This window comes from Syngnathus typhle, linkage group LG1 (genome assembly GCF_033458585.1).
Source record: "Syngnathus typhle isolate RoL2023-S1 ecotype Sweden linkage group LG1, RoL_Styp_1.0, whole genome shotgun sequence".
Taxonomy (NCBI): domain Eukaryota; kingdom Metazoa; phylum Chordata; class Actinopteri; order Syngnathiformes; family Syngnathidae; genus Syngnathus; species Syngnathus typhle.
Window position 1 is genome coordinate 19,761,175 of NC_083738.1, and position 127,335 is coordinate 19,888,509.

General features: G+C 41.4%; 16 protein-coding genes and 3 non-coding genes across 27 annotated transcripts; 8 read left to right on the plus strand and 11 right to left on the minus strand.

The window, feature by feature from the left end:
- The first annotated feature begins 2,830 nt into the window (after positions 1 to 2,830).
- guf1 (GTP binding elongation factor GUF1) lies at positions 2,831 to 8,165 on the plus strand. Its single transcript, XM_061290492.1, has 17 exons — positions 2,831 to 3,205; positions 3,281 to 3,392; positions 3,821 to 3,969; positions 4,179 to 4,259; positions 4,341 to 4,418; positions 4,642 to 4,725; positions 4,809 to 4,873; positions 4,958 to 5,161; positions 5,881 to 6,020; positions 6,181 to 6,304; positions 6,462 to 6,594; positions 6,708 to 6,851; positions 6,968 to 7,101; positions 7,303 to 7,404; positions 7,553 to 7,672; positions 7,775 to 7,811; positions 7,897 to 8,165. Exons 1-17 carry the CDS (start codon positions 3,017 to 3,019, stop codon positions 8,029 to 8,031), a joined length of 2,031 nt encoding a protein of 676 aa, XP_061146476.1. The 5' UTR covers positions 2,831 to 3,016; the 3' UTR covers positions 8,032 to 8,165.
- Positions 8,166 to 8,639: 474 nt separating this feature from the next.
- pigg (phosphatidylinositol glycan anchor biosynthesis class G (EMM blood group)) lies at positions 8,640 to 31,338 on the plus strand. 2 transcript variants are annotated; one of them, XM_061292354.1, is made up of 13 exons: positions 8,640 to 9,044; positions 9,129 to 9,334; positions 13,138 to 13,344; positions 13,787 to 13,975; positions 14,945 to 15,083; positions 15,381 to 15,593; positions 17,168 to 17,385; positions 17,738 to 18,022; positions 18,323 to 18,708; positions 19,465 to 19,656; positions 25,577 to 25,886; positions 27,004 to 27,167; positions 29,899 to 31,338. In XM_061292354.1, the coding sequence occupies exons 1-13, from the start codon at positions 8,894 to 8,896 to the stop codon at positions 30,119 to 30,121; spliced, it is 2,883 nt and encodes a 960-aa protein (XP_061148338.1). In that variant the 5' UTR covers positions 8,640 to 8,893; the 3' UTR covers positions 30,122 to 31,338. The 2 variants fall into 2 exon arrangements, with proteins under 2 accessions (XP_061148338.1, XP_061148345.1); XM_061292361.1 differs by lacking the exon at positions 8,640 to 9,044 and adding an exon at positions 9,522 to 9,754 and having other exon boundaries at positions 9,204 to 9,334.
- A 5,332-nt stretch (positions 31,339 to 36,670) lies between these two features.
- On the minus strand, positions 36,671 to 37,980 carry LOC133162903 (transmembrane protein 271-like). Its single transcript, XM_061292426.1, has one exon. The coding sequence runs from the start codon at positions 37,682 to 37,684 to the stop codon at positions 36,890 to 36,892; it is 795 nt and encodes a 264-aa protein (XP_061148410.1). The 5' UTR covers positions 37,685 to 37,980; the 3' UTR covers positions 36,671 to 36,889.
- A 2,989-nt stretch (positions 37,981 to 40,969) lies between these two features.
- Positions 40,970 to 44,452, minus strand: fnta (farnesyltransferase, CAAX box, alpha). The gene is made up of 9 exons (XM_061292414.1): positions 44,265 to 44,452; positions 43,887 to 43,972; positions 43,496 to 43,610; positions 43,213 to 43,317; positions 42,937 to 43,063; positions 42,497 to 42,645; positions 42,237 to 42,299; positions 41,865 to 42,054; positions 40,970 to 41,796 (listed from the first exon to the last, which is right to left on the minus strand). Exons 1-9 carry the CDS (start codon positions 44,384 to 44,386, stop codon positions 41,647 to 41,649), a joined length of 1,107 nt encoding a protein of 368 aa, XP_061148398.1. The 5' UTR covers positions 44,387 to 44,452; the 3' UTR covers positions 40,970 to 41,646.
- Positions 44,453 to 44,991: 539 nt separating this feature from the next.
- On the minus strand, positions 44,992 to 49,065 carry aup1 (AUP1 lipid droplet regulating VLDL assembly factor). Its single transcript, XM_061292401.1, has 12 exons — positions 48,721 to 49,065; positions 48,242 to 48,379; positions 47,950 to 48,100; positions 47,605 to 47,792; positions 47,329 to 47,401; positions 47,140 to 47,213; positions 46,778 to 46,844; positions 46,538 to 46,640; positions 46,326 to 46,457; positions 45,906 to 46,045; positions 45,662 to 45,750; positions 44,992 to 45,332 (listed from the first exon to the last, which is right to left on the minus strand). Exons 1-12 carry the CDS (start codon positions 48,759 to 48,761, stop codon positions 45,287 to 45,289), a joined length of 1,242 nt encoding a protein of 413 aa, XP_061148385.1. The 5' UTR covers positions 48,762 to 49,065; the 3' UTR covers positions 44,992 to 45,286.
- Positions 49,066 to 49,442: 377 nt separating this feature from the next.
- On the plus strand, positions 49,443 to 54,243 carry ctsf (cathepsin F). The gene is made up of 14 exons (XM_061292374.1): positions 49,443 to 49,847; positions 50,490 to 50,600; positions 50,828 to 50,909; positions 51,484 to 51,539; positions 51,675 to 51,747; positions 52,107 to 52,220; positions 52,328 to 52,476; positions 52,603 to 52,699; positions 52,776 to 52,856; positions 52,939 to 53,058; positions 53,240 to 53,304; positions 53,383 to 53,473; positions 53,704 to 53,762; positions 53,871 to 54,243. The coding sequence occupies exons 1-14, from the start codon at positions 49,608 to 49,610 to the stop codon at positions 53,943 to 53,945; spliced, it is 1,413 nt and encodes a 470-aa protein (XP_061148358.1). The 5' UTR covers positions 49,443 to 49,607; the 3' UTR covers positions 53,946 to 54,243.
- A 329-nt stretch (positions 54,244 to 54,572) lies between these two features.
- Positions 54,573 to 56,309, plus strand: eif1ad (eukaryotic translation initiation factor 1A domain containing). The gene is made up of 5 exons (XM_061292438.1): positions 54,573 to 54,737; positions 55,179 to 55,290; positions 55,451 to 55,559; positions 55,645 to 55,753; positions 55,846 to 56,309. The coding sequence occupies exons 2-5, from the start codon at positions 55,204 to 55,206 to the stop codon at positions 56,057 to 56,059; spliced, it is 519 nt and encodes a 172-aa protein (XP_061148422.1). The 5' UTR covers positions 54,573 to 54,737; positions 55,179 to 55,203; the 3' UTR covers positions 56,060 to 56,309.
- A 431-nt stretch (positions 56,310 to 56,740) lies between these two features.
- si:dkey-160o24.3 (N-acetyllactosaminide beta-1,3-N-acetylglucosaminyltransferase 2) lies at positions 56,741 to 58,422 on the minus strand. Its single transcript, XM_061292385.1, has 2 exons — positions 58,288 to 58,422; positions 56,741 to 58,158 (listed from the first exon to the last, which is right to left on the minus strand). Exon 2 carries the CDS (start codon positions 58,152 to 58,154, stop codon positions 56,802 to 56,804), a length of 1,353 nt encoding a protein of 450 aa, XP_061148369.1. The 5' UTR covers positions 58,155 to 58,158; positions 58,288 to 58,422; the 3' UTR covers positions 56,741 to 56,801.
- Positions 58,423 to 59,171: 749 nt separating this feature from the next.
- fgl1 (fibrinogen-like 1) lies at positions 59,172 to 61,841 on the minus strand. Its single transcript, XM_061286214.1, has 7 exons — positions 61,662 to 61,841; positions 61,348 to 61,507; positions 61,112 to 61,280; positions 60,924 to 61,021; positions 60,094 to 60,182; positions 59,784 to 59,971; positions 59,172 to 59,653 (listed from the first exon to the last, which is right to left on the minus strand). The coding sequence occupies exons 1-7, from the start codon at positions 61,839 to 61,841 to the stop codon at positions 59,461 to 59,463; spliced, it is 1,077 nt and encodes a 358-aa protein (XP_061142198.1). The 3' UTR covers positions 59,172 to 59,460.
- A 99-nt stretch (positions 61,842 to 61,940) lies between these two features.
- Positions 61,941 to 67,479, minus strand: LOC133159260 (cyclic nucleotide-gated olfactory channel-like). 5 transcript variants are annotated; one of them, XM_061286195.1, is made up of 15 exons: positions 66,981 to 67,479; positions 66,600 to 66,689; positions 66,133 to 66,243; positions 65,869 to 66,060; positions 65,682 to 65,789; positions 65,460 to 65,566; positions 64,841 to 65,328; positions 64,482 to 64,760; positions 64,306 to 64,404; positions 63,829 to 64,206; positions 63,076 to 63,657; positions 62,586 to 62,645; positions 62,339 to 62,455; positions 62,133 to 62,239; positions 61,941 to 62,059 (listed from the first exon to the last, which is right to left on the minus strand). In XM_061286195.1, exons 2-11 carry the CDS (start codon positions 66,686 to 66,688, stop codon positions 63,472 to 63,474), a joined length of 2,037 nt encoding a protein of 678 aa, XP_061142179.1. In that variant the 5' UTR covers position 66,689; positions 66,981 to 67,479; the 3' UTR covers positions 61,941 to 62,059; positions 62,133 to 62,239; positions 62,339 to 62,455; positions 62,586 to 62,645; positions 63,076 to 63,471. The 5 variants fall into 5 exon arrangements, with proteins under 5 accessions (XP_061142179.1, XP_061142177.1, XP_061142175.1 ...); XM_061286193.1 differs by having other exon boundaries at positions 62,387 to 62,458; XM_061286191.1 differs by having other exon boundaries at positions 62,339 to 62,458.
- Positions 67,480 to 67,598: 119 nt separating this feature from the next.
- Positions 67,599 to 70,065, minus strand: LOC133159316 (wee1-like protein kinase). Its single transcript, XM_061286201.1, has 9 exons — positions 69,670 to 70,065; positions 69,316 to 69,515; positions 69,197 to 69,245; positions 68,952 to 69,124; positions 68,580 to 68,848; positions 68,435 to 68,503; positions 68,170 to 68,255; positions 67,908 to 68,078; positions 67,599 to 67,721 (listed from the first exon to the last, which is right to left on the minus strand). The coding sequence occupies exons 1-9, from the start codon at positions 69,994 to 69,996 to the stop codon at positions 67,635 to 67,637; spliced, it is 1,431 nt and encodes a 476-aa protein (XP_061142185.1). The 5' UTR covers positions 69,997 to 70,065; the 3' UTR covers positions 67,599 to 67,634.
- Positions 70,066 to 70,732: 667 nt separating this feature from the next.
- On the minus strand, positions 70,733 to 77,800 carry LOC133158328 (plastin-3-like). 2 transcript variants are annotated; one of them, XM_061285517.1, is made up of 16 exons: positions 77,590 to 77,800; positions 75,964 to 76,032; positions 75,452 to 75,603; positions 75,078 to 75,207; positions 74,867 to 74,999; positions 74,373 to 74,454; positions 73,796 to 73,961; positions 73,509 to 73,648; positions 73,215 to 73,310; positions 72,867 to 73,053; positions 72,415 to 72,493; positions 72,175 to 72,289; positions 71,952 to 72,085; positions 71,703 to 71,826; positions 71,367 to 71,491; positions 70,733 to 71,251 (listed from the first exon to the last, which is right to left on the minus strand). In XM_061285517.1, exons 1-16 carry the CDS (start codon positions 77,783 to 77,785, stop codon positions 71,119 to 71,121), a joined length of 2,061 nt encoding a protein of 686 aa, XP_061141501.1. In that variant the 5' UTR covers positions 77,786 to 77,800; the 3' UTR covers positions 70,733 to 71,118. The 2 variants fall into 2 exon arrangements, with proteins under 2 accessions (XP_061141501.1, XP_061141584.1); XM_061285600.1 differs by having other exon boundaries at positions 77,597 to 77,734.
- A 1,613-nt stretch (positions 77,801 to 79,413) lies between these two features.
- ptcd3 (pentatricopeptide repeat domain 3) lies at positions 79,414 to 86,947 on the minus strand. The gene is made up of 23 exons (XM_061285701.1): positions 86,816 to 86,947; positions 86,478 to 86,530; positions 86,315 to 86,357; positions 85,888 to 85,933; positions 85,543 to 85,611; positions 85,263 to 85,367; positions 85,009 to 85,132; positions 84,421 to 84,524; positions 84,081 to 84,245; positions 83,841 to 83,901; positions 83,543 to 83,625; positions 83,318 to 83,462; positions 83,183 to 83,233; positions 82,780 to 82,869; positions 82,639 to 82,667; positions 82,360 to 82,466; positions 82,134 to 82,212; positions 81,959 to 82,049; positions 81,732 to 81,814; positions 81,491 to 81,636; positions 81,362 to 81,403; positions 80,967 to 81,125; positions 79,414 to 80,879 (listed from the first exon to the last, which is right to left on the minus strand). Exons 1-23 carry the CDS (start codon positions 86,902 to 86,904, stop codon positions 80,834 to 80,836), a joined length of 2,010 nt encoding a protein of 669 aa, XP_061141685.1. The 5' UTR covers positions 86,905 to 86,947; the 3' UTR covers positions 79,414 to 80,833.
- Positions 86,948 to 87,114: 167 nt separating this feature from the next.
- Positions 87,115 to 100,182, plus strand: polr1a (RNA polymerase I subunit A). The gene is made up of 37 exons (XM_061285094.1): positions 87,115 to 87,330; positions 87,614 to 87,722; positions 88,123 to 88,218; positions 89,243 to 89,392; positions 89,647 to 89,748; positions 89,913 to 89,998; positions 90,271 to 90,359; positions 90,529 to 90,612; positions 90,684 to 90,801; positions 90,877 to 91,018; positions 91,094 to 91,261; positions 91,536 to 91,658; positions 91,763 to 91,990; positions 92,093 to 92,200; positions 92,294 to 92,440; positions 92,752 to 92,943; positions 93,089 to 93,238; positions 93,338 to 93,521; positions 93,607 to 93,689; positions 94,130 to 94,288; positions 94,607 to 94,705; positions 94,801 to 94,953; positions 95,023 to 95,105; positions 95,192 to 95,357; positions 95,769 to 95,892; positions 95,986 to 96,080; positions 96,504 to 96,706; positions 96,852 to 97,019; positions 97,118 to 97,253; positions 97,388 to 97,548; positions 97,625 to 97,754; positions 97,848 to 97,955; positions 98,324 to 98,617; positions 98,805 to 99,005; positions 99,173 to 99,290; positions 99,369 to 99,533; positions 99,806 to 100,182. The coding sequence occupies exons 1-37, from the start codon at positions 87,254 to 87,256 to the stop codon at positions 99,904 to 99,906; spliced, it is 5,100 nt and encodes a 1,699-aa protein (XP_061141078.1). The 5' UTR covers positions 87,115 to 87,253; the 3' UTR covers positions 99,907 to 100,182.
- LOC133165596 (small nucleolar RNA SNORA5) lies at positions 93,797 to 93,934 on the plus strand. The gene has a single exon (XR_009717630.1). It is a non-coding gene; the product is annotated as a small nucleolar RNA SNORA5 (small nucleolar RNA).
- On the plus strand, positions 94,391 to 94,529 carry LOC133165581 (small nucleolar RNA SNORA5). The gene has a single exon (XR_009717624.1). It is a non-coding gene; the product is annotated as a small nucleolar RNA SNORA5 (small nucleolar RNA).
- Positions 95,451 to 95,586, plus strand: LOC133165584 (small nucleolar RNA SNORA5). Its single transcript, XR_009717627.1, has one exon. It is a non-coding gene; the product is annotated as a small nucleolar RNA SNORA5 (small nucleolar RNA).
- Positions 100,054 to 105,675, minus strand: bbs7 (Bardet-Biedl syndrome 7). Of its 3 annotated transcripts, XM_061285387.1 has the most exons (19): positions 104,788 to 105,268; positions 104,645 to 104,710; positions 104,485 to 104,547; positions 104,242 to 104,417; positions 103,651 to 103,837; positions 103,496 to 103,568; positions 103,307 to 103,414; positions 103,107 to 103,237; positions 102,943 to 103,027; positions 102,673 to 102,775; positions 102,409 to 102,601; positions 101,996 to 102,070; positions 101,836 to 101,904; positions 101,578 to 101,717; positions 101,329 to 101,493; positions 101,006 to 101,115; positions 100,810 to 100,913; positions 100,500 to 100,623; positions 100,054 to 100,420 (listed from the first exon to the last, which is right to left on the minus strand). In XM_061285387.1, exons 1-19 carry the CDS (start codon positions 104,821 to 104,823, stop codon positions 100,287 to 100,289), a joined length of 2,142 nt encoding a protein of 713 aa, XP_061141371.1. In that variant the 5' UTR covers positions 104,824 to 105,268; the 3' UTR covers positions 100,054 to 100,286. The 3 variants fall into 3 exon arrangements, with proteins under 3 accessions (XP_061141371.1, XP_061141286.1, XP_061141206.1); XM_061285302.1 differs by lacking the exon at positions 104,788 to 105,268 and adding an exon at positions 105,573 to 105,675 and having other exon boundaries at positions 103,307 to 103,568; XM_061285222.1 differs by having other exon boundaries at positions 103,307 to 103,568; positions 104,788 to 105,271.
- Positions 105,676 to 105,927: 252 nt separating this feature from the next.
- On the minus strand, positions 105,928 to 109,805 carry tmem33 (transmembrane protein 33). Its single transcript, XM_061288911.1, has 8 exons — positions 109,701 to 109,805; positions 108,765 to 108,830; positions 108,568 to 108,662; positions 108,310 to 108,497; positions 107,844 to 107,911; positions 107,495 to 107,628; positions 106,841 to 106,924; positions 105,928 to 106,764 (listed from the first exon to the last, which is right to left on the minus strand). The coding sequence occupies exons 2-8, from the start codon at positions 108,807 to 108,809 to the stop codon at positions 106,635 to 106,637; spliced, it is 744 nt and encodes a 247-aa protein (XP_061144895.1). The 5' UTR covers positions 108,810 to 108,830; positions 109,701 to 109,805; the 3' UTR covers positions 105,928 to 106,634.
- Between the last annotated feature and the right edge of the window lie 17,530 nt (positions 109,806 to 127,335).

A 127,335-nucleotide genomic window follows, 5' to 3' on the forward strand; every position in this document is an offset into this window, starting at 1 on the left:
GCTTCCAGGTTACCTCCTAACCCGGTCCGATCGTCCCGAACACCGAACTGGTGGCGGTGTCATCCTTTACTGGAAAGCGGAACTTCGTGTCCACTCGATAGTAACCAACTGCGATGCTGACAACGGAATTGAAACCCTATGGTGCCGCGTCAACAATGGGCGCAAATCAGTTACAGTTGGCGTCATCTATAGAAGCCCGTCTGCTCAAGGAACTGAGCTTGAGTTACTAGATCAACTTCGATGTCACGGGAGAGGCAGAGACTGTCTGATTGTCGGTGACTTTAATGCGCCCGCTATTGAATGGGACAGCCTCCACTGTAACCTAGATCAAGGAACTTTCGATGCCCAACTGCTTGATACAATCCTCGACTGCAATTTGACCCAGCATGTCATGTCTCCAACCCGTATGTTTCCTGGTCAAACCTCAAACATCCTGGATCTTGTTTTAACAGCGTCCCCAACTGACATCGACAAATTGCAATGTTCGCTGCCAATCGGGAGAAGTGATCACTGTACAATTTCCTTTCACTGGAGCGGTTGTGCATCAATTAACGATTCTGGTAGACCTCGTCGAAATTATTGGCGTACAAATCAACCCACTCTTCAGGAAGCTGCTGCTCAAACAGACTGGAGTATTCCGTCTCATCTCGAACTCGAAGATGCCTGGACCCTGTTTCGTTCCAAACTTGAACTTCTTGTGGAGGAGCATGTGCCAATTTCTCGGAAACGAACCTTCACCAAAGGTCCTCCTTGGTTTGATGGTGAACTAAGACTCTTGCTAAAAAGTCGTCGTAAACTATGGGATCGATTCAAACTGTCTCAATCTCCCGTGGACTATGATCGCTACAAAATAGTTCGAAATCGGTGCACACAAATGAAGCGGAAAAAACGAACCGAATATGAACTGCGTCTGGCGGAGACATCCAAGACTTCCCCAAAGCTCCTGTTCGCTTATTTGAAGAGAAGGACCAAGGCAGGAAGCGGCATACCTCCCCTTCGTTCCCCGGGTTCTGAGGATCTCCTTCTCCAGGATGCCGAAAAAGCTGAATCACTCGGCTCACAATACGCCTCTGTGTATACCGTCGAGCCGCAGATCCTGGATTCCCATATTCCTGTTCCTGACTCAGGCTTCCACCATCTTGTATTTGAGCGAGAAAATGTTATGAAAGCACTTCTGGAGTTACGGCCGGACTCCTCTCCTGGGCCAGATGAGATGCACCCAGCTTTCCTCAGAACTATTGTCGAGCATATTGCAGAACCCGTCCGACACATACTCCAGCTTTCCTTGGAAACCGGACGTCTACCTGTCGACTGGAAAATCGGCACAGTCAAACCAATATTCAAGGGAGGAGCTCGCCATGATCCGACAAATTACAGACCCATATGTCTGACCTCGATCGTTTGTAAGGTCATGGAAAAACTACTAAAGCGGGCTCTACAAAATCACCTGAACGAGCTTGACGTGCTAACTGCTGCTCAGCATGGTTTCCAGAAAGGACGTTCCTGTGTATCGAATCTCTTAGTAGCCAGAGAGAAGTGGGTAGCTGCCGTCGACGCTGGTAAATGCCTTGATGTCATTTTCGTGGACTTTAGCAAAGCCTTTGACAGAGTACCTCACATGCGTCTCCTGCTTAAACTCCAAAGGGTTGGTGTAACTGGGAAGATCTTATCCTGGATTGCAGACTTTCTGGAAGGACGTTATATGCGAGTGAAAGTCAACGACGCATACTCAGCGCCTGTGCTTATGTCTAGTGGAGTGCCACAAGGATCGGTCCTTGGACCCGAACTCTTCAAGCTCTATGTCAACGATCTCCCGCAAGAACTGAACATTGAGTGTTTACTGTACGCGGATGATTTAAAACTTTGGGCTGAAGTTACTAGCGTCGAGGATGCTGACCGTTTCCAAGACGTGTTAGATAGGCTCCAAAGTTGGACGGAAAAATGGCTGCTTCCAATAAACCATGCCAAATGTTCAGTGCTCTCCATGGGAACTCAGAATCCACTCGGGGCGTACCATATTGGAGGATATCTCCTTAAAAACACCACAAGTGAGAAGGACCTTGGTGTCATAGTGTCGTCAGACCTAAAGACTAGTCTTGACACCACGAAGAAGGTCACCGCTGCCACCAGGATGTTTGGATCCATCAGACGGTCTTTTGCCCGTATGACTCCTGCGATTTTCAGACCCCTGTTTACCTCTCACGTGCGTCCCATTCTTGAGTACGGACTGCCTGCAGTATTCCCATTGACCAAGTACGAATCCGATATGCTGGAGCGAGTTCAACGTCGCGGTACGAAAACAGTCGCAAAACTTCACCAGCTTTCCTACGAGGATCGACTGGAACAGCTGAATCTCTTCTCTCTGGCCTACCGTCGTCACCGAGGAGATCTGATATATACCCGGCGCATTCTCCGAGGCGAACTTGGTGAAGACCTGAGGGAGTATTTCATCTTAAATAATGATACTTCGACACGTGGTCACAGTTTGAAGCTATACAAACCGAGGAGGTTACGCATCCATGGTGACGCCACTCTCTCTACCCGTGTAGTTAATAGCTGGAACCGCCTACCCGAATCATGTATCACAGCCCAGTCAGAGGAAAGTTTCAAGAGAAGTATTGACGCAGTGTTTAAAGTCTGAAAGGTGAAACTGCCGACCGCGGTATCGGTACCGACTTCTTTCCGACATTTCAACCGCGGCTTGGTAGCATCCCTTCAACGTCCGGGAAGTGAAGGAGCTGACAAGGGATTCTTCCCTCTGCTTTCTACCTCTCAATGAAGTCAATGAAGGTAGATGCATCTATAAACGACATTTCCCAGAATCCTTTGCGGTAACCAAACATGTCAGCGCCCTTGAAATTCGTGATCGGCACTGTTTTAGGACTGTACGCATATAAAATCTCGGGATTTCTACAATACTAACCTCTGTCCTTTCATGCTAAGCAATGAGTCGGTATTAGCATTAATTGCATTGTTTTATTCTACCCTGTCAGTCGTGTATAGTTAAATTTTACGCATGTTAATCATGCTTCTGTCGTCCACGCTACCGTTTCGGTGTGTTTTACTGTTAAAAATGTGCAGAGGGAAAATGGCAAACCATAGTATGAGTTATTCGGTGCTAAGACGTTGCTGGCTGAAGAAACTACCCATTCCTTCTAAAAATTCGAGGCTGCAGCTTTCTAACCTCAGCACTCAATGTGACAAAGTAAGACCAGTAGTAAATATAAACCTTTTCTATTTAGAAGCATTGATCAGATTTTTGTTTTATTATGTTGTGTAGGAAGTCGTTGACCTATCCAAGTTTCCTGTGGATAGAATCAGGAATTTTTGCATCATTGCACACATTGACCATGGAAAGAGCACACTGGCTGACAGACTATTGGAAATGACAGGTATGTTTGTAAAAACAGCTGGATAATGTACCAACAATCAATAGATTGGATTTATTGTATCCTTTTGTATGTATATTCAATTTGAGATCTGTAAACTTTTTTTTTTTTGCCATGATGAAAGCAAACTCATCTAATTGCAGTCTTCTACTTTTAGGAATACCTTTGTAAATCAGATTTCAGTTTGATGCAGACAACTAAACCATTTACACACAAGCAAAAAACAAAAATCCTATTTAAAAAGACGCTGCAGTATCTTGTTATAAGTTCCAATCAAACAATATGAGTAACCTATTTTTATCACGGGTACTAGAGCTCTTTATGTAGTTTAGCTGGACCTAGAAATGTCCAATGAGTTTCCATAAATCATCCATCTTGGTTTGTCCTAAAATGATTTGAGGTAAGTTGTAAATAATGGCTGTCATTACCAGGGGCCATAGCAAAAACTGACAAAAACAAACAAGTGCTGGATAAGCTCCAGGTGGAGCGAGAGAGGGGCATAACCGTGAAGGCCCAGACAGCCTCTTTGTTTTACACACATCATGGCAAGCAGCACCTCCTAAACCTCATCGACACGCCAGTAAGTGGGCTATTATTTGACTACTGTTTTGTTATAATTCCTTGGAAAAATAATGAAAAATCTTTCAAGCTGTTAGCCATTGTAACACTTATTAAATGTCCAATTTTAGGAGTTTATTTTTCCTAGTTGCTGATGAGACAAATTCACTCACTTTTTAGTATGTTTACTATTTATTTAGCTGATGAGTAATTTCACATGCATCTCCACAGGGTCACGTTGACTTCAGCTATGAAGTGTCTCGGTCCATATCTGCCTGTCAGGGCGTCCTCCTGATTGTCGACGCCAATCAGGTTACAAGAGCCGGTCGGCCGCGGTGTGGTTGGTTCTGCAAATGTTGATGCATTCTATTGACGATGTCTGTGGTGTTCAAGGGCGTTCAAGCGCAGACAGTGGCCAACTTCTACCTGGCTTTTGAAGCTCAGCTCTCAATCATCCCTGTTATTAACAAGGTAATTAAATTGTTTGTTTTTTTGAGTGGAACATCCTCAAGTCATTTATGCCGGACTGAGATTTATATTTTTGTAGTGTTTTGTCCCATTTCAAATGTTCAAGTAGTCTTTGGCATGTGTGAGTAATCCAGAGTACCTGGAGAAAGCCCAGTTATTTTCATTATTTAATGATTTTTACACCATATTTTATACATGATATGCTATGCTAACTACTATCTTTCAGATTGATTTGAAAAACGCGGATCCAGAGAGAGTGGAGTCACAGATTGAAAAAGTATTTGATATTCCTCGTGAGGAATGCATCCGGGTAGGTTGAGGAATGCTTTTCAGCTTCATCATGAATGAAAATGTTTTTTTTTTTGTTTTTTTTATGAATTCCTCTTGTTTCAGATTTCAGCTAAACTGGGTACAAATGTTGAAGGGGTTCTCCAAGCGGTTGTAGAGAGGATTCCACCGTAAGAATAATCTGTCGTTTAGGACATGAGGCAAAGTTGACACGTACTCACTGAATATTTTTTTCCCCCCCCATGTTCCCTCAGGCCTTCGGCAATTGTTCATGACCCATTCAAAGCACTTGTCTTTGATTCAAATTTTGACCACTACAGAGGAGTCGTGGCTAACATCGCTGTGTTTGCGGGTCACGTCAAAAAAGGGGACAAGATCGTGTCGGCGCATCTTGGCAAAGCCTACGAGGTCAACGAGCTCGGACTTCTTCGCCCAGAGGAGCACCCGACTCAGAAACTGTAAGATGCATTCTGACTTGACTCATGACACTTTTTTTTTTTTCCCTCCAGGATCATACTAATTGAAGAAATGTGACCAACAAATAGTGTGATGTAGTTTTGAATTGTCATACCAAGAAGTAATCCAACACAGACAGTGTATTATAGAGAGTTCAGAGTAGGTTGGAGGATGTAACTAAAAATTTATACTATTAGAGTATATCCAAAAAGGGAAAGGTTACCTAATCTTCATAATATTATTTACTTTTTTCTCATATTGTTCATCCCTGAATAACAAACGCCCATACGGAATGTTTTTTTTTTTTAATCAAATTGAATCTATAACCATATAATCCATAATTAATGTTTGTGATAAACGAGGTTATGTTGAGGGCTATTGAATATTTTTAGAGTTCTGTCAATTAATCGGATACAGTTTTATTTGCATTAAAGTATATATAAACATTTGTAAACCTTTTTCCCCAATTACTGTTTATGAACCAATTACTTTTGTTTATTTGGTATTGTTTACGGATTAAAAAATCACCTAAACAACAGTTTAGCAGCATCACACTTGGATTGATGGTCGTTGATTTACAAAATACAAGCAGAGGTCTGCAAAGGTCTTATTTTGATTAAACACAAAAGATAAATCAGTGCGTTTCATGAAAGACTAGATAAATCAGAGAATTGTTCATTTTGAGAGCCCTGTTTGAAGATTGGGGTCGTTTGTGTCTCAGATTTGCTGGACAGGTGGGCTACCTCGTAGCCGGGATGAAGGAGGTAAAAGAGGCGCAGATTGGGGACACTCTCTACCACCAGGGCCAGCCCGTAGAAGCTCTACCCGGTTTTAAGCCAGCCAAAGCAATGGTGTTTGCTGGTAAGAAATATCCTCATGTGGTATTGTCACCAATTGTACTCAGAAAACCCCCCGAAACAATCCAGGTTATATACACCGATTAAGAAAACGAGTTGTGATGTTTAACCAACACCAACAAAACCAGCTGTCTGAATGTAGCTGTGGATCACTTTTTCTCGAGGTATGTATCCAGTGGACCAATCGGAATACCCGGGCCTTCGTAGCGCCATCGACAGACTGACATTAAACGACTCCAGTGTCACAGTGCAGAGAGACAGCAGTATGGCCCTGGGAGCTGGTTGGAGGTCAGTACCAAACTGGTCTTGCGATCCCTAACTAAAGAGTTGGTCACTGCACTGAATTCTGTATCATGTCAATTCAGACATGTCTTAGTGTTAATGAGGGAATAATTCAGTGTCCCGTGTAATGAATGTTATGTATAACACGAGTGGGAATCCGCAGGCTGGGCTTCCTGGGACTTCTTCATATGGAGGTGTTTAATCAGAGGCTGGAGCAGGAATACAATGCTTCTGTCATCATAACAGCGCCAACGGTGCCTTACAAGGCGGTGCTGTCGTCAGCTAAACTCATCAAGGTAAGACTTGGTCCCAGATCAAAATTCCAACCCTTACTTTTAGATTGTACTTCTTGGGTATGATGGAATAAAAAAAAACTGGAACTGAAGCTAATGAGCCGTTCAACCTACAGGAACATGGCAAGGAGGAGATCACAGTGGTGAACCCAGCTCAGTTTCCAGATAGATCGGTAGTGTCTGAGTATTTGGAACCAATGGTGCTGGGGACCATCTTAGCACCTGACACATACACTGGCAAGATTATGACTCTATGCTTGGTAAGATTTCTTTCTGTCCTACTTTAGATGTATTCTGCTTATTAGACCTGCAACTGAATATTGTTTCTGCCCTTTTTAATGAAAAAAAAAAAATGGTGATGTTTGTACTCGTGTAGAATCGCAGAGGCATCCAGAATAATATGGTGTACGTCGATGACCATCGTGTGATGATGAAGTATCTTTTCCCTTTAAATGAAATTGTTGTGGATTTCTACGATCTCCTCAAGTCTCTTTCTTCTGGATATGCCAGGTAAAATAATGCAAGTTTGCCAAATTGCAAATTTATTTATTTATTTTGCCCTCTACTATGTGGTTAAAGGATGGGCATTATAATCGCTGAATTAATTAAACAATCATTGAAAAAAACACATCCGTGTACACTTGATTGTTGATTGTGTTATTATAATCTCCACATTATTGAACACATTATTTTCATTTTTGTCCTTCATAGCTTTGATTATGAAAATGCAGGCTACCAGGTGGCTGACCTGATCAAGATGGACATTCTATTGAATGGGCGCCCAGTGGAAGAGCTCACTGTAATTGTTCACAGGTAGGTTTTTTACAGCAGAGATTTGCTCTGAGTCACACCTGAAGTTGCACCTCATTAAATACAAATATTTTAAAATATATATTTTTATATATAAAATAAATATATATTTATATAAAATATATATATATTTTTTTTTATTTCTTTCCAGAGCACGTGCATACAGCACAGGAAAAGCCATATGTGAGCGACTCAGGGATTCCATACCAAGGCAAATGTTTGAAATTGCTGTACAAGCAGCTATTGGAAGTAAAATCATTGCAAGAGAGACGTGAGTGAAAGGCTTTTTGTTTACTATCCACCGTGAATCATTGAAAATGTAAGCGAAAAAATGCCTTTAGAAAATTAACATCTCAATGTGTGGCTTTTTTAGAATAAAGGCGTACAGAAAAAATGTCATCGCAAAATGTGTAAGTATTATTTGATTTTTCTATTCATCCTGTGTCAGTTGTGATGATGTTTTCACCAATTAAATGATTCATTCTTTGTTGCAAGTATGGTGGGGACATAACACGCAAGATGAAGCTTCTGAAGAAACAAGCAGAAGGCAAAAAGAAGATGAGGCGTATTGGCAATGTGGAAGTACCCAAAGATGTTTTTATCAATGTTCTGAAGAGGACAGACAAATAGAGTTACTGTAAATATACTGTACTATATATATATATATATATATTATATGAAAAAAAATTAGTATATGTCCATGGAGGTAGTATGTTATTGAAATACTGCATTGTTCACTTCAAAATAAAATAGTACTAAAATAATTGTGTTAAGTTTTGCTTTCTACACTTATGGAAAGTTGAATAAAATAAGCTTAAGCATAAAAACATTTCACAGTTTGGATACTGTCAACAAAAACGGTAATTCATTTACATAAACAGAGACGTACAGAATATATGATTAGATTACAATACATTGGATTAATTATCTAATACTTCTCATATTATTTCTCACATCACTGCACATATAAAAGTTACCTATTAGAAATAATTGCAATGTTTAATGTTATCCCTCACCCACCCAAAAAAATTAGCACGTCATCTCCTTCTCTAGTTTCTACTTTGATAAATGTCCAGATGAAGCACATAGGGAACCTTTGCAACTTGCATTATTTTTAAATTTGTGCCCTGTAATGGATACCGTTTCTTACCCGTTTAAATATTTGCATTTAATTCTGCGCATATTTTCTCTGTTTGGAGGGGTTAATCACTTATTTGACCATATGCGCTTCCCGTAGTTCAACAAAAAACGCGGAAGTATTATGAATGGCAACATCGAGATGTGTTGTTATTGTTTGTGGTCTAATTGCTTGGTAAATACTGCTTCTATTCTTACGGTCTACTATGCAATGTAGTACTCCTCCGCTGCAATTGAATGTGTAGCTGTAATGTTTTGTAAAAAGTATGCGGTGACGCGTTATGGTGGTTGCTAGCTAACTCACCGAGGGAACTTATTTCAATTACCCAAAGTGTCCCATCATCAAGAACAAAAAATGAAAGTCCGTTCGTCTACATTTGCCTCATTAATTTTGATTTTGGAAGTTTTGGGGGTTGCACTTTTCCTCAGGGGATTTTTCCCTGTGCCTGTCAAGTCTTCTCTGTCGTCTAAGAGCAGGCAAAACCTGCCTGCGGAGCCCCTGTCAGGTAAGATCACCCGGCTTGTTCTCACTCAATCACTCGCCATCAAAACACTGCAGCCACCCATTAATTATGTCTTTTAAATTTCAGTGGGCTCGCCTAATTCGTCTCACATCCCTCAGCCCTTATTCAAAAGGGTTGTCATCATGTTAGTCGATGCACTGCGGGAGGACTTTGTGTTTGGAGCCAATGGTCGCACGTACATGCCCTACACAAGACACCTGGTGGAAAAAGGCTCGACACTTAGCTATGTGGCTAAAGCTAGAATTCCAACTGTCACCATGCCCAGGATTAAAGTAAGTGAGAAAATCGTCTGGTCCGTAGTACTTCATCCTATCCATGTGCCCCAGAGGCTGTAGAGAAATGAGAAACGATCAAACTGTTTTTTTTCCCCTCCTAAAACACCAAACAGTGTAAGTACGCTTGCATGTTCACTGATGACCAGATATATATGTTTTTTTTTTGTCCTGCTCGTGCATGCAGCTTGTAATGACAGTGAGGTAGGCCCTAGTCAGTCAAGAGAGGATGTGTCTGTGGTCAGCCACACTTGAGAAAGACTGCAGGAGGAAGGAGAGACAGAAGGCAGACAGAAAGGGTGAAGTTGACATGCTAATGAAATACACAAAGGCAAATCAGCTTGTCCCTAAGGTCGTGGTGAGTGATTGACCTTCCACACAAAGAACGAGTCTCATCATTGTAGGACTAGTGATGATCAGGTAGGCACTTTTATTAACGAGTGATGATTGTTTTGCGATGAACTCAAATAAGAATCCAATCTTTGGTTCTTTACCTCCACTTTCAAGGAATGTTTTTTATTCCCATCCCTAGTAGAAAGCTTTAACTTCACTCTACCTCCATTTTTAAACAGCCAAATTGTCCACGTACCACGGATAATATACTGCAAAGGCAAAAAGATGGTGAGTTTTCATATTTAGATGGTGAGTCAATATGGGAACAGAGCCAGCAAGGCTTGTTTTTGCTATGAGTGACAGTTGGTGGGCAGACTGGGAAAGCCTGTATTGCTGCATTGGAGGTATTTTTGTGGAATGCTATGAAAAAGGGGTATCAAAACAAGCTGTCGGGTAAAGCAGAACAGTAATTGAACGTCCAGATATTCATGTCATGTAATTTTTCATGGTAATGTTTGATGCCCAACTATTGGTTATTAGAAGTCCTTGATCAACTGCCCCAGCAGTGTTTTAAGTGGTTAAGTTCAGAAAGGTACAGAATATTGGCAACTGGGAACAAACTATGAAATTAGTTTTGCCTTAATGTGCAACATCAGAGGCCCCAAAGAATGTTGTCCAATTTTTGACCGAAGTGACATTCAGTTTGTTACGATTCAGGGTTGTTCTGTTAAGGGCGTCACGAAGGCTGTAGAGGAGGGATGAGCTGGGAGGGATTGAGGTGGCCTTTAGGAGTGAGACAGATGTTCCGCCATAATCCGTCAATAACAGATTTACTGACGGCAAGAGCACAAGGCAAGGCATCACTACCGTTGGAGAAGTGGGCTAAATGTCATTTTGGGGGTCTGCCAGCAGGAAGTCATTCATTTAAGAGATGTACAGATGTCAATAGTGCTGCTTTGTCTTGCTCTTGGATGCACTGGAACACAGGCAGAATAAAATCCCCAAACTATTGCTACGTAAATAATCATTAGCATCAGGATGTCGTATTTTTTTTTTTGTCTTTGGTGGGTCTTTTTTTTTTTTTAGTACAGTACAGCATTTAAACCGAATTTGTTCCCAACCAGTAGGTGGCAGCACACACCTACTATTAGCATATCCTACATTTGGCTCATACCAAAACTCATCACAGCACTGACACAACCGTTAATTTGACCTTTGTTTGTATTTCTGCAAACATGTTTGCTAAGGCAAAGCTCTCATTTTACCGGTCGATTTACGCTCCTACCCTCACCTATGGTCACGAGCTATGGGTCGTGACCGAAAGAACGAGATCCCGGATACAAGCGGCCGAAATGAGTTTTGTCCGCAGAATGTCCGGGCTCTCCCTTAGAGATAGGGTGAGAAGCTCGGTCATCCGGGAGAGACTCGGAGTAGAGTCGCTACTCCTCCACGTTGAGAGGAGCCAGATGAGGTGGCTCGGGCATCTCATCAGGATGCCTCCTGGACGCCTCCCTGGGGAGGTGTTCCGGGCATGTCCCACCGGTAGGAGACCCCGGGGACGACCCAGGACGCGCTGGAGAGACTATGTCTCTCAGCGGGCCTGGGAACGCCTTGGGATCCCCCGGGATGAGCTAGATGAAGTGGCTGGGGAGAGGGAAGTCTGGGAGTCCCTCCTGAAGCTGCTGCCCCCGCGACCCGACCCCGGATAAGCGGAAGCAGATGGATGGATGGATGGATGGATGGATGGATGGATGGATGGATGTTTGCCATTGCTAGAAGGCTCCATCATTTCTTGACATGAGGCTGGCAAGGAATTGACTTTTTCCCGCATTCAGTCGTTCACACACGGCCAGCTGAGTTTCACTGTCTCTGACCGGCTCAGCTGTCAGTGCATATTTCCGATGCCCTCAATTTTGACAGTAAATTCAGGTAATGAGTCGAAATTCAGCAGCAACTCTGGGGGGGATGTCTAAAAGTTGAGTATATGCCTCAGGAGTTAGGTGTATGGACGTAGAGGACTACATTCAGGTCAGCCATATGATCTAATGGAAAAAAAAATTGGTGTAAGAACTGCAAATGATAATGTTAATCTTAGATTTAGAAAGATTTTGAATTGTTTTTTGTTTTTTTAAAGAATATATTGATTAATTATTTATTCACAACTTTATGCACTTTATGCACATGACCACGGCAATAATATTCCCATGTTGGTATTGCCTTTGAGTGGTCAGCAGACATTAAAATGTTGATGTTTGGCTCCTGTGCGACTCAACACACACACACACACACACCACTGCTCTGTGCCAGCAGTCGAGCGTGTGCCCCACTGATATTGTATTTGACATTCAAGCAGTGACACATGGTGAGCAGAGACATACTGTAGGACTGTTGATGATCTGACCAGTCCAGTTCCTTCAGCCAGCACCACAATGTATTTGGCAACTGGATCTTAAAATATACTTTTTGTTTTGAGCTGACATTTTGTTTTTCCAGCTCATCCTACATTTGGTCTTGTGCACTTGTAGTTTGATTTTTTTTCCCTCAAATTTGACAACAGCCTTTATTTTATTTTATTTGTTCTGAGTCTTTGAATAGTCTTTGAACCTCACTGAGATTGCATTTGAAGAAATGGAGGGGGAGTTATCCTTCTCTTACAAAGAGATCGCGTCGGCACTGGCAGCGGAAAAGATTGTTGCAATGACAAGCTGTAGTAAATAACCGAGCCAGGAAGTAAGCAAAAGCAACATCTCTGCTTCAGTTTATTTGAAGCAGTTAACTGTCAGTTTGTTTATCAGGTTTTCACTGTTTAGAAGAAGATAAAACCTTCATCTAAAGCTAGAGCTGATGTTTTTTTGTCCAAGACTTAAACTGTTATTAGACTTCCTGAACTGTACAGGCAGTGTTTTAAATCCATCCATTCGTTTTTCGGACACTTTATCTTCACCAGGCTCGTGGGTGAGCTGGAGCCTTTTGCATTTTTGATACTTGGTACATAACATGACGTTGGGTAATGAAAACATGACTGCTGAGGTATTTTGAAGGGGGGGGAGGGGGCAAGCTGAATGTGCTTTTTAAAAGTAGTGACCTGACAAGCTTCGCCCATAAGACAATAAAACCTCCATATTGCAGCTTGGATTTTTTAACACCTCTGAGAATCGCCAAATGAGCTACAGGCAAGTCGTAGGGTCCATCGTATAGCAGTGTTCCTTCAGACTCTCTAACTTTAGGCCTTTATACTGCCCCCATGATAGTTTATTGGTCACTTTTTGTCTTCTTTTTATCTCCATTTGTGGCAAAAAAAAAAGATTGTTTGGTATTGTGGGAATCAATGTGTGATGCAAAATAAAGGATGCATCTTCTGACACCATTAATATGAATTTTCAATTAATGGTATTTAGTTTCACTGACCTGACTACTACATCATGAAATGCTTTTTTTGTTGTTGTTGACAAAAACATGTGCCTCTCCAGGCTCTTACCACTGGCAGTATTCCAGGTTTTATTGATGTGGTGATGAATCTAAATTCTCCATCCTTACTGGAAGACAATCTTATTTGGCAAGCCAAAACAGCGGGGAAAAAAATGATCTTTTATGGAGATGAGACATGGGTGCGCCTCTTCCCCAAACACTTCATGGAGTACGATGGCACAACGTCCTTTGTGTCTGACTACATTGAGGTAAGATCGTCATTTATGATAAGCCAAATTTGGCAAAAATGCCCGAGTACCGAGATGACTGCAAAATGAGCCATTGGGACTTTATTGTAATTTGCTCAAGCTTAGGCTGTGCTAATTTGCTGAAGTGAAATGTCAGAGCAGAGCAAAAGATGTTGACATGTGTGCAATCTGTAACATATGCAAATGATGCTAATCTAATCAGCGCTCATTTTTGCTGATTTACAGTCAAAGAAAACACACCTATGATGAATGAATGATGAAATGATTAAAAATGGAAAATGCCTGTCATTTTGTCACTTGAAAATGAATATAGGCCAGACTGTTTTATTTCATTTAAACACCATTAACTATTTTTTTATTACAGAGGACATACACATAGACTTTTTTTTTAACTATTTTTATAGCATTCCCTTTTTGAGTCTTTTTATCTGGTATCATGCAGGTTGACAACAATGTGACCCGCCACTTGGATAGCACGCTCAAGAGAGACGACTGGGACATTCTGATCCTCCACTACCTTGGACTTGACCACATTGGTCATATCAGTGGACCCCACAGTTCAATGATTCCGCCCAAACTTTTGGAGATGGACGATGTTCTTAAGAAAATCCACGCTGCCCTCATTTCAAAGGTACACGTGAGAATTGAACTTGGTGATCATCAAAACTAAGCAGGGTCTATGACCAAATTAGAGACCGAGCAATGAATCACTACAATTAATGACATTTTACGTTAAATGTAAACAAAAGAGTTTGTGATGACTGCACTGCAGCTTCCACCCTTTCTCTCAAAATCAGTATAGTCTTTTGTGAGTGGAAACACACACACACACACACACACTTAAATTAATTGTGTAAATGTGTTTGAACCCCCGACACAAAATACCAAGCACCTCATAAAACTGCTGGCATTGTTATGGCCACCATAAATCGCTGAATGTGATTATTGTTTCTCTGGAAGTTGGGGATGTTGGAGTCTTTAAATAGAGGTCTTTCTAAAGAAGTAAAAGAAAAATGCTGGAATTGTTTTAGTGGGAACAATTTGTCAGTAATGTGGACTCAACATACGTGTGGAATTATTTTGCAGTTTCATTGTCATGGTAAAATAGCAAATTTACCTTTTTTGCCATCGAGAATGAAGTATTTTTACAACATTTTGGTTGAAGACTCTGAAGACATTGGAACTTTTAGAATCCACTGTAAATCAATTATTCATCACACAACTGTGTCAATAATTTGGGGGATAGTTTCTCAAGGGCACCTCGACAGGGCACGAAGCAAACTTCCCTCTCCTTGCAACCGCAGTATTGTATTGCATAATTTTCTGTGTGACTTCATCCCATGATTTACCAATCCAAAAACAAATGAAATGGTATATAATCCTAGTTTTGTTTCTTTCAGTGATTCTCATGTTCATCCTACTGCTCTCCAAATTAATATTTGTTAAATTTCTCAGTCCTCTAGCTCCATGGCCACAAGTGCACATGAGCAAATTAATTCTTGATGTAGTTTAATAAATGTAACACATGATTACTCTCAACATATGTTTGTTTTAATGTTGTGGATCTGTCCGTGCAATTCTGTGTTTTTCGTGATTGTAGGAGGTAGAGGGATCATTGCCCTATCTGCTTGTTCTGTGTGCGGACCACGGGATGTCAGAAACCGGTAGCCACGGAGGCTCCTCAGAACCAGAAGTCAATACACCCCTGGTGCTCATAAGCCCCGCTTTCAAGAGGAAAGGTAAACACATTTGTCTTGGTTTTTCTTTAAAGTGCTGATCATGATTTTCCTCTTCGAGCCTTCACGAATCGTGTTGTAAAACACGTTTTGTCGTAAGCATACGGTTGATATTTTGAGGTTGGATTGTTCAGAAAGAAGATGTCTTAATGCTATTAATCTCTGATTAGAAAACAAACATACTTGAAGATAAAGGCTGGTACAGTCAAATTCATTTTTCTTGATCGTAATCACTTTTTCGCCTCTGTTGCAGAATAAATAGATATGTTTGTCTTTTTTTTTTTTTTTTGCCTTTGTCAGTGGGAATGGAGAAGCCTGATGAAATTGAGCAGGTGGATCTGACTCCAACCTTGGCCCTGGCCCTGGGCCTGCCCATATCTCAAAACAGCGTGGGCCGTGTCATTCCGAGTGTTTTGGAGGAAAGCTCACTTCGAGACCAGCTGCGCTTTCTGCATCTCAATGGCCACCAGCTGAGCTGCCTGCTCAAAGACAGCATTCCAGACTATGAGAAAGGTAAAGGAAAAAAATCCAGTGTCTTAATTTGGATGGGCAACACACACACACTTTAACTTATTTTACATTCATTATATTGACATATATTTATTGTTTGCTTAAAGTCTGTCTTTTGGTCCCTTGTATTAACCTGTAAATAATTTCTCCTCAAATTAAGTCATTGATTTGAAAAAATGCTCTGAAACAAAATTATGCACAAGTAATTATTTAAATAACCCTGAGCCTGTATTTGTACGTATTGCATCACCATAGCAATCAATTGTGATGCACATTTTATTGGACTATTTTTGCATCCAATTGCTTATTTCCATTCGAATTAGAACGTCGTCATCTGCCTGCCCTCTTGTGCCCTTACAAAACATGTCCATAATATATATATATTTTTTTTTACGCCAATTATCTAATTTTGTTTTGCTGTGGACCCTCGTGTCTGGCAAAGCAAACACAATGTACATGTGTCCCTATAGGTCACCTTAACCTGTTAAACTAGCCAGAATACAAGACCCATTCGGATGTTACAGCGTCACATCATGTATTTGTATTCTTCTCTCATGAATGTGCACAAAAGGGGAACTGAGTAGGAGAGCATACAACAAAAGTAGACATGATGTTCTTCAAGGAGAAATCAGTCAATCAACTTGTACCATTCACGTTCACCATCACAGATGTAAGGATGTGACAGCATGGTTGCAGCAGGCGAACTATGATGGCAACCTGGTAACCATATCTGACCATTGCTACCAGAATATAAAAAGAGAGGGGAAACATTTTGCTGTCTTGCCCTTTCTGTTTGGAGTTTGCACGTTGTCCTTATTAGACGGACAGGCAGAGACAGACTGACATTTTTACTCCCTATTTTTGTCTAAGGTTTCCATGGTGATCAGATGAGATGGAAATTATTTCAGTAGAGCTACTTCTTGATGTGTTGATTTATTTTTTGTTTTTTTTCTCTTCCCCACACAGATAATATTGAATTGTGAGTTGTCCTTGCACCTGAGATGTTTATTAAGTAGCTTGTTAGGGTCAGCCTGGACTGACTGGGGTGAAAAACAACTTTAAATAAGTAAAGGTGAACTGGGTGTTGTTGTTTTTCTTCTCCAGTGAAAGCGAAAAAACCCCAATGTTTTCATTTGTCCAGATATCCCGTTAGATGAATCATTAAGAGTAGCAAAGTAAAAACAATATGTTCAGCTTTCTTGTTTTGCTTTTCTTGCACCTCTATTCAAAGCCATCTTTGAAGGGCCATCAACTCTTTCGCTCTACTTTCTGATGAAACATGAGGCGGGCCCATCGATATTGTATGATTCATGCCTGTGGCTTAAGGATCTCATATTTCTAGCATCCCCTCTGTCTCTGGCAAAGTCCCCATCTATAACCAGCTTTGCTGCTGTGTTTCACTGTTCAATATTTTTAGGAGGACATCAGTACTCATTCATGTACCAATCAACTTCAATCATGTTGTTCTTCATAATCCAACAAACACTGATGAATTGAACAAACACCCTGATTTTTGGCTTACATCATTGGATGTTGTAATGAATAGTATAAAACAGGTTGGCTTTTTCCTGACCCAGAAGCAGGATTTGAACAGTACCGCGTGGCAGAGAAGGCGCACGGGAGCTGGGTGAAGCGCTACCTGGAGGGAAACGTGTCCGAGGTCTTGACCAACATGGGCAAGAAAGTCCTGAAGCAGTACTTGGAAGCGCTGTCCGCTATGAGCTCAGCCCTCAGCAAACAGCTGGGCAAGTACGACCTGTACTCCATGATTGCTGGAATGGTCTTTGTATTTCAGGTAAACCCCAAGAATCTTCTTTTCGAGTATTTTTCTCAAATAGCATGGCGTAACTAGTGATTGAGAGCTCTGAAATCAAACACAAGCCAGTCCGCCTGCAGTTTATCCTGATTTCAAAATAATTGATAATCAGCGATACCTTGACTTAGAAGTTTAATCCGTTCCGCAACTAAGCTTGTAACTTAATTGACTCGTGCGCCAGATCAGTTTTCCACAGAACACTGTACCTTGCTTAGAACCCAATAAGAATGACAACTTTATATTGACACTTGATTTAAATTCAGATGTAATTACTTTATTACATATTGTACTAATATAAGCTTCTTTTTTCTTTGACTTTGTTCCCTCCAAGCTGCTGTTGCTCTTACTGCTGGCAATGCCTGAAGCCCTGAGCAACTCAGCAGCTGTGGACCTTCCAGTCATGTCGGCCCTTCTGTCTTTACCTTTCTACCTCTTGTGCCTGCTGCTTGCGTCAGTGCATGTTCTGGTGTGTACATCTGCCGAGAGCTCCTGCTACTTCTGCAGCCTCTCCTGGGCTCTCGTGTTTGCCGCTATCGCCTTCACTTCAGCCATGTCTTGTTTGCTGCTCGCTATGATGACGAGACGATCCCCCCTGGGACTTAAGTTACACGGAAAGGTGAGTTGCGCATTTCGGATGTGTGGTTGGTATCGTTATTTTGAAGGCTAAAACTTTAAGTCTCTTCCTTCAATTGGTCTGATAAATCTTCCATTGCTGCATCTCTCTTCTCATTATAGTATATCTTTAAAGGTCACAGCTCAATTCCTTTCTGCAAACTTGCAAAGATACTGATACAGCAAAAAGTCTAATGGAAATCTAGCGGAAAAAAACTTTACAGTGGTGCAAATCAAATACTGATATGCAGACTTGATGGTTTGGATTACCGATCACACACAGTCGTCATCTTCCTTTTTGCAGTCCCCGTTGAAGATCAGTAGCACTGAGTGGTCCCTGTCAGAGTTGGACGTTTTGCTGCTGGCGGGCACAGCCGGCCACACTCTTAGTCTGGCGGCCAGCAGCTTCATAGAGGAGGAGCATCAGACCTGGTACTTCCTGCTCAGCACCCTCTGCCTTGTAGTCTTCCAGGACGTGTGTCGCAAGTACTTCAGAGAGAAGAGCGGCCTGGGAGGTGAAGAAGAAGTCCTTCCTTACAAAGACAACCCAAAGGAAGAGCTCTACTCTGAGAAGTGGCTAGCTTTAGCCACGCCCCCTTTTGTTTTGCTCTGCTGTCGACTGCTGCGCTCCCTCAACCAGACAGGTGTGCAGTGGGCTCATCTTCCTGATCTAGGCCATTGGCTGAACAGGTGGGACTGACCAATATTGAAATGTGATATGCAATATGACTCTCTGTGTCTTAAAAAAAAAACAAGAAAAATATTAACAATAATGTTGTATGCAGATCCATAGAACTTATTGTATAGGACATCCCTTTAATATGTACAAATTATGTGTTTGTACTTATCTATCTCCCTTATCAAAAGATACGAAAATCTTGGATTCCTGTTAGTAAAAAAACTTTTGTTTCGTAGTATCTTTTAGAGTCAACCACCGCTGAATATTCATTCAAGAGCTCAGTGCATTGTGACTGCTTCCTTAACATGCACGTCAGTGTAGAATGAAGATATGGAGTGTGACCTTTTCCCCATCTATCCTTTTGCTTACCTGCATTGCTTGTTGCTCAGATAATGAGACGTACGCCTTCATTTGGCCTCACACTGCTTAAGTCCTCTGCTGTCCCAACTACAAAATAAGGCTTCTTTTTTTTATGCCTTATTTCTAGATTTCAAAGTAGACTGATATTTAAACCTCGTTAAATGAAGTGACGCATTCATGATGTGTTTACTCTTAAAAATAACGTGGGCCATTTTATCCTTCAAGCTCAATAGTTCATTCATCATTCAACCTTGAAGACATAATAGAATATTGTAACTTAATTAAAATGAAATCAAATTGGGATTTTTCTTTCTATAGAGTGACTGTTTTTTTATGTTTTTGAAAAGAAAAAGAATCATATTTTGGATATAGCAAAATTCCATGTTTTTATCTTTTTGTCTTCCTAGCTCCGAACACAAACTGGTCCTGTCCCTGTTGTCTGCTCTCTGTTTGGTTTTCATCTACTTCCTGATTCAAAGACGATGCTCGTTGGTGTCTAAGGTTGCCCTTGCACTTGGACTTTTGGGGGTCTACAGTTACCGGTCAGCTGTCGGCAATGTCTTGTTTCCTTGGCAACACTCCGGTCGGAACATGTCCAAGTAAGTTGTTATGACCCATTTAACCATGACCATTGCTCATGACTGTGGAAAAACAAATATTGCCATTCTTTGTCCGTGAAAGGATTTTCAGTCCAATCTGTCACACTCGAGTGTACCCACCACTCCATGTTTTCTGATTTTATGTTTCTTAATACTATCATAAAATCCAATTTAAATTATGCTCTAAATCGTAAACGCTAAAGCTGTCTTTTTGTCTCTTATTCCTCTTTTTATGTAAAAAAAAATGTTGCACACGTTTTTTTTATTTTATTTTTTTACTGTGATGAAAGTCAAATTAATGGTCACTAGTCATTATTGGCTCAAATCTACCAAATTTTGAAATTGTCATATAATTTAAATTTTACATTTTTCTCCACATGTTGCTGCGTTTTCTTGTTACCGTTCCCCTTTCTAGAGTAACTTGAACAACATGAATGGATGGGTGAATAGATAGATGGACGGATGGAAGGAATAGACGGACGGATGGAATTCAGTAGATTTACTTTTTCCCCCCCTCAATAATGAGTGTGCAGTTCCTGTGTAGTCAACAAAGGCTGTCTCTAGCTATTACCATGCAGTCACCTGACCTTTCATAACCTTTCTTGTCCTCCTTGGCAGTCTTTTTTACTTGCTCACCTAATTAAATGCACAACCTGTCATTCCCATCCATACTAGGGGCACCTGAACAAGGCAATGCGGGAAGCCGAGACCCTTTTAACAAACTATATGATTGACATGTTGACAGTTGATGCGTCCTCTAGCTTCTTTTTTGTTAGACCTCAACCGGCATTAGTAGCTTTTCTCAGTATTGTACATTATATTTGTTTTCCTATGGTCAATCTCCTACACTTGTGGTCATCTGTTTCAGCAAACATTCCTTTTAAAAGGCAGCTGCCTGTAAAGTCATCTGTGTAGTTAGTGCAATATTAACCTCCTTTTTAATATTTATCCATTTAACAAGGTTGCATGTAAAATATCCAGGTCAATTCCTTAAAAAGTTTGCATTTCTCACATTGTTTGCAATGCTTGTAAAAAAAAAAAAAGAGATTTACTTGGTTTTGAATGATCGGTCCATAGAAGTAATTTACCAGCAGATTTCATTATAAATATGATCAAGATACAAGATTATGGTATAGATTTCTGTGTTAGACCAGTGGTCCTTGTGTAGCCTACAACTTCTGTAAATGGGTAGTGTTCAAATTTAGATCAATGTTTGAAAGGTCAAAATTGTCTCATTTTAAAATTGGCCAATAATCGGTCAAGCCCTACTAGAAATGTAACTTTGATACATTTGCATTATGATGTTTATTGCGAAACAAAAAACAAAAAAAAGAACAGCAAAATCAATTATAAAAGAATAGATAAAAAAAAAATAATCTCCAACGTGAAGTATCTCACCATCAAAGCAGCGGTTTGCGGATCATCGCTATCTGTTCCATTTGAGCTTCAAAAACCGAAACCTTTTCAGTGTTTGGTTTTTCATCTCTGTACTGTACGTGTGTTTGTAGTTCACACCTGCACAGCACATGAACCCATTTCATCTTGTACAAGAGCGCTTGTTTCCAGTTCAGATGTATTCATGCATACAGATCACGCTTTAAAAATGGAAATATATTCAAACCCATCTTGAGACACCTGTGAACCTCGTACATCCATAGAAACACACAAACACACACACACTTGCTGACCGGCCTCGGCTCTGTCATTGGCATTGTACTCTTCCTGTAATATTTATATTTATTATCCACTCGGATAATTCTTTAATGCCCTGGATTCTGGTATTCCAGCAGCACACAGTATATTGCTTAAAGAAGAATAAAATTGAATGCATTGAATTTAAATGACAGACTTAAAAAAAAAAAAACTAATATGCCAGGACTTTGCGATACATATGATGAGTCGATTGATATCAGTAGGGAGGAAACTATAGTGACGAGTTGTGGCCCACACTGCTGTTGTGCAACGTGATGGCAGTGGGCACAAAGGAGCGCCTGAAGCGCACAGTTCTGCTCCTGTGTGGAATGATGCGCTGACTAAACGAGCTTCCCATCTGTCACAGCTCATCGTGAGAGGAGTTGGCCAATATGGCTCCGAGTTTGTCCTTCATCCTCACCATCCTTTTACCCTTGATCAATAAGATATGTGCTCCCACATAACCAAACAAATCTATTTTCTGTCCAAGATATCCATTGTATAATCCTGTATCTTGAACTGTTATCTGTCAGAAAGTCGTATTCCACATTCAGCCAACACTTATTAAACTTGAAAGTGATTTTTCAGAATCGTGACATGTTTTGCAAAATAGCTTTATGTGTTGTCAGGTGTGCCGCTGCCATCCAAAAGAAAACACCCTTGGTCAGCTGCAATCCCCAGAATGACCAAGTGCGATCTGCTAAAATACAAAAGATTTTTGTGGAATTCGATGAGTGCAAAAAGAAAAAGGTTTTGACCTTTGGGGGAAAAAAAGTCTCAAAATATTGTCAATCAATTTTTTTTTTCTTTTTTATAAAGGATTGCAAATGCTGTGAATGCACTGTTTTCCTTCAACCGTGAATTGGATGTTGGGTTGATTTAGTGAACGTGCTAGTTTCATGCAGGAGATTTATGAAGAAGGCATTTAAAACATGAGGGGATTGGGCATAGTCTTAGCTTTCTTAACCACACCAGGGCTTGTTTCCAAGGTAACGTAAAATTCCGACAGCCTCTCTCTGCTCCCTTACCTTAAGATACTTTTCTCGGTCCTGTGTTGCTCCTATTACCACCATACAAAGTCAGATCGATTCCCCTTGTCGTGACGAGGTATCTTTATCAACCATTCAAAAATCTGACATTTGGAATGTTTCGGGTGAAGAAGGCAACATGTATGACACGTGTAACTGACATGAAGAGTAAAAGAAAATGTGCCAGTCAATCCGCTTTCCCATCAGTGCTCAAACTTCCTCTTAGTGATTTCATCTTGAGTTTGATATGCGTTGTGGTGTATTCGTGAGACTTCCCCACTTTCTAAATGGCACGAGAGCACACTAAAATTGTGACGGATGTGGTCAGGGCAACATACAAGGGAAAAAGAAAAGATTGATATCCCCCTGGGAAATCATAATTTTCCAAGCAAGCCCAGCATGTGACAACCATAGTGAGAAAACTGCAGATTATATAAGAGACCCATCAATCATGCAACAACTCTTTGAACACACTGATCAAATGTTTTTGCCACGATAAATCTTTAAAATCTTGTTCCCCTTGCTCAAGCTCAATTGCAAAGTCCTAAAAACTAACCAGCGATTTGGACACTGTTCACAAAGAAAATTAGGGACTAACATTTAAATAACAGTTACCTGTGGACGCAAACGAGATGCAGTACAACCAAGATACAAAATAATAATTTGATTTGATCTATACGGCCATTCTGCTAGCAGCAAATGATGGAATCGAGTGCTAGCATGCAACACGGTCACATTACCCGTACTAATCGAAAAGTACTATGAGCCATAACAAGTTCAATATACTATTTCCTCACATTGTCTCAAAGAAATCAGCTTCAAAATGAATCATAGGAAAAGGCAATGGTTCTTTCTCCTAATCATCTTCTTGCGGAGAAATACTCAAGCAATCAAACTGACCAGAATGGAATTGATTGAATTGCTGTTAGTGAACTGTAAAGTGTGTGTGTGGGGGGGGGGGGGCTCAATGGAGGGGAAAAGTGCAGAAAGGCACCGTAGAAAATGTTGATGAAACGTTAACCTGGCTGCAAAAGGTGGACGTAACAGTAGCCGTTTCAAAATGTATGATGTCACATGTTAGACCAAGTGTTGGTAATCTCACAGATGCCTACAAAGTGGTGCATTTTAGAAAGAAAAAAAAAAAAAGGGGGGGGTTGCACCATTGTGGGCAGCTGACTCCATTCACTGCCCAACCAAAGCGGCTTCTCGCATTGCCTTTAACGGGAATGCCGTGACCACCGGAAACAATTGTTTTGCTAGACCAGCCTGGATACCTCTGACATGAAAAGCAGTGCCTATTCTCTTTATTGCCTCGCGACCCCTAGCTTGTCAACAAATGCACATTTACTGCTGGTAAAGACTTTTCACCACAGTGCCTTGAAAATAAATTACACTTCATAAGTGTAGAGACTGCAATTTGCAGACCTCCAGTCCGGGCATACCTTGCCTCATTCCCAAAGTCAGCCGGAATAGGCTCCACTACGTATATAGAAATTGGATGGATGGAACAGAGTAATCAAGACATGAGTCCGGTGAATTATTGTTATTGATATTTCGATACTTGTCATTATTGTATTAAGATGGATACTTTGTCATTGTTTCGTAACACTGTCATTCAGCATTCGAGTTACGGAAATCCACCCACTCAAATTGTTCATTCACTTTGCAAAATCATAACTTTTGCTCTCCATTAATTAGTGATAAGTGCAATATCTGCCATATTGTTGGGAGAGTTATGAATAATGAAGAGAGACGTGTATGAAGTGTATTGCTCTACCCCTTTTCTCTGTACCAGGTTCCATAAAACACAGATTAATAATACATTTCCATTGCTTGCTCAGCTCCTTTAGGGCCTGCCATTATGCTTTAGTACTTTGCAGGTTAAACGGCACCCTGTTGGAAATGAAACGTTGCTTATGGTTACAAAGCCTTTGAATGGAAGCAGACATTTGAAAAGAACCGGCTTGCTTGTTCTTTTTCCTACATACTCTTTATAGAATTGGTATGTTTTTGTTTTTTTAACCACCAGTTAAGTGTGTCTTGTCAATCGCTGAGATTTTTCCTCATTTATTTGAAACTTTTTCTTTTACACAGGATTTAAGGTTTCAACATAGATGACAAATCTTTCATTTAGACATATTACATTTTCAGTATTGGGTTTAATAATAGAGGGCAAGCTAAGTGATTAGCTTCCTCTCCAACTGCAACAAAACAATTTTACTTTCAGTATTACTGTGTAAGGATGGATAAAAATGCATATTGTATAAATATTGAACTTTTTAATTGGAATACATGATCTTGAGAAGTGTTTTACATGCAAACAGGTTCGATAAAGTGTTTTAACAAAGTTATATTACTCGAACAAATGAATATTGCAAAGGTATAAGAATTGAAAAAAAAAAACATATCCGTTGAATATTGCAAAGGTATAAGAATTGGGGAAAAAAAAAAACATCCGTTGAAACTTTTTTTTAATGCAGGGGGAATAAATGAAATCCCCCCAATGAGTGCAGTACAGTGATAGACGGTCTGATTCCTTCAGGCGGTTTATTCTGTCTTCCAGTCTCGTACATTAAATTATTGATATTACCTTGGCTGTGTGTACTGACCAAGAGGATGGAGCAGAAACACAATGTAGTCTGAATAATAAGTGACTGTAATGTGATACATTGTAAAATAGTGATGAAAATTCACTTTTACATCATAAGCATTTTATAACCGTCAATGTTATATTATGATGCAGCAACTAGCAAGCACAATTGTGTCATCCACCATTCAGACATATTTGAGATGTAGTACGTAGTCAGAAGTTCAGCGGGTCAATCTTCATGTGCTACGGGAGTAGAATATCGTTCAAGTATAACAAACTCAATCTGAAATCAACTATCACCCAATCAAGGCGCACCTTCAATGAATGGCCCATTTTAAAACTTTGTCCATATATAAGATATATACATTTGGCCCCCGCGGGCCGGACTTTGGACACGCCTGCTGTAGTAGATCAATATTAGTCCATATATAAGGCACACCTGATTATAAGGCGCACTGTCTGCTTTTGAGAAAATTGGAGGTTTTTAGGTGCGCCTTATAGTGCAGAAAATACAGTATGTGCTTGAATGCTGAAGTCCGCCTGGATTACCCAGAATTCAATTGGGTGCATGCCTTTTATCAGTAACCCTGTCTGTCACTGTCTTTTCCAGGGGCATCGTGGAAGCACGCTTCGTATACGTGTTTGTTTTGGGGATCCTCTTCACTGGTACTAAGGACCTGCTGCGGTCCCAGATCATCACAGCTGATGCCAAACTAAAGAACAGAGGGCTATGGGAGATTTACAGTGGCCTGGTCTTGTTGATTTCACTGTTGTTCCGTCCCCACAACCTGCCGGTGTTGTGCTCCTGTCTGCTCGTCCAAACACTTATGGCCCAGTTCATCTGGAAGAAGCTCCACTATGATGCAGCCCAGACCACCATCATGCACTACTGGTTTGGTCAGGTCTTCTTTTACTTCCAAGTAAGTAATGAGACCGATGCCAAGTTACATTTGTTTCGGGGTCGTTCCATCTTAACTTGTTCAGATTTATCCGTCCATGTTAACTGACGACCTTTGGAATTGGCAAAACGCTAACTGACATTGTAATTTTTTGGCCAAAGGGTGATGCACAGTTTCTGACAAATATTGGCCCCAGGTGAGTTTTAACTCGCGGTCAGAATTCATTTCTGGGTTGAAGGGGCATTCAAGGCTCGCACCGTAACATATGTCAAATTTGTCCAGTTGGCCTTCACGCTGGTAGAAGTGAATGATAATATCTCCTCTGCCTTGAGCTGTGCCAGTTCCATTGTCATCCAATCTATCTTTGCGAAACACTTTCCTTAAAAAAAAATTAAAAAAAATACACTCTTTACAATAGTTACATATATGAGGACCCTATTTCACTTCATGTTTTCAATTGTCAGCAGTCAACCACTACAATCTTCTGTTTTGAGGAAAGCCTTAGTTGTACTTTTAGGGGTTTAATTCCAAAGGTTAAGTCTAATGCAAAATCCAATCTGGACATCACCAAAACAACACCAAACCTTGGCAATGAACTTAGAGCAGTATGAGCCAGTTTGTACAAATGTTGAGTCGAGATCTATGGGGATGAATTCCGCTGCAACTGAGCAACCGTCTGTAGGAAAATATGAATCACCGCAGTGATGTGAAAAGTGGCCATACTTGATTCTTGTACAGCAGTGACTCATAATAAAATCTCAAGTCACGATTTTTTTGGGTGCTTGTAACAAACACAATTCAGCCTGAAGTATTTTTCTCGAGGCCATGAAGAGTGTCATGAGTGGAGTCTGTTGCAAAAAGAATAGTTCACGACATGATTCTTCATTTCTTACTAATAATGTCATCACACAGAAACTATTTTTTTTTTTGGCAAGATCACGGAGGCTTCTTCTCATGTAAACAAGTAGAAAGTTGATTGATGTTTGACTCATTTGACTTTGATAGCTCATGAATGAAAAATGGACGAACTTAAACCCTCAAATCCTCAGACTCTGATTTTTCTTTTTATTCGTTTTGTTTTTTTATTTGGCAAATGTTGCTTTGAATGCTAAAATAAAACACTCTCATGCACTTGCAGGGTAATTCCAACAGCATTTCAACTGTGGACATCTCAGTCTGGTTTGTCGGTTTAGACAACTACATAGAAGCTCCTGCCATCTTCTTAACAGCCCTCAGTACATATGCTGGGCCACTGCTTTGGGCTTGCCACCTTGTCTGTTACCTCAGTTCAGAGAGAAACAGGTGAGTGCTTTCTTACTCTATAAACTGTCCAGCAGCTCTGTTGGGATTGTGTTGTGTAGGATCATAAAAAAAAGTATCTGGTGGTGCTTTCTGCTACTTTATGTCCAAAACCTAATAAGCGCTGCGATGTAGTATGTGTTGTTGTGTGTTATTTCATATTTCTTGCACCTAAGGGAGAACCTGGATGGTGATTTAATCAGAAGACAATAGACTGTTTCATTTCATCAGACCTTTTTAATGGAATCTGATTGTTTGCACTCGACCATCAATCAGCTTTTGGGTGCACTGACCAATTGGAGAATACCAAACACTGTAGTTGTTGACAATCTTGAATTTGTTGTTTAACATTGTATAGCATTTGGATGATCATCTGAATTCATTCCCTCCTACCATCGGGTAAAATCTATTCGCAAAAAAATTACGTCGAAAATAATGGAGGGATTGAAAGAAATGGGATTACAGAAACTTTTTTTTTTTTTTTTATCAGGCAGTATGTTATACGGTCGATATGGCAAAGGAATTGCTACATTTTGGTCTCGAGGGAAACCAGTTGAGGGCGGTGTATTGGGACATACTTTCAGAACATTTATTTGTTCTGGAATAGTGATTCTCAGTGTGGTTTGTGTGCAGCTAGTAGTCCGCGGTCTCCCTCTAGTGGTATGCAAAATAATAATGTTAAAACCGTGCATGTTACAATGTATAAAATTTCTTTAAATCCAGCCGACTGTTAAGTACGATTCAAATCCTTACTATTTTAGTGCAGTACATCTTCAATCTGTAAAAGTGTTTGTTTTCCTCTCAATTTAATTCTACATTTAAACTGAAGTATTAGTTTAGTAAAATGCTGCCTCATTCCTAATGAACACATAGGTCCACTATGCTACTGTATTTTAACGTTGGCCATGATTGTGGATCTTGGAGAGCTAAATATTTTATTCTGAGCAAAAAGCTTAAGAACCACTGCCCTAAAATATGTTCACTGCTATTTAAAATGAATGAATACAAATTCTCACTTTTATCTGTAATGTTGTGAAAACTGTCGCCATGATGGCATGTCCCTGACCACGTATCTGTTGCCAGAAACCAAAATGTCAAATCATGCAGGGATTAAAGTCATTTGCGTACCCTTGCTTTTCCTAATTAATTTGGGGAAGCACAAGAGAATCTCACAAGGCATGATTAAATAATTTCAAACACGGCGCTCACGCATTGATCTGTTTCACTGGGCGTCTGTACCAACCAGGCAAGCCGAGCCTAAATTACATTTAGTCTAACAGCACAATTGATTTGCCAAGCGGCTGTGTAAAAGCGTCCTCGCCACACGCTTCGCTGCTCTCACTCGCCAGTCGTTAGGATGTTGTTTGGTCGGCCCATCGCTTTCATGTTGTGGCCTCTAATGAATGCTGCGCCCGTTGCCCGTTTCACGCTGCTGCTCGCAACTACATACGAGTTTCAATGTAGCTCGTTAACTGTTCTCAATGCAGGACATAATCCATCCCTGTTAGATTGTCAAGACAGATAAATGTCCAGATTTCTTTCTACACAAAATCACATCAGTTAGTCGACTGTGGCGCGTTAGTAAAAATGATCAGTGCAAAAAAAAAAAATCGACCCTCTCTGGCATCATCTTGTTCTTCTAATATGATTTTTAAGGAATCATGCCTTTGGGGAAAAAAAGAAATCACTGCTCGGGTCCTTTTGCGAAATGCTCGATACTCTCCTATCATGCGCAACTTAGCCAGCTTGTAGCTATGACTGGGTAGCTTGCATGGGTAAACATAATAATCACCTCCATGGCGGTGAATAAACCACATTTCTAGAACTTACTAACATTATCACGAAAGGGGGAAATAGAGACGCCGTGCTAAGCTATCGTGAAAAGTAATCATGAAACATGGGAATATAAGTACTTGAGTGAGACACTTGACAAAAGTCTGGAAGTGCTATAGCTTCACAGAGAGGACAAGTCTTGAAAATAAAAACTCTTGAATGCTTTGAATTTATGCAAGTGAGAGATCGCATATCAGAAATACTCATGGCAGTTAGCATACTAGATATAACCAAAACACATTCTTACTGGTATTTTGTTTAAATGTCTCCTTCCAAACTGGACTCCTTCCCGCGTCTCCTACTCCATCTGCATTTCTTCTCTCCCCCTCTTTGGAATGTGCTCGAAGTTCCCTCCTCCTCACCTGGGACTTTTGCCTGGTCAAATCTGCTCATTTACACACCGCTGCACGTTTTCTCAAACGAGAAGGTTGATTAATCATCTTTATTGTCACCCTTTTCTCTATTTTTCTTCCTTCTGCCTTGCAGGTTGATAAACCTTCTGGCTCCAAAATCCTTTTTTTTGTGAAAATATAGTTTGCTGTTGGGAACTAAGAAGTAACAAAATTGATTAAACAAAACTATAGGCCAAATGTAACAGTTTGGTTCTATTTGTGGGCTGCAACACAACACAATTTAAAACAGCGTATGAGTTTGAATTTCCCCTTGAGGGATCACGATGAGAGTAATAACTTCAGTTAAAAAGTCAACTTGTAAGGCAAGGTACGTCTGTCCTTGGAACATAGCTTAACACTAACCTTGGGCAATGGGCCACATGCTGTGTCACCAAATATTTGGAGACAAATGGTACATTTCCAGAACAGTAACTTTTGGTTATGTTGCCATTTTCTTCCTGTTGACTTCACCGTTCCCTTTTGCCTGATGATGCATTTCCCTTCCGCAGGAGTCCTGCCGCAATGGGCCACGGTTGCTACTGCCTGGCTCTGCTCAGGTCGGTGCCCGCGGCAGCCTACATTGTTCTGGTGACTGCCCTGCGCTACCATCTCTTCATCTGGAGCGTCTTCTCTCCTAAATTACTGTACGAGGCCATGCACCTGCTTCTCACAGCCGGCGTCTGTCTCATCTTCAACACGGTGGAACAAAGCCACACCTCTGCCGCAGCTTAAGACAGCTTCTTGCCAAGTAAGAGAGTTTGCCCTGACTTTTGAAGGGAAGAGAATTGAAAGTCCATTTAAGTGAAAATGGTTTTTGAGGATTGTAAGATCTCAGGGACCCCCAAAAAGAGGGCTGCTTAACTATACAGGGCAGCATTTGATGGTTTGCTCCGTCAGACCCAAAGGAAACGCAATAGAGTGATCCCTAAATTCAGCTTTACTGTGAAAATGATTCGATTGCTTTTCTAGTTTGCATCGTATTAAAAACATGGGATGTTTATATCGTGTCATGTTCAGAGTGAGTGAGCGAGCTAGACAGATAAATACAGGACAGCAAAAGAAAACAATACTGATGACAAAGTTCTACAATACAGTCGTTTCAAACGCATGAAAATCAAAATATGACCTTGAATCACAATCGTAATATTAAGGATCAAAATCATTCCCCCAAAATGACCAGGGAGCTTCCATTATCAAACCTGTCAGTTTGATTGATTATTTTCGTTTGGGTTCGTAAGAGCACCAGGGGTCAAAAACATTTTGTTAAAATTTGGAAAGATGGGACCAGGCTACCTGATTCTACTCACTGACAAAATGGGGTGAACGAATTGGTTGGCTAAAGCGACCAAAGTGCTACTTGACACCTCTGGGGACAAAGATGCACCCACCGCATGTGCTGCCTCCAAACTTGTCACTCAGCTAGATGAATTTGGCTGCCTTGTGAGACTTTCTAACCTGAGGCCAAGATTACCGACATATCCCAAGTCACCACTTGCGCTAGGAAAAGAAATCCTACACATGGAGCCAGGGCTGCTTGTAAATTCAATTTTTCTTCTTCCCCCTCTGAAAATTGAATTTTGCTGATCTGGAAAAGTGAGAGGGAATGATTTAAAAATATACATATATATTATTGTCATATTGGTTATAGTTTTTGTTGTGATATTTTTACACTGAGTAATAATTATATTTGTACGACCGTACAGCTTTTGTTTTGGTCTTGTGGCTTGTTAATGTATTTTGCAGTAACTATGCAATCTTCTGTGTTTGTGTCTGTTAGCTCCATTGATCCTATTTTAATTTGAATTATTTATATAGCTTGTCATTTCTGTAAAGTTCCGAATCAAATGCGTAATGAAAAGTGGCAGGTGATTATGGATTTTTTTTGTTTTTTAAGCATTGTTGCATTATGTACGTTCTTGATCTTAGAATAAATTAATACCTTCCACGTATTAAGGTTATGTTAAACTCTAACATAATTTACTTCCATCTTCCTTTTCAGTGATTAGCCTAGGAAATTATTTTTACTGCAGTTCAAAATAGCTCACAACCATTCTTCCAGACTAATCAACTATTTTAAGCAGGAGGCAGACAAACTGATTTCTAAGAATCGATTTTTAAAACGTGAGGGGACCCAACACATGGCAATCAAAATCAAGAGAACAAACTAGAACAAAAACAGTCCCAAAAAAATCTACGGTAGTTGTATTGTGTATTTTCTGAGTAAGGCTTAGGCAATAAATGTAATTACTGAACACAGTTAAGAATGAATATTTATAAATATTGTCATCATTGATCTTGTGGGTCATAGTTCTTATAACTGAGCTCACCTCAGCTTCCCAAATGATCAATATGTGCACTGCCAGTAACACGACACCAGTATTCCTTGTCGCCGTTCTCCTTGAATTTATTTCTGCCTTGTCCAAATTTGCTTTCCAGTTGCTGTATTTTAATTTCCTTAAATACAATGCTCTTGCTCAAACTAACACAAAACGCATTTTTTATTTCTGGTGGGTGCGATTTGTCATCATGAAGCAAAAATATAAAACTAAACCTGATTCATACATCTGATTAAAATTTGATATAATCTGAGCAAGAATAGAGGAACTGTTATTTGACTAGGAAATGAATACAGTGACTTATGACATTCACATTGTCATGTTTCTATCATGCTCAGATATCAAAACTGTTTTAGTGAAACAAAACCTCTTTGACCCAGGGTGTCTGCGGATCTGTTGGCCTGCCAAAAGATAATCAAGTTTAATGACCTCACAAAACCCAGAATAATCACTCGGCCTCTCGGAGGAGCTTCCGAGGTGGCTCCTTTGCTACTAACAGATGCTCAAACCCTCAACTTCAACAAGGTGAAATCAAACCTGCTAAATAATCACTGCATGTGAACTAGGACCAAGCCGCTTTAACATTGTGAACAGGCGGTGCCACAAACCCCATTTCCATAAAAGTAATCATGCTTTCATACAAGCAGTGCTGCATGAAAACCGTTCTGTCACACAGCATTGTTTCCCAACCTTTACACAGGAAAGGTACCACCAAAAAAAAGTTTAGAATACTGAAATAAATTTACTTGATGTGAAATGGAGACTAGTTGTCTGGAAGTGAAGTTGTGCGTTTGAGTTTTCTTGTGAGAACGACCTTACCTCAGCCGCACTCTGATGCTCCAGGAGTTGTCTGCTAAATGGTGGATGGCGGCAAGCCAAAGAGGTTATTACAAGTTTCCAGCTGGCTCTGCTGCACACGCTGCTGCTGATGAACGCCCAATTCACTGGTGGGCCTGCAGACTTTGCCAGTGCTTCCTTCTCTTCTCCCTCCCCGCACTGCATCTCTGGCTCACTCTTCATTCCAAGAAAGTCGTGATTGTTTGTTTGCTTGCAAACTTAATGCTTGCATACGTTTACTAGAATATGACCATTTACAATGTGATGATGACTCCAGATTGTTTTCCAGACGAGCTCAGAAAAAGTTGTTTTTTTTTACTTTGATCAGTTTGAAGTTGTAATTACACTGTTGACACCTAGATGGCAGTCTTTGCGTACTGTTTATCTCCACGAGAGAAGAACATAGAAATGCTATCAGACATGATTCATTTTATGGCATTATAGAGACTCTTTCAACATGCGGATTGTCAACAGAACTAACCAGGATGTTAACGTTTCTCAGAAATCTCCGTTTCATGTCAACAACGTCACTGTTCTAGAGCTCCGCTTTGTTTAAACTGCTTTTTGGCCTCTTTCCAAAGGCATTAATTATGGCCTTGTACCCTTAATTTTGTATTACTTATTTGTAATTTGTGCCTTGGGATTCAACTGTGAAGCCTATAGGGTACATCACAAAAAGAGAACAAACATGGGCACCTGTTGTAGCCGTTGTTTCTGACAGTGTACTCTATCCCAGACAGATGGTTTAAGTCCTCCGCAGGTAAACAGGGCAACACTCATCAATAATCTGGAGGCTACAAGGCCAGGTTTATATGCCCATAGGACAGATGGACTCACAGCAATAGAAGTGATATACGATTGTGTTTGTCGGGTATACCACAAACGCACACATAAACAAACTCTCATTAAGCAAAGGTAAGAAAGGACATGAAAAGTGAAAACAGGCCATTTTGCCCAGTCGGATTGTGCTGGGAAAATAGAAATAACAAAAGACACCAGAGATGTTTAGCATTTACATAGTGAAAACAATATTTGTTGAATGAATGTCTGTGTCCTTCTTGTTTGTCTTGTACAAAAAATAACATATCGAATCACTGCCCAAATAATGTTGGAAGAACCACAAAAGGTTTGTTGTCTTTTCATCGCCTTGTATTGTGTAATTGTGGCATCTGAAGCTGACACAATTTAATCTTGTTTTCATATTTTGGTCTAATTCTTGTTTCTATTGGCTGTGATTCCACTGTTGACCACTAGATGGCACCACACTCGTTTGAGACCGTGTAAATTTGAATGAAGAATGAAACAGAAAGCAATTTAGTGCAGTGTAGTTTTCCTAATTTTTAATTTTCAATCATTTTAAAGAGTTTTGGTTGAAAATTATCAAATGTCATTCGTTGCAATCCTGCTTTTTACATCTAGAGAAAGTACAACTGGAAATCCATTGGGCATTATCATTGTCAAATATGGCAAAATGTTGCCCAGATATCCACGTTTGTGTACAACACATAGCCAAAATGTTTTTGAAACCAACAGTTTTGCTCTTTTGCGATACGGTAAACAGCTCCTCACTCAAAGGAACTTCTAAATCCAAAACGTCAGCGTCTCTGCCAATAAATGCTCGCGAATAAAAATTTGCAGGTTGAACCCTGTACATCAGCAACAAAACCCATTTTGGTCAGCAAGGGCTCATTGTTTGGCTTTTAAAAACCACTGAAGCTTTCTTCACGTTGCGGCAGGATGGAACACAGACAAATGGATGCATGTCTGATAAAAGGCTTTTAGGGATATTGATTTTATTTCCGCAAGTATAGACAGCATTTCCCCCCCCCTGCTAGACACTCAAAATATGTTTCTATGTTCTCTCCTAAGATCCATTACAAGTGCGATGCAAAAAAAAAAAATGTTGCCCCTCGAGATAGGTTCACTCAATTTTGAGCGTACCTGTTTTTGTCAGCACTTCTCAGGATCACGCAGAGCAAATTTCTCCTCAGTAATAATCCTTAAATTAAATTTACGTATACCTCTGAAAGAGAACCTGATGCCTGAGCAGTGCTAGCCCATTCCAGCGTTCAGTGACAACGTGATAACACACACGCTGATTTACAAGGTGTCTCTGGGATCGCCAGGGACTTTTGATGTCACTTCCTCAGCCCTCTTTGCAACATCTCAACATTCATCATTCTTCCAAATTTCTGCAGCGCCATCGCTTGTGCGGATCTGCGCTCCTCAGACGCCTCTGAGTGAGGACGTTGAGAATTGCAAATCAGCGATTTGCAACCTTTTGTGACCAGAGCGAGAGGCTCATTACACTAATGCAGCTACACAATCCAACTAAAGATCCCTCAGGCGGAGAATAGCCTCTTGGGCCCAACGAACACTGATTTTATGATAATAGACTGCGAGTGTGTGTGCGCGCACGCGTGTAAACTTTTACAACGACATTAGCAACAAAATCTCAGCACGTACTCAGCTAAGTAATGACAAATTCGCTTTATCAATTTGTGCCCAGAGGGTGTGCACCTACGCTCAACTCGTACTTTAATTCTGCGATCCAACTTTGTGAAACCGAATTTGAGCTTACAATAAAATATGCTCACTCTCAGAGCTGTAAATAATAAAGCGCTTGATCGAGCACACTCAATATTTTCGTCCAGGCTCGAAGGCCTCCAATGAAATCACATTGGCACTGGCTGGCAGTTAATCTATAGAGCACAGTTGTCATAATTACGCACTGGAAATTCAAATAAATGAATGCAGTATACTGTGTTTTGGCAGCCCAATTGGATCACATAAATATTTTAACGCAAATAGACGGGCCGTTGTGTTGAAGCTAAAGCGAAACAATGGTAAACATTGTTGCAGTCGCTGATAAATCACAATTGAAAAGATGGGGCTAGTCATGATACTTTTTGTGGTCGGACTTGAAAGTGAATATATTTGTTTTTAAAGCCCATTTTGCAAATCGGTGTTTTCCTTATTCGTGGCAATCAAAATGCCTGAAGAAAACTAAGCCTAAATAAAATTGGGAGCAAATGCATTGCATGTAAATGAAAAACCTTCTTTAAAAAACTTCTTTGGATCAACTGATGGCAAGTGATCACAGCCTAGCAGCTTTTTATAGATTATTTCCAGATCATAGATTTCACTTTTTGCACATAGTCATAATGGTGAGAAGATTACTGTGTATCATTTTGCCATCGTTATGAATTCCATCTTTTCCGTCCGTCTCTTTGACTTTTCCTTCCGGGTAGCTTCCGAGACCGCAAGGATCAACCCATTGAAAATCTTTTGAGATTTCTTTATGCAACTCTCCCATCATCAATCATGGATTAATATCCACAAAAAGTGAACACAGGCATCCCAAGGGAAAAGTTCTTGCTGACAGCTGCTCATTTGTGAGTACTTTGTTTCGAAAGGGCCTAAACTCACTGTTTTTCGACATTATCAGCGTCTTCCGCCATGCTTCCCCTGGATTATCTCCCCAAGGCAATTCTTGAGGAGGAGCTCGATTTTTTTTTTTTGTTTTGTTTTAACATTGAGAAAAAGAGATTTTTCTTTCATTTATCTGTCAGACAGATCAACATATAGTGAGCATAAAAGGATGAGCGTTATGACTTATGACTAAATACTTCTTGAAATTATTTGTCAAAGCAACAAAACAGTCTGAGGCCTTTTGAAAGCATGGTTATTTTAGACGGGTTTATAAGAAGTCTACATACCCCTGTTCAAATGACTTCTTTCTTTCTTTCTTTCACCATAGATAAATTCAGATGTTCTAGTAGACTTCTCCTGACTTTTCTGTTGTAATGCTATCAGGTAATTGGAAATGTTCAGAATTCCATCCAATTTGACAAAGGCCTCAGTTCCAGCTGATGAATAACATCATAATTGATTTTTGCGTATAAAATTAGCACCAAAAAAAAGTTGTTTTTTTAACTTATTTTTAGTTTTTGTTCTTTCATGTAAAAGGGTACTTTTGCCTGTATTTAAAGTTGTCCATCCCTCCTACATTCCTGCAACAACAATAAAAAGAAAAAAGCAGCTGATTTGGCCACAGTGTTAAAAACTCAAATTAAAAATAATAATAATAATGTCAATAATGTGTTTTTGGAAAGTTCAGTGTGCACGATATGAGGTTAAATATACTTTTTATTCACGAATATAAATCTGAACAGCAAATATTCCAACACAAACTGAAGTGCAAGCTGCTGGCCTTAATGTGCCTTGTTGCTCGTCAATAGTGTGACGGCGATGTGAATGCAAAGTGTAGCAGGCAACTGGAAGAAAATGTCCCCTCCGGTGGTTGTTCCACAGCGGCTCGGCTCGGCTATGTGTTGCGTGCCTCTGCGGGGAAGATGTCCTCATAAGCCGGCGGCATTTCACTGGCCAGCGGGTAGGAGAAGGGGAAGCTGTGGTTGAGCTCCGGGTCTGCGGGAGAATATCCCGGCAGCTCGATGGAAGGGTGCCCTCCGCGCTGGGCTTCCGCGCCGCCGCTCTCGTCCAACACGCTCAAAACGGCTAAATTGATATAAGACACAGGCTGAAAGTCCGCTGAGGAGCAGTCCCGCTCCTCGCTGAAGATGATGGGCCCGGAGCTGTGCCTCTGAACTTGCCTGTTCCTAGAGAACTGAGCCGCTTTGTACCTTTGGATGAGCACCAGGTTGGCGAGAGCCAGGAGGCACTCGAGCGTGCTGAGCACCGAGGAGATGACCAAACTTCTCTGGTACTCCCTCAGCTCCTCGCAGGCGCGGCTCACCTGGCCCGATTGGACACAGTAGTGGAAATACTTCCTCTCTACCAGGGAAGCGGTGTCCCCGTCCACCACGGCTCCGGAGAAGGCTGTGAGGACCCCCAGAAGGAAGATCACAACCCCGAGGAGGACCAAATTCCGGCCGCGCGGCTTCCCCGTGCAACAGAGCAGCGCGGCGCCCAGGAGGACCTGGCCGCTGCCGAGGAGCAGCCCGGAGTAGAAGGCTCCGGCCGGAGCGCCGAGGTGAAAGTGTTCCCTGACTCTGGAGCCCAGCGAGACGCATCTTAATCCGAGCACAAATTCGCAGAGGGCGCACGCGAAGAGGAGGGTGCTGGACAGGACGGCGCAGAGTCCTTTCCCACTCAACTTCATTATATTCCACCTCTGCTGCCGCTCTCGATCCCTCTCCGCTGGCAGCCGACCTCATCCTCCGTCTGGTCCGGGAGCACCCCGGTCGCCGTCGGCCATCGTCAGCCGGTCCTTCTCATCGGCCGGTTCGGCGGCGGCGGCGGTTCGCGCCGCTGTGGCGTCTCTCTGCATTCCCGACGCTTTTACGGGAATGGTTGAAATGTTAATTCATCCCAGGAAGGCATGGCCCGCTTTGCACTTACCGCCCCGTCGATAATCCATTCGCGAGCATTGATCAACACTTATCCCCGCAAAGTTCGGACCCTTTGCATCCTCATCAAAGAGTGGGCTGGTTGCGGGGGTGCGCCGTGTGTGTGCGCGTGCGTGTGCGTGTGTCCATTTTCTAAAACCTAGGCCACAGGTGCTGTGGACTCCACGTTATTTGCATAATGTTTAAAATGTCTCTGTATTGTGAAGTCTGCTTTATGCGGATGTAAATAATACACAAAGATTGTGGGCGCCTTTGAGGACCCCCTATGCTTTATTTTCAAAATGTATTACATGTTTTCATAATTCACATATTTGAAGTGTTATTGTTGCATCTATAACAGTTGGTCAACAGTAAGCCCCTGTCTGTTGAATATTTAGTCAAGGTTTTTATTATGAATGATAAAACTGGTCAAAATCCCATTTGAATGTAGTTTGATGTTAATTTTAAAAAGTGTCTTCGGTTTGTTCTAACACATCAGGTTTTTGAAACAGTTTAATTCTTTTTTTGTTAAGTTGCACCTATAAAAACTTGACTTGACGTCTCAGGGGGGGAAATCCACCTGTTGCCTAACCTACCCCTTATTTCATTAATGTCATTGAGTATAGTATTAATTTACATATACCATTCAAAATATTTGGCAGTTCCTCGACTGACATATGAGCCAATTTACAAGTTGCAAGCTCTCATGACGTCAACTTCACGAAAGCAGAGCGTGGCATACTGAACATATCTTCAAAAAGAGGCTTCAATCCGTTTTATGGTACTGCTGCTTCCCTGGAGACAAAGACTATAAGACATGAATTGTGATTTGTCAATTGTTTCTGCACTTGCACATCATACAACCATAATTCTGGAAGTCTGATGGATTCTCTGAGCTCAAAAGTGCTGTCCGTGGTGCTGGAATGCAATGCCTGAATCAAAACGTGGCCAGCTCGACTTCTTTCCATCCAAATGATCCATCATTGGCTTTATTAAAACCATTTGTGTGCGTAGGAGAAAGCATTCCTCTGTGGAGCAGATATAAGTGAGGAGGATTCTCGTGTTATTACGAGGTCGATTATTGGCAGGAGGAGTTCTACTTAGTCCAGATCAATGCAGAAAGATGTGTGCATAAATCATCACATTGCTGCGAGAGAGAGATGATGATGCAGCCTCAATATGTTTGTCAGTACAAAAACAGTAGCTGGGCTCTCCACTGGACTATAACAGATGAAAGTATAAAAAAAAAAAAAAAATCAATTCAGATTTGCAGCCTATCCCACTTAGAGACTGGGAACTCCCTGTCTAGACAGACTGCACACCAGCTAATGCCTTAAAGGAGACACTATGAAAAAGTGAATCTATAAATGCTTCCAAATTAAACAAAGTCAACAGTATGAGGGCCTTCTCACCCATCAAGAGATACATTTAACATTTCTTTGCTATCTGTCCTAGCTGTGACCAAACAATGTGTACTTCCACTCCACTAATATAAACACAGTAACAGTAAGTAAGTGACTTCCATAGTTGAATTGGCTAGCAGTAGCTTGACCTAAGTGCCATTCATTTACATTTTGGTGCTGTTGAGGCATAGAACCTTCAACCTCAAAAAGGTCAAGCGGGGGGAACCCTGAGTTTTTTTTAATGGGAAAATATTGTCACACAAAAAATCCAAACTTTGGTCATACCGCATGTCCGCATCAATCGGTAACAATAGTCAATAGTCAAGTTTCAACTTTTGTTGTCCCTTGTAGTGAATAAGCACTCTTCAAATAAACTTGGAACAGACAAGGGGTTGAAAATAGCTTCAGTAAAAGAACAGTCACCGTCGGCCTGGAGCGACGACTTAAATTCTGTGAAAATGGCCGTATTCAATCATGTGATAAATTGGACGAGCGTGGCATACCGTACCTCTTCTATACTATGTCAGTGTGGGGCCCATTCATACTCGAACGACGGATGATTGTCAGGCGCGGTTCACTAAGCAGCAACAGGCCATGGCAAGGAAAGTCACATGAGCTGTGAATCCGTTGGATAAACTCAAATCTTCCTTTGAAAGTCATTCGAAGCTCATCAAGATGCTCACACGGTCGCCTGGTTAGGCTTAGCCGAACTCAGTCCATGCCGAGTTGTGGTAACCACAAGTCAACATCGCTACCCGCTAATACATCTTACCAATTGGCCCTCGTGAGTGTCAAAAGGTAAAAAGAACTTGTAAAGATAAAGTAAAATAGAGGTCGACATTCTTTTCCTCATTCAAGGTGACTTGAATGAAAAAGATTTCAAGCTTGAGCAGTGTTGGGTCTCTTGACATCACTATCATTTCATTCAATTATGCTGAGAAATATTGAAGCCAATTATAAGTCAACTGCAAGGCACTGACAGACGGGTCTGAGGAAGCAGACGATGCAGAAACAAGATTAATATCTAAAGTGCATTTCTCCCCTTCCAGTGCCATCACTGCAATTGTTCAGCTACGCCTTTAAGAGGATGAATAGATGTCATTGCTTAATGGTTTTAAAGTTTCCACAGTGCATTTCAGGGGAACTCTATACGTAGACAATGATGATGGTGGTAATTTGACAGTTAGGCCAATGATCATCGGAGTTTTGGAGCGTCTCATTAGTAACATGAGAGCAGATACGCAAGTGATGATGCTTTGCGAACCAACCTGAAAATGGCGGTGTACCTAATAGAGTGTCCGAGTGACCTCACAGATCAAACAGCCAATCAGAAAGTGGGGGTGAGGGCGGGTGTGGCACTTTTCACTTAAGCTTTTTCCCTAATGAAGTGGCCTGTGATTAGGTACACCTCATGGACACTTCAATAGGTACACTACACGAGGTAAAAAAATGTGTAGCGAACGATTCTTTTGAACAAATCTTTTGAGTGAACTTATTCTTAAGATTCAGTTCACTTAAAAGAACTGGAATGCACATCACTATTGTTGGACCCCTGAGGTATCATAGCTTCCCCCCACTCCCCTGGGAAAATAAAATACGTGCATAATATCTTCACATTCACTTCTATTTTGATACATTCATCTCACAAACAAAAGGTAAAGTCTCACTTCGGTTTATTTTGTACAGCGTTTCAATTATACAGCAAGCCTTCAACATTCAACCAGCAGAGAGCGCTGTCAGCACACACGTTGATGCTTCATGTCCCCACATAAAGATGAAGTTGATCAGGCTGCTTTATTTGAGACCAAATACTTTTAAGTGAAGTTACTCCTTGGTTTGTCGTACAAAAGCGATTTTCCACAGGTCAGCACACCATCTGGTAATTCTATGTAAATGTTGACGATGTGTACAAATGAGCCAAGAAGCAGGAGTGCTGTTGTATGCCGCAGGGTCACGACTCAGAGGAGCAAGCACAACAAATAGTGTTCAGATAAAGCTGCTTTACCTTCTTTTTACTGAACCAGCAAAGAACGGAAAGAAGTGAGACAATGGATTTAAGTGACATGTCATGAACAGAATTTAATTTGCTTTAAAAAAAAAATGCACCGATAACAGCCAAATAGGAAAAAAAGGACTACATGAATGAAGCTTGACTGTGCAGAATTTTGAAGGAAGGACTTTACACATATCTGCTTTGTATCTAATCCATCGTTCTCATTCCTTTCCCTCCTTGACCAACTGTAACACTTTTTTTGGGGGGGGGGGGGGGGCGTCAATACACACAACAACAAAGTACAGTGAAAATGAATGGCAGTGGAGTGGGACTCGGGCATCTAGTTCATCTCCTGCTGCTCAGCCGCCTGGGACGGAAGTTCAGCGTCAACTGGCTCACTCGATCCGTATTTGTTCTTTAAAGAGCGTCCCAAAAACAGCCAATACTCCTTGCGGATGGTGTCCTTCTCCTTGGCTAAATGTTCACAAATCTTGGAAGAGAAAACCAAATACACAGGTCTCAGACTGCAAAGTCACACTAGACAGTCAAATGACTTACTTCCAGAGCGCTTTTTAAAGTGTCCACTCGGTCTTCCTCCGATTGTCCTTTCTCACTGCCGTTCTCCAAAGCATCCTCGTAACAATCAAAGAGAAATGCGAGAAGGTAAGATGAAGAACGCGTCTCCTTTAGCACCAGGACTTTCTCAAGCAGCCCGGGCTGAGACGATAAACCTCTGTCTTGAAGCATCCTGAAGGAGAAACAAAAAACAATATCAGTCAGAAATAAAGATTTATGTATCCACTTCACTTCCTTAAGACACACTCAGACAAATTGTGAATCAATCATATGGAGTCAAATCTTGATTCACAAAGCAGTCCTGAGTTGTTGTTGTTTTTTATATATATGAACTTTTGTTGGCTAATGCCTTACCCTTTCAAATAGTTCCACGCACTTTCATTGTGGGGGGCCTTTTTGATCTGGGTCAGACAGTATCTTACATGAAAATACAAATAAAAGGAACATTAAGTCAATTAGGAAGCAACCATTTCCAAAACATAACACAACACTTGAGATTTATGCCTTTTGGTTTTCGTAGTTTTCAGTTTTCTGTCATACACATGCCATGACTGTTGACAGTTTCTGAGAAAGATGTGATCTGAAGAAGCTTTCTGCCAAAGTGCCACACTTACTCAATCTCTCTCTCGAGAATGACTTGATCTGAGAACCCTGTCGTGTGTGTGATGACAAAATGCCTCTGGTTCCAAGCAGAATTATTCCTCACATCTTCATCCAAGAGATTTTCCACAAACTCCAGCTCGTTGTCCCACAGTTTATACTCCTGAAAGTTTGATGAGGGGTAGAAAAAAAATAAAAATAGAACGTTAGAGCACAGAGTACACTCTTCCAAATGTGCGTAATAATCTGTATCTCTTCATCTGCCAGCTTTCCATGATAAAAAGTCAGTCATAGAGAAAGAAATATTGGATAAGAACTTATCCCGACATTAACTCATCCACAACTGTCACCATTTAAAATGTCTCCGATTGACCCCAAATAAAGTTCAGCTGTTCTGTCAGTGTAGGGTTTTGTTTTGTAGTCAAATTTTCAGAACACAAGTAGCACAACTAACCTGGATGACCCACTGTCTGTGCTGCCAGGCATGGTAGTTCTTTGCATCTTGGCTGAGGATGTCTGCAATGAACTCCAGCTCCTCTGAGGGATCATTCAACCACTCGACCACTATACGTCTGTGATGCCTGGAAGCGAAAACAACTTGCTTGCTGATTCGGTCCATAAAAATACAACAAAACTGCAAAATCTGAATTAAAAACGGATTAATTCATTTAGCGCAAACAAATGTTCCGTTGAAGCATTAATTGGTCTGCCACTTCTTACATACACTCACCAAACTTGATAGTTTTTAGGTTGATCTTCAATGATGGCTGTAATGTACCTCATTTCCTCCCTCAGATCCTTTGACAACGCTTGTAATAGTACCCGCCTGTAGTGCCTGCGCGTTTCCACACAACAGTACAGAACCATTATTATTATGCCAAAAAATACTTCAAAATATATGACTTTAGGATAGTGTTACAAATGAACAACCCTTTAGAAAACGATCACAGTGTGCTATTTAAAAATGGAGGCTACGGTAAGTACAAAAAAATAAATTCAAACTGTGATCTCACCACACTGTGTAGTTTGCAGCGTTCAGCTCAATAGCGTCTGCTGTCAAGGCGAAAGCTCGTTCACTCTTTTCGTCATTCTTCAGCAGGGCACGGAAATAGTCAAAAACATCTGAGACTGTTGAAAAACACAAACGGCTTGAAATATTAGACACGTTAATGGACAAAATGGTGCGGGGTGATATCTTGGAATCGTTTTCCATTCAATAAATAAAGGTTACTTGGAAAATAATTTTGGGGGGTTTTCTGCCAGATATTAAAACTGCCAATCGGACAAAATATACTTGCTAACAGACAAGCAAAGAGGAAACAACTTGACAGAGCCATGTTGCAGACAGCATTTCAAAACTTCGTCAGACACCAAAAAAAAAGCCAAATATTTGACCAAATTTACACTTTTCGGAATAAGCAATCTTGACAACAGGGTTTGGTCCATCATCTTGAGGAACAGGTTCCAAGTCAGCCCACTCTTTCCTGTCTCTGAAACACACAACACAAACTTTGGCAGTTGACAAATTTAAAATTAATAAGAAAAATCATGTTTAAGATTAGATTTAAACACGATTACAGCAATCAAAAAGTTAAAAAAAAAAAACTTATAAATAGTGCACTTAAAGCTGTTCAGTGACTTGTGTACTAAATAAATGCAAAATACTAATTGCTGCTTGACCCCCAAATATTTCCCTTCACATTAAGAAGTGGACGCTGCATTTGGTTGAACTAAATGAGCTAGCTAGTTGGACCCAACTACGTTTGTGTAACGAAATAATACCTGTAAAAAGTATATCGATGAATATCAAATTCATCGTCAACGTGGTCTCCCGCCTCTACATTAAATTCGTTATCATCCTTAAATGTCACAGAATCGTTGGAATAATCCTCAATCCCCGACATTGCTAACTTGTTAGCTTGTCAATCACAATGCTCGGGGAAGGAACAGCTACTACGCAATTTCCGGTTTGAGTTATGTTGCATTTACGTCCGATCAGAAATGTTGGTACAAATGTAAAACTGATGAAAAAAAGTCAATTTTCTCACGTTGCAGTTGCCTATGCATGAATTAACTCTCCACTGACTGCAGTTCTGTCCTAACATGAAAAGTGATTTCCGTTACAGCATTAAACCATTAATTTATACATACAGAAAAAGAACACCCCACTATGCTGCTCTATCTCAATATGAAACATTATGTTAAAGTATTGGATCGATTTAATTCTTTGTATACAGTAATTAAATACGCTGGCAATGCAATTTTATCTTGGTACAAAATTAATTTTGCTATGTCAGGTTGAGATGGTACACATTTAAGATGAAATAAATAGAAATTATAATTAACAATGCTGTATACGTATATAATATAGTTTATAGTAAAAAATTGCAGAGTACAAAATATTGAAACTTGAAGTATCACATTCAATTGCCTCACTTTCAGATGATCTGCATTGGACCATCCAGATAGTCCGGTTGCTGTTTCGTGTTATAAATAATTCCACCAAAGGCAAGGTCAAACTGAACTTTATTTGTAGTTGATGACTCTGAACATTATAAAAATAAATAGATGATTCACAGTCAGTGGATCACAATACAAAGTGTTATCAAAATTATGCATCAGCAAGAATCGAACACATGCATTATTCACCTTTCCACCAACTTAAACTGTATTTGGTGAGAACATTCCTTGAACTGTCTAGCAAGTCTGTTTTCCCAACACCGCCACCAGTTGATTGAATATAAAAATCATCTTTTGCACTAGACAGACTGATTATTTTTTTCTTGTTGACCTCACCAAAGTGTTCAGTGACTGTCTTCTTGATCCGATCCATATTTTTCAATATAACGTCTGGAAAGAAAATGGGGAAGTGGGAGTGTTACACACCTTAATATGGGTTAACACGGTTACTAACATACTTATATTCAGCTTCTTCAAGTGACATAATAATGTAGAGGTTCTGCTGGAGGTAATTATCAGCGCAAGTATTTTTCAATTAGTGCTACTTTATAGTTACAAATGTGTCCTCTGATAAACAGCTAGATCCTGCTTAAACCAAGACTTAGGAACCAATCCATATCATTTTGTAGTGGAAATGGCAGCCTCTTTCTCTTTTGTGCTAATAGCAGACGGTGGAATATGTTTATGACACAACAGGAATGAGGACAAGAAATTCAAACCTTCTTGCAAAATTGTACAGCGCTTCTTTCCGCTCTTGAAGGGACAAATGCCTGTCAACAGCTGATTTCCCAAAAGATTTTGCAGCAGGCTGTGGCGAAGACAAAAAGAAACTACAACTGCATCAAGATCAATTGATTTAAAAAATATATGTATTTATTTAGGACAACTCGGGTATTTTTTATTGAAATTCCCAACACAAACTGTTTTGGAAACGTCCGCCTTTAAAAGAAAATTCAAAATTACCTGTAAGGTCTGCGCACAAGTGGAAGGAAAAGTGCTGTTCACTGAAGCCCCAAATGGCGACTCCTCCGAATCTTCAGATGAAGACCCCTCTTTATATTCCAACAGGTTTGTTATGGTGACGTTAACACAACTGGTTTGGGCTGCAAGATCACCAAAAGACAACTTTCGGATTCGGGTGAGGAAACACAGGTCATACTTGACATTTTATCTTCACGGGTCAACTTCACTGCCACGGTCCCTGTTAACTGGCCATTTTATTGATTGCTTAGCACGTTCTAAACGTCCCGATTCAAGTCAACTCCTCGTTTGGCGTCTGATGTTGAAGCAGCTCAATGCAATTACTTTTCATACACGATTACATTTTGCTGAGGACAGCACAAGTTGGATGTCGGGAGTAAGAGTGTGCTGACTGCAACATACCCAAGTCATTTGTGATGACGCTCAGGGGGACATGGGGGAGTACATCCTTCACCTGCTGGGCCATTTGAGCTATCCGAGGCTCATCAGTTCCCTGCGCCGTGAAACCGAGGCCGATCGAGCCAGGTCGTAAGCCTAACGGGAGAAATACATCCATCAAAGTACGACCGCGGCGCGGTGAAGTTTGTTGGCATCCCGTTGATTTATTCGCTTACTCGTAGACGTTTGTGGGAGGGCGTGTCGTTTCCTTTTGATGTGCTCGGCTTTGTCGGCTTTAGTGATCTTGGTTGTGACCAAGCCAAGTTCGCAGGCGAGTAGCTGCAAGGACAAAATCACGCAGTAATCGCAGTTTAATTGAAACGGAAGTGAGCACTTACAAACGGTAGCCGGCCAAAGCACAGCAAAAACATGACAATGCAGATTAGCAGATTGCTACTCAAGTGGCTTTATTTTACCTCCTGGACTTTGTTGGCAAACTCCTGTGAGGACTCACCATCCTCTCGTGAAACTGATGGCAACCAACTGTCGGCAGAAGGGGAAAAGTTAGGATATTTGGACAACTATTAAGCACACACACAAACCAAAAGTCTCATCTGATTGGAATTAAATAGAGGTGGTACGTGAGACTTTTTTTCTCTTTGGAAGCTTCGAATTAACCGCTTGAGCAATCTACGGAAAACAAAGTTGCTTTGGTGCCAGATGAGTTGCGACTTTTCCATCATAACAAGATATTGTACTAAGTACATATGTACATACTGTAAATACGTTGACAGTTTAACCAAGATGAAAGAGATAAGGATACAAAGATTTTTAGTACCTTACATGATACACTGTAACTGGAGAAAAAAATGTCCATAACAGCTCTGTCAACCAACTGCTCTCTGGTGTGCTCTGCAGACAAAAGTAGACAAATAGAAATCAATACTTATCAAATGGTTTTGCAATAGCTTTCGAACAAACAATGGAAATCGCTAGCTCAAATAACAGCTTAAGTCAATTATATTACCAAAGCAATCAGAGGTCTTGCAACCCTCAAGGCCACAGGCTGAATGGAGTCTGTCAGAGAAAAGGGCCAAGAACTGAGAAAGAAGAATACAGATAGATTGGTTAGAACGTACACAAATCCGTTGAACATTATCAAAAATAATTATGAATAAATTTGTCTGAATGGGAACAGGCAATGCTCACATGTTGGAAATATGTTATTATATATTTTCTTCATGGGAAAATACAGAGGAAATCAGATCTGAATACACAGGGGTCTTCAAGTGGCTGCACTGACCTGAACTTTAGCAGGCCGGCGCGTCCATTCGTGGTGTCCTCTTCAGGGAGAAGCAGCAATGGTGAGGCCCCTTCGGTGGAGCAGTACCTCTGAAGCGACTCGCCTATCGCTCCCCTGCCAAGCGCAGCGTGCACTTCCATGAAGCCTCTGGCCCAACATACGAAACCTGTGGAGCCCTCAAACTGGGGCTGATGAGAACACAGATTGCTCAGTGAACACATTTGTCCGTTCAGTATTTATACAGTACATTTACAGCGGTAAGAATCAAAGGATGGGCTTTGATTGTCTCAATATCAGCCAAAAATGCAAATCAGTTGCACAAAACTTGTTCCACGTTGGACTCACAGTGCAGCAGGGGGTCAGGAGGTTGATTATGTTGTGATCGAACTCTGTCACGTGATTGCATATGTAAAGTTTGGTATTTTTGTCTCTGGATCGAGGATTTTGCTGCCTCACGTGCATTCCCAAGACTGAACACATAATCCTCACAATGAATCTGTTACGACAGAGAAAGAGAGAAAAAATAAGTATTAGCATGAACAGTGTGAGTGAGCACGTTTACATTCGGTGACAACATTTACAACAATCAAGTTTGCTGTACGAGAAAGTAAAATACGGATCGTGTACATTTACATACCGTCTTAGAAAACTTTCAGGTAGTGCACAGCTGACCAAGAATACATGGACACCAATAAAAATCCTTAATAACATCAAACAAATGCCAACTGGAAAGTAAATCACCAACAGCAGGAAGACAAGTGTGTCTTTGGGTAACCTGTGCAAATCAAATGGGAATAATGAGGCAGATAACATGGAAAATTCTATCAAATGTTCATTAACGACATTTTGGAAATTCTTGGAATCGATTTAATTTATTGCTATTCGTACAGAACGAAATTAGTTGACCTGTCACTTCAACCAGTTTTTACTTTCGCAATTGTGACACGTTTAACAAGTTGTATAAGAACCATTTGGATCGAAGCATTAGCTCACATTGAAATGAGGTCTTGTTTATAGATTTGCAATCTATATCGCTGCAAAGGTAATTTCATTACCAATCCTCTGACCAATTGCGAATATGTGGCAGCTAGCGTTACATAAGCTTCAATGACTTACCGGCAAAAGTCGATCATATCTTCAATAACCGGAGTCTCCATGTCTGTCCCGTCAAATCTTAACGCAAGAGGACACTCTTAGAAAAGCAACAACCAAATGCTTCTACCTAAAAATAAATCGCTCATCACGTTCAGAGTAACAACCGTGTCATTCTAAGGACACGTAGCCAGCAAACCTCTGTGTTTATTTATTTAATTATTGTTTACTCGAGGATGTGACAAAATTTGGATTGAAACCTTATTACAAAACCACAAGTGGAAGTTTACTAGTTAGCTGAAAATTCGGTACTGTTAGCAAGGCTGAATATCCATTCCGATCACCTTAGCTGGATCACTTCCGGGGCAGATTCATCAAAGTAAAACGAACAAAACAGGGAAAGAGAAAGAGAAAAAATCGTTAATAAAATTACGTTACGATCGTTGTTAACTTACTATAATAGTAGATCGTCAGTAAAATTATAAAATATTAACATGTTTTACACGGTGAAAATACGTCAGCTATTTCAGAAGGTAGTTTAGTGCGGTACTGAACCTTTCAAAATAAAAGCACCTTCCACACTTATTACATGTACACGTGGGCATGTACTAAACTTTATCACACGTACTGTAAATTAATTTCTGTTCAAGGTAATTTTACTAGTTGAGTAATTACTGGTTACCTTACGTTACAAAACGAGTATGCATAAAAATTGGCAGCAACAGAAGTTCCTGAACGCACCTTCTGATACCATTGGCTCCTCCCACAAAGCCGTTCCAGGATTTGTTTGGCAACAACAGTTTCTCTTGCTCGTGCGCATAAACAAAAATTGTTGTTTTGGCAGGAAGACAACTTGCCCGCATTTTAACTGAACGATCTGCACACTCGGCTTCTTTTTTCATTAGAACGACATGGCGTTGGGGTGTCAGGCCTTTGTCTGTGTGGCCTTGGCCGCCGTATTCGGCGCCACGCTCGGCCTCGGTAAGGACATGGACCGGGCTCTATTGAGTCCTCCGGGTTCCCCGATCCAAGTGACGGAGAGCGACCCGGGTTTGAAGAAGGCACTGCAGTTCGCTCAGCAGCGCTACAACTTGGGCTCCAACGCGATGCACCTCCGCAAAGTCAGCCGACTCATCTCTGCAACCAAACAGGTCGGAATGGGATGATTTAAAATGTAATATTGTTGTCAATGTCTGTTTCTTGCTATTTAAAAGTGCGTCAGGCTTGTAGTCGGCTTAATTTAAAGTCATTTGATGCACAGTCGTGTCTTTTTAAAATGACAGCACAAATAGAAAGCATTGGTTTGCACGCGCTAACTGGATGAAATCGCATGAAGAAAATGTTTATTTACAAAATGAATTCTAACGCCATCGGATTATTGACATCTCCATCGTTTCTTTGTTTACCTAACTGGAAATGGCATTGCGCGTGTTGACAGTTTCCAAATGATTGCCCTTTTGTCACGCTGGGATTGTGACAGATCAATTTCATCAACAGAAAGAAACCTCCAGCTGCAACGGCAGCAATTCAATTCAACAAGAATATTACACGCCAAAGCGTGAAAGAAATTTGGGGCCACCTGAAACAAAGGAAAATGTACACAAGAATAAAATATAAATTTTCTGAGAGTAGTAAATCTGCATATTTTTAGGATGAATATAGTCAATTTTCTGAGAATTTTTTTTTTTTAAATCTTCTTTCATACCAATCAGGACAATGTATAAATAACTGAATGATAGATGTTTTTTTTTAGTTTTTTTTATCATAATATACTTCTTTTCTTTTTTTTTCAGCTGGTCAAGGGTGTTCGCTACACTATAACAGTGGAGATGAGTAATACTCAGTGCAAGAAATCCACCATGCTCCGAACTTGTGACTTCTATCCCGAGTTACAACAGCTCAAGGTAGGCGGGCTGTCTTGTTTTTGTTCCAATTCAGCTGTGTTGTTTCTTGTCACGTGACCTCGACACCACAGACATGCACACTCAGTTCTTTTATTATCAGTCGTTGATTGTTTCCACAGCTCCACGAGGTGAAAATAGCTCAATGTAAATGTAGACATTGCACCAGTCAGAATCAATTTAAAAGGATTCTTGTTCAACTTGTTTTTTGTTGTTGTTTTTCCTGTTAGACTGAGGTTTGTGTGTTTGAAATCTGGGACATACCCTGGCAGCAAACTTCGAATCTGCTCAAACAGAAATGTCAACCGAAGGGTAAGCAGATGTCCCAAAATGAAGTATGACTTTCTATAACCCATGGTGACATAATGTCAGTGTTTACAAAGCCCTTGTCATACATTATGTCAAGGCCGTATAGAGTTGAGCTTTACCCCGGCAAGACACGTCAGTGGGATATTTATACCTACATTTTGTTCTATTCCTGATTATTTATAAACAGATATCTGCTTTTTTGAAACGCTAAACCTATTCTAAAACCCTACTGTGGAATCCAAACCCTAATTTAAAACCCTAACCCTATTTAAATCCCTACTTTGAAACACTAACCCTAGTTTGAAACCCCTATTGAAACAACTAAAAAGTCGAATAAAAAAAGCCTATACATGATGGTTTTTATGGTAATTTTCAAAATAAAAGCCTGACTATACATGGTCATTTTCAATGCTCTATGCGCGAATGGGTTTTACCAGTGTCCATTTCATATCAGTCTTTCCACAGCTAGATCAACTTGATGGTAACACATTATCTCAGTTTTACAATACTAAATTCTATGATAGTCATAGTCATTTATTTCAACTTGGAATAAATATTCCAATTTCTTTCTCACCAGCTATACCAGATGAAACAACCACAGTTAAGGACGCTTCACCTGACCAGCCTCTAGAGGTAAAAAACAAAAAAACATCATGCAGACATTAAATATAACTGTGTGGTTGAGTAAATATATTTCCAATCAAGTTGAACCCCCGGATAAGATTTGCTTTGTTAAGTGTGTGTTTACCTTTTTTTTTTTTTTACAAGGAATCTGTGGAGTTGCTGGGACTTTTCAAAGACTTCATGATTAAATACAATAAAGTCTATAACACCCAAGAGGGTGAGTACTGCACATTCCACAACTTCAGATGAATATCAGGAATGTGGTGGCGAGAACAAAAACACCCGGGCCTCTGCGTAAAATGCTGCCTTGAATCTGCCTTTCCCGAATGTTTATAAATTGTCATGTGAGCTGCTAGTGGACGTGACAATGCAGACAATCAACAAACACAATTGAATTGACCAAAAATTCTATACAGTATCTTGTGATGTTTTTTTATTTTATTTATACTACACAAGCCAAACAAAAATGTAAACTTCATTTCCTCTTGTACTCATTGACATTTCATGTTACTAATTCAGTTTTATGCACTACACAAATTGCGGTTAGCATATTTTTTTATTTTTTTTACTCTGCAGAGGCTGAGCGACGCTTGCAGATCTTTCATGAAAATGTTAAGACCGCGGCAAAAATCCAGTCTATAGATAAAGGATCTGCAGAGTACGGCATCACCAAGTTCAGTGACCTAACTGGTGCGTAACCCATCACACTGTTTCCAGACACAAAATAATCTTTGGTTATGGTTTTTCGATCTATAGTTGCTTTCAAAAGATAGTCGTCAGTTCCTCTTTGCTTGCAGAGGAAGAGTTTCGCTCAATTTACCTGAACCCGCTGCTGAGCCAGTGGACTCTTCAGCGACCAATGAAATTGGCCCCCTCTGCTCGAAGCCCCGCCCCTGCCAGCTGGGATTGGAGAGATCACGGCGCTGTTAGTCCTGTTAAGAACCAGGTACCACCTCAGTAGAAAGAGTTACACTAAATAGCATGTCAAATAAAATATCAACAATATAACTATCAAAAGTCACATTCCCTGCTTTCTCTTGATGTGCTTTTATTCTCTGTTTGTGTCTTGTAGGGTATGTGTGGATCTTGCTGGGCGTTTTCAGTCATAGGTAACATCGAAGGGCAGTGGTTTCTGAAAAACGGAACTCTGCAGTCATTGTCGGAACAAGGTAATGTTCAGCCACGGAAATTTGTTTAGTTACGCATGATTTGAAGTGTGTGTTTCTTTTACTTTGCGGGTTTTAGAGCTGGTTGACTGTGATGGGCTGGATCAGGCGTGCAGAGGCGGGTTGCCATCGAATGCTTATGAAGCCATTGAGAATCTCGGTAAATGCCGTTGTTCCGAGCCGTACTTTAAAAAAACTTTAAGCTTTGTGCTGATTGTGGTCCCCGTGCATGCGTGCCCAAGGCGGTCTGGAGTTGGAGAGTGACTATTCCTACACTGGCCATAAGCAGAGCTGCAACTTCACCAGCAGGAAGGTGGCCGCCTACATCAACAGCTCTATGGAGCTGTCCAAAGATGAGAATGGTGAGAGCACAAAGATGACAACAACAAAAAAAAAATTGAAGTGACATTTTAATGTGAAGATGTAACACACAAAGCCAATTTGCTGAAGAAACAAAGGTTTCGCCCTGACCATGTAAAGGCAAAAGCAAATATTATGTGTGTTGGATTCATTTCAGTTGTTTTTGTTTTGTTTTGTTTTCAGAAATTGCAGCTTGGTTGGCTGAGAATGGCCCCGTCTCTGTAGCTCTGAATGCTTTTGCAATGCAGGTCAAATAAAGCATCAGCGTTTACTTCACTGAGAAGTGATTAGGATGTCTAATTCTTTTTATTTGACTTGTTGTGCAGTTTTACAAGAAGGGCGTGTCTCACCCGTTTAAAATCTTCTGTAACCCTTGGATGATTGACCATGCAGTGCTTCTGGTGGGCTACGGAGACCGTAAGTTAGTTTTGATGAATTCCTTGAATTCTATTATTGGTAGTTCAGTGGTTCAAATAACATACTACTTCTTTAACAGGGTGATAGAAAGTAGTCTCAGAGTTTATTAGGGAATCATCAACATAAAGAATAATAAGATACAAATCATTGACATGTTATGTTTGAATGTTTTGTGTTAAAATAGCAATAGAAAATAGATCTTTCCTGATCATTATGTTGTGTCTTCTTAGGTAAGGGAATTCCATTCTGGGCCATCAAAAACAGCTGGGGAGAGGATTATGGAGAGGAGGTAATAAATCCAAGGCAAAGCTTTTTCAGTCTTTGTGGGTGCCAAAATGACAACTGAGCACGATAAAACGTTATCTGTTGTTCGATGATGCTTTTCTCTCTCACACAGGGTTACTACTACCTATACAGGGGCTCCAGTGCATGTGGCATCAACAGGATGGCTTCATCTGCTGTTATCACCTAAAAAAAAAAAAACATAGTGTGAGCACACATTTGGGCGAGACTGCACAACATTCCCACACGACCTCCTATAATGTTACTGTCATCCTGTTACTGTTACTGTCAACCAAACTAGTCATCCTTAAAATGCATGCCAGCGCTACTGCTACTAAATTTAAAATAATTGAATGAAATTGGAAATTATTCTACAGTAGATTTTATGTCGAGCACTGGTTTTGAATCATTTGTCATAGTTAGGCCACTGTGTTGTGAATTGTAATCTCCATTTTGTTAACATTGGCTGAGTAAACTTTAACTTTGAACTGGGTGGTTTGCTTTATTTGTTGGAAGCTGTGACAAATAAATGAAAGTGGATTTAAAATGAAAGGCTCCACCTTTTTTAAGCTCTCTCTTTACTTGCATAAACAAGTTGTTAATGCAGAAGTTGTCATAATTTAGGAGGCTACTTTGACAAGAGTATCAATGATACGCATTTGTTTTCCAATGCAGGGAGTAAAAGATAAATGTAGACCAAAAATTATTCATTTATTTAAAATAAATAAATACAAGATCTAAACCCCCACGCAGTGGGTGGCAGTAATGCACTTGATCATCGTATGATGACGAAGAAGAATATGCCACCAACGAAGAAGAGAGTCCCAAACCTGGTTCCGGAAGTGAAGTAGAGCAGTAACAGTAACGCGTGGCTCAATTTGACTGCCGATATATCAGAATTTAGATTATTTTTAAGTTATTTTAGGATCCTGGCAAGATTTAGAGACACATTCCCAACTGTAAAGACGTCCTTTATTCAAAGGTACTTTTATAACTTTATCGCTAACTCTGCCAATCTTTGCGATGGTGAGACTGCGAACGTCAGCATGATGATTACTGGCATTTTAATTTAATTTATCGAGAGTGCACTTTCAGCGGTCTTATAATTACTACATCTCGAAATGTTTTCTTAGTTTTGCGAGGCATAATCTGATCTCTGTAGCCATTCTAATATGGGTTTAATTACATTAAAATATGTCTTTACTTAGTTCATTGTTGTCTAGTGTCAATTTCCGTCATTTCTTTTGTGGTCCATAGTATTGAGAAATGTGACAATTATTTAAAAGGAGCATTGATGTTTTTATTTATTCGTAATGGCCAAGAAAAGCGAGAAATGTTTTTAAAATTTCCTTAAGGTCTCAGAAAATACCCACTCCTCCATTATTGTTTCTTACCATCTATGAAATGTTGTATTGATCCTTAGCTGGCTTGGAAAGTGAACACTGATCATGTCACAGGCCACAAAACGCAAGCATGTCGTCAAGGAAGTTCTTGGAGACTTTGTCGTGCCAACGGAGAACCAGCAGATTGTGAAGGTTGTCTCAGAATGATTTATATTGTGGATAACAAGCATGAGTTAATTTGTGCTCTGACAAAGCAGAGAAGTCGTGACTAGTTTTCTGAGAATAAATGCTTTTTGTTGTTGTTGTTGCCTTTGCTAATTTTCTCTTTTAATTACCCCTCTCACTCTTGTAGGTGACTGGTAGCCGTGGCAACAACCTCCATGAAGCTGTCACAGCTCAGGGCGAGATGTTCTTGGTGAGCATGCCCACAAAATTCCGCAAGAACATTTGGATCAAGAGAGGTGAGTTGGCAGACTTGTGGTGTTTGTGACCCATTCCAAATGGTAAACAAAGCGCAATCATTTATATTTGTTTCTTCACATCAAGGTGACTATGTGATCGTGGATCCGATTGAAGAAGGGGAGAAGGTGAAGGCGGAAATCAGCACCATTCTGTACAAAGATCACATCATGTACCTGCAAGAAAGTCATCTGTGGTGTGTAGCAAGTCAACTAATACACATGTTCACCAGTGTATCTTTTTACCTCAGCATTGCTTAGTGTCCTTGTGCTATTTGTCTTTGTCCAGGCCCGTAGGCTTCGTGATTGAAAACAAGGTCATCGAACAGAAAGACAAAGTAAATAACAAAGAGGGGAAAGACCAAGAGGAGTCCAGCACTAGCAACTCTGATGACAATGAGGATGATTTGTTTGTCAACACCAACCGTTGTACTTACCAGTACAGTGAGAGTGAAGATGATGAGGACAGTGATGCTCAAGAAGACGACGACACAAAGCGATAGCGGGAGCACGAGACTCATGTTGGGACAATTCCATTTTTTTTTGTCATCCTTCAACCTATTCCTTCACATTGCAGCTGCTGGACACTTAAACAGCTGACCTTATTCTAGCATGAAATCAGCGGTGCAGGGGCACCCACTTTTGTATCTCCTGAAAGTAAAAAAAGAAAAAAAAAATCACATTTTCTGAAATTAATGACAATTCATCTGATTGTATATTGTTTGTATGCTCATAAACTATACTTTGACATTAGGTTGTATCAATTTAATTTCAAATTCTATCTTGCAATATCTAGTTTGTAGCAGAATATATAGCAAATAATTAATTGTGAAGCATTTTGTTTTACCTATGGAAAGTATGTATCTACTTACCTCGTGGAAGCAAGGATGAACTTTTATCACCATTGAAACTTCTGAAGGGACAGGTGGGACTCGTAAACCTGAGCGATTTCTTACAGGTTAGGGTTAGGGTTAGTTAATTTGAATGGAGGATAACCTATGTAACGTTTCGTCCACCGGTTCTTTTATTATGTGCATATTCATTTCACTTCACCTTCTTTTTGACTTGCATCTCACACATTAATATAACGGCATTTGAGACATCTAAATTTTTGATACAAGACCCATTTACCAAATCATACCTTGGGTTTGTTTAGCAGGTCTTCTGGCGACATGGGAGGTAATTAAACGATTCAAATACAACTGTAGTGGAAGCAATTTATTTGTAGAACATCAGCACTTTTTGTTAGTTTATTCTTGTGTTTTCCCTCTTGTTAGAAACCCTCAGTGACACATGCCGACACTGGTTCTTTGTCTTGGACAATTTGTCCCACTGTCTAATTAGCTGCTTCGGGCTTCGTTTATGGACTAATAAGATTTTGTGATATGCACACGGCGCCTTGTCTTCTTTGTATGGGAAGTCAAACGTGAGGAAGGCCGGGTGGTGGATGGGTTGTGCGTTAAGCCGTGACATGCACATGCCAACAAATACGTCATCGATAGGGAAGAGGTGAACTCTTCCAGAGATGATGTGAAGACGTTTGGCCAACTGGCCTGAGTACACCACGCCTCCACCACCTGCGTAGGTGGGATAGAGTCCCTTGTAGAAGCTGTCCGGCACAAAGTACTTGGACTGGTGAACTCGATTAGGAAAAGCCGCGCTGATGACATCGCCGACCATGAATTCTTTCATGGTGTGTTCTGCGTTTGGCTTCTCTAGCTGGTTGTGGAGGTAGGTGATCATGTTCACCGTGTTGACAAAAACGTCGTCGTCGCCTTTGAATACGAAGCGTGTCTTACTGCACTGGCGGGAGAACCAGTTCCAGAAGAGCACGTCCTTCAGGGTGAGGTTGAAAAAGGTGTCGTTGAAGTCCCACTGTAGAATATCACCATATCGTTCGCCCTCTTCCCGCAGCAACTCGGATATGTGGCATCCAGAGTCTTTGGGGTACTCTTTGGCTAACAGGAACACCCGGCGGATATATCCCCCAACTTTCTGTCTTGGACTGCCGTCCATTTCACGCGTGGCCACCCAGCCCGCTTGGCCCCAGGTCTGTCGGATAGCCTGGCGGTTCTCAAAGTTCGGCCCGATGGACTTAATGGCGAGGAGGATCAGCGGTGGTTCCTTCTCATCGACTGCTCCTGCTCCACAGGTCATGTCAGCGGGCTGGATGAGGACCGGGTAACTTCTTTGTTTCATGTGGCTCGCAAAATCTCGCATCTGCAGAGGTAGCTGCTCCATTTTCCTCCTCACGGGTTCCAAGTCAGTCACCTCCAAGAAGCTTCGACTCAAAAGGGAAACATAAAAGGCGTGACTCCTAAACCTCATGTAGGCATTTTGGGGATTCAGAATTGGATTGAATTGGCGATCAAGGGTCAACTGAAGTTGGTTCCAAAAAGCCTCTTCGTGGAGCTTCCAGAAAGATTTTGGCATGGACGCAGAGTTATTATTTTTAAAACTTCCCGAGGCCACAAAATGAATACTTCTGGTGGCCTTATTCATGTTTGAAGACACCATGATGCTGAGGAAGAGCATGAGCAGGAAGATGCATGGGCTGCACACGTAGATCAACGCTCGACGATAGTGACACCGTGCCATTTGACTGCAAAGGCGCACATGATAGCTTAGTTTCAATAATGGATCTTTGGCAGTAGTGCTGAGTTGGCATTTGAGATGTACGTATGTTTTTTTTTAAATGGGTAAGTTCAAAATTAAAAAAATTTCTGCTTACCTGATTTGGCCCAAGACTTATTCCGTTCTTCTGATAAGCAAATAGAATTAATTTTTCATGCTTCAGTGATGACTCCAATTGTTCCTCACACACTTAAATATGATTTCAATAATTTGGTCTGTTGACCAATGACACCCTTCTAATTTCAGAGGAGAGATAAACTGCGACTGCTTCTTCAGAGGAGCCAATTTAAAGGCTACTGGTATGTGCATAAGAAGTCCGCCCGCCCACCTGTTGCCTCATCAGGTACAACTGAAGTGAAGGCGCTCACAAAACGATTCACACAACGGTGAAGGGGAACCACTGAAATTAAACCACTCCACACATCCGCTGTGTCTGACACTGGGAAAACCGATCTTATTTGTAAAGACTGTTTTTCCAACTCCAATCCTTCCCCCCCCTCCCCAAAAAATTTTAAGCTGACTAAAATTTGCATTGACATTGGTCTCATTTTTCTTAAACACCCCCACTGGGAAAGCCCCCTTACCCTGAAGAACCAGTCTAGCACCTGATTGAATGTTGCAAATCTTGCTGTGAAAGTCACCTAAAGACATGAATGCATATTGTTGGTTAAATCACTTCCTAGCCCCTGTCAGGTTTGACCGGAATTGCAATTTCAACGCCGGTGAGGCTTCTATGGTACGTTTGGAATTGAGTCAAAGAGAGGAGCCCTGATGAAGTAGAATTGGTAGCAGGCCTGACTCAAGATTTTGCCTCTATCCTTGTATCCTTGATTGATACAAAGGAGGGTGGGGAAATCATTTATAAATAGATTTTAGAAAATCAAATCAAATGCTAGACTGTCTTAACTGGGCTTCCACAAATTCCTGACGGGCCTGTTGCACACCCTAGCCATCCCCAGTTGAAAGAAAACAGTAAAAATATTGTTTTTTAGTTTGTTGCTTTATGTAAATTGCCACAAAGTAAAAAAAAAAAGCATTTTGAAGCTAAGAGCAGACGTTCAGTGGATTCTTTTTTGCTGAAATTTTGAGATCCAAGCACTGTATGTGGACTCGCCACTTCATAAAAAGCAGCAATTCAGCAGATAGTGAGCAATTCTCGAGAAAGAAGCTTCATGCATATATTCTTTATCCTCTGCAAAAGGCTAATATGTCTGCACAGATGAATGGCCTTTGCATGAAACTCATTAAATATTTCGAGGCACCATCCAAGTTAAGGATCACCACGCACAACATTAGGGTCGTCCAAAGGGTCCATTTTGAAGTTGTCAGGTCGTAGTTTCATGATGCTGCGTTTCAGGGAATACCACCATCCTCTCCAGGTGTACCAAACCACACCATCATCTGTCAGTCCACTATAGTAGCCATCAGGGTAGTACCTGCCATTGAGATGGGCAGAGTGGCACCTGGGGAGAAACAGAATCAAATGAAAAGGGCAAAGCATCAAGATGCATGTATTTGAAAGCAACAAGATACTAAAAATATCCATTTCAGATAGCTTCAAAGTGTTCACTTGCAACCTGAAAGCTGGCCTACTTGTTGAACCACCAGCCTCCTTTATCTTCCCGCGCACAACTGCCTTGATAGTTGTCGTTGTCCTTGTCATAGGTGCTGAACTGGACGCCCTGGTGAGCGGCCCAGTCTGACACACCGACCTGGTAGTTGCCAGACAGAGCATCTCCAGCCGTGCCCGTGTAGGCGCCGAAGGTGAGTCTGTAGTGATCCTGCAAAGATAAATGGAAGATGTGGTCAAGAGGAAATTCATTTGAAATCAGAGCAACACAATGAGTGATGGGGAAAGTATGGGATAGAAGATTTGAATAATCGTGCTATATGATAATAAAACCTTTTCATCGGCAACATTGAAGTTTCTGTAGTCGGCATGGCGCTGGTTACCCTCAAAGTCTTCCAGATGAATTCTCAGTGTGTAGTTGCCTAAAACAAAAAGAAAAACATCCATTGGACCAATTTGAAGAGTTGAAAATCGCTTGTTCTCTTCAAAGAGATGAAGTATATAGCTCATTCAAATTACCGTAATTTTCGGACTACAAGTTGCGTTTTTTTTCATACTTTGGGTCGGGGGGTGACTTATACTCAGGAGCGACTTATATACACATATATGATTTTTTTCACTTTTTTGGGCATTTTATGGCTGGTGCGACTTATACTCCGATGCGACTTATAGTCCGAAAATTACGGTAGCTCTTTTTGAGAAAATGAAATAATTTAAAAATACAAATAAAATCTCTGAGAAATTACTTATAAACCACTCCTCTCATGCCACCTGTCTGAGTTCTGCTTTTGTTACCGTGACAACAATTTGTAGCACTTGTTCTCAAGCAACTCAGGTTGTGAAGAGAAAAGTGAATGATGAACAAACAAAATATTATTGATATTTCACTTATGGGAGAAGGCCTTCCACATTGTTACCTATGTTAGTTTGACAATTCAAGCACATGAGATGCTGTGCTAAAAAAAATGGCCTTGCCTTGCTTTACAACACAGTGCTATTTTTCTTCAACAAAGATTAGGCTTATGGAATTTCAATTCATTTCAGCAAAGGAACATTGATATAACATAAATAAAAAACAAAACAAAAAAAACAATCCTAACAAATGAATGTATAGCGCTTCGTGAAAAATGGATGCTCAAAGGCTACGATCAACACATACTGACCTTGTGCTGTGATAGAATGCAAGTTGTCATTCCCAAGCCAAAACTCATCAAGGTCTGCAACCATGTTTCCAAAGCCATCCTTGTATTCCACCCAGGATCTGGACGGACAGGCAGACAGATGTTTCGATCTTCCTCGCTATTCCGTCTGATTTGTATTCATTGCATTACTGAGGCTACAACAGCAGCACCTGTTAAAATCTTCTGCTCCGTTGATCCTTTTTTGTATCACAGTCCAACCACCTCCTTCACTCATGTCGCAGAAGACTCTGATCGAAGCATTGGAGCCATGTGGTCGGATATTGTAGTAACCGCTGGCTTTAGAGCCAGCGCTGTAGATGTGGGAGCAGTCTTCCAACTCTGTGAAATCAAAGAAAATGAAAATAAACGTGCAGGAAAAGGTTGCCTGACCTTTTTGCATCCTGACCTCCGTGCTTGGTTTGGTTGACTCTGGTATTTGCTTCATCGTCATCTTGGTTAAACAGCCGTAGCCTGCGTAGGAGGAGATCTTGTTTTTGAAGCTGTCTTTTCAGATGATTCTCCTGTTCTTGCAGCCTCTTCAGTTCCTTGTCACATTGGTCTGATGCCTGCACGGGCGTACAAGAACAGCCCAAATCATTGTCACTGATACATAACTACGCACGTTCGCCATACAGTCAATAAAAGAATAATTCATAGAATTTGGGAAAGCTGCTTTTTCAAATGTAAACGGGCTACAGCTTTATATACGGTGAGACTTACGCAGAAAGAATGAAAGCAAATTACGAAGACGCTTAGACGAATGCCAATCAGATGCAGTTGTGCAGCCATCCTCTTCTGAGTCGGTTCGAAATGAATCCTAAGTGAACAAACCTCTTCTTTGGATTCAGTGTTTTTCTTTTTGTAGCTCTTCCCAACATAACAACACCAAGGCCAAGACATTGACGAAATGCCTGATTGGCTGCAGTGATAAAACTTTCAAAGTATGCAGGAAATATTAGGAACAGATGGACACACATATTGTTGTTATGGGTAACTGAGTAGATTTGAAAGATATGTTCCACATTTTTATTTGCTGATATTTTTGCTTCTTTTGTTGCAGCATAGTCGTGGAGCTGTCGGATCTTATTTTCTTCTTGCCAATCTTCTGTCAGTTTTGCCTAACACAAAAGAAGAGCACATTATTCTGCATGCATTGTTCAGAGTGAACCATTTTACTTGAAGTAGAATTACCTGTGCTATGAATGGATTGATTGCTTCCTTTCCGAGCTCTTGGGGTCATCCGGTTGTACATCATCAGACTTTTTATAGTAATATTGTTGATCAGGTGGGCCAAACCTCTAAATTCAAACAGGTGTAAAGTTAGTCGTCTAAAGTTTAGACGATTCAAATGAGCTGATTTTGAGAGAGAGAGAGAGAAAACATCTAGCTCAAAGCACCATGTCAGGCCACATCAAGCTGATGAAAAGAATAACGGGAAGTCCAACCATGAAAACAAAGACGGCCCAGAGCCAAGGCCGCTCATCCGTGGCCAAAAGAAGACCCTCGATGAGGCTCTGCTGCAACAAACAATTCAAGCTGTTGTGATTCCACTCTTGGGGCTCTAGTTTTGGAGACAGCTCAAAGAATGCTGAGCTCCTCTGGTGAACAAGATTCAAATTTTGATGATTTGGAAGCAGGTTTTACCGGTTCTGCTGCAGACACTGGTACCACACTGGCTGCTACCGACGCAATGCAAAGCGCCATCTGTGGAGAAGCACACTCAGCCACAACATTTGACACTTACAGAAACATTTCAACAATTAGGCTTGGGAAAGTTGTGCTGTTGATTAGGGTTCCTCAGGCATAAATTAATTGTGTCTGATAAGAACTCATTAAGCATTGTATATAATCGTGTCTAGATAAGCACACACAGTGTTAGCATAAAAAGAGACGGAAAGTGTACGGTGCACACACGCACGTGAAAAATAAATAATCAGCGTGCGATAAAGGGTCAATAAAAGACAATTTGATTTTCTGTTTTACTCTATCGGTCATTGCACTACAAAAAGGTTTAGGTTTGTATTTTTTTTAAAACTGTAGCTCTTAGAAGATAGAGATAAATTGATGAAAAGAGTCACAATTGCCCGTTTAAAGAAGAAAAAAACACAAGTAAGAATCGGCAATAGACAATTACCTTTTCCCACAAGTACAGTGTTCTCACTCTTTTCATAGGACACTCCCACAGTCACTTCCTGGAGTCTTGCAGAAAAGTTATGTTGAACTTTGGTCGTTAATAGTCATTGGCTGACACAGCTGCAGAGCATGCACTTTCCATATCACGAAAAAGAAATTTCATGTGGTTTTATGATCTTTACTTTAACATTTGCACCAACGACACTGCGAGTTCATGTATGTACATATTTAAAATAATTGCGGAAATATTTATTTAATTAATATTAAACTATTCTGTCAGGATTAAAATTGAAATTTATTGTACTGTGATGTCGATACCATCAGGGTTACAAGAAAAAAGAAAAAAAAAATATATATATATATATAAAATATGATAGTCAGTGCGTCGTAGGAGGACTTAAAGCCGAATATTTATTTGGCTTCGCATCCCGCCGCCACCAGATGCGCTGTCGTTGCCGTCTGTGTCTGACAGAAAACCGCTACCTGTGGTTACCATGGTGATGTTGTGCTCGAGGGCTGTCATTCGCTGCTTCATTCGAAGCTGAGCGGAGTTGAACTCACTCTGCAGACGCGCCAAACTTGTCTGGAAATGAGACCATGAGAGAAACCAACGCGCATCATAAAAGGCAGTGGTGCCTTGACTTGTGAGTTTAATTTATTCCGTGACCACGCTCGTACTTCAAATTCCGCCTATAGAAAGGAGTGAAAACGCTATTGATAGAATTTGACTGCAACTGGTAAGGTGTCAACTGACCTGCAGTCGATCCACACTGGTTTCCAACCTCTCCACTTTCTCCTCCAGCTCCTCCCCAGCAGACACATTAACTTCTTCCAGGAGCCCCTCCTTCCGCAGGATATCCCGACCCCTCTGCTCCAGTTGAGCCCTAGCGTCAGGGAACTCCTGCAGCGCGTCCATCAGGTCTTGTTTGGAAAGGCAGAAAAGGTCCGAGTATCCCAGACTGCGGATATTAGCCGTGCGGCGGTTTCCCATCTTGCTGCCACTGATGTTCAGGACGCTGATCTCTCCGAAGCAGCTACCGGCTGTGAGGACAGCTAACTGCGTGGCTCCATCCTCCCCCACCACGGCAAGGCGGCCATCTTTAATTATATACATCTCCTTGCCAACATCTCCCTTGGAAAAAGAATCAACAATACAATTTTAATCAATCTTAAATTTTGCAGTGTACTTCATGTGTGTTCTGTTGAAGCTGGCTCTCTATTTCAAACGGACCTTTCTGCAGATATAGTCTCCTGGACTGAAAACCTGTGGTTGAAGTTTGAGCACCAGCTCCACCAAAAGGCCTGCCTCGCAGTCCTGGAAAATACGTACCTAGATATGCACAAGCACAAATATTTCCTTGTTGCAGGAGGAGCTGGAATGTGCACACTCTCCAACAAGATCAATACCTTCTTCAGTGTGTCCAGGTGAACATTGATTGCAATCTCTGCTCTTAATTTACTGGGCAAGCTCCTCAGAACTTCCTGTTCATCGATGGTCTTCTTATTGGTCCAGAGGTAGTCAAACCACCTAATGACGCGCTGTTCTAACACCTTGTTGACATGCCTGAAGTGCATATAATGCTTCAGAGAATCCACACGAGCCTGAAAGCCTGCTCTTGTAGCATTCATATTTGAGATCATGGCTCCAACATTTCCCACAATGGACGCAAAAATCAGAACGCCGACCTGGAACAACAATGAACAACTGCTCAGTTAGCAGTTATCAACGGCTGCGTTAGATGAACAGAAGTTACTGAATGACCTACCAGAAAGTCAAATATTAGGAAGAGATACTCCTCGTCTCTCACAGGAGGCGGAGTCTCTCCAATGGTAGTCAGCGTCAAAGTGGACCAGTACAGGCAGTATATGTAACTTCGGGCCAGGGAGGCATACTCTGGATCCGAGGCATTGGGATAAACCCAGGAGTCGGAACCCAGTCCCAGGACTTTGGAGAAACTGTAGTAGCCGCAGGCATTCCAGTGGATGATCACCAGGATGTAGACAACAAGTTTACAGATGCGGAAGGAATTTGGGTAGCCCGTTCTTGTTTCCGTACGTTCAAAGAACTCAAAGAGCCGCGGCAGGCGCAGCAGACGATTGAATCGGAGAAGGGGCGTGTGACTGACTCCAAAAGTCAAATATAACAGATCGGTTGGAAGGATGGAGCAGATGTCCAGCTTGCATTGTAAAGTTCGAATATAGGTTTCCCTCAAACGGTGGCCATCTTTCACCATCAGGCCCTGCTCCAGGAAACCTTGGGAAATACGAGTAAATGGAAAGCAATATCAAATAAGTTACTAAAATTGTTCCACAGTACAGTCTGTGATGTCATCACACGTGGCTCATCAATCGACTTCTTGAATTTTCCGATCAAATGCTAAGTACCCGTGTGGAGACGAACGGCGATGTCCAGGATGTAGACACCGTCGCAGATGTAGTCCATGACCAGCCACACCAAAATATTTCTCGTCTGGAGCTCGTCAAAACAGGCCCTACAAAACCAGATGCAACGGGCAACAATGAATGATGAATCGAAGACCTGTGATGGAAGAAGAATCTGAGATATTTGATCTTAAGCAATTAGAGGAAAAACAAACTATTTCCAACCTGACAACTAACAGGGTCCAGTTATAAAAAACAGCAGGACCAATAACCATCAGCCAGTGGTAATACGCATCATCCGATGGCGAAAGGATAACATTGTTACATTTCCTCCTAAAATAGAGAATACGGTAAAAAAAGAGTAAAGCAACTTGATGTTTATTTCATTCTCTGAAATTGTTTTTTTCCTTACTTTCTTTTTGAGCATCTCATGTCACCATCTGTATCCGAGCCATTGTGGCTGTGACTAAATCGGCTGGATGGGGCATGTATGTCCAAGTGGGCGGGGCCTCGGAAACGCTCCAAAAAAGAATCAGGCCGCTGTGTCTCCTCAGCTACGCTCTTCTGTGCCCATTCTCTCAGAGTCATCACCATATTCACTATCCTAAAAAAATCAAAACCACAAAATAACTCAGCGACACCAAAACCGCTCTTGTCTTATCGATCAATCTCATACCTGGAGAGAGCACCTCGGCCATGATGGGAATTCTGTGAATTGGCCTCTCTCCTGTCAATGGCCGCCATTCTTTGTAGTTCTGAGGAAGTGTCATCGCACATCGACTGCCCTCTACAAAATACAAAAGCCATGATAAATCTAGCGCGGCGCAGTGGCTTCAACGAAGCTAACTTTGGAGGATGAGATGCTAACAAGCCAAATCTGGAACGTTTGCATAAGGACAATACCTCAAAGAGACAATATATAATCACAACAACGCCATTTCAGATGGGCTACGAAGCGGTAAAGATGAAACAACAATCATTAGCATTTGTCGAAGGATTAGGATTAACGTGTGATGTCTGATCTGGAGAAAACAATCACTATACTTTCAGTATCCTAATATCAAATTGTCTGGATACTCCTGTCTCCGATTTTGAACCTTAGTTTTATATAATTGTCAAGAGGCCAAAGGAGTGTGCGTGTACCTGCTAAGTGGGCTATCGGCATGGTCGCTCTCCTCTTCTTCCCATGTTTTCACAGACAACCTTTGAGAATCGTGCACTGGATGTGGCATACTGCACACAAATGATCACTGTTACGTTGAGTCAAGAGACATTATTTAACATTCAGCTTGTATGTAAGCGATGATGTCATACTGTACACATGGCAAGAAAGATTAAATATTGTGAGATTGAAGGACATTCATGTCAATAAACATACTAAAAAAACACATCCATTGGCAGAACCATAATACTCAAATGGTCATTTAGTAGCATGCATCACCATGGAAACCAAATGTCACGCCAATAAACTGGAAAATTGTTTCGCATTATTAAAGAAAGATGAAAGAAACGTGGTCAACACACCTTTTAAATTTCCTGACGTGATGTTCAGCTCATGAAGAAATCTTCATGTATGTGGATTCAGGCCGGACCAATTGTGAAGACTAATATAGTGAGGACTGAACACATCTCCGACATGATCACATGACACGCAAGCGTTGACAAAAGAATACTTTAAAATGCAAATTGTGTGTATGTGCATGTGTTGCTTTTTACTCATCTGAATTCAAAAGCATCGTTTGAAGTGGCCTCACAACCGCAAGTGTCTCCTGATTACAGAGATGTGGGACTCAGCACACAGAGAGACCTAGCCTTTGGTTTCAAGTCATTATCTATTTTTTCTTAAAACAAGGAAGGATCTTGATTATTTATGATATGAAATCATGCGGGGCATTCTAGTAGCCAACACAACACTAATTTAAAAAAGAACCCAACTGTATTATACCACAGCCTAGGTTTTGTTGAAAATTGAATGCCATCTCCTGTAATCCTGTTTTTTATGACAGGTATAGTTTAGCACATGTCTGAGCATAATTATTGATGTTTATTGAGATAAAGGTTTAGAGAAAAAAGAAAAAACAGGATTTGTGGTAATGAGGTGGTGACCTTTTGAGGCAAATGTGAAAAATCTGAAAATGTGACTCATACTTTACACAAGATTTTTATTGCCATTTTTCTTTACAATCTGTGTGTTGTCTGGATTACTGAATTTCTGATGATGTCATGGGTCGAAGGCCGTCTTGTTGGGTCAGGGTGTATCATCATCTGAAAAGCAAAATAGGTATAAGATATATTAATGAAAATCTTTTTCAATTTCATAATACATTTTTTGACCGATTCCGAAACGATTTACAGTCTAAAAATGGTCCTTTGATCCATGTTAGTGGTTTCAAATGTATGTAATTGTCAACATGTACATTAGATAGCAGTATAAAAACACTTTGCAGTCACCTTGAGAAGACTGAAAAACTCTGCCTCAAGCACACATGGCATGGCGGGAAGGTCACCCTGTCGGATTTTGTGCCACTTGTGCCCGTTGGAGGGCAGGGCCTCCGCCCCTGAGGCGCTAACAACAGTAAGAGCTAGGGCAAAAATGTCGGCCTTTGTCAAGTTACTGTAGTCCTACAAAAGTAAAAAAAAGGGATGAGGTTAGAATGTGTGAATTTCTCAAATGTACAATTGTTTCCCCATTTTCCCTCTATTGATGACAAACCTCTTGTAGAACTTCATTGGCCAGATATCTGCTGTCACCTTCTTCCACTTGAGGATTGTTTACCTGGGTCACGTGACCAAGATCACCTGGAAAAAGGCACATATTTGTTCCCTAATCCAACGTCAATCAAGTGAAGGGGGGGGGGGCTTCATTTACAACAGAGGTCTTTTTACACCGTTCGTAACCTCGAAACGTAAACCAAGGACACCCTGCACAATGACGTAATGGCAACAGAACAGAAGTAAAGAAAATAAAAAGGTCATACCGATTTTGTAGGTTGGCTTGTCATCCTCATCACAGCTGCATCCGGGCTTCTTGGCTATGAAGATGTTGCCTTGGAATCCAAAATAAGTCTCGTCAGTTTTCCCATTTGCACTGCATCTATTTGTAGCACAACCACTAAAACTCACTCGGTTTGATGTCCATGTGCACCAGCGACATTGAGTGGATGCACTCCAGCCCTCGCGCAATTTGTAGCAGTAGATCTTTGAGGTCCGCTTCCGACATGAAGGCGAGCCGCTTCGAGTTGCGTTCAACGGCGTCAGCTAGCGTGCCGCCGTCGCAGTACTCGTTCTGAATGAGCAAGTGGTCGTCCTCGACCCAAGACGAGTAGTAACGCACCACGTTGGGATACTGGGCCAGTACGGCGTGGGCAAACACTTCCCGCATGACGCAATGTCTGTATAGGAAGAACAAAGACGTTTCAATGTTTTCACTATGTATGAGAACCCTTGACTTTCCACAATATCATTTTTTTTCCCCATATGAAACACTCCACTTACTTATCTACCGATCCCATAAGTGGTTTCTTTGATCGCTTGATAGCGTAGATGCAGCCATCCAGCCTTTTCACACATTTGAAAACCGCGCCGAACTGTCCGCTTCCAATCGTCTCCAGCTCGAGGAACTCTGAGGTATACCGGGACGTCACATCGTTTCTTAGCGCAGTTGACCTCTAGAAGTAGCAAACATGGGGGTTACCACCGTTTCCCGTGACTTATACATCACTTTCAGAGAAAATGTGTACCTTAGAGTCTCCTTTGGCATTACTTGCATTCTTGTCTTCTCCATGAGACCTGGACAACCAAAACAGTCAGTGGAGAAAGCATGTGCACTGATCTCCAATGATCAGAAAAATGTACATACATGTGTGCTCTCTTGCACTGGTTCTTCTGCGGTGGAGGAGACTGGATGAGGAGTGAGAGGGGACTGAAAGGATTTGAGTTGACCTGAGGTCTGATGCTGCTGCCCTCTGTACTGGACCTTGCGGAACGTTTCCCATTCTTGAATAGAGATCGCTTGCAGGGAAAGGTGATGCTGGAGTTCTTCGCTGGGGATAACACACTCTGTAAAAACATACAAATTGACATTCATCAATACAGGTCATTTTTCAACGGTCACTTTTGAAGCTCCTCTTTGAAATTCGACCGTTAAATAACGGACGCAACACGCTGGGGAAAAATAACAAATACTCAGAGAAGCTTATCGTCAGATACAAACCGTTGGATCAAGCGGCGTGTCCAAAAGTCTTCGTCTCCTGATGTTTTTGCACCGAGTGTTCGTAGATGTGGTTTGCGGGGAGGTTCGTTCCGGTGAGTCCTCGTAGAATCGTGAAGGCTTTTTGGTAGGCGTGGAGCATGTGGCCAAGACAACGGTGTTGGGTGATCCGCAGCCTTTCAGGCCCCACAGCGTGACTTCGTCACCTCCGCATGAACGAATCCTCACGGGGCTACTGTGGAATTTTAGCCGCTTGACAGCGGTGCTTCGTCGCTCACGCATTGGAACGCTCTTTTCGATGTCCCCAGTCGGCTTCGGTGTCGTCTCCATGGCTTCGTTTGTCTTCTCCCGTACGCTTTCAAAGCTCCGCCAGGCGGTTGGTTACGTCATGAGATGGAGCCAATCAGCGGCTCGTTGTGCTACTTCATCGTTTGGTCGGTTGGCAGCTGGCAGCCATAAAAGTGCCGCTGTCGCCATCTACCGGGGTTTTGTAGTACAACCATCCTCGCATCATTTGATTGGTTGTATAGAAATTGTACGAATAGGATTCTGGAGAGTATTTTTCTTTGTGTTTGATACATTTATGGGAATCAGTTTTAGAATTACTAAATAAATAATCCTGTATTCTATTCTTTGAAATGCAACATAATGTAGGTGGAATATACTCTAAGCAAAAACACACTTCATGAAGTATCATGCATTTCTGCGGGGCCCACGTTTTCCTGAGATAATGTTCAGCATAATTTTTTTTAACACGCTCTAAATATTCAGGTAGGATATTGTCGTCTAACAATATGGGCAACAAATAATGCTTCAGTTTGAAGTTTAGCTTTCAATAAAATATGCTGCATTAATAGTCTATACCACCACGAATGATAATAATCATGACCATCATCATCATGAAAGCTTACACATCACTCACATGATGCAGAGCAATATTGAACTGTCTCCGAAATAGTTCTTCTCTTTTAAAATCAAATTAACCACTGGAATAATCGTACGAAATACCATAAATGCAGCTTCAGTAAATTATGGTAAATAAATAACAGATTGTGAAAGATGAAAGGACTGTTTTACATTGTTTTATTAAAACACGGTATATGCTGGTTAAAATAACAACTTACATACAGTCTTAAAATGAGTCCCATGTAAAATAGTACAGTATGTATGTAAAAATAACAAGGCTTTTGATTTCTGGATTTCTATTTCTTAACAGGCTTCTCCCTATTCACAGTGAGGTCGCAGAATTCCCCAGCATGCACAGGACAAAGCTGATAGGCTGATATACCGCAGATTTGAGATCCTAAAAACAACTCAGCCAATATGTTGCCCCCCCAAATAAAAAATTACATATGAAGAAACACCAAGCTGCTAAATTGACCCCATGTACCCATTTGGCTACCTGAGGACCAGTGTGGCAGTCCAACCAGCAAAATGAATATCAACATCCCTTTATACCCTTTTCATGCCTCTTCCCATCAGGCAGGCGAAGATGGTCATCACCATTTTGGGATTGACCTCTACCAAGTCTTCCGGCAGGGCGTACACTTTAGCGCCAATCTTTCTTGCCATAGAAATAGCATACCTAGTGCAGAATAAAGTCATGATTACAGCCACGCTGGCATAAGATGTATCAGGAATGGATGGTACAATATGTATGATTTTATAAAATGATCAGTCAGAGAACAAGTGGGTCTTACTTGGCATTCTTGAGTTTGTCCTCATCTGTGAGATTTTCTTTTAGAACCAGCTCAAAGTTCACACTCCCCGGTTGGATGGCATCGATTAGGTCCAAAACTGGAAGGCTAGTATTGAGTGACCTGTCCTGGACAGCAAAACCGGGAAGAATTTTACAATATGAGCATCACACTTTATTGGGGCACAACTGTGAGATTTCAAGATTAAAACACACAAAGTGAGCTTTAAAAATATCATCATATCACCCTTCAACATGTATTTTTTTTTTCAACTAGCCCAAGAACCAATTTCAGAACATATTGATAAACCAGGCTCACCCTTACAAATATTGTTATTACCTTGAAGCTTTTGATAGAGGACGTCTTGTCAGCTTCAGACAAAGTTTGGTTCACCCATGTGATTATTAAATCCTCTCCAGCCACATCTCCATCCCCGAGGTCTTCGAGCAGATTAAACGTGTACCTAGATTAGGATCAAAAATCATATTTATCAGACAATAAAAGACGTGGTCCTGTTTGGAATCTGATTTATTGAGTCCGGTACATCCAGTCCTGCTCTCATGGGGGATGTTATGAACGATAAATGACCTTCTCATCAGCTGCCACATCAGCGCAAGGGTGAGAGTGGAATTTCCATCATAGAGATCCTGTCCTGCGATTCCCACTAGCGAGAAACCAGCTCCTTTCTTTCCCAGATGCACAGCGTAGTTACAGTTTTCGATCTGCCACAGAGATACACACACAAATGCATTTCTCCCGCAAATTTTGGGAACCAGTAACCAATGTGTAAGGCGGCACACTTGAAATTGACCTTTTTCAAATGGCCTGACCCGGCCTTGAATGGAGGCTTGTTGACTCTGTTCCAGTCCACTGGAACCTTACATTTCTCATATAGTTGGAGAATAACCAAGGCGTCCTGCAGATCACTGCATGAAACCACATCCACATTAAAGTTAGGTGTCCGAGTATCAATACAGCAACAGGAAGACAGAGCCACTGCTCCAACATCTGGCTTTTGACAGGAAGTCACTGGATGAGTGGAGAAACTGACCCATAGATGTGGTGAACATATGGGGTGACCCCTTGGGAATTCATCCAGTTCCTGAATGTCCTCTCCTCTCTGGTCTCACCTTGGAGGTAGAAGAAGAGGAGAGGCAAACATCTCAGGGTTAGATGTATGTACTACATGATACTTATTTAAGACATTCTAAGTAGACAAATGTTCAAACTGCAATTCATATCCCTACTATTGTAATTGTTAAGGGACCAAAAACTAATTATATTCATGATATAGTTTTATTAAATCGGCCAATTATTAGATTATCAAAATTGTATTCTGCCAAACATTGGAATTGGCTGAAAATGAATCCGTATCTGTCTGGCCCTATATTTGCGCTCCTTTATTTCCTATTTGGGAATTTAAAATCCTTTACATCGGAAATCTAAACATGCCTGACTTTGAGACAGTAGACTGCGAAGCAATGTTAACTGAATGAGTCTTACTCTCAAGATTCCAGTCTTGGTTCTCTGGTTTCGTCAGAGCCGGGTGTTTGTTGAAGAGCGTGGCCACGAAGGCCATGTTGAGCCTGGAGTTTCCCGACACGACATCGGTAGCTGTCACAAACTGTCGACAGCCAAGAAGGTCGGCTTGCTGCAACATAAGCTCTGCTCTCTTTGCGAGATCTTTCTCCTGAGGACACACGTAGAGCTTATTAAGATAGAGACAACCCTATATAGATGAATCTTTTATAACATTCGTCATATTATTGTTGATATATTTTTCAGTGAGCTGATACTGTAGTCCGTAAAAAAAAATTATATGCACGTATAGGTTTTGCTTTGGTATCTTACATAAAGTCCAGTCATATCAATTTCAACTCGCTCAACATCCTCTTTGCTGCCATCTGGTGCGATCTGCTCCAGTAGGTGGAAATACGCCTTGGAGTCCTACGTACACAGTAAGAGAAAAAGGTTCAATTAAAGCCCTGAAAGCCCCCGAAAGACCATGAAATTCTACTGTTGTCAAAATAAAAAACTATGGCTTGTGTGCCTCCCATGAGTTCCCTTGAATGGAATCATGGAATTCATGCACAATCACAAAACAAGTGCAGTACAAAATCTTGCATTCCAATCATGTTAGCAAACCTTAATATCCCCTGAAAAGTTTGACAGAGTCATGCCAACTTCCTTCAGGTGGAAATTGGCCCAGCGTAGCAACAACTCCTCTGGGCTGAGTTTCATCAACTCCTCCAAAGTCTCCCCCTCTAGCAGCAGTGCTGCAATGGCTGCACATAAGAAGCAGGACAATGATGAAATCAACATTTTCATCTTCTAGTATTACAATTATAAACCGGCTGTAGGTTTTGTGATGTTACACAATTTCCCATCCACCACCAATCTTACTGTGTAAAAGTACGTTATTGTGTCCGTACCTTCATTACGGCTCAGCTCGATATCTGCAAAGAGTCCGATCTTTATAATTTGCCAGAGGAGCCCGAGGGCCAGATGAGGTTTTCCCTCTTTCAGATCTTGAGCCCCAATGTTGACAACTTGGCAGCCGATTGCCGAGGCTGAGTTCAGAGCCAAATTGAGATTCTCCTGTTTTTGACAAACACAATTAAAGGCAAACAATTCCCGAGAGTGAGAATATATTTTGGATTTCTCAAGGAAAATGTTATTATCAGTGTCGTGCTTTTGCAGCTAATCATCATACATGTTTTTAGGAACACAGCATATAATTCCATGTATATATCAGGGTACTTCTTGTAACCGTTAGTGTTGGAAAATTCACACGTCAACGAGCTAGCTGCTCGATGAAGCTATTCATGTAAAATGATTACGTTAGTTACGTCAGTTATCAGCACATGGATTGCATGGCTACACCTGCTCTGCAGTCTGCTTTGTCAATTTCATGATACATTTGTAAGAGAAAAAAAAAAGGTGACTGACACAATGCTAATGGCGCATTAATTCTATTCTAAACAACAGAATACAAACAGGCATCCCCACCTGCGTAGTGAATGCAGTGAGTTTCTTTGTATTGATGGTTCGCTCATCAATGGTCTCGGGAACAGATTGGTTGATGAGTTTGCTGCGCCAACAAATCAGAGGTTCAGTAGGATAAACTACATTGTTTGAGTTAAGTCGATAGAACAATGCTAAGCTATTACATATTGAAATTAAAAAACATCCATAGATGTATATAGACCTGAGGGAACTATAGCTGGCAAGGTAGATGAAAATATATCCAAGCATTCATTTATTAGTAGCATTAAAAAAAAAAAAATCCAAAGTGAATTGACTTCTTCTTGTGTCAAACCAAAGACAAGTTGGGCAGTTAACCTCCAACAAACACATCAAAAGGTAAATGAGCCTATTTGACCACATTAGGTGATGGGAATAACAAGAGTTGTTCTCATCATCCATTTGGCCATGAAATATTCATTTGATTCCTGATCCTATATTGCATTAACATGCTGCTAGGCAGTCCATTAGAAATGTACCAAAGTAGGATGCCATCAGCCAGCGCTTTGAATAGAGCTCCGGTATTTGGGTTGATGGGCAGCACGTGTTGGCAGTCGAGATCCTTCTCCAAAGTAGAGTTGATGTAGTTTGCAAAGGCATAGCGCTCTTGTTCTGGAGGACATGACTAGTTTGTAAACTTTAAATGTTTACTTAGAAATTCTGGTATGAACATGAAGAAGAATTTCTTACCAGAAATTGAATGTTGTGTTCCTTCACTTGAAATTTCACTGGTGCCCCCAATGGCAACAATGCCTTCCTTCCTGTTGAGAGCATTTCTGAACCCTTGGGCGATGCGGTCGTTCTTTAATTCCTTGAATAGCTGAAGGAGTCCACAAAAACACACCATTTTAAAACCTAAACTTGATTCCTCTCTTTATATTATATGAGCGATTTTAAAGCAGCGTTGCTCAACTACAATTATTGGAATACTGTAGTTGGAAGGCAGCTTTACCATACACGTAAAAAGATTTTGACAAGAGTTAGTTAGTTAGTTAGTTAGTTAATTAGTTAATTAGTTAGTTAGTTACTTAGTTACTTAGTTACTTAGTTAGTGTGTTACCTACAGAGGTGAATTCTTCAAGGTTGATGTGGCCGTCTTTGTCTCGGTCAAGTTTTTGGATGATCTCCCGGAGCTGGAAGCCAGGTACAGAAAAACCAACCTCACGAAAGAGATTACCAAGTTCCTTGATGCAGATGTATCCATTGCTGTCCACGTCTATAGGCATTGGATGTGGTAGAAAGTGAGAAGAGAAAGCATATGAAAAAAAACATTTGCACACTTTTGTTCTTGACCATTTCTTTAAGGATGGGGGTGACGTCTGTCTCTTTATTTTCCAAAATGTGTTTTTCTTTAGGTTCAGGGTTTCAATCTTAAATTGGGGCTTTGTCGGTGATACTGCATCCTCTCCTGGACAGCAATCTATTTCATCAATATTGCAATATGCCTTTATCAGTACCCAGGAAGTAGCTCTCGGTTTAAGAGGTTGGTGACCCCTGCTGTAGGTATTTGGTCCATCGCTCACCTAAAACTCAATCTGACTGTGAAAACAATACACATCATCAATGTTTGACTCACCTACTTTCTGGAAGGCCTCTCTGATCTCCTCCATTTCCTCGGCATTTATCTCCTGCGACATTGTGACACCTGACAGAGGCCATAGGAGAACAAGAAGAGGCTACATTTAGGTATTGTGGCTGGGATCTAATTATGACGTGTCTTTTGAGGAGAGTAATGTAAAATAGTTTAAATCGACATAATATTCTATCCCACGGCAACTTGTCCTTACTTCCACCAGATGGCACTGCTTCTGGAGGAACACGTTTTCCATTTTTCCCCCCTCTGAATTCTAATTCATTTTTTTTCCTTCTGAAATGCGGTATATTGTATGTCTAAAGTATATCAATGTTATAAAATAAAATTACTTTAATGTTTTTAGTAAGCTTGACCCCCCCTCTCCCTCAGTTGTTTATCTTGGTATGGCGCCGTGAGTGGCTGCCTCCCAGCAGTGTTCTCTCTTTTCCTCTTTATTTCCTTATTTTCTCCTTTTTCTTTCTGTCTTTTTGTCCATTCGGCGATGCTGGTGCCTTCTACCGCACCTCGGTACCTCTTCGGATCGGATATTTTATTTTATTTATTTTTTCTTCCTGGGACCGGACCGGGATCATCGGTCGAGGCCGGCGTAACTCTACGACGGCTTCCTGCTTATCCGACCAGTGATGACCGGGTCCCTCGCATTGGCCTTGCAGCCGCAACACCTGCGGGGAGTCCGCTCCCTCGTGCTCGTCGGAACCGACGACTTTCGCCATGCTAGCCCCGTGGTGGCCATCTGCACGTCCCCCGACAGGGTGCCCGGGACGCTGCTCACACGTTTGCCTGCTTTGTGATGTTTTCACCGATTCACCACCACGGTCCATTGGGCGCCGTTGAACTGGACTGCCCTTACACCTGTCGATGGACCCCGTGGAGGCTATTTTGTGTGTTTTGGGGTGTTCTCTTGTATTGAGGGGTGCTAGGTGGCCGCTGTTGCTTTTTTTTCCTTTGTCTTTTAGCTTTGATTTGCTTTGATGGCTTTTATCTTGTGCACTTTCTGACTTTCTTTGTGGCGCCGTTGTGTGGCAGCCTTGTGAGAGCCTATTGAGTTGCGCTCATGCCATCTGTGTGTTTTTTGTATACCCACTCTGTGGTATGGATACTGCTGGGGCCTGAATTTCCCCACCCCTGGGGATCAATAAATATTCAATCAATCAAGCAATCAATCAAACGTCATAAAGTCATATTGGCACAATAACCACAATCATCTCAGGTATCACATTCTTATATTGTCCATTACACAATGCGTGTAGGGTAACTTCAATTTCATCCGCATTCTCACAGTCACACACGTTGACGATGACGAGGCAGTTTGTTCAGGTATTATTGATTGAAAAATACCCTTACATTACTCTCTACCCTAGACTACTACAGGTTCAACTCTTGTGATTTATTTCTTCTAATTTACACCATACGACTATTAGAATGACAACACATACAATAATGCCAAAAAGACGACATGTATAAAATGGATGAATTGAATATCAAGAAAATAATGTACAGTATAATGATACTATACTGCATTGCTTTTGCATCTTTCTCGACTGGAGTGTAATGTGACAGGTGCAACGTTATATGGGAAGCATGGATGAGTGGAAGAGAAAGATTCACCTCTTACCTGAAGTCCGACAAGTGACTGAGTAAAATTAAATCCCCCTGGGAGAGAAGTCCTTGCTGTGTCGGCTTGGGGAAGCGACCGGTTTTCTTCAGCCGACACCGCCCGGCGGCGAGAAAAGTAGCTCCGCCCATCCGTGCTATCTTTTCTTTTAAAACGAACCTCGCCCTCCCTCCTCCTTGTTTCTCCCATCAGCAGCAGTCAGACGAGCGACCTCCCAAGAAAAGCATCATTTTTATTATGCGTTTGGAAGCAAAGTTTCCATTCAAAATCAGAGGCGTAAAATGTTGCCAAATAATTCATCTGCAGCGGTGGGAAGAAACGGAGTCAATCAGCAAATAAAATCTTGAAGTTTTTTTTTTTAAACTCCCAACATTTGTAAACAGACACTGCATGTCTTTTAGTAAATGAGCTATTTTATGGAATACGGTTTGTCAGAATTAACCATAGATACTTTTGTAAATCTGGAAAGAAGAGCCTCAATCAAGTTTGAAATAAAATATGGCTTCTTGTGCAAGAATGCTGAGTGCATCATAGCTCAAGTATGTCTACAGCAAATTCGAAATGACACACAGTTTCAAAGTCCTGTTCTTACAATGTTACATTGGGAAAATCTGCTTTGACTGGAACATGGTCTCCAAAGGTTTCACTGCTGCTTCTACCAGTCTCTACATGCATGAATTCCACATCCCTAGTCCACTCATACCTTTGCAAGTGAGCCCTCCTCTTTGCCCAAGTCTACCCCTTCCCCACCCCACCTCCCAGTGATGTGCTGAATCTTGTCGGAGTAAATTCCTCTCGTGTAGCCGATTCCCACTAAACACTTTTGAGAAGGCCTTATTTTGTCAACTTTATTTTAGTACTTTAGTGAGTTTCAGCATTGTTGAAAAGTTGTTTCTTGCACAAACATGTTCACTGCACTTATGTCGTTTTTAAAATATCTCAGTGCTCAGAAAGTTAGCACTATAGTGAATCAACAAAAAACATTAATTAAGCCCCTTTCATAGTTCAAACTCTATATCGGTCGATGATAGCATTCAATTTTTATTTAGATGCTAGTATTTTAATAAAAGAAAACATTTGATTGTGGCATAGTTCTGTCTGATGAAAACAAAATCAAAGTATTACGATATGTGTTCGGTCATTCGAGCAGCACTACTGCAGTTATTAGCATGTCGTTAAGCTAATAGCATTATTGCCATAGTCGTGAAAAAACACAAATTCAACAAAAAGCACAGTTGTCTCATTTCAAATTTTGTAGATTTTGTGGATGACGGAGAATCTACATAAAGAAAAACATTTTTAGCAAGTTTTCTTGTATTTTATTGAAATGATGCCAGTATGTTAGAAATGGTTTGGGTAATTAGGGTAATAGGCACCGTCTCACCCAAGACAGAAAAGGAATGGATTGCATTCAAGGACAAAGGCTGTTTCATTTCATCCGCCTGTCTTCTTACACTGATGTGCCTGTAAATCTGCTTTCACATGACCTTTCTCCAGAGTGCAAACGTTACGCTCCAGAGCAGCACTTGTTCCCATTACATTAACTTTACTGATAGGATTTTTCTTAAGGCGGCAGAGTTGCTTGGTGCCAATTGTTACATTTCTTGTTGCATGGCAAAGGTAATTCTCTTATTTACAGATATAACTGAACTTGCCTAACCCAGCCCAACACTGTGAATCTCCACCAAAGAGGAAGAATGGTTGCTGGCAAAAAACCGTGCATGGCCAAATTATTTCGAGAAATGGTGTGTTGCATATTAAACAGGAAGCAGATATTCACAGAGCCATAATGCCAATAATGCCAATCTCAAAACACATGATTTTTTGAAGCACATTTACTAATGTTGGGAGCAAGAAAATAAACACACACATTAGGTCTCCTCTGACATACCAGAATGTCCTAAGTTTGTATTTTGTGCAGGGCCAGTGATTGGAAATTCACATCTCTCTTTCTTTCCATTGATCACATTTGTTTTCTCTATTCTATGCAAAAAATCCACCTCCTATCAAATTTCTCACAGCCTTCTCTCTTTTTGTGTTTCCTCAAACACCCCTTTGTCCTTCTCCAGTTTCGGGAAGTGACGGTTAGGCTTAATAGCAAATCTTGTTCCCTTTTGTTTACTCTTCAATGCCGCCAACACGGAGAGTTTATCAACACGTAGGAGAGGTATTAAAAGCGCAGGAGGATGTGCTATCACATCCTGTGTTTGTATGGCCCTCCAAATGCTGAACACTGCAGTCATGGTGCACAAGGCAGTAGAGAACAAATACACGCTGGTCAAACGAGCCACTTTTGCAAGCTCGCAAACACAGTCATATGATTTCCTGTCTTACTTCACTGCCTGTATGTGGCAAAAATGTGTCGTTTGACACACTGTAGAGTGCAATACCACACCCATCTAAAAAGTCCCAGTTCCCCCTCGGTGTACTGCATGCCCTTAGTTGGTCGTGCTGTCAGCTCGGCTTGTGATTGGTGGAGGAAATGAAGCGCTCAACTTTGAGATGCACGCACCTGCAAGAAACCGCAAACACACGCCCCAAGCCGAACTGCTGACAATTTAGCGCGCTGATGGACAAATGGACACGTTATGTCCTCGTGCTCTTTTAGTGCATGAAATTTATAAGAATATAAGGATTTCAGAATTTAGACACCAACATTTTGTTTTTTTCATACAGTGTGTATGTATGTTGGTCATCGAGTAGGGAGGCTAAACATTTTTAAAAAGTCATCCGACTCTGGAATTACCCTAGTTTGTCACCTCACTACTTGATTTCAAGGCGTCAGAAAACAAACAAACAAACACACCAACATGTATTCCGACATTCTGCAGGAAATAGCTAATCTCGAATTTCAGGAAGTTGGTCTTATCGCCAAGAGAAAATTCGCCTTGTGTAAATGCTGTTGTGCATCATCTTCACAAAGCGCAAATGTAAAGCGTAGAGACATCATAGCTCATGCAATTGGAGCACTACTTTTGTGATAATTTATCTTATTTTTACTTTACAGCATCAACATCATAAAGTAATCATTTGTGGAGAAACAGCGGCCTCTGGTGGACATAAACAACAACACAACTTAAACACATTTCTGTCCACAAATGAGGCACAGATTGTCTTACATATGCTCCATATATTTTTTTGACATAGATACACACGTGGGTACACTCTTGTTTAAAACTCTCACCGGACATTTGACAGTAATTGTCAGTTTTTCGTTATGAATGCTGACTCCTTTCTTCAGTCTGTGGGCTCCGCGACATTCTCCAGCTCAGACACTAAATCTCTGGATGTGAAAAAGAAAAAAAAACCCTTCATTTTCGAAAAGAAACTCCTACAATGTGTTCAGATGTTGTTTGGCACCATTCCTCACCTTTGGTTCTCGCTCAGATCAAACTCAGCTAGCACCAGCTTGGCCAGTTTCGGTGTCACCTGCAGACAGAAGGCGGCCGACAGCTGAACGAGCTCCACGGCTCTTTGGGCAGAGCCCTCGCTCCGGCACACGGACAGGAAGTCCTCCAGCAGTTTATCGCTGAGGGATTACATAGAAGAAATCAAAATTTTTAGATCACCAATGGTACATAACCTTTTATCTGAGAGGTCAGGAAAAGGCCCATTTGTACTTAATTTTGCTGTTTGCTGTTTGACCATCTGTCTACTTTGTTATTCCACTTGTTTTTTTACCCGAGATAGAATTTAGTTATTTTGGTCACGATCAAGAAATGCAGTTGAATGCGAGAGGTTTTTATTTGCCACCAAGTCACTTACGATGGAATTCTGTTCTTTTCTTTGAAAAGCTGTAGCATCTTCCTGCAGAGAACAGAAAAAATAAACGTGTTTAAAAAGGGATTATTACCAGTATAATACATAAGATAAATATAATTACGGGTCTCTCACCAAGCCTCTTGGATCTTGTTGGCCCGCAGCAGCAGGGAAGTAACATGTGAGAGGGCGGTGTTGCTCCACTCCAGACTGCCCCTAATTCTGCTGCCATCAAATGTGCTTTTTACATCCAGCGCACATACAGCAAATGACTCTTGGACCTTTAGCACAATGCGCAAAATTGAGATTTACAAATTTGAATAGTTGTCATGTTTAATGAAAAAAAAAAATCTTCATGAATATGATCTTGACTGACCTCAGGACTGTGTTTCTCTCTGGCCATCAAGGTGAGCAGCTCTTCAATCAATTCGAGTTTATCATGACCCATAGACCGGATATCTAGAAAGAGAGAACATCCAATCAGGTCACATACAGTTGGTTTAAATCATAATCCACACATTAAAGTTTGTGTTTGTAATCAATGTTCCAGGCCAGACACATTAAGTGACCGACATGAAGTAATTTCTATCATCTTTTAGCAACCTTTCCATATAGTAGGCAGCATGTCCAAGCGACTGTCTGTGTCCAGCACCTGCAGGAGTTCTATCAGTCCCTGTGAGTTTGGGTAATACAACTAGAATGATAAAAACATAAAGGGCAAAAATTGTCAGTGCTTCATGAACGCATTCCAGGCCAACAGATATCGAGATGCACTCACCGATGGAACGAGCTCTTTATACCATTTCAGCACCACATCAATGTGCTCCATCATGCACAAAAGGTTGAAGAACCGACCACTGAAGAAGAAAGAGGTGGCGTGCACCAAATTATTTTTGCTCCTGGATAAACAACTGTGCTAAGGAAAGGAATACAATTTTTGTGCACGCAAAAGTTGATCCAGTATCACAAGTAGCTTACTAACGAATGCTGCATACATATCTTACTAGTAAATGTTCCGTTGGAATGAATCCCCCAGAAGCCTCCAGTTTTCCCCCACCTCCACCAGGTTTTGGATTTTATAACCCAGCTCCAGATCTTTATAATCCATACACTGCAATGATACATGTGGGGAAAATAACACATACAAAAAAATAGCACCAATTCTATGAGGGTCATTTAACCAGAATTGACGAACAGATTTGCAATTCACAGAAACATAAACTCTAAGTGACAAAAACTCATGCTCAAGAAGTGTGTCCCAAAAAAAAAAAGAAGTAACTTACAACTCTCATGGCACTAGCGAAAAATAGAACTGGTGAGAAAAAGACAGAGAAAATGACTTTTTAATGAATCAAGTCTCCACGATGCAAATTAGATCGATACAACACAAAACAGTTGTGTCGGATAACTTTTGGATTACTAACCATCTCCAGGGTCCTGGCAGGTGAAGCTTTTCCCTGCCAACTCTGACATCACTTCCTGTAACATGTTGGTGTTGCCCTGGCCAGATGATGCTAAACGACAACGCATTGTCATATGACTTACACATTTTCAAGTGGGCACAAGAAAGATAGCTGGAGAAAGGTCTTCAACTGGTTTGGAACATTTAAAGCACTAATTCACTTTTCATCTGCTAAACACCAGTTAACAACCTTGTATCATAATTTATTCTAAGAGAGAAACCTTTCAAAACAACAGCAGGATCTGGAGCCATTTTCATTACGAAGTTCTTGAGCTGGACCGATTTGACCAACTCCTAGCCAAACATCTAGGATGTTTTAGATTTTGGAAAAAGGCATTTGACTTTAATATAATCCTTGTGCTTACCTGCTTTGTAAAATATAGCCAAGAAATGGTCAAAGGTGGCCAGACTGGGCGCTACACAAACAAACAAATACAAATCACATTACATTACAAGCTAGAAAAAGGCAAAGTAAAAACACAGTGTGTATTTTTAATTACCTATCCGCAGAGCCCTCATCTCACTCAGAGTCTGCAGTGCCAACGATCTGGCCAAAGAGCCACAGCGTCTCAAGACTTTGAGAACACTGTTAAAGGTCAGCAAGTTGGGCTGGACTTTCTGTTGACTCATCTGCTTTAAAATTTCCTACAAGCAAACAAAAACAACATGAGAAAGAGTCGCACGACAATGAAGATGAACACAATGAGATCTGTCCGAAGCCTTACAGTGATGAGGTCCCATCTCTCGATGTATTTATCTCTGACTTCTGGAACAGCCAAGATCAGGGCGTTGAAAATGTAGACGTCGGCTGAAAAGAGAGCCTAATGTTGGCGGCTTCTTGGAGATGTTTAACTACAGTAAGCATCGTATTCCTTAAGTGGAAATGTGTTAACAGGTTCTTAATAATATTTATCTCTCTGGGACAAGCTTTCTCTAAACTAAAACCTACAACCAAATCAAGATTCTTCTTCCAATTTGGCTTTCTGTCCATTCTGTTTGATCTTGTTACTTTAAGCGACTTACCTGTCAGTCTGTTGTTGAGTAGGTCTGTGTACATGCTGAAAGCCTTTGCATAGGCGCCATGCTAAAGACACACACACACACATTGGCAGAATCCTTTATACAGTCTAGCTTCACAAATTACACCAATTAACAATATCATGATAGTCAATCCCGTTGCAGATGTATCACATACTCTAACAGGGAGGTATTGAATTGACAATGAGAGCTGTGCGTACAAGTGTGTGTGTGTTCTTAACCTACCTTCACCATGCCTCTGATGAGAGCGGAGTAACATTGAGTATCTTTTGCTGGTAGCAGGTTAAATATTCTTTCTGCATTGTTATTTTCTCTCCAGGTTAACGTCAGCAAGTCTGATGCTCGACGAAATTTCCCTCTCCACTTCTTCACATCACCCCTTGACTCCTCCTAAAACAGCAAACATATAACGAACGGCCTGAGCTAAGATTTCAACCTGGGTGTTTTTAATTGTTCTTTACTGTATTTCCTGATTAAAATCTCTTTTCAACATTTTTTTTAATTTAGAGACATTTAGGGAACGTATAATAAGTCTTCCATTTCTTGTCTAATGTCAGGGACTCACCATGTCCTCAGTCTGTGGCCCATCCTCTTGGACAGGGTCTCTGTCACAAAAGAGACAAATCAAGTCTAACAGTTGGTGGGTTGTCTCCATGGACACAGATTTGCCTGGAAGACAAGAGTTGAGGAAAGAAAGTTACACCAACAAATATTACTGTACACATAATCCATTTATTTTTAAAATGTCACAGGAATCCCCGATGCAATTGCAAAAATAGCATTTCTTTCTTCAATCATTTCTTATGGTTCTTATGGGTCCTTATGGGTTTCAAAGTAAGACATTTGCAAACACTTGGTTTTATTTTGGGAAAACAATGACCATCAATCCTTCTTGTGTGATATTGCTCAATTGTTTAGTTGTTTTTTTAATCCCTAAATAAAAACAAATAAACTAAACTAATTGGTTGCTAAACAGGAATTGTGGAGAATTTTTTAAATAAGCCCTAACATATAAAAGTGATCCGATTATTTGATGAATCGACGGAATTATGTATCATAAAAAAGCGTGAAGGGGGTAATAAAGGAAAGAAAAGGGTTTGATTTTCACCGTAAAGCAGTCCTGTGCTATTCATGGTATGCAAATTGCACTTACCAGCTTGCAGCATTTGATCGTACATGTCGACCGCAGCCTTGACTTTTCTCAAGCTCACCCTTTCCTTCAGTGCCTCTTCGCTCACTTCTTCAAGGCACAGTGAAATTGTATCTGGCATCAGACACTATTGCATAAACATCAAGCAGAAACATTCATTCCATTTACATTGACAATACATATATATATATATACACACACACACACACACACACACACACACGTTACGACAGAGTCCATATATGCGTGTCTCTTACAGGTATATGTGGCTCAGCAAAATCTTTGGTGAAGAACTTTGGATGGTTGTTGACAAAGTATTTAGCTGCAGATCTTCCAGACTCCTGAGAGAGAGAGAACAGCTTCTGCAAGTGAAGGAGAGATGGAGAGATTATGCATATACTAAATTGGTCCTCTGAATAAATAGACATTTAAAGTTGACACAAGTACAGTAAGAGAGAAAAATGTATTAAATGACAAATGATGAATTTAACAAGCCAAAACAGTTAAGGGCTGTGTAAGAAAGTGTAAGTTTCGTACAAACTCAGCAGCAGTTCTCGGTGAAAGGTAAGGATCATCCTGGAATTGGTAGGGAAATGCTGTAGGATCCTGGTGGGGAAAAAATATTTGCATCAAATTTTTGGAACGTGAAATATAGAAGAACTATCATCTTTGTTGTGATGAATCATACCCTTAGTAGATATTCATACAATTTGTGCACGGCATGCAACACATCACAGTAGTGAATGCAGGGGTTACATGTATTTCCAAAGAGTTTTTTTTTTTTTTTTTTAAATGATTGCAGGCCATGTTTTAAACCACTCTGTCAGAGCTGTACACGGGCAAATATGAATGGATATAGAAAGAAACAATATGGGAACTTACCCTGTTTACTGTCATAGCCAAGGCCTCCAATACTGACTCTTTGCGCCTTTTCAGGTAAAAAAAAAAACAATAATACATCCAGTCATTGTTTTAAATGGTGTACGAAAAGTGGTCATTACAGTTGCAAGAAAAGGTACTGTAAGTGAAGTACCATACAGTAACAATACCATTAATAAACACTTTATCATCTTAATCTCATACAAACAAATAGAAACATGGAATGGTTTAAACATTCTTCATGCTTGCAGCTGTCTAATTATTGAAGTACATTTGCGCCATCAGGCTAATTTTGGAATCATTAATTGAATTCCTATACGCACCACAAAACTGTGATTTTTAAAAAAAAATAAACAACTGTACAATATTCAGCTTAAAAATGTTTCACAGATACACGTCTTCCATATAAAATACATGTACAAACACATACCATACTTTCTTTCTGGGGATGGTGATGGGCTCTGAAGAGTCCGCTACACCAAATACACAAATGCGTTGTGGGTTTAGTTGGGCAATTAAAAACTTTAAAATTGAAGCAAGGAACGACATATAAACTATTTTGAAATATGATCAAACATCTCATTTCAACTTGCCTTTATTGGCCTCTACAGCTTGTTGGCGTATAGTTGAGATCCCAACAAAATTCCTTGAAAAGGGGAAAATGCATTTAGTCGTTTAAATCCATGCAATATACAAACAGAAATTGGTATACATTCTAAGAGGTCGCCGATTGATTATCTGATAATTCTCCACAATCCTAATGAAGGTTAAAAATACATTTTATGACTGAATAATTATTCTGCAGTGGGTTACATTGGCAATGATGACCTCTTGCAATGGATGCTGGTCACAAACGAAAGAACAAAAGATAATTCAAGAAGCTTGTATGGGTAAGGGTCTTGTATAAATAGAAACGTTAAATTTTCCTTACCTGTGAAATAACAGCAGGTCCAGGTTACTCATCAAAATTCGATTGTTTTTGTATATGTACTTTCCTACTTGTCTCCCGGACGCCGCCATGTTGCTTACGCGCAAAGGCGTCTGGGAGGACGAAACCACGGAGGCTTCATCGAGGGGATTTTAAAAATGAGAGTGCTTTTTTTTCGCATATGACGCCACTATTTGTAATTTGGCTTCAAGTATAGTATGTGCTATTCTTCATTGTATGCTTTTTTTTATGATTTTCAATTACACCTCTTAAATTTTAATCATACATGTAACACCCCCCTCCCTACTTATTTTTTTCTGTTCCGTGGGCCCTTCAAAGCACGTGGGAGAAAATCGTGCACGGCTCTATGTTACATGTGGTCAGAAAACCTAGCAATGATTTCAGCTAAGTAAACGTACTAAATCTGGATAATCATCCGATATGCTGTTTAGAAAAGACGTGCCATGGCGGCGATTGGAGGGCATGTCGTTTGGCATGTACTCTGCCGAAGAGATACGGTGAGTTTGTTAGCTTCTGGCTTCGTGCTAAAGTTGACGTTTAAAACTTGATGTAAACAAGACATTTTTGAGGTTCCGCCTTTACAATACGTCACTAATCTATTTTAAAGTTTGATTGCCACTACTTTATTGTTATTATTTTTTTGTAGGAAGGAACTTTCGATTGCTCGTCGACCTTCACGTTTAAACTACGCAATTAAATTGATCTAGGCAAATCAGTAAATACACCAGCAGCCAGGCATATGTTGTTGTGAGTAAATTGGTCATTTTCGGTCTCGTCTAGGAAGTTGAGTGTAAAAACGATCACCAACACGAGGTTGCTTGATGGAGTCGGGAATGTGCTCCCAAATGGCCTGTATGACTTGGCCCTGGGACCAGCAGACAACAAGGAGGTAACATATATTAGAGGCTCTCTTTCACTATTTACACCAAAGAAGCAATGTCTTCCTGTTAATGTTTAAGTCAGACAATGTTGTGGGTATGACCAACAACAATGAGAATTGCATTTGAAATATTGTGACTACTCCACTTGCACTCCTCCTCCTGTACTTTTGCGCTGTTTTACTGACTATGCACAATTGCACCATTTCCACCAAGTTGCTCATATTTATTCATTCTTCTTATTTATTCATTGTATGTGCCTTCTTATTTTTTGTATAGTTTACTTGAATGTGTAATATGTCTTGTCACCGTGGGATAGTAGGAAACGTAATTTCGACCTCTTTGTATGTCTTGACGTGAAGAAATTGACATTAAAGCAGACTTTGAGATTGTGTTGTTTTGTTCCATCAGGTATGCTCAACTTGCCACCAGGACTTCAACAACTGTCCAGGACACCTGGGACACGTAGAGCTACCACTTCCTGTGTACAACCCTTTATTTTTCGATGTAAGAATCATTTACACACAACTTGACAAATGCATCTTTACTTTATACTGCAAACTGGACATCTTATACAAAGGTCATACAAAGAAAGTTAATGCTGACACTAAGTCCATCAACAGCCATTTGTGAGAGAGGATTTTCCTGCATGAACCGTGTGAAAACAGTATACTGCACAAGTCTCCAGGCTGAAACACAGAATGACCTTATGCACATCTCCATAAATGGGGAATCAGTCGTATCATTTTGTCCTGAGACAGAAATTTATTTCTGCGTATTGAGCACAAAGGCCACAAGACATATTGTACACAAACTAGGAAAAACAGTGAGCAGAGAAGAGACTGGCACAAGAGGAAATGTCTGAAGAAGATGAGACAGCTGCCATTTTCTAATTTGCAAGAATGTTTTTTTTGTTCTGTGTTAATAAAATTTCCAATATTAGTTACCGTATTTTCCGGACTATAAGGCGCACCGGACTATAAGGCGCACCTTCAATGAATGGCCCATTTTAATACTTAATCCTTATATAAAGCGCACCGGACTATAAAGCGCACCATTAATGCATCATGTCAGATTTTTAATCCAAATCAAATTCTCCATTTTATCTTTTTTATTTCAACTTCAGATGCAACAAATGACTTTATAATCACAAAATAATGATCCACAGTCTTTTTGATTCATGATTCATAGTCTTCAGCAGGCCACTTATGCTTGATTTCATGACACAATGATTCGGGCCAGTTTGAATTTAGGAATTTAGTCCATATATAAGGCGCACTGGACTATAAGGCGCACTGTCGGCTTTTGAGAAGATTTTAGGTTTTTAGGTGCGCCTTATAGTCCGGAAAATACGGTAGGTTAAATGTGTTAGCGCTAAAACATTAAAACCCCCAAAATGGGCCAGTTCGTTTCATTTCGGCCTACCAAAACTTGAAGCGCGCAAAGGGTTACTAGGGATTCTGAAATTTTCCGAGCCCTGCTTCTTTCTATTTTCCACTCATGTTTTTGCTGTGGTTTTGCTCATTTTCAGAAAGTCTACCTGTTGATCCGTGGTTCATGTTTGACGTGCCAAATGTTAACATGTCCACGGGCAGCCGTCCACCTGCTATTGAACCAACTCAAGTTATTGGACCATGGAGCCATGCAGCAAGTTTACCAGATAGAGGAATTTCTCAACCAGGTGAGCTTGAAGCTTAATATTTGTAACATACAGCAACTTATTTCATTTTACCCTCATGAATCACAATCAATTGCATTAATTCTACACATACTGTATATTTCGGGTAAACATCTAACCGACAAAACTAAATTACATAATTGAAATATTTTTTTGAATATGAATGTAACTTCAACATTTTTAGACTATTCTTCAAAAAATTTAATAAAAGTCTATATTGGTTGTTTAGAGTGTTTTTGTTATTCTGGTTACGCTAGTTTATAGAGAACAACGGGAAAGTCACTGGTGACGATATTGCAGCAGCGTTGAAAGAGTTCACCGATTCAGTCGTAACTGAAAGCTCAGGAAACATCAACCAGGTCAGTAAATACGTTCACTCTATGGACATATGTTTCGATATTATTTTGGATGGGTGGATGAACATTTAAACTATATTGTGATAAATGTATATTCACATGAATAACAACACTGTAACCAATTTGGCAGTTTCTGTTTTTTTTATCTATGACATTTTCTTCCCTAGATAAAACACATTGTTGGAAGAAAAAACACTTTGATAACTGACTTCTGGAAAAATCACATGAAATCTCGGAAATGTCCCCACTGCAGGTAATACTATACCAAAGATTTACCTTAACTAACTTCAGTATTGGACAACTATAATAAGAGCATCAGTTCCATCATTCCCATTTGATCATGTTTATATTAATCATGCGTGACTTTTCTGTTAAGCGGTGAATGGAGATGTTTATCCTACCAATTCAAAAGAATGATTATTTTCATGGGTCACTATGTAGGGATTTGTTTTGCATGACTTTCGTAATCTAATTGTCGTTTGCGTAACTTAATGACTAAAACGAAAGACAACTGTGTGCAAACAGGAGCAAGCGCTTCGTGGTCCGAAGCGAGCACAACAGCAAGCTGATCGTCACATTGCCCGCTGGCACGCAAAGCATTCTCAAATGGGATGGTGAGTTTTTTTTCCCCCCTCCTTTTCTTGTAATTCTTAGGTCGCTTTCAAACTATCTCCTACTTTCTAAGCCATACTTGGTTTGCTTTTAATGGCTGCTTCTCACCCCAAATCAGTTGATATTTGATGACATGAACATAGATACCAATATTTTGATTGGACCTTTCAGTAGTGGACACGGCGGCTGGAGACAAAGCCTACATGACTGCCAGCACAGCTAGAGAACACGTCAACATGCTGTGGAAGAAAGAAGGTAAGGCAACAGAATGTGGGGGCGAATTTTAAATTGAATTGTTTTGCCAAACTCTTCTCATTTCTTTCCAGGTTTCTTCCTGAAGTGTCTGTTTTATGGGGTTAGGAACAACTCTGAGTCAAACGGAGCGGAAGAAGGTTTCTCTCCGGATCTCTTCTTCCTGGAGTTGATGGTGGTCCCGCCATGCAGGTACAACACAGCCCCTTCGATGACAAGCTGAGCGTGGTTTTGCTTGAAGACGTGGGTCTTTCCTACTCCTTCGAGGTACCGTCCAACTAATCGACTGGGTGACCAGATGTTTACCAACGGTCAGACGGTCAACATGCAAGCAGTGATGAAGGACAGTGCAGTTGTAAGAAAACTGCTTTCTCTCATGGCTGTTGAGAAAGGTACTCCGGAGGCTGAGGTAAGTACGATTTAGTCTTTGCGTTGAAATAATCCAATTCTTTTGAAAGAAATGTTCTTTCTCTTATTTGATCAGTCTCAGGATACTGAAGAGAAAGACAGGTCTTTTCTCTCAGAGATTCCTGGAAAGACATTAACAGATAAACTCTACAACGTGTGGATTCGTCTTCAGACACACATCAACATTGTCTTTGACAGTGACATGGACAAAATAATGTCTCAAAAGTACCCAGGAATCAAACAGGTACATCCTGCAAACATCTACCAAGTCTTAATACAAACTGTCTAAAAAATGTCACTTAAAATAAATGGCCAAAGCTGCAATTTGAGGAATAGTAACATTTAAAATGGTCTAAATAAGATATTTATTTTATTTAGCTGTTTTACAGTATTATTTTTGTTTATTTTGCAATCTTTTCCCATAACCCTAACAGAAGATTGAGGGGACTGCATCCTCGTTTCATTTTTTCCTCCACTTCACCTTCCAGATGATTGACAGTCCTGGTTTTCCTTTGTAGATTCTGGAGAAAAAGGATGGATTGTTCCGTAAACACATGATGGGCAAAAGAGTTGATTTTGCAGCTCGATCTGTCATCTGTCCAGACATGTACATTGGAACCAATGAGATAGGACTTCCCATGGTATGCTTGAGTTGATATTTGCAAATCCATCTTTGGTGGAAATGAGTCATAAGTGAACAGTTGTCCTCGTTTCTCCACAATTATAATGTGTCCTGTTTGTGCAGGTGTTTGCCACAAAACTAACCTACCCGCAGCCTGTCACGCCTTGGAATGTGAAGGAGCTTCGCCAAGCCGTCCTGAATGGCCCAAACGTCCATCCCGGTGCGACGATGGTGATGAGTGAGGACGGCAGGAGAACTCTCTTGTCACCGAGCAGCTTTACACAAAGAGAAGCGGTTGCCAAGCAGCTGTTGACGCCCTGTCCGGGTCCACACAAGATGCCAATGAAAATAGTGAGTCAATACGAAGGAATTGCACTTGTTGTTGTTGTTGTTGGACAATCCGCCACATGAATATGACTTGACCCTAAAACGAATCATCTGTCTTGTCTCAAGGTGAACCGTCATATTAAGAACGGAGATGTTCTGTTGTTGAACCGACAGCCAACCTTGCACCGACCGTCAATACAGGCTCACCGTGCACGCATTTTGCCTGGAGAGAAGGTCTGGACGTCTATAGAACAGTTTCAATCACTCGTAGCCTTAGGATTCAAATTCATTGTCCTATAAGATCGCTTCGCTTGTTCTGTACGACAGGTTCTGAGGCTCCACTACGCCAACTGCAAAGCTTACAATGCAGATTTTGATGGCGATGAGATGAATGCTCACTTCCCACAGACCGAGCTTGGTCGAGCTGAGGCCTACACGTTAGTCAGCACCGACCAACAGTATCTTTTGCCAAAGGTAGATTCAACATGCATACGGCACACCTAAGTAAAAACAAACTAAGCAAACCGTTTTGCCCCAACTGTAATTGCTTTGTGTGGAAAAATGTAGATCCCCCCCCCCCCCCCCCCCCCCCATATTCATCCCACTTGAATGTTTCGGATGGTTAACCTTGTAAAATTCTCATTTAGAAATGCGCACTTCTTGGATTGTGAAGTTGAAATTGGCTTGACGCTTCAAAACATTTAAGTGTCATATATAGTAAAAGAAGGGGAAGGGCGCCAAATAGGTTTTCATACTTCTCACTAGTTTGTTTTTTGTTTCATCAGGATGGGACACCTTTGGCTGGTCTGATTCAGGATCACATGGTTTCAGGTGCACGCATGACAATTCGAGGCAGTTTCTTCACCAGAGATCAGTACACGGAACTTGTGTACAGAGGACTGACTGACAAACAAGGGCGAGTTAAACTTCTCCGACCCGCAATACTCAAGCCACAGAAACTCTGGACAGGAAAGCAGGTATGTAGTGTCATACCCGTGATGGTTGACTTTGTATTATGGATTTCATCAAGATTACAAGCATCCTGAAATGAAATGATTAAAAAACTGGTTGTGTTAAATTTTACGGCGAGTAGATCTAACCAATTACTTCTCCCCTTCATAGGTGGTGTCCACACTCCTCCTCAATGTTATTCCAAAAAAGGCCATACCGTTAAATCTGGTTGGAAAATCAAAAATCCCCAGCAAAGCATGGATCCAAATTCCCCCACGAGCGACTCCTGGATATGACCCTGACACCATGTGTGACTCGCAGGTGCACAAACACATACACATTTTTGTTGGTCTCAGAAGTGTAAACATGGTATCAAGTTGTTAAATGAGATTTGACAATTTACTGTTCTATATTTCTTAGGTGCTGATCCGTCAGGGTGAGTTGTTAGTGGGGGTTCTGGACAAAGCTCACTACGGCTCCTCTGCATACGGTCTGGTCCATTGTTGCTACGAACTTTACGGAGGGGAGACCAGCGGCAATCTGCTCAGCTGTCTGGCCAGACTCTTTACTGCTTACCTGCAGTTATATAGAGGATTCACTCTAGGTAAATTAGATTGCGTTTCCTCTTCCCACTGGCATACCACCATATTTGAACATACGTATTTACCGCCAATGTGTTTTTCTATTAGGTGTTGAGGACATTCTAGTGAAACCGGGTGCCAATAAAAAGAGGAAAAGGATTATCAAAGAATCTCTGAAAATTGGCACAAGAGTGAGTTCAAGCAGCCACACCTTGTCGTTTGCTTCGTATCTACGTTCTGTCATCAGGGTTAGGGTTAGTCATCAACTGTCCTCAAACTGCAAACCGTTGTAAAATAACGCAGCCTTGTCAAATTCAGTGTATCCTCCTCGATGGATGCTACTGGCCAAAATGGCTGCAACAGTGAAGGTGTAGTTTGTTGAGCCCCATTGTGCTTCACCCTGGCCTCTGGGCATAATCATGTACTACACACAAAGAATAAATTCGCCAAGTGGAACCTTATCGTAGCCGAAGCTGATGTGTTTTCAAGGGTGGTAACAACAACGGTCTTTCTCATAGAGGGGCTTTAATTTTGACTTGGGTAACATTTTCTTTTTTTTCCTCTCCATTCCTCAGGCCCTCCAGGCAGCATTCAACTTTGACAGTGGTAACATTTTTTCTCCATTCCTCAGGCCCTCCAGACAGCATTCAACCTTCCCCCCGACGTGGATGAAGCAGAGGCTAAGAGCCGTTGGCAGGATGCTCATCTCAATCCGGACCAGCGAGATTTTAGCATGGCTGACCACAAATTCAAAGAAGTGGCCAACCAAGTCAACAATGACATTAACAAGGTGGTGTTTAAAGTTTTGCGTTTGCAATCACTGTGTAATACGGTTCGTGTTGTCACACTGACTTTGTTAGCATCGCCACGGTTACGGGTATGCAACAACTATTGCAGCTGTGTCAAATTCAGTAGCACCCTCCTCTGTGAGTGCTACTGGCCAAAATGGCTGCTACATTGGAAGTGTAGCTCGTGAGCCCTATTGTGCTCCAACCATGGCCTGTGGGGATAAATGCGTGCTATACACACATGACTTGTGACGTTGCAAATGCCATCTTCAGGCTCAGGGTCCCATAATTCCATTGAGTCTATCTTGCCTCTTTTGTAGGTGTGTATGCCAATTGGCCTTCACACCTCCTTCCCAGACAACAACCTCCAACTGATGGTCCAGTCAGGTGCCAAGGGTTCCACCGTCAACACCATGCAGGTAAATTTCCCCACTCTCCGCCTTTCGGTGAAATGGTCATTTATAGACTTCCACTGTCTTAATATTCATCTTACTTTGGTTGACTCTTGTTTCAGATCTCGTGTCTACTAGGTCAGATTGAATTAGAGGGTCGTAGGCCTCCACTGATGCCCTCTGGGAAATCGCTACCTTGTTTCCAACCATATGACCCAGCGCCCGTTGCTGGAGGTTTTGTTACTGGGAGGTTCCTCACAGGCATCAAACCACAGGTTTGTCTTCAAGCTCCTGTTTTTAACGAAAGATTGGTCAAAGCTTCATTTCATTGTTTCTACCATCAGGAATTTTTCTTCCATTGCATGGCAGGCAGAGAAGGACTGGTGGACACTGCTGTAAAAACATCTAGATCAGGATACTTGCAGAGGTAAACCAATCATTGAGTGGCAGAAATGGTGGAAAAAGATTCCACCCACTTCCTATTTGATCTCATCTTCCTTTTTTCTTCCGCAGGTGTATTATAAAGCATCTGGAGGGTTTGGTGGTACAGTATGATCTGACAGTGAGGGACAGTGATGGATCTGTAGTCCAGTTCTTGTATGGTGAAGATGGGCTTGATATCCCTAAAACGAAGTTCCTACAGGCGAGGCAGTTTCCCTTCATTGAGGACAACTTTGAGGTAAACCTTGTGAAATGTTGTTGCAAGTATCCCATAGTCAAAGAAAATGTTTCTGCGGGAACTGGGTGAGCGTTAAAAAAAAAAGAAAAAAAAGGCAGCCTTGTCAAATTCAGTGCATCCTCCTCAGTGTGTGTCACTGGCCAAAATGGCTGCCACAGTGAACGTGTAGTAGATTAGCCCCACTGTGTTCTGATATGGCCATTGGGAATAAATTATACTACACACAGTCTTTGTAGCTAAACATAAATGCTCATGCCAGTTTTTGAGGGGTTTCTAATGTTTGAAAGCTTTTGCATAAATGACTTTTCTGATCATTTCTTTCACTATGCTGAATAACGTCATTTGGATTAAGCCATTACTTTGAAACTCTTGTCTAATTTTAAGATAATAACCATTTTGTTGTCGTTGTAGGTAATAAGAAAGTCGCAGGGCTTGGACGAGGTGTTAGCACGAGTGGACCCTCAAGGTGCCAATAAACATTTTTCAGCCATACAACGCTGGAAATCAAAAAGAGGGTTGGCTTGTCCTCGCAAAGGTACATCATTTATGCCACATTTCAAATGTTACTTGTGCTTAGTCACCACCACTATTGACCACAGTCATCTAATTTTCTTGTCATCTGTTATAGGAGCATTTCTATTGTTTTCCCAAAAGAAGCTGGCTAAACTGAAGCAGACCGATGCCGGACTAAATGTGTGCGGGAGGGATGCGGCTGTTCTAAAAGTGTGTGTGTGTGTGTGTGTGTCCCGTCCCCCCCTGTCCATGTTAAGGCCGTAAATGTACAGTGATCCCTCGCCACTTTGCGCTTCATCTATTGGCCTCGGGCTTGCGGCTATGCTCACCCCGCGGACCAACGTGACACGTTTACTGTCGTTTTTTTTTGTGACTTTGTAAGGTTTATTGAATCCCGAAAGAATGTTTCTAAAAGTCAGTTTAACTTTAAAACGTTTAAAAATACAAGAATGTCTTTAAAAATACAATAAAAAAAAAAGAGGAAAGTCTTGTGCGGATATCGTAAAAAAATATTCCACATGGCGGATTTTCACCCATCGCGGCGGGAGATCTTGAAACCAATTATCAGCAATAAACGAGGGATCACTGTAATCATATTAACACCTTTTCATTGGCACTGTTTTCTTTCTCCAGCTGATAGAACAGTGGCGTGCTCTAGGTGAAGATGGGCAATCAAAATACAAAAGAAAGTCCTCCAGCTGCCCTGACCCCAGCCTGGCCATGTTTAGGCCTGATATAAGCTTTGGATCTGTTTCTGAAAGCTTTCACGACATCACCGAGAAATACTTGCAAAATCGAGACACGACGAGTCCACCACAGGGCTTGGATGCCGACAGGTAATTAATAGTGAGCAGTCTTTTGATATTTGTAGGCTAAAAATATTTGTGTAGTTAATTCATATTCCATTTTAAGGCTTTTGCAGAGGTCTCTTGTCTTGGTCTCAGTGCCCGTTTTTATTTTATTTTTTTAATTTGTTTCCAGACTTCGACCACTGTTGCATTACAAGTGGCAACGGTCTCTATGTGATCCAGGGGAAGCGGTGGGTCTGCTGGCAGCTCAGTCCATTGGCGAACCCTCCACCCAAATGACCCTCAACACCTTCCACTTTGCTGGCAGAGGAGAGATGAACGTCACACTGGGAATACCTCGGTAAGATCAAATGTCATGACTTGGAATTGCAGTCAATGTCTGCGCTTGAGGAAATGTTGGTAATGGTTGTTTTTGTGTGGTGTGTGTGTGTGTGACAGACTGAGAGAGATCCTGATGGTGGCCAGCTCCAACATCAAGACTCCTATGATGAGTGTTCCGGTGTTGAACAGCAAGAAGGCCTTAAAGAGAGCTCAGAAACTCCGCAGACAACTTACAAGGGTCTGCTTGGCCGAGGTAGGAATGGATGATCTTGTTTGGTTGTTGGAGACCTGAAATCCTTCTTTTTACTTTTCACTAATCGATCATGTTACTGGTTTCTCCTGTCCCCCTTTGTCCTCATTTCTTTTGTTGGCTGTGCGTGAGAGCAGGTACTGCAGAAAATCGATGTTGTCGAGACAGTACGTATGGAGACCTTCCCTCGGTCGAAGATGCAGACTTATAAAATCACTTTCAACTTTCTTCATCCTGAGCATTATGCTGAAGACAAACAGCTCTCACCCCACAAGATCCTCCACTACATGGAAACTAGGTGAACCATTAACATCCTCCCATTTAAAACATTGCTGATTCAAACCGCCTAACTCTGTTACTGACACTTTCCTCAGATTTATTTACCTCTTGCTTCAAGCCATTGACAAACGTGCTGCCAAGCTGGCCTCCATTGCTGTGGGGACCCAGAAGGCCACCCTCAGAGACAAGGACATTGATGGTGATGAATTGGCTGAGCCACCAGGGGTACAGATTGACCGACATATTGCTCATATATATATATATTTTTTTACTTCTTGCTGCTATCTGTTCTCCGTTTTACCATATTTCTGTTGTCAGAGGGATGATGGGGAGGACGTGGCGGAGAAAGAAATAGTTGATGACCAAGCAAATGAAGGTGACGCTGACGCATCAGATGCCAAGAGGAAAGACAAGCAAGAAGAGGAAGTAAGAAAAGGAATGCACACGTACTGTATATTAGAGTATTTTAAGATATTTCTGTGGTGAAATAAAAAAAATTCCTTCCATATATCCCCAACATTTTCTTTACAATAATATGTTGTATGTGCCCCCAGTACTTTAAATATGGCGTTCTGAATAATATTGCAAAATACGTAATAAACACAAATTTTTTCCCTATTTGTCAATCCAAACTTAGCATTGTCTTTGTAAAATTGGCATTTTAGTACAACTTGGTGTCGTATTGTTTTCTTATTGAATTGAATTCCTCAATAGTCATGTAAAAACTGTCAAGAGATCATTTGCCACTTAAAACCTGCACTGAACCTGCAATCAGCTCTACTCTTTGTCTTTAGGTCGATTATGACAGCGCGGAGGAAAATGAGGATAAGGATGATGTGGTGGTGGAGGAGGAGGAGGAGGAGGAGGAGGCGGCGCAGGAGGAAGAGGAGACTCAAAAGGAAGCACAAGAGGAAGCGGAGGGCGGTGCCAAACAATCCAAAATGGAGTCGAGCGCCGCGAAAAAGACTCAAGCGGAAAGTGGAGGAGCCGAAGAGTCTGCCGATCAGATGAGGGTGAACTTTGTCTTGAATTCCAACCCAGCAATAGAGGGCTACTGCTATGACCTCAAGCACGAACTGTGGTGTGAAGTAAGTTTTTATCAAGTGAAGATAGTCTTGTCTTTTCTACACGCTCTAAACTGATATTGGAGGCTCTTCCATTCATAACTGGAGGCCTATTTTCAAATAGGAGTGCATCAAAGTTGCAGTAGTACTAATGAACCCATCATGTCATGAGACCGACCTTACAATGTTCCATATCACCTTTTGTTGACAGTTGGAAGTGGCTTTCCCAGTGAGCAAAGTGTACCTTGACATGACGTCAGTCGTGTCAAAACTAGCCCAAAACGCCATCATCGTGGAAACCAAGGGCCTGACCCGATGCTTGCTGAATGAGACCACAACCAAGACTGGAGAAAAACTGACCGTTCTTAACACCGAGGGCATCAACATGCACAGAATCTTCGAGCACAGCGATGTATGTGGACAGTGTGCTCTTTTTCAAGCTTTGATTTTAGAGAGGAATTCCGAGAGAGAAAACCAGACTATTATTTTCAGCAATCATCCTTGTGAAGAGGATATCAAATTGCTAAGATCTCATTGCCTTCTTATGGTGACAATCTTTGTGACTGTATCGTCCTCCAGATCCTTGATGTCAACAGGCTCTATTCCAACGAGGTCCATGCCATGGCACAAACCTACGGGATCGAAGTAGCTTTCAAAGTCATAGAGAAAGAAATCAAAGATGTCTTTGCAGTTTATGGTATGCGTATGCACTCACTGGAAGAGCTCCTCAAAGTTCACAACCACTCAGCTCACTATTATTTCTATCTTCCTCCAGGTATCCAGGTGGACCCCAGGCATTTGTCACTCGTGGCAGACTACATGTGTTTTGAGGGGGTCTATAAACCACTGAACCGCCATGCCTTCAAGTCCAACCCCTCCCCACTGCAGCAGATGACTTTTGAGACCAGCTACAAATTCCTCAAACAGGCTACCATGCTGGGTGAGAGGACATAGTTAGGGTGCCTTCAAAATGTACATTGTATGATTCCAAATATACTCTTGACACAGTTCAGCTGTGGTTGGGAGATGTTCCAGCACAAATCGAAAAATGCAGAAATTCAACACAGTGTGACATGTCTGCAGTTACGAAAATGTTGTCAGATTATTGCTCAAGATGTACCCCTCGCAAAATTCTCTGCCGGCCATTCATGCTTTGCGTATCGATGCACATTACCAAGAATGTGTGTGTGTTTTGTTTTTTTTCACCTCCAGGCGCAAGTGATCAACTCGTATCGCCATCAGCCTGCCTGGTGGTGGGGAAGGTTGTCAAAGGAGGAACAGGACTTTTTGAGCTCAAACAACCGCTGCAGTAGAGGGGACTGATTTGGACACTTATTGTAGGCATTTTGGAGTCATGACTTTAATTGGACAGTGACAATAATCTCGCACACCTATCATGGAGTGGACGAGACATGGGTATCATCACTGTCTTTGGATGAAAGTAAATGGATCTGGATAAATTTATTTATAAAAATGTTTTATCATTAGTCCAAATGACTAGATGAGTTTGTACAGCATAGTTTCTACTCAAGCTTGTGTTCTGAAATATACTGTATGTTTTTTCTAAAATATATGCTACTTTTTTGAAATGTGGGGCTAAATCGGGAAAGTTGGCAAGGATATAAAAATATAAATTAAAATTGTTTAAATATAGACAAAAGTGCTCCTAAAGATTCCCACGTGGATTGCACGACTAAGCCTCGTTAAAAAAGTCCAACAACGAATTTAAATCGTAACTATCCAGGATCTCCAAGAGCGACGACACTTTTGCTTTCACATTCTGTCCTTTGAATTTGAACTTATCAATGAAGAGGTCCGTGATCATGCCTACAGGGAGAAAGGAAAAACATCAGTGCACAAGAATGAAGACTAACAATAATGTTGACTATGAATGCAAAAGTATCACCGTAAAGCCTTTCCAGGTGCGCTGGCTGCCTCTTGTACTCCTCCAGCAGAATGTCCGACTGGTCCAGGATGCTGCGGTATTCTGAGATCAGGAAGTCGGCGTTGCCCTCGTGCAGCTGCAGCTCCTGAACCATCAAACCGGGTGAAAAATACAATTTAGCATTATTTATCTCCGCTACTGACTTCTGATTAGGGCTCAAGTGGGCAAACTTTGGAGAGTCATGTTCAGGACCTTCTAAATCCATACATTTGTCCTAGAAGAAATAGACTTGCGGGTTTTTGTTCCAACCGTGGACTTTGCTCGGACATACTTTCAGTGCATCAATGAGCTGAACTTTTCTTGCCAACACCAGCTGGTACTCCAGTTTAGGGTGAATCATCTTGAGCGTGTGGCTCACAGAATCGTCGTTGATATCTGCGGAGGTAAACCAGCGATTCCAATCTTTTACAAGTCCTTAACCATGCAATACTTGACTGCAGAAGAATAATTCCCCCGCAGCAGCCCACCGTAGGAAATGTTCAAGTTGATTTTGCGTTTGGTGGCCTCTTTGGAGAGGACATCGCTCAGGATGGAGATGGTGGAGATGTTATCTGACTTGAAGTGACCCTCCCCTTTGCTGGAGGGGGGAAAAAAAAACACCAGCGCAACATCATTGGAATACTTAGTGAATGCTAACATGCCACCTTGCAAACAAGTTATGTCAATTGGAATCATGAAAAAAATGCTCAAAATGCCAGTTGCTTTTTATGAGTGGCCATTAATAACTCACGACTGCATTTACAGTCTTGCATTTCAAAATAACTGTTTGTGTTCGTGCACTGTTGCTGACCTGTAGGTGGCGTCCAACTGCGTCCCAAGGAAGGTGTTAAGGAAGTAGAAGGTGATGCTCTCTCCCGCCGGTGTCTTCTCTGGTACCTCCGGTAGACAGAAGACCACCCAGGAGTGGATTTCTGCAAAACTGAACTGCCCCACCAGAGTCAGCCTGTTCATTGGCCTGAGCCCCCAGCGCAGAACAAATTGGATCATAAGGTTAGGTCATATCGATTTAATAATAAAAAGGTGTAGGGTGGAAAGTCACCTGTCCTGGTCGATGCTGTGTGTGCGCTGGTGAAGCGAAAGAGGTTTGATGCGATACTGTCGAACCTGACACGTCTTGGGCTGTAGTCTGTGGGTGATGTAAGCCTGCAAGGTGCCGTATTGCCCTTCGATGGACCTCACCTACAACACAAATAAATGTGACGTGTGATGGATGGTTTGCCCAGAGCGCAAAAGTAGCCAGGACCGCCTCTGGCTGTATGTTTCGGTGAACAATGAACCACAATAATACTCTACTTACCTTGAGCTCCAATCTGGTGGTGTTGGCTTGACATCGGTAAGTGGCCAGCAGGAAGTTGCCATTAGGATGCTGGAAAGAGAGAGAGAGAGGATTTCAAAATGGGAGCCATTAGTCAGTCAACAAGAAAACCAATTTTTCATGCGTAAGGTTCCTGGTTCACCTCAGAGTCGCACTCGCTGAAGCTGACCACCGCTGAGTTGTTGTCCACGTCCAGCAGGTCGATGGGGACATCGCTCTACAAGAGATGGAACCAAGTTGGACTGCCAGATATTTTGAATGGTATTTTAAATGGTATTTAATGCTGGATGATTTATTTGTATCCATCAATTGTCCTGCTTAAAAAAAAAAGTTTTATGCACAAATGGAAAAGTGATAATAGAAAATGAACATTAATTTTGTGGAATTTGAAGGAAAAATAGCATTTTAAAATATACAGTCCATATCACATTCTTCCTATATTACATTGTACTATACAAAAACATACTGCAATTAAGTCAAAGTACCATTGTAATAGTTTTCAGAAGACAAAAGCCCAACATGTCCCCTTTAAAGCTTTACCAAGTCAGCAAGTACCTGGAGCAGCAGGTTGTCAATGGCTGTCTGGACCTCCAGCGTGAGGCTGTAGCTGGCATCGTCCTGGCACAGCGTAAACTTGTCGTTGATGCTGAAGGTGGGCACCACAGAGACAGCTGTCTTGGACAATGACGTTTGTTGGTACTGCTCGCGGCCCACTTGAACTTTGACCTGGAGCTGCTCCAGCTCCGCCCTACGATGAAAGAATGCCTCGCGTTTCCACGTGTTGCTCTGGAGACCAAAGTTGTCAGCGGCGGTGGTTACCTGAGGGCTTCCACTTTGGCCTGAACCTCTTTACTTATCCTAACCTCGTCTCCCGCACCCAATTCAGCCTTTTGAGGCTCTGTGGTCAAACCTGTCACCCAACCTGGAAAAACGCAAGACAGCCCCAAAAGGCATTGAGATTCATCTGCTTGGAAAACATTAAAAGCATGATTCAAAAATTACAAAATTACATTTTGAGTATTTTAAGAGTTTGTGAAGGGCAGGGATCGTGCAAACTCAATGTTAAATGGAGTGCGTAAACAATGTCACCTGTATAGGTGGCAGTTAGGATCTCATCATAGGACTCCTTTCCCACACAGCCTCCCTGAATGGAGGTCACGCTTTCTGACAAAGCCTGTGCCAGGCAAAGGAGGAAAATTACAAGTCGGTTTCATGAGACTGACTGATCAAGTCTCCATTTAAAGACCGCTCACATGTTCAAAGCGTTGCGTGGGCTCGTTGGTGCTGTCAAAGGCGTAGACGGCAACCGTCCCGTCATCACGTCCCACCAGGAGGTCCCTCACGCCGTCACCAGTGATGTCGTAGGTGTCGAGGCAGAGAATTCCTATCGCAGTGCATTTTATTGGGTACAACCGCACATGCCACCTGTTCCATAAACAGCACAGTACGGTACCTCCTTTCTTTTTGTCGTTGTCAATCTCCCATTTGGTTGTCGCTGAACCCTCGCCGATGTGAACTGAGCCAATTTTGCCATCCGTTGTCCCATAGAGAATGGCATCTCCTGAGAGGGGAATAAAATTCATGCGATTCACATGACATAGCATAAGGATCTTGTCATCAAAACAAAAGGGGACTGAGTTGCCTCCATCTTTGTTGTAGCATTCTAGCACAGATGGCTGTCCGGGCACTTCCACCTCGTAGGCCAGCTCAGATCCCTGATGCATTTAAAGAAACAAGGCAAAGTTTAATTGACCTAAATCCTGTTGGACAATCAGGAGTAGAAATAACCTTGTCTACCTGCAGCACCCTGAGAACACGATCTTGACACGCCAGCACAGGGATGGTACGAGCCAGGTTCTCTGAAGACAAACAGATGATGTCGTTGATCTTGTCTCCTGACAGGAAGTAGTCCTGGTCCTTGCAGTCACAGTAATGGTTGTAGATGTAGCTGGCGCACACAAAAAGGTCAGCGCCAGACACCTGCCTGCGTTGGACAAAGGACAAGGTGGGTGGACCAGGTACTTTCAGTGTCGATTTTCTATAAAACTTTCGGAATAAGGATTGTAAGTGAGCGTGAGTAACTGTTATATTAATTTTAGCTACAAACTACAATCACAAATGCAGTTTATCCTACAGGACTGGGGGGGACTGCATAAGGCCTCAAGGTTCTTCTATATGTTGGGAATAACAGAAGACACAAGATTTCCGGTGGACGGCTACACGTGATTTGTATGGCAAATGCAGAGATTATTTTTTATTTGATAAGTGAAATTAAGGGGTAAAAAGGATGGCTGGACAGTTAACCCATGGTGGGACCGATCAAATGTTCTCATATGCGTGTCCCATGAGTCAGCCGTATTCTAGATACTTGACGGAGTTGCTGCCTACATGGCATTGATGCTCTCGGTAAGATTGGCGTCAAAAGTGAGGAACTGTTTCCCCTTCTTGGTGAATCCTCGCACTTGAGAGCCTGAGCAGACAAAGATCTTCTCCTGCGAGGTTCCCACCGCTCCACCAAGGTCCATTCGGCATATTTTCTGCCCCGGGAGTGTTTTGAAGACAGGCTGTGAAACATAGGCGCTTAAATTAGCCACAAAATATGGACAAAATACACCAGCGAAGTTGACTCACTACTGCGTCGCATTTCTTCATCCCAAAACATGTCAGTACGCCGTCATGGTCAGCAACAGCCACCTGCAACAATGACATGAAAAAAACACATCAGTTTAAAGCCTATTGCATTGAGATTCACACAGATTGCTCGGTATGGATAAGTATCAATTGAGGAAACCTTTTGAGTGGCTTTTTTTCCAAGTGCTGGCAGCAGCCTCATGGTTTTTTGGGATGTTACGCCAACCTGCAAATTGTAGGAACCAGTTTAACGATCTTAAATATCAACATAATACTAATAAAGCACATAGAAAGACGATTTACCTGGATATAGTCAACTCGATTTAAATTAATTTCCATCTTTATTTGGAAAAGGTCTTGACTCCGGAGGATAATAACGACGCAAGGCGTCAAACTAGATGCTTATCCGGCCACAAAAATGGTAACCCGTCGTTCCATTCGCCAGTCACTTCTCGCAGCTAACCGGTGAGGTCAGAAGAGATGGGGATTATCCACTCAGGAGGATAAACTCGACATGTTTACGTTGGCTAGCAAGCTAGTTTAGCATCCGCGGTCTGTTCACACGAGAAGACAACGAGTAGCATTTAAAGTAAAATGAGGACGATACTAATTTGTGAATGGAAACACGAACGGCATTCAAGTCGAAACCGAGACGAATTCAAGACGAGCTAGAGGCATTACGATTAAACCAGCTACCATGGCAACGACGCACCCGCAATAACCTATACAATCATTGGCCGCTAGTGTTGGCTAGTGAGTGAACGATTCGTTCAAAACAACGAGTCTTCTCAGTGAACGAATCACTTTAGGAAGTGATTCGTTCACTGAGAAGATTGCAGCTTCGTTCTGAAAAAAGAACACGTTCACTGACTGATCCAGTGATGCACGGGAAGGCAGTTCACCCATTGACTCGCTCCGTCGTCACTGAACCGTTCTCGCGATGAACTGGAAATGCAAATCACTCACTCACTGACTCGTTCACTCACAGATCTGTTCAGTTGGTGAACAGAAAATGCAACTCACGACTCGTTCATGAACGGATGGTTACGTCATTTTCGTCTTCGTTCATCACCAGCTAGCTCACTGACCTAGTGGTAGAGTGTCCGCCCTGAGATTGGAAGGTTGGGGGTTCCAACCCCGGCCGGGTCATACCGGAGACTATAAAAATGGTACCCATTTCTTCCCTGCTTGGCACTCAGTGTAAGGGGTTGAAATGGCGTCTTAGATTACCTAATGATTCCCCGAGCGCGTCACCGCTTTAAAATAACATTTTGAGTAAACTGATTCTAAACATTCAGTTCACTTAAAAGAACTGGAATGCACATCATTATTGGTCGCCCTTTGAGCGTAACATATTCAAGACGTTTACTGATTGGATAATTTGCTCCCACAATCGGCGAAATGCAGTTTGCACATTGGTTCAGCACAAAATAAATATGACGATTCGGTTAACATTTTATTTCCGAATCGTTAAGAGCTTATCACGCAATAAAAATGTAGTTCATCTGTAGGCAGACGGAGACATGGGAGAAGAAAGGTTAGGGCACATATATTAGTACAAGTGTGCTAAATGCATTGGGGGAACAAAGGTTGAATTATAATGCATTGGAAATCAGTGCAGCTTCCCACTTAACGACATGCATCATGAATTCCAACATCATAAAGGAACAACATTATGCTTATTCTGGAAAAAGCAGAAATGACATTTGTACGAGGAGTGAATTGAGGACTTTAAAGAGTATTATACAAAACAGAAAGTATAAACTGCATACATTGCCTCCTAGTTCTGACAATATTTAAATTTGTAATCATATACTAGAAGCTCAGTTTGTGACTAATCTCAAGTGAATAAATAAAGTTGTAGGATCACATTAAGACGTCTCATGTGCTCTGGCATAAAAGAGCAGCAGGCCCACCATTTTGATGAGGTCACATTAGGAAAGGAGAAGAGGACATAAAACAACGTCAATGCTTTTCAGGCTGGTCTTGAATTGCAGTACACTGTCAAGTTGTCATTGCAACAATAAAAACAAATCAAATGTCCTCCATTGGTGGCGCCACATTGTGCGTCCTCATCCAAAATGGAAGTCACGTCCTTGGCAACGGCCAAACGGCGCAAAAAAAAAAAAAAGGGTGGGGGGTCAAGGCCTTCAGATGCCGGTGGGGGCCAAGCGGCTGACGAAGGCAATGCTGCTGAGGCACATCCTCCGGAAGAAGGCAGGGCACGCAGGCTTCATGATGTAGTGCTCCAGGAGGATTCGCAGCTCAGCAAATAGAGCACTGTCAAAAAACAAAACAAAATAAGGCAACCATCAGTAGAAGCAAGTATAGAACAATGTGTATTTGCAGCTCTTACCGGCAATATGGATTTCTTCTGGACGTGTAGCGTAGGCTGAGGAAGCGATAGTAAATGAAAGGCAGCAGCAAACTTCCCTGGCCACTGTTGACAAACCACGAAAGCGACATTTTCAAGCAGACATATTTATTTGATGGCTCACGCACAAATAGTTGCATTTACAGAGTAACAGCCCACCTACCGAGGTTGAAATTCAACCTTCTGCTGATCACCTGTTTTTGAAAGTGTCCCCTGTAAGATTTGCCCAGTTGTAAACTAAAAAAAAATCGGATCCAATGAAGATCCTTGACCCAGGTTCTGCTGTAGGTGTATAGCTCCAATACTATCAGTCACAGCTGAATGTTGGAAAACTGACTTTTGGTGAAACAATGAAGCGTCAGAAAGTGACACCGACTAGGTGGAATGAAAAAGTCCTAATAACACCCCCCACAAAAAAAAAAAAAAAGCACTCAACAGAACCAACCACACGTCAAGAGTCTACCTGAAGACTAATCGTTACTGAAGACAGCAACCCCACATCAAAGTCATTTTTAAAGTCAATTTAACACATGTTTGAGATCATCTGCAGAAGTATTTTTGACCCATGGTTAGAGCAACTGCTTGAAGTAGCACATGTGATTAAAAAAAAAAGTGTTAGGTTTATATGTGCACAACCTGAAGAGCATGAAGACAGTGGCTGGCATCAAAAAGATCTCATTACAGGCGATGAACTTGAGGATGTTCTGCTGATTGGCAGACATCTTGTCCAGGAGATTCCTGATGAACATCAGCGTGCTGGGGCCCACTGACTGTGCAGACAATGACAACATGTTGAAATTCATCTGTTCATGCTTTTCAAGCAAACTGCTCCATTCCATTTTTAGCAACAAAATGTTGGAGTAGAAATTCTACTGGGATATTGAACAACCTCATTTGTTTCTTTCAGCAAAAACTCTTCCCAGTAACCCCCTGACAAGAAAGCAATCTAAGTCACAGCCAGAGATAGTGGCTGTGTCATACTCACATCGAGGACCTTTTTGGTGAAGGTGGTTGCGTGGAGCAAGGAGAAGAGGAAAACTGGGAAAATACTCACTGGCGTCAATGAATTAAGGAACTACAAGATAATACACGGGATATGGGATTGGACTTAATCTGGCTGGCTTGAACTGTGATTTTATCACATGAGGAATATGACAAGTAAACAAAGTGGCAGCCGAATAAAGACATTCATCAAAATCCTACTAAAATGACCAAAGACAACAAACTGTTACTGTTCCACTTTCCTGAAAAGACAACATTCAAGATGTTAATGCTTCATTTTAAATGTCCTCGCAGAGTTTCTGGTTGATCAAAAAAATAAATAAAGATAAGCCTTGCCTGACTAGCAGTTATACATTTATGTGATTCTCCAGTAGGACCCCTCTGCCTAAAACAATTTTTAACCTACCCACAGTTCATAGAGCAGGCAAGCGCCTTGAAGTCAAGGATACTCGTGATGGGGTAGGAGTTGACCAAGATGAGTGAGTACAGCAGGTAATGGCAGCTGTCCTCCTGCAGCGCCTGTGCCACAAACGCCCGGCTCAGCTGGAACCTGGGGAGCCTCTGGTGCAGGCGCAGGGCACTGGTGAGCGCGTTGGAAAGCAGCGCTCGTTGGTAGAAGTTGGACGCCGCGTGGGGTCTAAAACAAAAATGCTCCACACAATAAGATTTGGTTACACCAACAAAAAAATATGGTTGTGCCTACTCACCCCAAGATTGGAAGTATGAACATGACGGAGCAGTAGACGGTGAAGAGGCGTGACAGCCACATGGCCGTTTCAAGCTTGTTGCTCATTAAAAATTGCTACACAAAGGGGGAAAATAAGTGCTGTTAAGAATACGCACAAATGTATTGGGCACATTCAACAGGAAAAAAACTGAAACAATCATTAAGCAACTGGCTTACCACAGGCCCCAGTCTTGGAGGGTTTTGATGGCTGGTGTCTGCCATTTTCAATGCTTGTGTATGTCACTGTTCAGGGAAACAACGAAATATATTGCACAAGCCAATCAGATCGTCGACTACATTGTTAGTTTGCCATAAACACTTTATAGACGTTTGTATTTTGCAGAGGGCCTCCATAACCATTTTTAACAAACATATAAATAAGACATCAATATAAGTAATATTTTTTCATTCATCATTTTGTATTAGATTGTGTAGGTGAAGGACTAATAAATAAAGGAAGGAAAGAAGGGGAAAGGAAAATAGTGTAGAGAACAGCGAGAAGAAAGCCCAGAGGGAAGGCAATCAGGAAGCTAGGAAAGAAGGAGGGTGAGGAAGTACAGACGTAGATCTACATTAAAATGTATATCAACGTTTGGCCAACTCTGTGTGACAAAACGGAAGAATAAATATCACAAGAACCATTTAACGACATTAATACATTGTATACATTGGATTATCAGATAATTGGGAGACCATTCAACGCACATATTGTTTCCGTTACTCGTCTGAATTGCATCACAATAGCTTAGCGTACCTGTCATCGAAGCTACTTGAGAAGAAAGCTAATGAAACGACTTTAAACAGCGACCTTACATTTAATAGTCTGGGGGAGAGAAACTCCTGCGAAGGACACCGCCTTGGCGTTCTCTTTAAGGCGATCGAGGGCGCGTTGATATTCGATTAGGACTCTTTCTGACGCCTCATTAAAGGCATCAAAAGGCAGGTGAATTCTAGAACGTTCTCTTTGAGCTAGCATGGGATATTGCTAGGCTAACGGCGTCATCTCCCTAACGCCCTGTTTATGACAAATAACCCAGCACACGTATCGGCCTAAAAGGGAGAGGTTTTGATTGCCTGCCAGTGTTTAAAGTTTTAACACAAGACACAACTTACCGGTGTCGTAGCGTGTGCGGTTACAGTCACGTCACTGTATGAGTTGAAATGCACACGCGCTTGTAGTGAATGATCACCTGACCTTCTTGGTTGGTGACAGTAATCTCGCAAACTCTCGCGAGGATAGGAGATGAGCACTTTCGTAAAAGACGATTTCTCTAAGAGCAAGTGCTTCCAGTCGGCTCTAGGGGGCGTGGATGAGAGTGGAGTCACTACAGAAAACACTCACACCTAGGGGCCATTCAGAGTGCTCAATCGCCTTACCATACATGTTTTTTGGGATGTGGGAGGAAACCCATCCAGGCAAGGGTGTTTTATTCTCTATAAGTGTCAAATGTCTGCACATGAATTTACGTATTTTCTGTGTTTACTATGTATATTTTTTTTCTTGTGGATTTTAAACAAACACGTATTAAAATAATATGAAGTAATACAAAGATACAAGTCAGCCGCCTGACCAGCATGAGCAACAAAACTGCGCGCTCTTTTCTGTATTTCCGGTTCAGGCAGCAGACGCCAACAAAGCTCCGTTTCTTTAACGCTACATTTGAATTGTAGCGTTCAATATATAGTCTTATGTGAGATTGTTGGGAGAATTGTTTATTTCGTTCCTTTACATGTCATTTTAAACTTTTTTATTTTATTTATTTAAACTGTTTTACGCCTGCTCAACACTAGATGGCGCGCTCGGACAGAAAACTGAGCCCAAGTGAGTGAGTCGCAAAAACAGCAGACTTTTAAGTATTCCTTATTCTGTCCCAACATGTTTTTTAACGTTACTTTACTCTTTTCCTCAACTGTGTGTGTTCCGTTCACTGCAAACAATGCTGCCTTTCTCTCACAGACGCCATTTGAAAATATAGGCAGCGTGTGTAAGCACTGGAGAATCTAATTATTTCTTTGCAAAACCTAATTAGGCATTAAAAAAGGTTAACGCCAGCGCCTGAAACGTTTTTGTTTAATAATCCCATTACAGGGGCTCATCATGTATAAAATGGTGCGCAGGAGGACACAAAGTTTGCACTTGCTAAAGGGAATCATGTGGCTGCTTTATTTTTGTCCACATAGTAGGCATGTGATACCACGGAGGACCAGCACACACACACGTTGCATTAAATAGGTAAGAACTGGAACCTCCGACATTGCATGCGTTATTCCATTTAAAACGTTTTCCATGTGTGTCAAAAAAAAAAAGGAATGTATTTTAATTAATCACCAGAGAGATTAGCTGTGACAGACAACATGCGGTGCATTAGAGAAAAAGAGCTATGTTGCTCTTACTGTAAGGCTTTTGAATTTCAAATCATGGTGTAGTGTTTGGTTTCCTGTTGGGAATATATTTTTTTAAATGAAATAATTACCTTCATGCTCTTTTGCACTCGCGAAAATATTCATTTTAATTCATTATTCTCGTATGTGTGTAATGTGATGTAAATAAGTAATGTAAGTAATGAGGCAATCAGAGAAACATATATTATAACCATAACGATATTTTACCAGCGTTATTATTGATGAAAACGAGAAAATTTCAATCAGTAATTTTACAAGAGTGAGCGTATCAGACAATATATTTTTCCGTAATCCAGATAAATGTTGGCCTAATAAATTGTCATTATCGTATTGTTTATATTCCAAAAATATATTCATATACATTTCAAAATATAAATATATTTTGCCTTAGAAATACCTATTATCTATATCTAATAAAAAGGAACGATTATTTTCTTCATACAACCTATGCTGTTTTTTTTTTGCAATCGTTCTAAATAAACAGTCATTTTCGCCGTTATTATTTTTCGAAAAGAAAATCAAATTAGATTTTCAAAGCATAAGCATTCTTTTTAAATTATAAATGTGTTGTTGCGTTTCCGTGTTTTCACGAATAAAGAATCGATATCGAAACGATCTTTTTAAATGGAAAGGGTCATTTTAGGAACTTGACAACAAGAGTTTGCACGCGCAGCATCCATCGTAACAGTTATACGTTTATATTTGAGGCGATAAAACAGGCAATGCACGCTTATTTGGGTAAATTGCGCAGTTTGACTAATCGCAAAAAATGCACGTAGAAAAAAAATTATAAACAGATGAACTTGAGGAATTTACACACTTAGCTCACATTATTTCACTCAGATCAGAGCAGGTTCTACAATCGAAATGAACTTTACTTATGTATTTATTTATTTATAGTCATAAACGTTCCAACATTTTTTTTTTTTTTTAAACAACACAAAGTACTCAAAATACTTTTTTTTTGGATGTGGGAGTCTTTAATAATTGAAAAAAAACCAACCGATTTCCTAAAATTGAAACGAAAAAACGCGATCAGGAACAAATCTCGATTATTTTTATTCGCAACTGTTTTCTCACTAATTTAAATAATGGAAAGTGTCACATTTTAAGCAACATTTTGCAGAATAAAATGAACCTGTGTGTGTGTGTGGGGGGGGGGGGTCAATATAAAAGTGAGTTCATAAAATTATCTTTGCACTAGAACTTTTCTTGGGGTACCTCCCGAAGACAAAATGTTTCTGACAAAGGCTCTTCAATTTACGAGTTCCGCTCTTACGGCGTATAATTTTGATTGACTTCGGAAAGCACTTAAAGTTATGGAACAATTCAAGTGACTATACAAAAACACTTGGACTCTATAAATGGATAAAAAAATAAATAAAAATAAAAAATTGTACGGCGCTAATTGGGCCGGGCGACGTATGTGCATCCTTCCTAACCTGGATATGTCGCATCCCAAACCCTAGTTAAGTTTACATGCTGGGGTTGACAATGAAAGGACGGAGAAGATGCTTTTTCTCACTTCTGCGTGCGTGCGAGGTGAATTCGGGAGAACGCACGCACAGTGACGGGCATGAGGAGGATTGTCAGCACAAACGGGGAGGCGAGCCATTATTATGTGTCCTTTCTTCCTGCCCTGGACCATTCACCACAAATCTTGAGAGGGATTGGGATCAGGATTAGGATCGCGGGCAAATTTCCGAGCACTTGGAGTCGCTGTAATCATGGAACCCCCGCAGAGAAATCCCTCTTTCTGTATAGCACTTGACTCCCATCAACCAAAAATGCTGAATTTGCACCATTTTGTTAAATTAAATGTTTAAGACGTTGTTTTTGAAAAGCAAGTGTCTCTAAAATGTGTCTTTAAATAAAATGACAAATCGCAAAATGTGGATATACATGTTTTCTTTTGGAGCATAACAAAATTGCATCCTACATTTCAAAAGTGAATTGCATATTATTGCAACAGTTCTTCACCGCACAGCAAGGTTGCTGCTGCTGACATCTTGAATAAGACGTCATTCATAATTTGCATCATTAGTATGGAAATGTCCAGGTCCCATCTGGGTAGCAAAACAAAAGACCTCGACGGGCGTGAAAGAAAATGACGCATGCAAACATATTTGTGCGGCAGTAAAGCGGTCAAAAGTGCTGCAAAGTCAAGCGGCTTTTATTGCTTCCTCAAACGCAATCAAAAGGCAAATTAATCATACACACACACACACACGCACGCACGCACGCACGCACGCACACACACACATTGTTTGCGTGTTATGAATGTGCCGTTATTATTTGCCGTCCTTCCCTTAGAAACAAATTGAACATTTATTGCATATATATTAAAAATTATCTGTGGTGCTTGATGTCTCAGTTATTGAGGCGCACTAAGAGGTGAGGTCCCAGCAGATCAATTTCGCTTGTTGGTGGATGTTTGGGGAAAATGCCTGCACGGCTAAATTGATTCAGAAACAAATTCATAACTTGGGGGGTTTAAACTGCGCCCCCCCTTTGCATTCCAATTACCGACTACCGTTGGGCGATTCATTCAAGTTTATTTATCAGGATATTATTTTTTCTTAAAAATAGATTCTTATCACAACTCGGTATCAGTATCGGCTAATCTCCCTTATGGTCATGGATGATCCATATTGGAATCGGCAGCATAAAACTGTATCATATCCATCAACTCCATCTGTACTGACAACATGGCAACAGAAAGAAGCCAGTGGCAGTTTGTCATGATAGACATTCCTACCAAGAAAAGAAAAAATAATAATTTTCCAACCAAAGATTGAACTTTTAATTTCTTTTTTATTGACCTACTCCAGCCCATTTTTTGTCGCGAGTCAAGATACATAGGTTTGATGCACTGGGTTTTGGGTGGCTCGGCAAACATAGCCATTAAGCACTCACAATGCTTTTTTTGTGCACTCCATGTGGAAACGGAGGCCCGTCCCCGACCGTCGCACCCACGACAAACTGGGGCGAGAGCAGGCTCCGTTCTTTGTGTGCCCGCCACCAGATGAATGGCCCGTGTCAACCGCGTGATTAGTTTGCGCTATTAAATTGTCAAAAAGGAAGATTTTTTTTCCCAAAAGAATTATGGAATTCAGACTTGTGTGCGACTGGCGACGAGGGGTAGGGGGATACTGGGGGGTCGGGTTGAAGGTCATGCAGAGTTCTCAGCACTTTGCAAGGAAGCTCTCCGGACACTACATTAGGTACATCTCCAGAATCTATCAGAGATACTGCCTTCAGAAATGATGCTTACTTATTACACATATTCACATTTGAAGTGAATTGAGGAGCTTTAATTAGATAAAACTAGTCCTTCACTGATATCTGGTGGCATCTACATGTAATCCTTTTATGGGGGCATCAGTTATTGAAGGATTCATAATTTTGCTGGCTCTCTGTGTGTCTGCATTTTATTGGTTTGCGGGATCTCTGGAAAAGCATATTTGTAATAGTTTTGTAAGAACTGATGTTGCAGTATCGCTGTGTTTTGTGAAAAGCTATTTTTTGTACTTTTTTCAGAGTATTTCTGTAATTGCTGGATTTACTCTGTACAAAAGAAGCTGCAGCTCAGCACTTTACAGGATCTCGGTGTGAAAAAAATGGCTACATTGGATAATGAGATTCTACATGTTATAGTTTTGCGGATTGATTCTTTTATATTGAATAGTTTTTCGGGATGTCTGTGTGCTAGTCTTTATTTTGCAGGGTTGGAGGCTTTATATTTGGATCTTTACATTAAAGTAGCAATATTTGCTAGTTTTTCAGGATCTGTGTGTGAAACAGGTAGGCGTAAACAAAAGGCATTACAAGAATGATTTGGTCAGTGTTACAATTCAAAGGCGTGCGTTGCTCGCCTGTTTAACGCCAGCATGTCATGCCCACCCCGCCCACTCCATCTTGGAACCCCCTTCTCTTTCTTCCCTTTCAGCTCTTTCTCGTCGCACCAACGTTTTGTGTTAAATGTTAACAAGTCAACGCAGTGCTTTTAATGGCCCACAACAAATGTGTGTTGACTCCAACACTCGCCTCCATTGTGACTATTGTGCGCCTGCCCCGGCCGGTTAGATTTATCTATTTTTGATATCAAATTCCTTCTGTCATCAAGACTGCTCTCCTGTTGACTTTTCTTGACCCCCTTTGCCCCCGTTGTTTCAACATTCCCATATTTAACGCAAGACCTTAAACGCCCCACCCCACCCTGGCCACCTCAACAAAAACTTCAATGCTGTGGGCGTCCTTTTGTCGGCATGTGCTGTTTGCTCTGTTCTTGAACTTCAGTGTCCCGCTACTTTGAACCCTGAGCAGCAATTCCTGAACGCATAACTACTTTCTTCTGCTTGTCGTGTCTTTGATAGGTTAAAAAAAAAAAAAAAAAAAACACCTGTGGATAAATTATGACTCGGCTTTTATTGCTCTGCTTATTTTGTATTTCTATATTATTTTGGAGTTCAGAATTTTAAAAGAGGTGAATATATCTTGCTAGGTAAAAGGCCGTCTGATACAGACTGGATACCGCTTATAACCAAGTTACTGGGTTTTGTGTACAAAGCAAGTTATACAAACTTAATTGAGCTAAGGCATGTATTTCACATAAGAAAAATATCACTGTGACCCCCACCCCCTAAAAGTCACAAAAATAAGTGTACTGAAATGATCTAATCTCAATTTACTCACAAATGCACTTACTGAGTGTGAATTCTGTTAATTGAACAGAACACATTTGTTCCTTCAATCTCTTGCGTAAAAGCTACAAATGTATTTTACGTTCGGCAATCTAGTGGAAGAGCATTTGACTGTTGTGTTTGTCATGACACGCCACAACCATAGAATGATGGCCAAGGATACATTTACAAAAACTATGGAAGCAATCCAAGCTCCCTTGAATGCATTTCGACATTTTATGTCTTGGACTGAGAATGCGTCATAACTCAATGGATCCCAGGCCACCATGGTATCCTTTGCTTTCACGAAAGGATGTCTGTATCTTCCTGCATGATGTCCATGTCGTCCATACAAGCCTCCCTGGGCCTTCCCAGCTTGCTAATTAGTTAAACAAACGCTCCAACTAATGATCCCACTGGCATGGTGAGCTTTTGGGGCTTTTTGTTCGCCTTTTTCCTTGCTGGAAACTTGGCCCTCGCTGACCCGAGCTATCACGGGCGCTGTGGCGATGGCCGGACCGCCCTGTCCGGAGACCGGCCAACCCCCTCTCACCCCTCGCAAGGGTCAAAGGGCGGCGTCCAAGGGCCGGGGAATGCCACCACCAGCTGCTAGCGGTGACACGGCATACAAAAGGGGCTTGGTGAGCGATCTGTCTGCGGGCTGTCATAGTTGTGACAGCGCTGGAGACATTTCTTGACTTATTCACTCGCAGGGTCCAAAATACTCTCGGATAAAATTGATGGGTGCGTGTAGATGCTAAAATGAGTCATAAAATATCACAATTTCCAAGCATGTGTGCTTGAGACCTTTTTGCGGTCCACTCATAATAGACATAACAAATTACATGTTGAAACTGACTCTAACCTTGTATGTCTGAGTTTCATGTTTCAATGGCAAGTAATCAAACTTTGGCAAAATTCAAATTATGGCATATTCTTATCACCTAGATTTTTGTGGTTCAAAGGTTCAAATTTAGTAGCAAATTTCAAGAAGAAATTTGTCTTTGAAGGACTCCTGTGAATCCCCATAAAATAGTTGCTTCAAACCAAAATGACAGACTTTATGGTCAGGCATGACCATACTACTTGAGATGTCACGATGGACAGTCAACTATCAAATTATACATATGCTGCCAAGTATTTCAAAACACATCGTCAGTGATGTAACCTGGGGTTTTCCGGTGTTTCGGGTCTTTCAATATCAGACACCCTTGCCTGGCTGGGGTTGATCAGGCCGTGCACGACTTGACCTTGTCCTCAAGGTTCTCAGCTCAAATGACCCTAAAAAGGCCATTTGAACCAAAATGGCAGACATCCTGCTACATCGGATGCAGACATCGGATATGGCTTCTCGAGACTGTTTTGTTACCCTACTCATGAGTCATGACAGGCCCAAATGGCCAACAAGCATGTTTGCGGGTGCCCACCATTAGCTGCGTACTGCACCGCGGAGGTCCCGGCCGGGGCTGACACGGTTCCTAATTGCGGGCCCCGACGTGGAGCGCCTGCAGGCAGCTGAAGGAGCAGCTTGTCAGCCTCTAATTGACAAGGCCTTGTCTGTGGCGGCGGCAGCTGCTCCTAAGCACCGCGCCACGCACAATCAGCGCCGCGACACGGTCCCGATGTCGCCCCGAGGACACTTTTTGCGAGGGGTGGGCGGGAAAAAAAACACAGTGGTTAAAGGGAGATTTATTGAAGCTCCCTTTGGGCCATGTGGTATTAAGTAGGCAATATAAGGGCCTTATTGGGTGCAAAGGGGAGGCACGCTGCTAGTATTAATAAAAGAGGCCAATTAGAGCGGACAGGTGATATGAATCACTGCACAAACAAGACAAGCAAATAAAAGCAACCTACATCATCACTTTGTCATATGCGAGAGGAAAAAAAAAACAACCTGTCCCATAAATGTGCACTGAGCCTATAATTTCAGCTGCCGCCTAATGTGACACATTTTTACAGGTGAGGTAGGGGAGCAAACAACAACACTGCATCCACACATAAATGCGTTCATTTTCAAATTCAAGACGCTATGGCAATCTCCAGCGAAACCCAATGGCAAAACCAAAAATTGGTCTTTGCTTTGGCACTGGTTTGTCACATGCTTCGAATTTGGTAGCGGGTGAACAAAGTCGATAGGACAAGTCCACTATTAGAAAAAAAAACATTAGAAAATGACCCCAAAATGGCCACTTTCAACCAAAAGAATAGACTTTTTTTTTAGCATTGATTTTGAGACATTTGAGTTGGTCAACTTATGAGAGACATAATTGTTAGATTTCATGAGATCATCTTTAAGGGGATGTCGGGAAATGTTCAAAATGGCCCTGGAAAAGCCACTTTGAACCCAAAAGGTACACTTTCGGTGTATTTTTAAACATGGCTTCTTGAATTTATTTATGAATATACTCTTGATAATTTTTGCTATTAATTTTCGCGTCACAAAGTTGAACTCACGACAAGTTTGTCCTTCAAGGACCAAAATGACCGCAAATCAGCTACTACAAACCAAAATGGTGGGCCTCCTGAGTTTTCACTGGGATTTATTCTAGAGATTTTTTAGTGAGTCTACTCATGGTAGGTATTGCTATTCAATTTCATTTTGCAAAACAAAACATATCTGCATACCGCAGCATAACAGCATATTTGTTCAAAATCATATTTTTGCAATTTCGGCTCGACGACAGCAATAGCTGAAGTAATTTTTAGCTCTATGCAGGTTTAACTGGGAAATTAATGGGGAATGCATCTTTACAAGGATCTGCACCAACAATCAATTCATTATTCAGTGGTTGTTCTATGAACCCAATCCTTGTCTCTTAAGCTGAATGCACCAAGAACAAGTACATTGTTTCCGTTGATAGAAGAGGAAAAAGTTTTCCTGCACTTTCCCACTGCCTGTAAAAGAAAACTTTTGCCTTTTTTTTAAAGACCCCTTTGAGTCTAAAATGGTGATTTCTTCCCTCCCGGGACATGGCTCCTCTTTTCTTTGCGCCGGACAATGGCAACAGTGCAGCACCCTGCCGATGCGCCACAGTTGGGGATCCCCCGGATTGCTTTGGACATCATTGGATTTCATCAATCAAAATGACTGCGGTTTTCCATAAAAATGCGGAATTTGGTGGATGGAAGTGAGCGGCGCAAGGTAGCGACATAAGAAAGCTGTCCGGGCGCCATGATAAATGGGCATCCTTTGATTTAGGGGGGAAAAGCTAAAGAAATAAACACACAACTCTACATAAAATGCAACATTGTTGTAGTCAGACACATGATTAGGTACACCTGCACCATGTAATCACAACCAATACAGGCCGTGCCGCCAACTATTGAGCATTGACAATAATGCTTAGTTTTTAGGTTTTGATTGGACAAAACGTGGATTGTTGCGGTTGTAGCCACAGTGGGAAAATACCTTTGGAATCAGACGGCTCTAAAGATGTTTTCCGTTATCCCGCAGTGACATTTTGTCCCGCCTCGGGTCATGGGGGTGAACGCTCGGTGATGAATGGCACCTGAAGGAAGAGGCACACAGTACGTTGAATAATTGTTTAATTGTGCTAACATCGTGCTAATGTCACGTGTGCTATTAGCCTCAACACAGTGGAAACTTGAAGACTGTGATTCCCAACCACAGAGATCATTTCACTTTAATACTCTGAAAATGATCAAATATTAAAGTGTCAGAAAAGTCTAAGGAAAAGCAAAACACAGAGATTCCAATGGCTTCTTTTCGCAATCCCATCGAGTAAATACAGCAGTGCAATGGCGAGGTTTGCTTGTCGGGCTTGAAGAATTGTTTAATTTTGATGCGGGCGGCGGCGGCCTTTCCTGAAGTGCGGTCTGCACATGTAATTTCCCCGCTCCCATTTCTGTGCTCTCCTCCTTTATTGCGCCACCGCCTGCGCCTGCTGTAAAAAATCTCTGTAATCACATTCGACCTCTTCCTCTTTTTCTTCTCGCAGAACTTGAACAGTGCTGCTAGGAGAAGTGGTACTTTAGAAATTGTCATTAAACAAAAAAATAATTAAGGAGAAAATGGCCTTTCACTGTATAACTTCCAAGTGCAGTGAAACCATGGGAGTGCCATAAAAGGTCTTCCACTGTGCTGTGGGAACTAAAACCATATCTAATGACTACAAATGAGGTATTGATGATCATCTATCTGTGCCAGCGATGTATAATGACAGGTAGAATAACTTAAATACTCTTTCACTATAAGGCACAAGGTACCGGCTCTTAATGAGATAACCTTGGCTGTCACACAGCAATCGCTGCTTTGATTGGTGGCAAATAAAGTCGACTTTGTTCACCCCCCCCCCCTTTTTTTAACTGTGCCTACTTGTACACGTCTGTGAGATTACCCATGCTCTGTCTAACCCGCCTCTGCATCCATCATACAGCGCGTCGTGCCGGATTTGCACGGACCACAAAAGTAGTCCAGTGGGCTCGACTAAACACAGCAAAAGTAAATGCATATAAATTGAGACAGGAACGTCACTAAGTCGAAAGATGCTGCCTCGAGAGAGGAGTGACCCGATTGGTTTGTTTTTCCAAGATACGAGATGTCGTTTGAATAATTGTTTGCTTTGCCTTGTGAGCAAAAATGGGAGATTTGAATTTAATGCTAATAGAAAATGGAGAATGCTGTAGGGCTATTCTTTCACGAGGTTCCCGCCTGCCACTTCCAGCCAGGGTCCCAAACTTCGATCTAGCTTGGCTGTCAGTCAAACGCGTGACAGGCAGCAACATCAACACACTAATGTTCTATTTGTCTCCTTTAGAGCTTCCTGGAGGGCCGGGATTGGCTGAGGTGTCCGGACGGCGGGATGATTGATGACGGCGAGGGCAAGGCCGAGCACTGGCAGCATAAAGCCCCATAGACGCCTCAATAAAGAGCCCCGGATAGTGGAGAGGCGGGCCCTCCTCATCACCCGCTCAATAGAACAGTTCCCCCCCCCCCCCCTCTTCTCTCGACCCCCGCCCAACATCCAACCTCTGAGGAGGATGTTGCCCGGTAATCACTTTATCCCGTCTGCAGCAGGATGAGAGCAACAGTGACAGTGGATGTGTTGGAGGGTGAAAATGGCTTCTACTTGAGAGTTGCTGGTGGTGTTGGGGTTCCAGATTGGGGAGTCAAAGTGAGAACTGGATGATCCCAACTTTCAAAAAAGTGATTAATGCCGACGATGCCGTCAGCAACTCTGGTGACCGCCGTGCAGCCAACAACAAGAAAGCTGACCTCGTCAATGAGAGCACGATAGCTGAGATTCCTGTGGTACCCCCCCCCCCCCCCCCCCCCACTGCAAACAACCTCAACTACACCCCCCCAGGACCCTCGCCCCTCCGTCGGTGCACAGCAGTATTGAAAAGCACAATTAGGTGGCATTCTGCTCCGAGCGCCGGACTACATGACGTCCTGCAGATTGACAGGAAATCCCGATGACCGCCATGGTTTACTCTGCGGGGTTTGTCACTGTGTTCCAAATCATTCACTCCAAAGACGTCCATAATCGCAAGTGTCTGAAATTGGATTGGTTCAGTGCTTACAAAGTTGAAACATACAACACAAGTTAACGTGATGAAACCGCACATTAGTTTTGGTTATTCTTATAATCAGTAGATGACATACCGACTTATGTTTGCAACACCATTTTTTAGATTTTTTTTTAAAGTTGTCATAGTGAATGCTTGAAAGCCTAAAAGTATTTAAGTTGACAACTCATTGAAGTCAATAAAATGTGTTCTACATGAATTTCTAGTTCACTTGCATTTCTTTTAATAGTAATCGTAACCGACAGGACTGGAATATTTATAAATGTGAATTTGAAACATTAATTTATTCCTAGTGTTTTCCGGGGGGAAAAATTGTGTAGTAAATTGCAATCACAATATTGAATTTATTTGCTGTCTAAATTTTCATAATTTCAAATGAGTGTTCTATCATTCTCTCCGTTAAGATACAGAAACACAGATTTTATCACAAATAAACAGCTTACAGATTTGTACGTCGTAGCATTTACTCAATACATTACTCAAATTCGGCTGGACTGTTGGCTATCAACATTTAAATTTACATCAAACACTTCATTTAATGCAATTATTGCGCTGCGGTGTCGCTGTTGTTGTACGCGGCTGGAGGGTCAACACAAGGCCGAGATGTGCACTGAGGGAAATTATTGGCAAGCGGAGAATCATCACAGCCTAATCTGATTTCCCAGCTCCGATAATGGATGCTCGGATAAATAAGAAAAAAAAATCTCCAGGAAGACTTGTGCAAATGAAAAAGGATTCCTCCTGACATAATGGACGCCTGTAATGAGCAATAATCTGTCTAAGAGCTTCTCACACTCTTCTTACACACATGCACGCACACACACACGCACACATTAATGACCAAGGAATGATGAAAACAGACAGACAGACAGTCAGACAGTCAGACAGTCAGACAGACAGTCAGACAGCTGGACTGATGGACGGATGGACATGAAGCAAAGTTGCCTTGTGCAAACCAGTATGAAACAACAGCAGTGAGAAAGTGTTTGCGGGATAATAGATCATTCCCACAAGAGGCAACCATGAAAACAAACTCTTCATCTTCCTCACCCCCCTCCACAACCATACCCACCCCACCACCCTTTGCCTCCAGCAGCATCCTGACACCATCCATAAATTATAGCAGATTTTCATATTTCAAATTTCATCTGCATTCATGCAGTCCTGGCAGAGGCAAGAAGCAAACGCCCCCCCCCCCCCCCCCCCCCCATAGCAGCTCCCCATCCTCGTCCTCCCCAGTAGTGGCAACGACTGCTGCCTGGCTGGCTGCTTGGCCCCAGAGACCCTCCGCCCTAATTGAATTGCATCCTGTGATTAGATTATCCTTGCAGCAGCTTGCTGCCAATCTGAAGTATGGCCGCCTTCTATCCTACTTAACCCCTCGGCCCCCCGCCCCGCCGCTCCAGCCACACACACATAAACACACACACGCAAGCACACAAACGCATACGCACACTCAAGGCAGAGTGCCCGATATATTCAGCGGCCATCAGAGTTGGCCCGATTGGTTATTTTTCTTTGGCCGAGTCTAGCCTCGTAAAGACGGCCATCTTTCACCGGCTGGCAGGCCCCGCCCACCTGCATCTAGTTCGGCCATGTTGGGCTTCAGATTCGCCAAAGAGTGGAGATAAAATGAGTAATAATTATAGTACTGTATTGCCAGTCGCTCTTTGACAGGAACAAAAAGTTAACACACCAATAAAAACTGAACACACATGCAAGGAACATGGAACAGACGTCATTATTTTTCAAAATGCATAAGTGAAAAATAATAAATCTTGAGGTTCAGTGTCCATTTTGTTTGAGCCACCATATGGATCAATTTCAGCTTGTGGAGTCAATTGTCCAAACAAACAAAGCAATGTAAAGCATCTAAAAGCGGAATGGTCTCATCTCAAGCTAGACGTGACTGTGTTATACCGGAGTACAGAAGAATAAACAATGGAGGAGGAAGAAATCATGTGATGTAATTACAGGAAGCAATAGACCGTAAACACATCATAACACGACTTCTGTTGCATATGCAAGCACGTGCGTGCGCACAAACATTGCGGTTTTTGCATCAGGTCGCGCATGAAATGAAAAGTCACCCGAGGTAACGTCTGCAGTTATCACGTAAGGAGGGGCCTTGTTCTGTCTCCGTCTATCACTTTTTTATCTATCATCCATTTATCCCTCCATTCATCCATCCGTCAATCCATCCATCCGTCCTTCCATCCATCCATCCATCCATCCATCCATCCATCCATCCATCCATCCATCCATCCATCCATTCATGGGTTCCTTGTGTGTGCCCGTGTGTCTCTGTGAACTCCACTTTTCCTAATTATTGAATTAGCGGCATTAAGTGAGACGTTCTCTTCTTAGCCACCTGCTCCCCCCAGCCCCCAACCACCCCTTAACCCTATGCTCCTCTCTTCTTATTTTCCACCATCCATCTTTGGCCGTTAGCGTAGCCTCTAAAAGCTTTCTGACTGCTCCATAATGGGGGACAGCGCGGGGTCAGGGGGGCTGCTGGACTGTGTGCTCAACGTCTCTGCAGTGGACTACACCGGTGTTGGGGGGCTGCAGTAGGGGTCACGCGTTTGTGCTTTACATTTCCCAGAATATATTGCAGAGGTTTCTACATACTATAAAGACGATAGAAAACCACAGTGCACTGTCCAATTGATTTGCATTTCAAAAACCAGAATAAGAAATATTACTGTTGATGTGAGTAATGTAAATCTAAACAAAAAATAATTTCAATTGAGAACAAAGATATTTTTGTCTATATTGTTTCTTTAACATTTTAAATATTGAAAATAAAAATTGATATTAATTTACAAAATGTATAAAACAATAAAGAAACATTTAAATCTATTCCAAAAATGTGCCTAAGGTTTGATAACATGTCATGCCCATATCCAAACAACAAATTGGTTGTTACCCTGAGGCACTTGTGATGTCAGTTTCAGTCATCAGCAAGTGGCAAAATGGCCACCCCACAACATTGGATAAGAACGGGTGGATTCGCTGCTTAATTCATTTTCTACAAACACAATATTGATCAGAAAACTATGTTTAGACAAGCAGAACAGCATAGAACATAATATTGTAAAGAGAACATTTGATGCTTTATTAAGAATTTAGGATAAATATCCCACATCATTTTTATTCTAGTTTTTTAACAGTAATGGATAAAGAATTGTGTCACAAATAAAATTTCCTACTTATTTACATTTTAGTCAAAATTTCTATTTTTCCTAATGATTTTTTATGATTAAAAAATGTAAAGTTAGTCTGTGTTTTCCATTCATCCATACATACATTTTCATCACCTCTTATCCTGTCGAGGACTGCTGGTTTGGTTGACTTAATTGATTCGTGGTAATTTAACATGAATATTATAGAAATAAGTAACAAGATTGCAAATATTTTGATGCCTGTTCATGAACAGTAACATCTATGAACCAATCTCCTTTATTAGCTTTTTTTTTTTTTTTTTTTAATGTCTACTTTTTTGAGTAGGGGGGGGGCTACTAGAGGGTGGCGTTTATTGGCCAACAGTGTCTGCTTGGAGATGGAGGCTGCATGCATGTGTGCTTTCCCACCTTGCAGCACAGTGCTCATTTACCTAATGCTCGCATGCGCAATGCCCATTTGTCATCAGTGACACACACACACATACACACCAGTCACGGACCACCTTAATAACAATTTTTACCCGCCCCCCACATCACCCCCTCTTTCCATCTTGTCTCTGCTGCTGGCTGTTTAAACTCACATCCCCCCTTTAACGTCTCACTAATGTAATTAGAGGCTGGCTAATGGCTCTCCTTCTGCTCTGCCCACGCACGCACGCACGGACACACAAAGGCAACATCTACAAAGTAAGAAGGAGGGAAAAGATCAGAGTGGAAGATGAGAACTCTGTGTTGATGTGCATGTAAGTGAGGGTTTTTGAAGAAGGGGGTCGGGGGGAGTTGGCTGCTGATCCACTGACCCCTCCTTCCAATTCCCCCTCTCCCCGCTGGGGAGTTAATCTATACGGGGCGGGTTGGGGGGTAGGCGAGGCAGAGACAGGTGCATTTCTGGGCAAATTGAGTTAGCCGAGACATGCCACATCCAATTGGGCCAAATTGATGTGAGAGTTTGCGATGTCTGCCACGGCCATTACAGCAAAGGTCAGCGTGACGAGACAATGACATCAATCCCGTCCACGTGGAGCGACGGGTACCGGTCCCGCCGAAAGCTGCTTCTGATTCTCATGCAAACCTACGAGGAGGAGGAAGCAGAGGGCGGGTGGGACGATGGCTTTTAAAATAAAAAAAAGACACAAGAATAAAAGACAAACAAGAGCCCATCTGGCCCCTTCCGTCATGTTGTTGCTCTTACATAACTGAAGCTACTTGGCTCATCTTAAGGTTCATCGATGAGTATGACATGAAAAATGCAACGCTCAAACTCAAACTATTAAATAAAATGTATCCTATTAATCGAACTTGTTTCCAGACCTTACCCTTTACCCCACTCAAAATTCAAATTAAGTGTACAAAATGGTCATAAATATGTTATTTTTTTAGGAAATACAATACACAAAATAATCCTCCAGTCTTTTTTTAAAAACATGTCATTGGGGGAAAAAAATTGTCCCTACTGAAGACATATTTTGTTATAAGTTTGTACAATGAGTAATAAAAATGCGACCTTGTGATCACAGCTATATTGTTGACAATTACGTAAAATGGTATGTGCAAAAATAATGGAAAATAAGCCACATGCTGCTTCACCGGGACTATTATTACTATGACAACTGTGCAACATTTAAATAAGAACCTGCCGGTGTTTAAATCTTAAAATAGGAATACTGCTGCTATGTGAGTACCGCTAACAATAAAATTTTAATGATAATATTTTTCACCTCCTATCCAATTGCAATATTAGAAATGAAATGAGACGTGCTTTTTAGTTGGAATGAACACCGTGTCAGTATTGGCACAATAAAGTTCTCATATGACGCATCCATTGAGGCTTTTTCATCTTTTTTTTCAGCACTCGCGTTGCAATCTGGTGCATCACTGCCAGTGTAATTGTTCTTATGAACACATATTGCCTATCAATTTCATCTCCGGCGTGCCGGCGTGGCCGCTTTGGGGTTCTTCGACGCCCCGGCTCTCCTCTTGGCAAATCCAATAGAAACTTCATCATACTGTCACCTCGTGGGTTTTGGGAGCGCGCCTTCCATTTTGAGAGCCGTCTCCGATGATCACATTAAGCTTTATTGCTCCTCTTACGCTTTCCACCGAGTCCATATCATCCCTGGGGCCGGCGGGCTTTCATTCCGAGGATTCGGCCTGCACTTGGGACCGGGCCCGGACGACCTTTGACCCCCACCTGATTTCCACCGTAGCGAACACGTGGACTGAAAAAGACTACAGGATCCATTTCGAAAACACTGCACGCAAAACAGCGATGCATAAACATGAATCCTAATGCGACGATTCATCATTAGGTGACCGGGGGCCTTTGGGGTCCCCTCGGTGGGTTCTGATCAAATTTGCAGCCGGCGATGATGAGGAGGCCTGCATTTGCTCGCAAAGTGCACACGCGGCAATTTGTCACGTCAAGATGAAACAGCGGGAAGGAAGGAGGAGGGAGCATGGGTGGTGTACAATGTCAATGGAGTGAGCAGTCAAACGTGCAAAAGGGGACAAAATCAATGGTTTTGCTTCATGAAGGTGTCCCATTACTTTTGCCAGATTCACATACACAAAGTTTGGGTTTCTTGAGATGAACTGAAAGGGCCAAGGCTAACATTACACACAAAAAGTCCTATTACGCTTCATCTAAATCTGTGTGAGTGAAAACTTCTTTGCTGAAGTAGTCCACCAACCACCAGGGTTTGGCATATCGAGATGCTGATTACACAGCATGACTATTGTACCCATGTGCCTTAAGCTGGATGAAAGTAAAGGCCACTAAAAGATGTCACATAATGTCACTGATGCACCAACGATCACAGGTGCCATTCATTTCATTAAACTGGAGTTCCTCAAGGCATTGTTTGAGGTCCCATCACTTTTGTTAAAACCTACTAAAATACTCCATATTTGTGTCCCAATTCTAAGTCC

Coding starts and splice junctions, on each gene's coding strand:
- LOC133159316 (XM_061286201.1), bottom strand. CDS start 69,996: ATGGAGACGACACCGAAGCCGACTGGGGACATCGAAAAGAGCGTTCCA. Junction 69,516..69,669: donor ACACGCCGCTTGATCCAACG/GTTTGTATCTGA, acceptor ATGTTTTTACAG/AGTGTGTTATCCCCAGCGAA. Junction 68,504..68,579: donor GCACATGGACATCAAACCGA/GTGAGTTTTAGT, acceptor TTGGATTCCAAG/GCAACATCTTCATAGCCAAG.
- eif1ad (XM_061292438.1), top strand. CDS start 55,204: ATGTCACAGGCCACAAAACGCAAGCATGTCGTCAAGGAAGTTCTTGGA. Junction 55,291..55,450: donor AGAACCAGCAGATTGTGAAG/GTTGTCTCAGAA, acceptor TCACTCTTGTAG/GTGACTGGTAGCCGTGGCAA. Junction 55,754..55,845: donor CTGCAAGAAAGTCATCTGTG/GTGTGTAGCAAG, acceptor GTCTTTGTCCAG/GCCCGTAGGCTTCGTGATTG.
- ctsf (XM_061292374.1), top strand. CDS start 49,608: ATGGCGTTGGGGTGTCAGGCCTTTGTCTGTGTGGCCTTGGCCGCCGTA. Junction 51,748..52,106: donor AGTCTATAACACCCAAGAGG/GTGAGTACTGCA, acceptor TTTACTCTGCAG/AGGCTGAGCGACGCTTGCAG. Junction 52,477..52,602: donor TTAGTCCTGTTAAGAACCAG/GTACCACCTCAG, acceptor TGTGTCTTGTAG/GGTATGTGTGGATCTTGCTG.
- pigg (XM_061292354.1), top strand. CDS start 8,894: ATGAAAGTCCGTTCGTCTACATTTGCCTCATTAATTTTGATTTTGGAA. Junction 13,345..13,786: donor TTGTGTCTGACTACATTGAG/GTAAGATCGTCA, acceptor GGTATCATGCAG/GTTGACAACAATGTGACCCG. Junction 13,976..14,944: donor ACGCTGCCCTCATTTCAAAG/GTACACGTGAGA, acceptor TCGTGATTGTAG/GAGGTAGAGGGATCATTGCC.
- bbs7 (XM_061285222.1), bottom strand. CDS start 104,823: ATGGAAATTAATTTAAATCGAGTTGACTATATCCAG. Junction 102,602..102,672: donor GCCAAAGTGGAAGCCCTCAG/GTAACCACCGCC, acceptor CTTTCATCGTAG/GGCGGAGCTGGAGCAGCTCC. Junction 100,914..101,005: donor CAACTTGAACATTTCCTACG/GTGGGCTGCTGC, acceptor TTACCTCCGCAG/ATATCAACGACGATTCTGTG.
- si:dkey-160o24.3 (XM_061292385.1), bottom strand. CDS start 58,154: ATGGCACGGTGTCACTATCGTCGAGCGTTGATCTACGTGTGCAGCCCA.
- guf1 (XM_061290492.1), top strand. CDS start 3,017: ATGTTAATCATGCTTCTGTCGTCCACGCTACCGTTTCGGTGTGTTTTA. Junction 4,419..4,641: donor TCATCCCTGTTATTAACAAG/GTAATTAAATTG, acceptor ACTATCTTTCAG/ATTGATTTGAAAAACGCGGA. Junction 6,852..6,967: donor AGATTATGACTCTATGCTTG/GTAAGATTTCTT, acceptor GTACTCGTGTAG/AATCGCAGAGGCATCCAGAA.
- polr1a (XM_061285094.1), top strand. CDS start 87,254: ATGCTGTTTAGAAAAGACGTGCCATGGCGGCGATTGGAGGGCATGTCG. Junction 87,723..88,122: donor GACCAGCAGACAACAAGGAG/GTAACATATATT, acceptor TTGTTCCATCAG/GTATGCTCAACTTGCCACCA. Junction 94,289..94,606: donor TCAACAATGACATTAACAAG/GTGGTGTTTAAA, acceptor CCTCTTTTGTAG/GTGTGTATGCCAATTGGCCT.
- ptcd3 (XM_061285701.1), bottom strand. CDS start 86,904: ATGGCGGCGTCCGGGAGACAAGTAGGAAAGTACATATACAAAAACAAT. Junction 85,368..85,542: donor CGAGAACTGCTGCTGAGTTT/GTACGAAACTTA, acceptor CTTCACTTGCAG/AAGCTGTTCTCTCTCTCTCA. Junction 81,404..81,490: donor AACAAGATCCAAGAGGCTTG/GTGAGAGACCCG, acceptor TGTTCTCTGCAG/GAAGATGCTACAGCTTTTCA.
- tmem33 (XM_061288911.1), bottom strand. CDS start 108,809: ATGGCAGACACCAGCCATCAAAACCCTCCAAGACTGGGGCCTGTG. Junction 108,663..108,764: donor CTCCAAGACTGGGGCCTGTG/GTAAGCCAGTTG, acceptor CCCTTTGTGTAG/CAATTTTTAATGAGCAACAA. Junction 108,498..108,567: donor TTCATACTTCCAATCTTGGG/GTGAGTAGGCAC, acceptor TTTTTGTTTTAG/ACCCCACGCGGCGTCCAACT.
- fgl1 (XM_061286214.1), bottom strand. CDS start 61,841: ATGTCTTGGCCTTGGTGTTGTTATGTTGGGAAGAGCTACAAAAAGAAA. Junction 61,508..61,661: donor TTTGCTTTCATTCTTTCTGC/GTAAGTCTCACC, acceptor ACGCCCGTGCAG/GCATCAGACCAATGTGACAA. Junction 60,183..60,923: donor GCATTCTATCACAGCACAAG/GTCAGTATGTGT, acceptor TTTTTGTTTTAG/GCAACTACACACTGAGAATT.
- LOC133159260 (XM_061286195.1), bottom strand. CDS start 66,688: ATGCCACATCCAGTGCACGATTCTCAAAGGTTGTCTGTGAAAACATGG. Junction 66,244..66,599: donor GCCGATAGCCCACTTAGCAG/GTACACGCACAC, acceptor TGTATTTTGTAG/AGGGCAGTCGATGTGCGATG. Junction 63,658..63,828: donor CCAGTGTGGATCGACTGCAG/GTCAGTTGACAC, acceptor TCTCATTTCCAG/ACAAGTTTGGCGCGTCTGCA.
- LOC133158328 (XM_061285517.1), bottom strand. CDS start 77,785: ATGGGAGAAACAAGGAGGAGGGAGGGCGAGGTTCGTTTTAAAAGAAAA. Junction 72,086..72,174: donor GGTCAGGCCATTTGAAAAAG/GTCAATTTCAAG, acceptor TCTCTGTGGCAG/ATCGAAAACTGTAACTACGC. Junction 71,252..71,366: donor GACAAACTCAAGAATGCCAA/GTAAGACCCACT, acceptor ATTCTGCACTAG/GTATGCTATTTCTATGGCAA.
- fnta (XM_061292414.1), bottom strand. CDS start 44,386: ATGTCGGGGATTGAGGATTATTCCAACGATTCTGTGACATTTAAGGAT. Junction 43,064..43,212: donor CCTAAAAACTATCAAGTTTG/GTGAGTGTATGT, acceptor TTTCGCTTCCAG/GCATCACAGACGTATAGTGG. Junction 42,055..42,236: donor GCGTGGAACTATTTGAAAGG/GTAAGGCATTAG, acceptor TTTCTCCTTCAG/GATGCTTCAAGACAGAGGTT.
- aup1 (XM_061292401.1), bottom strand. CDS start 48,761: ATGGAGACTCCGGTTATTGAAGATATGATCGACTTTTGCCG. Junction 47,214..47,328: donor CAAGACCTCTGATTGCTTTG/GTAATATAATTG, acceptor TTTTGTCTGCAG/AGCACACCAGAGAGCAGTTG. Junction 46,845..47,139: donor GTTACAGTGTATCATGTAAG/GTACTAAAAATC, acceptor TTCTGCCGACAG/TTGGTTGCCATCAGTTTCAC.
- LOC133162903 (XM_061292426.1), bottom strand. CDS start 37,684: ATGAAGTTGAGTGGGAAAGGACTCTGCGCCGTCCTGTCCAGCACCCTC.